The following is a 144,179-nucleotide window of genomic DNA, read 5'->3' as shown; positions in this document are numbered from 1 at the left end:
ATCTAACAAACTGTTAGGTTTTCAAGCTCCAACATACACATGGCACCCACCAGCCCCCCCTTGGTGGCGCCCCTGATAATACTTCTGTGAAATAATGTTGACTTGCAGACCTGAAGAAGGGAAGTTGAGGACCCTGCGTGACCGTGGCAGTGGAGTGGGGAACGTTGCCAAAAGTGTCTCTGCCACAACCGATTAATGAGGCACCACGACACGGCAAACAAGCATCAGTGGACGAAGCAATGAGGATTACAACTTGGAATTTGAGTGACTTAAAAAGAAAAGTTGATGCAAAACGCTGAAATTTACATCAGTATAAAATAATTATTTAGTCAGTGCGCTGCCTTACTACATCTGCTGAGCTTTGTTGCTGCTTTACATTAATGTACTTTTCAGTAGAGCATTAAAATCCTTTAACCGTGAACAGATTTATATGCTGTGACTCAAATTCTGTTTTTGATTCTTTTTTGCGCAAGCGCTCTACTCCCTCGCTCTCCGTTTGATTTCATTTCTTTTCGCCCCTTCCTCCTCTTCTCTTTTCCCTGCACCCCCTCCTCTTTTCTGTTTTTTTTTTTTTTTTTTTTTTTTTGCCTTGCCCGCCTCCCTCCCTTCTCGGCTCGTCTCGTCGCACATTTCAAGTTCCTCCTCTCAGACAACGTGACGTGAAATAACAGAGACCCCGGTTTCTCTCCCAGAGAAGGGGGCACATGGAAGCCGCACTTTTTTACGCATGCACTTTGGAAGAGATGCTTAACCGGTAGAAGGGGGTCAGAACAGAGGGATGCGCCAGAAGTGTGATGACATGATGACTAAAAACTTTATGCATAGTCCTATTTTTATATAATTCCTCGGTATTTTACAGCAGATAAATATGGATTTAGGTCAAGCCGTGTAAGTGTTGCACGTTGTTACACCGAGAGGAGAGCAGACGGTTCATTCCAGAATGAAGAAATACATAAAAGGTTCCTTTTTCAAGATTCTCAATGGATCAGGAAGCATTGTTAGACATAGACAATATCCAACTACAGCAGCTCGAGTAAGCCCTCATTCAGTTGCTTTGGACTGCTTGGCTGCTGTGCGCGGACTGGCAGCGCGCAGTTGTATGTAATCTGTCTCACTCCCTCTCTTCTGTTTGTGGCAGAGACGCTGCAGGGAAGAGGGAGGAGGGAAGGAGGGAGGGAGGACTTTGTGCTCTGCACTGAGAGAAAAAAATAGAACTGAGGTGCACTCCAGCACGCGCCTTCCGCTCAAGTTTAATATGGGATTGATTGGACAGCCCTATCCCTTTACCTTCCCCGTGTCTCCTCAGCCGCAGAGTATTTGCTGGCTAAGCGGGGAGAGCGCGCTCTAAGAGGATAAAGTCACACAAGCAAGTCTCCAACCTTTTGTCACGCAACGGAGGCGGCGATCTTAATAATAAACTTAGCTGATCATTTGTTTGGTGTTGATAAATTACTGATTAGAGGGACGCAATGCATCTTATGCAGACCTCATCTCTGAATCTCCAGGTTCTAAAGTAAGGTAATTTAGTGCATAAAAAACCCAGAGCATCAGATGCAAGTCTGTTTATTTACATCTGAGGTTTTATCCGGCACTTAATGTAGGACTTATGTGCTTTGCAGTGAGTGGGACAGAGTTTGGGTTTGCTTCTAGGCCTTTGATCTGAAGCCGAGACTTTTTTTTCTCCCGTTATTATTTTTGTTTTCTACTGTTTTTTTTGTGTGTGTTTTTCTTTTTTTATTGTTATTTTGTTGCTGGGGACATCGCGTACGTGTCTGAACTTCACCGCACCGCTGTCAAATCCCTGGAAGATGTTCAGGTTACTTTGCATCACTGCGCCAACAACCCTTAACCCATTTAATCCCACTTTTTTTCCCCCCAGACATAAAAGCATTAAAATCAGATGTCATTTATACTCCTTTAAACTAATCAAGGGGAAATAATTTGAAAAAATTGTGGGAAAATATATAAAAAGTGTGTTTTATGATCGGTGACAATTGTGACTGGTGGGATAATATAATGTTCTTACTAAGATGAGCTTAAACTCCCTTTTCCAAGTAGAAAACATATTTTTTAAATATATATTCCCACAGCATTACTTTAGTGCAACATTTGCTCTGAAAAGTACATGTTTGACTCTGTATATTCTAAATCAAGGGACATTTGTGTGCTTGAGTGTTTCTGCATAATTATATTGAACTTCAGTCTGTTGTAGTGTTATGTTATTCCATTAAATAAACAAATGCAGCCATGTGGAGATGTTTAGCGCCTCACAGAGAGGAACTATATGAAACTGTGACTGAATTTATTCCAGCTCATCAGAAACTGCACATTTTGGCTTTAAAGGGGTTAGACAAAATAAATTTGCTACACCACAGTAAGAAAAACTATCTAAAAAAAACAATTTAATTACTCTGGGGTAAACATCGAAGTTTACCCCAGCGTGCAACGGTCGATTGCAGTGTTTTATAATTGGATTTTAATTTTCACTGTATATCATTGGATCTGAAGGTGACTATGGGAGGTGATTGACAGAATATAGACAGAATTTAACCTATACAACTTGCACGTCCGAACTGAACCTGTTTAGCAATTTAGTTCAATGGATAAACTGAATTTGATGTCATTTAATTTAAAAGATTTTGCATGGAAGGTAATGTATTTGTTAATTATGGATGCTTATTTCACCTCCAGCAGGGTGCTGAATATGCATTCAAAAAGTCTCTTAATCCGCCTTTAAATCTTAAGGCGTTGTGATGCACAACACAATTGCTTTGTGTTCGACTTCCATTGTTCTTCGATTGCTTTACATAAGACAGAATTTGAATAACACGCCTAATCACGATCCTGCTGCCGATGCGTAAAATAGGTGAAAGTTGCTAATTGAGTTCAGGTAAAGCGTCTGAACAATGGATAACGAGAACAAGAAAGCAACGCCATTTTTTTCATGAGGCTTCAAATAACTAAAGAGTCCCAGTCAAATGTATATTTAATTGCTTCATTGTTATCCTCCCACAAAACACACCAAGCGTCCTGTTCTCCAATAAAACGCTCTTGAAGGCAATCTATTAGTACGATGTCCGACTAGAGACAGCGGTAATTCCCCTCAACATCTGGCGTGGTGTCAGAAACTTGATGAATTCCTTATCAGAGTGTGCGCACGCAGGAATCAACATTAATAGGTCCCCGGAGTGCGCGCCCTGGCAAACGCTCATTCAGCAAAGCAGATGTTCACCAATTGTGCCTCGCGTTGTGTCTTCTGACAGATATAATCTCAGCGCTTTTTAACGGGTGGCGGAAGCGTAAATGAGCATTTGTGACCCGTTACGACAGAGGCTCTTCCTCCCAGTCCCATGCATGCATTCCCTGCGCTTCGCAGTAAGACAGACTAATGCTGAGGTTTTAAACTGAACTCTTAACTTTCACCACCTGCAATTAAATCGTTAGTCTAATTAAAAGGGCGCTGCAGCCACTTCACTAAGCATTTGGCCATTATATCGTCTGCAAAGTCAACATTTCAAAGCCATATTTTTTTTTTTTAGCCTGTGTGAATAGGGTTGATTCGGCACTTCCAGCAAACTTTTCACCTGCGAGCCCCGGGGCCAGCCTCGCAGGACGGAGGTCTGTCCCTGAGGGGAGAGGGTGGGAGGCGGACCGCGACGCTCACATATTCATTACTCTTTCAAAATAAAAGAGACAATACTCCTTAATGTCTCCTTTTCTAAAGACAATGAATTAGAATTGGAGAGATTTCCCATTATTTAAAGAGAGTTTTTGTCGCTTCCAGTGGCGATGTGTTTGCGCGTGCGCAAGATAGATAGATAGATAGATAGATAGATAGATAGATAGATAGATAGATAGATAGATAGATAGAGATAGATAGATAGATAGATAGATAGATAGATAGATAGATAGATAGATATAGATAGATAGATAGATAGATAGATAGATAGATAGATAGATAGATAGATATAGATAGATAGATAGATAGATAGATAGATAGATAGATAGATAGATAGATAGATAGATAGATATAGATAGATAGTAGATAGATAGATAGATAGATAGATAGATCTAAAGTTGTCCATATTGTTTTCACAGTTCCATCTTGTGTCCCAGAAATGCCAATCAAGACAAAGGAAAAAAGGCCAGCTCTACAGTTGCATAATGTCTCTGCGCTCTTTAATCCGTTATATGCACGAGGCAGGGATAGCATCATCAATAACAATCTGGTTGATCCTGACAAAGATGCTGCACGTGTGTGTCACTCTCCTCGCGACATGTTCATATGGACGGATACAATTAAAGACAGCAACTTCTAGAGTTTTGGTTTTCTGATTTTCCCTAAATAAAAGAGGGATTATATCTGTCTTATTATTATTTTATTTTGTTCATTATTATATTTGGTATGGAGTGATTAGTGAAATGCGCTGTGATATTTTTTGTATTTTTAGTGTTTTTGCGTTTTTTCTGAATCAGGAATTTTAAAAGTTTCACATTTTAATGTTCTTTCTCCAAACAGAAAATCTGCCAGAGCCCTATGGGTAAACAATATGTTATGTATAAGTTACAGATCACCATTGATATTCTCTAAAACTAGTTTCTTTGTAAATTATTGCCCTTTAAAATGCTTTTTTTTATTTATAAAAATGGCACAGCTGAAAACACAACCAGACAAGATATTTGTTGCTTGAAAAAAGTCAAACTGGTAGTCAAAGTAAAATTGATCCTTCAAGCACTCCAGTTAAGTGCACAAAAATGATGTCTTTCTAGAGATATTTCAACATACCTTGATCCATTCTGATGTTCAGCATTAATGAAAAAGTGCATTGCCTACAAAATGTAGCAAGTAAGGCAATTTTAACAGTCCTGAAATTGCCAAACAAATATTCAAACTCCGTTAACAAAAGCGCGGCCGAACGGATGAGCACGAGCAAAGAGATAAAACCTTTAACAAAATGAGAAACAGAAGGAGCAGCGGTACAATCTGGATTTTCATATGCAATGCTGTGGCCCCTGTTGTGCATCCCTGGCCCCCTGATCAGAGGTTACCTTGCTGTAATTGAATGTGTTTGGGTGAGTGGCCCTGACAGGAAGAGACCAGGTGTTTGAGTGGGTGGCAGCAGCTCTTGTGCAAAACACCAGAGTGATATTCAACAGCTGTGCTATGCAGGTTTTCAACAGCCATAATAAAAAGTGTTAGACATAGCACCAGTTATTTTCTTCCCACTTTTCCAGTAATCTAGATTCCACTCTCCCACCATGCCTTTTGGCCAAACAGAACACAACTGGCCTATATTTTCACAGCATTAGCCGCACTGTTATTCAGTGGGTTTTTTGGGGAGTTGAAGGTATTATTATGGTTCTGGGTTCAGCTACACAAACAAAGCTGAGTCAAACGCATATTTTCTACCCTACAGTCGTATCAACTCCACGATCCGTCGTAATGGGGAAGGGTAAAGTGAGGTTTAACAGTTTAAACTTTCTCCGATTTTTTTTTTCCCCCCTCTATCTTATTTAAAAGTGTCCTTCCTGGGACAATAACAGGCGTGGGGTTTAGAGAGGAAGGAGGCGGTGCAGGAGGAGAAAAGGAAACCAGGTAGGAGGGCCCGGTGAAAGAGGGGGATGGGGAAGCCAGGTGCTGGTGGAAATTGGCAGCCGATTGCCAAAGCGACCTCATGCCAGGATAATGCATGGGGCCATAGGTGTCCCCCAAGCCAATCCCAACCCTCATGCTGATAGCTTTTCAATGCCTGTGGGACAATCTCTACAATAATTGCTTTTTCCTGTTTCAATTCTGCTCTGAAGGCAAGTCACAAAGGAGAAGAGACTTTGTTTCACACAAGCATTCCCAAAAGTCTTTCAGCTGGTTCGGAGACCCCTTTTTTAGTCCCCACAAAGTTCTACAGACTGCCGCAATTTTGTCTTAGCCTGTTATGTAAAACACCACAAACAGCAGTGGTTTAAATTTCAACTTTGAATTAAATAACGCCACAAAAAAAAAGTCAAAATGACAGAGTGTAGTTACATGATGGTGTGGCTGACACTGTTTTTCTCCCCCAGCCAGGAGGGCCTTCTGAGGCTACAAATCAACATGTTTGTTCGAAAGCAAGATGGCCGCATGCTTTTCATATATCATCACAGAGACGACAACTCCATCCTCCGCCATGAAGGCCGGTGACATATTTCTGTCCAGGCTGGGGAGGACAGTGACCTCAGTGGTTCAGGGTAAACACAGTTCTTGCAAATTATTCAAATTGAAAGGCATAAAAATAACAAATATTAAAATAGTAACACCCTTTTAAGTGTGTGTTGTTGTTGTTGTTGTTTTACTAAATAAGACACTGAGACTTAGAAGTTGGATGATGCATGTCTGCATAATCATCCATTTAAAATCTGCAGAGCAGATTTAAAATCTACTAACTTCTCTAAACATTATTCTTCTTATTATTATTATTTTTATTATTATTATTACTATTATTATTATTATTGTGTTCTTTTATTTTATATATTGTTAGCTTTATGAAGCTCTATATTAAAATTATGTTTTGTTTACTTTGAAGTTTAAAGTTAAAAATGTCCCATAATTAAACCTCATTTCAATGTATCTTTTTTCTTCTGTTTATAATAAAATTGTAAGTTTTTAATTGTTTTAAAATTTATTTACACACTCAATAATTGCAGACTGTCATGCAAGAGGAGGAGGGGGAAAAAACAACTTAAACGCGGTGAGTTCATAAGTTTCTGCCTTTGAAACTTGGAGGAAAAGCTTCTTTTTAATGAATTAAGTCTTGATTGTTCATAAAACTGAAATGAAAACCATCATCTCGGCAAAGATGAAATAACTTCCTTTCAAAACGTCACCAAATTCATAATTTCCGTTGCCTTTTCGGCGCTTTGCTTTGGTGTAAACGCGACGTTGTCGCACTTTTCTGGAAACATGAAGAAAACGCGACGGAGATTAAATTCCCCTTTGCATAAAACAAAAGGCTGCGCGTTGCGCTCTGCAGATCAGCACACGGGTTCACACTGTGCAGCATTACTACGGAGCCAGTTTGTTTTCACTCCTGATGAACATAAATAATGTATAAACTCTCCTGTCTGCCGGTTGCATTTAATACGCCGACGTGCATGCATTAGAGAGGAAGCCGGCAAAGGCTCCAAAAAGGTGATAATATCAGACGTGACATTGGGAGTTGACCTAAACTCGCACGACCAGACGGAGGCGTGGAGGGCAGATTAAAAACCCGATGTTTAAAGCAAAAGGTTAGATATGAATAACTGTATCAAAGTAGTAAAATTGGTCCAAATCTGCTGGCTGCTTAGAAGTTAAACTCTATAGATTTAATACAGTTAATCTTATCTGCGGAATAAACGCTCATGTTTCCGTATCTCTGTTTTTCTCTTTTTTTTTCTTTTGAAATTGGCAACAGTGTGCCCATCCAGGAGCCAGTTTAATTTGCCCAGTCTTGGGAATGATTTTTTCTGTATTACCTAAACAAGGTGAAATCTGGGGCATGCAGACTCTCTGCTGCTTGTCGGAATCAGTGAAGTGTGAAATTGCAACACCAGACTGCTGGGATAATAGCTCAGAAGGGGGCTAATGTCCCTGCTACATTCACAGAACATTTTTATAATGACTGGATTAAAGAGAAAAAATATAGATTTATGTTATAGTCAGTTTTTCCTGCTTTATTCCCGACTTCATCTGCACTTAGGCTTTTTGTGGGTGCAGTTATTCTGATTGGATATGAAATGTTAAAAAAACAAAAATTTAATTTGAGCAGTACAGTTTAGTCTTTCCTGGCTCTCATTCTGGGCCCTTTTTGACCCCGTTCTCCAAACCTGACTTCCTCCAGGAGGCCCAGTTCCTCTCTCATGTACCCAGTTCTTTCCACTGGGCTGATCATACTGGGGCAACGGCCTGAGGCTTAAGGTTCTGTTAGCCCTAAAATGTTTTATTATTATTATTATTATTATTATTTTGTAACAAATGTTTTACAAATGCTGTATTTTATGTGCTTCTATTTAAATCTGCATAACTGAGAAGTTTTAAGCCCTTTTCACACATTTGGTGAAGCAGACAGTTTGAACCTACTATTCACACACACAGACTTTTTGGTGGAAAAAACCCCAGATTTTTAAAACCAGTTTAGAAAATTAGAGATCATTAGAAATGCTGCAGTGAATTCTACGTGGACTCGTTATCTGGAAATGATACATATATATATATATATATATATAAACCCAACACATAAATTACTTCTCCACATGCCCACTGTGGAGTAAAGACTTTTTTATTTTAAATGAATTATTCTGAATCTTTTTCACTCTGTTCAGTCTGTTTTCATTAAACTTCAAACTCTGCAACAGAATTGATATAATTCTTCAAATAGCAGCACTGCTTAAAGTTACACTTTGTATTTGATCTATAAATGTCCGAAAGTTAAAATAAAACAGATGGATTGACCATCTTTCTGATTAATTTGACTAATAATCATTTGACCACTTTTGCATACACAGAAAACATTGAACAGTCGACTTAGATGCTCAGTGGATTCCTTGAAATTAATATAAATCTTAAATGAGATTTTGACATCTAGCAAAAGAAATGGACTCAGCAGAACATTAGATTTTACATCATATCCCCTTACATATGCAGCAGTCAGAATGGGAGCATATAAAAAGCAACTCAAACATTTTAAGGGTCTAGCGCCCCACAAAAATCTCTTTATTTTAGAGTTATGCTATAAACTGTTACATACACAAGCATAAGTGGAATAACAGAAAACAGTGTGTCCGTAGTGATATCATTTGGAGTTTGGGTATATATCCTACATGCAGCTTTCTGATATGGATGTTACAAACACAAGCTTAACCTTTAACCTCAAGCAAGTCAGACGTAAGGACAGCTGACTTCAGTTGCATCTGCCACACCCCTTTCTTTGTTTTTTGGGGAGGAATTTCAGCCACTGTGTTACATCACCACATTCAGGTAAATTTATAAGGGTTTTTCTAATACACATAATGCGAGATATTTTGAGAAATGATTCTGTTTGCAAAGAGTTTTTTAAATAGTTGTGTAAAAATCAATTTTTCCTAAATCTGATGCATCCATAAATATGAATCTATTATAATAAAAATGTGGGAAGAAAAACGTATACCAGGCATCAAAATTGGCACTAGCACATGCTCTTGCCTACACATAAACATATTTTGTCTCAGTTTGTTCTTGTGAGACAAATCACACTTCTCTATTCTCTTGCACAAACATAATGTGAGGATTATGGAAGACATGGCTCTGTCCAAGGAGACACATCCGTATAGTCCCCTCTGATCTGCCAGGCTCTGCTGTAACCAAATTTGTTCTGTAATATGTTTGCTTTTTCCAAATCCCTGCCAGTGACCCTTCAACTCTCCAATCGATGTAAAACCTGATCTTTACTATGACTGGGGCCGTTTTGGTGGTCAGCTGCTGTCATGCAACATGCAAGAAAAGACACATTTCTCTCATTAGCAGAACTGAACTGTGTTGATAGGTGCTGAGAATTAAGTGGTTGATTGCTTACCACTTATTTATAGAAAAAAAGTTGGAATAAAGTTGAGAAAAAGCTCTTACAAGATATGAATATCTGCAATAAAAAAAATCTAACATGGCATCTAGTTTTAACTACATGTTAAGACAAAGTAATGCCTTTTTAAGGCTGTTTTTCTGCAGAGGCCAGATAGTTCAGGATAATCCAGGCTTGTTCTTAGACTCAGATCCTCCTGAAATCGATAGAAAGAGGCATGTTTTCATGTTATCCAAAGCACATAAACTGCACCCATCCCTCTTCATTCGAAGGATATAGTGTTTTAGATTGTTTTGATGTGTCCGGAGAGCAGACGGACTATTGGCTAAGCATTGCAAAAGCAGACAGACAGACAGTCCAAGCGGTTTAGCCTTGTTTAAAATTATTAATCCACTTCTAATTCCAGCTGGCCTCCTGACAGCATAGAACTCTATCAAAAACAAAAAAAAATCTGCGCCTCCATTGTGAGACCTCGCAGTAGAGAGAAGGGGGGCTGGGCGTATTTTTTTCTGCTCCAATCAGTTTTTAGAGGTTGGGCGATTAAAAAAAGAATCCCATCCCCTCACCTCGCCCCCTTCCACACACAGCAGGGGGCATAACAGAATCATTAATTCCCCATTAATTTCAGAAAAAAAAGAAATGTCGACTCAATGTAGTTCCTTAGACAAAATGAAAGGAACAGGAGTGACAGAAGCGACAAGTGATGAAAGAGTGATGAAAGATGACATTCCATAACTCCAGTTTTGTTTCATAGAAAAAAAAAGTTTTGTGATGTGACTGCTGAGTATATTTTTGTTCAGGAACTTAGCAAAGTGTCTGGATTTTGTGGTTTGAACTTTTTTACAACAATTTTCTGCATATTTTGACACCTGAGAAATATAGTTATTTGGCACATATTTTAGTTTTAAGACATAATTGTAATTGTGTGGCTAGTTTAACAGCTGGAACCAATCATTTATAATCATTGTACAAAAAGACTTTTTACTTTTTTAGCACAGTCTGACTTTTACTCTGACTAAATGTTTCCTATCACCTTCCTTTCACTTCTTGAGATGTTGCTTCAATATTTTCCACATCATTTTTGTTTCCTCATGATGCCAGCTTTTTGCACTCACAGATCATAATGCTGCCACCTCCTTGCCTTGCTAATAGAGGACAGACGATTCATTGTTTTCTCCCCAAATGGTCATCATGACCAAACACTTCCTTTAGAGCTTCATCAGACCGCAGAGCATTTCTCCAAAATATCAAGTGTTTCTCTGATTTGCATTTGTAATCAGGCTTTTTATATTGGCTTTGGAGTAAAGACTTCTCCCATCTTAACAATCAGTACATGTTTCATTAAGTACTGGAAAATCATTCTCCTACCAACTTTAGCTAGAATTTGCACAAGTCTTTTGCTGTTGTTCTGGGGTGATACATACAGTTAACACCAAAACTCATCCATCTCTGGGACACAGAAAACTCTCCACCACCTGGACATTTCCATGCTTTTTATGCTCGCTTATAATTATTTGAAGATATGGTTGTGGCATCTTTCAGCTTTGGGAAATTTAAGGATGAATCACATTTGTGGAGGTCCAAGATTCTCATCCTGACATCTTAGGTGATTTATTTAGATTTTTTTTAAAAGTCACATAAGGAAGTATCAGGTAATACACGTAAGCCTCAATTTAACTAAAATATAAATACAGATAACCAATCAAAAAGTGCATAAATACATTATATTATTTTCTGGACTTTTTCCAAATTGTGTAAAACAGACAGACAGACAGAACTGGTGTAACTGGGTCAGGTTTTAAGCTGCATTGTTTGAACATGTCTTTCTTTCTGTCCAAAATGTTTCTTTAGGATTGAGATCAGGGTTTTTTCCAAGGTTTTATTGGCTCTAGTGGCCTTTATTTGAAACTGAATTGACAGGAATGAAAGAAGGGAGAAGACATCCTGAATCGGTCACCAGGTAGGGAATCGAACCTGCGACAGCCGTGTCGAGGACCAAGTCCTCCATGTGTGGGTTGTGCTTAACCCCTGCACCACCGCAGCACCATGAGATCAGAGTTTTGTATAATGGCCGCACCAAAACATTGACTTTGTTGTCCTTAAGACACTTTGTAGCCACTTTGGTTGCCAGCATCTGGTTATTTTCACTGTGGGAACCTATTTGTGGCTGATGTCTATGGATGTTGCTTCAATATTTCCACATAATGTTATTTCTTCATGATGCGATCTATGGTGACTTCATGCTGATAAGAATCCCTCTTTTTTCTCCAAATGTGACAATGCTCTTTATAGCTGAACAGTCCCACTTTACTTTCATCAGAAAGAAGTTGAATGCAGGCTAGAAACCCAACCAGACGGTCCAAAGAATCAGCTAAAACCAGTTTCTTATGGGATATAAACTCCCAGTGCTCCTCTTTAAAAATAATACTCTATATGGCAGGTCTTTGTTCCATATTTTTGCTCGGGTCGATGTATAAAATAAACAATGACTGTGTATTACAGACAGCATTACTATACCGATTAATATTTTATATTATTTTTCCAACAGTAGCAAAATGTTTTGCTTTTCTGTTTTAAAGGGGTGGTATAATGTATTTTTCAGGCACATAGTAACAATTTAGAGCAAAATCAAATAACTATGATGCCTTCATTTGCTATAAAAAGGCAGCACATATTAACCATGATTTAAAAGAAATCCAATGTAATAATTCAATGCCTTTGAACGCTGTCTGGTTAAGAAGCACCTTAAGAAAAAGAACGCTTCTCATCATGCCATTTACAACTGTTCTTGGGAGTGTTGCACTGAGAAGTAGACTGTATAACGAGCTCAGCACTCACAGCTCCAGCATGTGTTTTCTAACTGCTGCTGCCGCTAGTCTGGAGGAGCTGGGTAGGATGCTCTGTGAGGCGGACGCTTTGCTGGAGTCTGTACCTCCGAGGAGGAGCTATGTGGAAAATAGGCAGCAATTTGTGACAGTAAAAGTTTTGCTGTCACAAATTTCCTCATTTTACTAGACAGAGAATGTCAGAGCAGACTACAGACTTTTTAAAAATTTTGTTCAAGGCTACTAATTGGCAAGTACAGTGGGCAGAGGGGTGTGTCAGGGAGAATGTCAGACAGGGATGTCTCGCCCTGCCACACCAAGATCAGGACTAATGGCCACCGCCCCACCCAGAAACCTGAGCATGGGTCCTCTTTCATCACCTCTTTTATGTTCACACACACACACATATACGCATATATATATATATATAAGGATATATATATGTATATATATATATATATATATATATATATATATATATATATATATATATATATATATATATATATATATATATATATATATATATATATATATATATATAAATATTGACTAATACAGTCTTTCACACATGCAGACATTCACAAGGCCATTACAGCTGCCTCAGCTCAGAGTGACAACCTTTCATATCTGTCTGTCTTCAAGCCAAGTGGTTATCATCTATGCACCCAGCCATTAGCAAATGTCACAAACACACGCGTTGACACGCATAAACGCACGATTACACAAACACATATCCATGTAATACACAAGCGTTTTTCAGGAAATGAGGTCCAATTAGATGTAATAAGTGGCAGATAAGTAAAAAGCATTTCAAAAAATTCAATGCTTTAATTTTTTTTTTTTCCAGATTGATTTTTTTTTCTACTAATTTCTCCCCACCTCCGCCCCCTACCTCTCTTTCTTTCTCCATCTCTCAGGGTGACTTGTGAGCGCTTCTGAGATTGACAGAACAAAAGAGATTGTTGTGGAGATACTAATTATTTAATGAATTCTTTATTTATTTTAAAAGTTCCCTGGGTGGCAATGTGCCCAGACGGTTACAGTAGATGGAAAATTACAGACTGGAAGACAGTGACTGACACATGAACAGAGGCAGAGGGGCAGGGGGTGGACTGTGCCATCCAAACATGCCCATGCCCTTAAAGCCATGGCAACACCCCCCTGCCCCCCCAGCCCCCCCATCCTGCCAGAAACCCCTCGCTTCACCAACCCGCCCCGCCACCATTCAGCCTTCTCCACCATCGCTGCACTTCTCTCTATACGACTGTGCGCTGCTTCCATTTTTCTGAAACTGCTTTATGTCATTCCAGTTGCAATGGGTGTTCAGGTTATGCTTCAAGTTTTTCCTAAATAATCCCTAAAGATGGTTATAAAAGAAAAGAGATTTCCCTCACCCTTACTATTCTCATTGCAGACTTCTGAAATATTTTCTTTTCCACTTAACAACCGTTTGTCAAATGATGTGTCCTCTCCCCCCAAAACCAATAAGTAGGGCATGGGCAGAGTAGACAACTAAAGACCCGGTCATTATTGATTTGACAAGGGAATAAATAATTCATCTGTAATGGCAGGCATCAGCTAGGACAGCCATTTATGACTATCACAGACGTTTCCAAAATCTGACCTTTCCTCCTGTTCCTATTTAGTTTAGTATATGTACAGAAGAAGTTCAGTACCTAGCAAATCTGTTTATCACATCCTGTCAAAAGATTTCATAGAATTTTATGTTATAGTCCAAAACAATGTAGCACATGATTGTGAAGGGAAATGGTTTTCAAATATTTTTACAAATACCAGTCGAAATAATATGATGTGTTATATCCACTAATAGCCCAAATGAAATCCTGTCCAGCTCAAAGAGTAAAATAGTCCACATGTTCACTTCTCTACATCACATTTTAAATACAGTAGTTCTGTGAAGGTTTGAGGTGTTGATTAAAGGAGATTAATTAACAGTTCATGAAGACCAAGGAACACAAAACACAGGTTAGGAATAAAGTTTTATTGACATCTGCTTAACCCATCAAAACCACCAAAAGATAACCACTCACCTAAACTAACAGATCAGGAAAGGAGAGGATGAATGAATGAAGCTGCCAAGTGGCCAAAGGAAACTCTAGAGGAGCTGCAGACAATCTGTTGAGAGGTATTACTCATGTGCTGCACAAATTTGATCAGAATAGAACAGGGTAAAGAAGAAAGCTAAGGTTAAAAAGGTTATAGTTCCACAGCAGTGACATGGAAGCTAGTCAGATTTGAAGAAGAGAGGATTATAGCAAAATAAAGGACAATTCTGTAAGAAAACCTGTTAAAAATAATATTGTTATGGAGGGACACTTGCCAACAGGAAAAACACTCTAAACACCCTAAACATATTAACAACACATTATTTTTTTTGGAAATGTTTAGTTAAACGCCAATCCTAATTACATTAGGAGAAAACTCATCTGGTCTAACTTGAGCTATTTTATAAAGTGAATTGCATTAAAATATCAGTCTTTATATGTGCAAAGCTGAAAAAACAAAAAAACTTATAAAAGTAAAGATGCTTCTTGACTAAGAAAGATTAAATACTACTGCACAGCCATTTTTTCAAAAAAATCCAAATGTAAAAACATCAAAAATCTTGTTTCTTTCTTTTGTCCATTACTTTTTCCCATCATAAATCGATCCCAATTAAACAGACTAAAGTTTGTCGGTGTAATTTGTGTGGTTTGTCAGTGGCAAATTGTGGAAATGTCCCAGTCGTTCGTGTAATATCGCCCGGCACTGTAGACGCTACACACCACCTTTGTCGACCTTTCTCACAGCAAGAGCAGCCCTTTTATTGGCCTTATTAATAATTCCAAATGTTCTTTTTAATTTCAGTTTCTGCACATTCGCTTCAGCCAAGTTCTGCTTAATTTACGGTCATTTCCAGTTTCCCTGCAGCTCTTGGCAGCAGCGCACAAGGACAGCTTTATGCATGTGTGTAATTCACACACTCGTTGGCACCATCCCCATGCAGCAACTGCCTTCTATGCAGAAAAACTCATTTATGCACTACCTCCGCAATAGAAGATATTAGGAAAAAAGACAGATTTGATTGGCTGAGTCACCTTCAAAGCTGTTGCCTGATAAACACAGATGTGACTCCGGAGCTGCTAATATAAATCAGACGTCCACGTTTGTGCCAGTAGCACTATTCTGCTGGGCACATGAATAAGTGCTAGTTAGTCAGAGGTTGAAAAATGCACAGTTGTGCAAATCTGCTATAAGTCAATCTTGTTAGCGCTAACAAAAAACAACAGGGAGATGAAAAACAGGCCTTGTGGTGGTAACCTTCCACAAAGGTCGCAGGCTGATTCCAGGATTTAACTCACTAACCATGAGCAAGCGTCTGAAACTAACAAATCACAGCCTGGGCTCTGACTTCATTTCTCCTGCTTGACTAAACAAGTGTCACTTAAACAGGGGGGATTTTTACTCATAAAGCTGCAGGATCACAAGCTATTCCAGTAAAAATCTGAAATCTCTGTGAGAAAAATGACGGGGAGTAGCGCAAGACCTGAACCTTTCCCATCTGTGTACAATAAAAAAAAGAACTCCCGCAATTTATTCTGCAATAAAGGAACAGTCGCTGCTCTTGAATAGAGCTCTCGGGGTGTCATGAGTGCAGAAAGGCAGAGTTAGTTTCAATCTGTACTCGGGCTACCTGCTGCGTTACCAGATCCCCAGTGAGCGTGAAGTCAAGCAGACTGCTTCTGTGACTCACGCTGCCTGCCACCACCTCCACCATGCATCATGATTTATGCCGTGACAACAAGATGTTGCTGCGGTGAGATGAAGATGTGTTTTGAGAAAGAGAGGCCTGACAGTGATCACCTGGTAGAAAAAAAAATAAAGGAAAACATGTAAACAAGTGTTAAAGCAAATGAAGCTTCGATGGCGTCTGCGGATAAACATTAGATTTATTTGGCACGTAGAAAGAACATTTATTGAACCCCCTGGTGAAGATGTGTAAAGAGACCGGGAATAAATTGAGCTTTTATTGCCGTCACATATTCTCACACTAAAGAATTATGTAAAATCCACCCTGTAATTTGAGTTTATGGATTCAATGAGAAAAAGGATCAAATTCATCAGTGCCACATTTAATGACTCCCCTAACAATTTCGACAACTTAAATACAAGTGAAGCCGTTTTTAGTTCAGACTTAAGTTGTTTTGAGTGTTGTAAAGGTCTAAACAGTGGAGTAGAATAGGAATAACCTTTACTGTCCCTCAGTGGGGGATTAATTGCAGTAGTTTTATGACTAATTGTCGCTATCGAGTACACCATTGCACCTTGCGTGCTACAGCAAAATGTCCATCCTTAACTGAATGCAGACTCATTCATGCACTGTCTCGGCTCTGGCTGTTTTTAAGCCATAAATCCGTTCTTGAACTTATGCTCACTTCTGTGTAGAAGCCTTAGTCATTAAAGTTTGCATTCTTACAGCACCGTTTTGATGCAGGTCCCAAAAGTCTGAGCTGAATTAAGTAAAAAGCCTTTTTTCCACTGAAGAATATGAAGAAGGATTTCAAATGATAATCTCCTCCTGCTGCAACTGCCCTTACATTTAATGCTATAATCCCTCCAGAATATTTTTTTTATCATAAACTGTTATATATGTATATTAACCATTTTTTACTTATTTTAGCCTCCAGACACAAATTCTAAAAGAAACTTGCTGTATGAACTGAAGTGTAATAACATATTAAGGGTTTGAGTTACACCAGTCATTGGATTTTTCTAAATTATCCCATGTTTAATTTAGGCATATAATAAACGTACTGATTTTAAAGCTTCTTAGCAGGTCAGGACACCATAAATAGTGTCATGCCGGGGTGAAATATGTCGGGTTATGTGTTTGAGCGGGCTGTGACCTTTACTGTTCGGTCCACATGATATCACTCAAAGAGCAGGGAAGCTGCAAAGCTTTAGTCTCAATCCTGCCTCTCTTAACCTGAATACCATTCTCAGGTTATCTTTATTCTTTTCAGCAAGTGACAACCTCAGGAAAAAAAGTTATTTAGTCATCTTTTTCCTTTTACGTCAACGAAGGTGGATTCTATAAAGCAGCTCTGTGAGTTGAAATTTTTTTTTCTTTCTGTGTCTCTTGTTCTTTCTTAGTTCCTCGCTTCCTTTCTTCCTTCCAGCTACATCTCCCCACTCACTTAAACAGGCTCACACAGAGGCCACAGGGAACTCCAAGTTTCCATTCATGCTTCTCATTATCAGGGCATGTCGGTACTTTATGGGGTAGTGTAAACCCCTGAATTACTGCACTTTAAAACGCATCCTGACACTATTATGTGACCGTGCTGATGGAGGGACCTTTCATTGCTGGACCCACAACCTAAAATCGCAGACGACAAAAGAGCATGACTTGTTAATTATTTTTAATGGCCGGATAAAAATGATTACGAAGTAGGGCAGGATGCACAAATGGCAGAGGGCATGTCATAAAGCAACTGGCTGTCTCTGAAGAAAAACTAACTTAAATTTTAGTGAGGAAATGTGAACATGCTCCATAAAAGAGATCAGACAATTGGGTCAATTTATAAAACACTTTTCTGGGTAGAAAAACTAGAAGAACTGGGCTACAGTTTAGTATTTATTAATATGAATATTGTTTCTTCTTTTATGATACAATAAACATCAAAAATCAACTCGGTTATAGCAGAGAATATGACCACAAAGTTTATAAAGTCACTTTAAATTTTAAAAAATGCAAGTTACTATAAATATTAATTTAAAATGCATTGCATCCAATAGTAAAATGATTCCTCCTACTTAATATGAATAACAGAACTGATTAGGTGATGAGAAGATAATATATAGAACTACAAGGGTAATAAATCAACAATTTAAAGCTCGATGTCAAGAAAACTGTTGCTCAATAATTTTCTTGATGGAAAATTGTAGAATTGAATAGAAAGTACTAGAAAACAGACACAAGTCAGAAGAGGAAAACACAATAAATGCAAAAAAAAAACATTTATATGCAATAAAAAAATATAGAAAACAAAATCAACATGCACATCTTCAAAGATCTTTTAAATGTGAGTATTTTATTCAAACATCTAAGTGATATAAATTCATGGATGTTTCAAGTTGATCATTTACAAACTGCTTTTTATTCAATTTACCGAACGATGAACTCGGCATTCGTTTTCACTTCTGATCAACACATATACAGTAAATGTAGGTGCTACTGTAGTAGCACAATAACACAGCAAAGAGTTTAGACAGGTCGACCACTTATGACAAAAATAAAATAACAAAATATTTTTAAATCACCACGGCTACATTTATTGACCCCCCTATCAGTGTAGCAGGAACTTTTCATTAATAATTCATAACTTAATGTTTCCGAGATATAAAAATTCCATGACACAGAAGCACATTTTTCTTATCATCTCTTCAAAATAGGAAAGACAAGAGAGCATGCCATCTAAGCAAGGCAGATGTACATCAACCTTATTCAGTCCAATAAAATAGTTACTATCTCAATTTGTCCTTATCAATAGTGAGAACAATGAAAGGTTGGCATCTCAGGATTTTAAAGACTGAATCTCATTTCTTAGAGTAATTCCCTCCCCAACGTTTAACTCGTCAGTGAACACAGTTTGTGTGAAAGCAGATGACATGTCTTAAAATTCAAAGAACTGGGAGCATATTGGTTGCCAGTCTGATTGTATGGGAGGAAATGTCCCTTTTTTTTTTTTTTTTTTTTACAATGCATTGCTTTCTTTTATTTTATTTTAGTTAGAAACGGGGAAATAAATTTTTTTATTTACAATTTTTAAGGTGCTTAAGTAAATACTCTAGCATTAACTAAATTACACAGCTTATTTGTGACAATTGTAAAATCTGTCCTGTTTTCAATAACGTTTGTTATTTGGTATGCTAAACAACAACTCATAATCATAGCACACATAATACACAAACACCTAACATGAGAGTAGTAACACAGGAAATATTTAGATTTGTTCTGTTCAATAAGTACATCTCCTTCCCCTTCATTTCCAGAGGGAACCTGAAAAATCTCAGTTTTTAAAGGGCCAGGAAAGCTGTTACCCTTTGCCCTCAACCTTTTCTGCAAAGCTGGGTCACCCTATCCGTTAGAAACCTGGAGTTAATAGCTCAGAATGAGGGGCAAGGGTTGAAAAGTGATTCAGTAACACCAATTTGCTTTAAAGCTTTTTGTACATATCTTTAACAGAGGTGCCAATAATTACAGACGGTTTGGGAAAACATAAAGTGATTCTGCAACTCTGCAGAATCACATGAAATATGTGACTTGTGCAACAATCTTTCAGTTTCATCACAATATTCACCTCGATGTGGTTTTACACCTCAGTCTCAGTTTACGCGTGCGATGCAGGCGCATCAGCGGAGGCTGCACCGAGCCGCCGGTCGGCATGAGTAGTGACAATAAAGGGTGGCAGGCCAGTCAAAACACGCCTCGTTCTTCCAGGCTGGGCCAAAGTGTTGCTGAAGAGGCTCTTTTGAGGCACCCTTAATGTGGTAAAGTGATCTCCTCCACAATGGGACACTCCAAGAAGCCATCCCTGACAAACCAGGGGAAAAGCAAACACCCTGCGCACTCGCTCGCTCTCAGCCTCACCTTGATTTTCACATTTACTTAAATCATGGGTTTAATTTCAGTTCAACTCACTTTATTTATATAGCTCCAATTCATGGCGTTTCATGGCACTTTCCAAAAATTAATTTTAATTTAATCGCATTCCAATTAATCCTAGTTATCAAACAGTATATTAAGCTGAATTAATTGTAGAAAGTGGATTAAAATATTTCTGTATGAGCAAACCCAGCAGTTTGAACTGACACATTGACTTGCAGAAGTCACTCCTCCTCGACGAGCGAGTCGTGATAATCGCTTGTTTTGTGATGTTGACTTTACAACAGTCCTTCATACCGAGCATGCATGTAGCGACAGTGGAGAGGAATAGTTGCAGAAATTCATATTCAGCAGGGATTTGGTACTTAATCCTAAAGCTATCTGATATTCTGGATGCAGTTCAGAACATTTTAGGGTATTTTTAACCCTTCAACTTAAATATCTCAATAGATATAACATATAACGAAGTGGTGAATCCAACTAGTTAAACAAGGTGACCCTCTTGTTCTGAACTTGGAAAAAAAAAAGCTTATGACTTTGTGAGGAAGCAGTTTGAATGGAACAGGCCTGGGTTGAGAAAAAGCCACACAGTGCCCAGAACACAACAGCAGAGCCCAGTTGGCCCCCTGACAATCTGGCTGACAATACCAGAAGACTTAGCACTCACTTTTTACAAGGGCTGCCTCAAATTGCTTCTCTCTTCCTCTGTCGGCGGAGCCCACAAAGGAGAGAGTGGCGAACTGAAACAGAACTTTATTTGAGGTTGAAGCCAGACGTAGTCCGTAATAAGTACGGTTTGCCCCGATCCAAATAAATAACTGCCATCAAAAGACAGAGCCTGAAACACCCATCTGACCATTCTGGCTCACTCTTCTTAAAGCTTCCAAAGTGAAATCGAAGTTTGGGCTCAGCTCAGATGAAAAAGGGGATTTCTTTTCTTCTTTCACACTCCATTCTAACTCTTCCTCTTTTCTCTATTTACTTCTTCTTCTTGTCTGTTGAAACATGTGGTCAGCTGTTATGCTTCCATGTGGTCAGATGATCAAAGCCGGGGAGCAGCAGTAATTGTCCCCCGCTGAAGCCCTGCCCTGGCTGGGATCAGGATCCCAGCAGGTGGGGGGGGGGAGTGACAGCCATGAGAACGGAGGGAGAGGGTGGAGGAACGCAAGAGGCCCTGCCTGGCAGAAATAAAGACTTCCTAAGGATTGCTCTCTGACAACAGAGCCCCAAAGGGAGAGTGAAAAATGAAGCCTCCACACATTCGAAGGGGTTTTTCACTAAGGGAAAGGGGCCGCCATTGGGGTGAACATTGGTGAGAGAGGGCAAGATGTAAAGCATAAGAGAATAGGATTATAATATTTGCTCAGAGCAAGGAGGAACAATTGCAAACCCTTTTCACAGTGTCCTTAGATCTGGTCTGTGTCGAATTCTTGTTTTTTTATGCTTCATGAAATATGGATGCTGTTTGATTCACCTGTTGACCCCGGCTTTTCTGCTCAAACACCTTCTTAGCTATCACTAGCAAAATAAACAGATAAAAAAGAAAAAACTACAGAAATAAATTTGGCAAGCTTTCTTGTAAAACACACAAAAACATGAGCCCCTGACATTGGGGTAAACACGAGAAAGCTAGCTCTTTCCTCTCACGAGCGTGCCAACAAACACACTATTACCATACACAAACAAAATCACACACACCGAGGTGGGGAAAGACCACGCATACCTTGGCCCGTCGGTGTTTACCTGGAGACCAGAGGGAGCTGTGAATGCTCACAAGTCTGCCTACTTTGCATGTATGTGAGAGCCCGCAAAACACTTCTCACCGCTGTCCGTCATTTTGATTGCCCAGCATGACTCCTCAGCCCCAAACCTCCAAACGCCCCCCTCCTCGCCACACCTCCCCAGCCAGATGGCTATTTTTTAACTGTCTGTGGGCTACTCCACCTCTGCTCCACCACACTAAATCCCCGAGATGGCTGGGTGGAGAAGAGGGGTTTGGAGCTGTGCATGGACAAATGGTACGGAGGTAGCAGAGCAAATAAAACGGATTAAGAAGAGTCTTTTCACAGATACTTCAAAACTATTTCGGCGCTGAGCCATGAATCCTTCCCCACACACACACACACACACACGCACACACACCACCCCCCCCCCACACACACACACGCACACACAGTGAGACTCCCCACCATCAGAAGGAAAGATCAGAAAGACACTCACAAAGAAATGTCCAAAGCAAAGCGGCCTCGTCTTTGGTCAATACAAAAAGTAAAAATGAGCTTAGAGAGAAATACAGAAATTAGAGATGCACGAAAAAAAAAAAAAAATTAATCAGCGGTTCCTCAAAACATGATGAATTTAACACACGTCTGGTCCTGATGGATAAACAGACACTGAAAAATATATAATTTTTCCCCAGCAGTAAAAGCTCCATGCAGAGACGCTTCCAGGTCACTGTGACTGGACACTCTTCGGAGTGGAAGTTGTTAATGAATGAATCAAGAAAACGTAGCAACAGTTGAAGTCAAAATTAGTCATACCCCTTTAATTCAGATTTTAAATAAATGTATTGGTTTGCTTCTTGCTGGAAATGAAACAGGGGTATTTCAGGAGTTAATTAAAAAATGTCAAAAGAATATTGGTTTTTAAAAAATTATTTAAATGTTAATCATTGCAACATTAAAATGACTTATATACTTGTCAATAATCAACTTTTTGGAATTCCTTTCCTATAATTACTCACAAAGCTCCAAGTCTTAGAAACTATTTTTTCCCATCATCCTAAACTTTACCTTAGACTCTTTTATCAGATTCAACTGAGAACTTTAGCTAGGCCACTACAAAACATCATTACTTCCAGTCAGAAGACATTTTTCTATGAATTTAAAGATTATTATAAAACTAGAGGTTAAAAATGTATTAAAGTTATCACTTTTACATATTCTACAGGTAGATTTTTTATTTAGAAATGTTGGTGAGTCCTGGAAATTTAAGGTACGATTTTACTTCCTCTACAGGGGAAACACACAGACAGCTGTTCATTGTTAGCACTGCTAACAATACTAATCATCATATGTTAATGGGAGAAGCTAAAAGGTCAACTCTGTTACTCTGCCTTTGTTTTGAAATAAAAAATAAGTTTAAAGCAACTTTTCTCATAAAATGTTGCCTTTGCTGCTAATGTGTTCAACTGGAATACTCTAAAATATTAAGATGGACGCGGCTTTTATTTATTTTTGAATGAATCTGAGAGCGAAAAAAATCAGAGTATACCTGAGTTTTTAAAAAAGTGCAGAAAGAAGAAGAGCTGGATACAGTTAGTAAAATCTGTGTTTGGAAATCAACCAAAAAAATTCTGATTGGTGCATCTCAGCAAGCGATCCACTCATTAAAATACATGATGAAGCTAGAAATTCTGGTTTTTAATTTTCGGTGCATATGCTGGTGGGCTAGCGTTTGAAAATAACGGTACGCTCGCGCCATACGGCAACAGCAGACGTCCCTCGGCACATTAGTGCCCTTCAGAGTGGCATCATGAAAATAGCCATGACATCTTTCACACTAACAGCACATGAGACGAGATATGAAGCCGATGCACGTTTCCAAAGTGCAGAATGACTCATTCATCCCCCACACACGTTTGGGAACTGTCATTTTCACAACGGCTCTGTTTAAAGCGGTTGACATTGATTGAGGGCTCCGAACCGTCTTAAAGAAGTTTAAACAGTGTAGTTTTTGTCTTTACAGAACAAATCCAGCTTCTAAAACTGCCCGTTGTAAAAATGTCCAACTGTAAAGGGCAATACAGCCTGAGTGTTAGTACAGAGCTTTAGCAGAGGTGATATGAAGGAAATCCAAATGTCACCTCTTGGCTCCATCCAGCCAAAGGTTAGATTCTTGACTCCCCGCTGTCTCCTGTCATTAGGTTCCTTAGCAACAGACTGCAGGCTATAATTAGCGCAGCAAAATTAAGATTTCCATTTTGTTAACACAAAAAACACTTATCTGAAAAGTGTCACATGTTCGCTGAAAGAAATTCTAATGACATTCACTGAAATATAAGTGATGTTTTTTTTATTATTATTATTATTTTTAAGACTTGGCATGCTACGGCTGTCAGCTCTGAGTGAGAGACACAAGTGCAGCTGTTCTGAAGCCCAGTTAATGAGAAACCAGAAGATCGAGCATGATATCACCCTGTGAGCATCTGTCAAGTGAGATCCTCATATGTTCGCACTGTACTAATTTTCAAAACTGTAAATGTACGCTTTTATCAACGTTTTAAGAAATTGACTTGACTGACTTGCAGTCATATAATTCTCTGTACATTTATCTGATTCGTTTACAAAACTCTTATGAAAAAAAGTCACAAAGCAGTAGTGACTGCCTAACCCTACTCTTTTAAATAATGAACCATTAATATATGCAAGAAAACAAAGCATAAATATATATTTATCTTAATCAGCAAATGCATCCTCCATAAATGCACCTGCCATCATTTTAACCTGTAACCAATGAGCATCTAGTTATGAGTTAAAGTGGAGGTCAGACACACCAGCTACTGCTAACATGTTACCAGGCAGCAACGACAAGGTCAACAGGATCATATAATTAGCAAGGGTGACAAAAGACCCAGCGGGATCCAAACCAGCAGCCCTTTCCTCCCCCAAGCAGAAGAGAACATCAGCCGCACCGTCAGCTGCTGCCAGCCCATTGTAAATGTTCACAGTTTTATTTAGTATGAGCTACAAAATATATATATTTCATATTGAAATTATCAGTCGAAACTGTTCAAGGAGCTGAAATGAAGTACAAAATATTAACAATTTAATGAAGTTTCTATTTATGAACAACTTTTGCCAATCCAGATGAATAAATAGATTCTTTTTTACCTGCTTTGCTATTATTGGGTGAAAATCATCTGTTTTTCAGGTTTGAGCTTTAAATACGACACATTTGGTCCGTTGGAGGAAAGTTAGAAGCTTCTGACCAAAATGCTGGAAATGCCGAGAGTTTGTTATGCAGACTATCACTATGGAAGAGGTCTATACAATGCCCACTGGCCTATTTCAGGACTCATATTTTTCTGTGGAAAGTAAATCTAAATTATTCCAGGAAAATCAGCCTATTTGATTTGTCCATAGGGCACATCTAAAATGTTCTAAAGAAAATACAGCTTGGGAAGCAGAAATACCTGTGTGCAAGGCTACTTGACATGATTTTGGCTGGTGTTTGCAAAGCAGCCAATCCAGGAGCTCCATTTATTTTCCTTGGGACTGACTGGCTGTAATCCCATGAGCAAAGATAGGGGAAACTGCAGATGACAGATTCTGCTGTACTGCTAAGATGGTTTCCTCTGCACCAATTAATGCACATTAAGGTATATTTGTTGTTTCAAACTATTAAAAGAGGGAGTTATAAGTATTTTTAGAGGGATCTCAAGTATTAACTTGTATTAAGTATTAACACATGGGTGTGCAGACCCTGGAAGCTGAAGACACTGTAACAGAGTTAAGTGGCTGGCTGTGTTCCCTGACCCCAAATGACAGAATAATAAGTGAAATAATCTTTTGTGAGAAGAAGAAACTTTACAAAGGCCAGAAGTTTGCATATACCCATTAAGCCCATAGGAGGATGTCATAGGTTGTAATCTTCTTATAGGTCAATTGACAACATTTAATTTAACTAGAGAAATGTATGTGGATGTGTTTTAAGTCAAGAACTACAACGCAAAACTTCCATGTCGTGGAAAAATCAAAGAAAATCAGCCCAGGTTTACATGAAAATGTCAAGACAGAAAAACTCTTGTTTGGTCTCTTGTTTACACAGAAACTGTAAGAATTCAAAGATTTGACAACAGGCTCCAAAGTGAAACTTTTAAGTGTATTGTCAAAGTAAAATCTGTTAATTTTGGGGCATTTATGCCCAAACTCCTCTAGATCAGAAAGTTCACACAGTTTCAAAACCTCCTCACAAACATGGCATGAACACTTAATCGTTTCTGGTGCTTTTTACGATTTCATCTTCCCACGGAGCATTTTCATTCTGTTTCTATGTAAATCAAATGTTTTACGGATACGCAACAGACAAAGGTTTTGAAAATGTGTCATGGAAACAGGACACAAACGAGTCTTCTAAATGGGTAATGATCCAAAGCAAACCACCAAATTAACTAAAAGTTGATTAAGGCAATGTTTTGTAGTTTCCATCACAAAGGTCTGATCTCAGTCCCACAACAAACCTGGTCAGAGCTTAAAAAGTGCGTGTGAGAATACCGAAAATGCTTTACAAAAGCCATGCTGCTTAAGGGCAATGCAAACAGATGTAAACTTCTGACTGATTCATATTTTTTGATGTGCTCAGTGAGACATTTCGTTTTAATTTGAAGGAGTTTTTTGCCTCACAAACACCTCGAAATCCAAAAAAAAGAAAAAACACTCTCAGTTCCTACAAAAGAAAAACACTCCAGCTGCATGCAGTATTTTCCAAACAACAAAGATTACTCATCTCTGTGTTTTATCCATTTGCTGCCGAGTGAAAGACCCTGGAAGCTGAAGACACTGTAACAGAGTTAAGTGTCTGTGAGAATGGCAGCGTTGTTAATTAGACAACTTCCCTTGATGGTTCTCCACCTCAGCTTTGATATGTAGAGGAGTACAGTAGTACTGATTGCAGAGCCATGCAAATGCTCTCATACCCACACAAAACTGTAGCAGCAGCAGGAAAATAAAAAGATTTACAGACCTCAAACAAAAGAAGACAAGTCTCATGAGTCTTTCAAAGGGTTTGTGTGTGAATGCCTGCGTGTCTTAGGAGGAGATTTATTGAAATCACAAGTTGTTATATGGAGTCTCCTATTCCCTTAGCTATCACTGGATCCCCATGTCACTGCCTTCCATCCATCCATTCAGACAGAACAGTTCATTATTTAGAACATTAAAAATGTAATAACAACAACAATCCCAATGACAGCTGTGTCTTACCACGCAGGAGGCCACAGATGAAATGGTAGGACAGACTGGTCATTATTTCACTGCCTTTACAGTCTGTGCTTTCTGTCTTCTTTAGCTCAAGGCATGAGAACAAAAATATGAGCAATGAGCACATGGGTGTGCAGGTTTTGAAGAAGGAAATTCAGCATTTGAAGAACACAATGCGACATAGAATAATAAAAATAAAACTCAGTTGAAAGCGGGAGTTATTTCAGAATAATTTGTGTGTAACAAGTCATGTGAATGCTTGACAGAAACGATAAAAACAGATGGCCGCTCATCCTGAGCTCGCTTCTGCTTTCTGCTCAAACACAGTTGTTTCTTTTCTCTGTTGCTTGAGATGGGAGACGGTTGGAAGCAACTTGATGCATTCAGCTGATTCTTCGAACCAACTGAGTCACAAGTTGGTCCGAAGAACACAGATCATCATGTGTTGTTGTATAATTAGGCTCCCATTGGACCAGGTTAACTTGAATCTGACTGCCGTGTAATTTGATTGGCTTATAGAGAATTGAGTTGATTTTAACCGAAATTTGATCTGTATAATTTGACATGAATTCAACCTGCTTGTGTAGTAAAAAGCTTTGATACGGCATTTATTCTAATTTGGCATTATTGAACTAAACTGAACAGAGCTGAACTGAAAGGTTCAAATTTACAGAGAACTTCAAGAAAAGAGTCGGAAATGACTGTTTAGTCTGAGAAAACTATATAAGTTTTAGATCAATAAGTCATTGATTAACTTAATTTACATATTTTATAATGAATCAGTGCAGACATTTTATCTCCTCTCCGGGTTTGGAAACATTAGCATCAGGTAAAAAACAAAATGTACCATGCAATGTACTGTTTTTTATTTTGTGTGTAATTATTCTTCATGCTTATTTACTATAACATCAATTTCCCCTGAGGACTTAAAAAACAACTGAGCTTAGAGTTGATCTGAATTTAATTTAAAAAAAGCACTGGTTTGAACTGAACTGAATTGAATGTGTTGCAAACTATAGTGGAAGAAAAAATGTATCATTCTTTCATAAAATATTGTTGAGTTCTAAAATCATCATGTCCCAATTGCAGAACAAAAAACTGGTAATTGCTTCACTCATCTAGTTTATTGAAAAGAATCCAGTCACAAACAGACAACTCTGAAAATAATTAACTAAATATTTCAGATTGCTCAAATTTAAATGGTGCCATTTAAATTCCAAATTTGTTTGTCTTTTATGGTTTTTTCCTACCATAAATAAGCAGTGAGTTGCATGTTAGCACTTCACTAATGGTTTCCCTTTTGGTGCCCAATAAAAGTCCAGTGATTAGGTTCACACGGTGCAGTCACACGTCACCTTGTGTCACCACATACTGGTCACACAGAGAAAGACAGAGAGTAACTGAGGAAAACAATACCTGGACACAGCAAGTCAACAAAATAAATCAATCAATGAGAAAGAAATTAAGGAATAAAAAATATTCAGTAAATAATTTTTTTAAGGAGAAGTGATGTGGCCAAAATATTCAGCATGAAAAAGGTTGAAATAAAAACATTTATGCATCTGTAATGAATTTTTTTTTTCCTTTTTATTTGAAGCAATGTACACTTTTGTTTTATATTTTAGCTAATAGGTTAAAACATATTCATATTAATATGCAGGATATTATCGGTCATCAGCTAAATCTGAAGCAAACATTTGAAATTCTGTGAAACATAAAACGCCTATCAGCCATATTTCCATTATGTGGTCTGGACTGAAAAAAAAAACGAAATCCTTTTTCACACCTGGAGACCAGAAAATGTCTGGAGAGTCAGGTCAGGACCTCAGTTAAGCACACAAGAGTCAGGACAGAATCCATGACAGGATTTCCTGTGGAAATCGGAGAGCTTTGTGTGCAGCCCACTGAGGCAGGTGAGTGTGGATGAATACATATCTCTAACCATGACCCTTTTCATGTTTTTATAACAAAACATGTTGGATTAAAAATATGCAACCAGGAAAAAAAAATTGTGCAAATCAGTGTAAAGCAATAAGAAGCAACATTTTATCAGTCAGTGTCTGAATATTACACTTTATTTTAACATTAAAAGAATATCTATTGATAGGTTGGCAAAGTACAAGATAATTAATTACTAAATATCTGTATCTACATGAAGACATTCTCAAATAAAAATATCTTGAAGAGCTCTAATAAGGAGTTATGGTGGACCTGATCCATAAACAAAACAGTCCTACAGAATATTTTTAACTTAAAAATAGTTTATCTCATGTAAATCTGGGCAACTTCAAAAGAAGTAAAAAAAACAACTATATGTTTGTGTAACTGGTGATGAGAAGAATGCTAGTAGAGTTAAAGTGAACAATGCACACAGCATCATGCTTTGGGGATTCTGTTTGTGGAAAGATGTAGGAACTTAAATTAATTATTGCTCTGATTGACGCGTTCAGGCATGTAGCTAAATCATTTCATCAATTTCCTGACAAACAATTGCTTTACGTGAATGTTATGTTCCCTCGTCTTTCCCAATTCAGAGTAGCTAGAAAAACTTGACTCGTCATATTTATTTTGCAACCGGAAGTCATGGATTACTGTTCCTGGATTCTCTTAACTGAAGAAAAAAAATCATTCTAACTTTTAAAAATCCCCTTTTTTAATAAAGGTCTTCAAATTAAAGATTGAACTGTTGATATTTTCAGTGAGATGATATTCCAATGGAGCAAGAGGATCTTGCAAATCACTAAATAAATATTTAGTAAACACTGGTAAACAAGTCAAAGAAGAGTTTAATCACTGAGATAATAAGATGAAGTCTGGCAATGGTGTGATATGATACCTCTTTCCATTAGCATGACATGTGTGCAGTATTTAATTAGCAGTAATCCAATTTAGGGATTCGGCTTCCTGTCATGAAAGGTGCAAGAGGGTAAAACAAACAGCTCACAAGACAGTAAAACACCAAAGAAGAAGACTTTAGCCTACAAGTGGGACAAACTCTGTGACCTTACAGTCAGGGGGAGCTTCAATCCACTCCTCAAGTGTGACTTTACCTCTGGGAGCTGCTTCATGTTTGAGCTGCTTTGGCTTTGTCAGATCTGAGAAAGAGTTTTAGCCTGTTATTAAAGCCGAGAAAAGAAGAAGGGAGAAATACAAAAGGGGGATGGGGTATTGATGGGATGAAAGAACAAAACAGAACAGACATGGAGGATCAGTGAAAAGCCAATTTTAGTCATAAAAAATATCTAATCTTATCTTACTTTTATCGCATCTTGCCTGAAGGTGTCATTTAGGTAAGTTTTTTAAAAAGACAATGTGTTTTCAAGGGAGATCAAAAAAAATATGGCGAGCATGCATTTTCTAGCTGGAGGTTCAAAACACAATGAAGATTGTGCTAGCAGGCTATTATGATGGCAATCTCTATCTCTCATCAAAGCCTCAGTTTCCAAACCACACATGAGCCAAAGGTGTCAGCTTGTAAAGGCTCTTTCTCCAAAGCTCATCCAATCAGGCGCGAGTCATCATCCAAGCTCGCTATCCTGCCGACGAATACAATTCAGTACATACAGGATTTAGAACAATTGGTCTAAGGGGTACAACAGTTGGTTGATGCAGAAGGCATTGGCTTTTTTTTCTATTTTTGAGGAATAAATAAAGCTAAGTGGTCAAAATCGACTGATTGGAGCGCAGCAGAAAACCATGGCAACAGCCTCCTTCTTAAACAGTTTATGGACCCGACGTTTGGGTAAAGACAGCCTTGTTCTAATCAGCGCATACCAACACCTCCACTGCCCAAACCTCCATGAATTTCTCAGGAACAGATGTGTCAGACCTTGTGCTGAGCTGCTGCAGTGTTGGAGCCAACAGGAATCGTGCTCCTCTAACAGAATATCTGCATTAGTTATGTTACAACCGGATGCAAGCGTGGATTAGGTTTTTGATTTGTTTCAAACGGCAGTCAGATCAAAACAATGCGATACTTTAATGATACTCCCAGTCTCCTGGGAATTTCTCTACACTTTTTTGAGCACGGAAATTAAAGTTTCAAAATGTTGTTGTGGCACTTTAATGTTTCAGATCATCAAATTTTAATGTCAAAAACAACCTGAGTAAATACGCAACATAGTTTTCTTACGAGGATTTCCTGTATAAAAGAAAAACTCTACACCAAATTGCTGGTTGGGCCGGTCTTGGCGGTAACAACAACCATCAAACATTTCCTGTAACTGGCATTTAGTTCTTTACATCCATCTGAAGGAATTTTGGTCCACTTTTCTTTCAGTCCTGCCACATTGGAGGGTTTTCAGTTTTGACTGGCCTGTTTAAGGTCATGACACGGCATCTCATTCAGATATTAATTTGAACTTTGACTAAGTCAAAGTAAGGTGATTTGGCAGATAAATTAGGAGTTAGTCTTGTTACTGGTGGTTTGCCAGCTTCATTCACATGGTGCACAATTATATGGCAGCTTCATTTCTGTCAGTCTGTCCCAGGCCTGCTGTGGCTACAACGAAGCTCACCACTGTCAAAAGGTGAGTAACCAAAGTACTTTGGAGTCCTCTGGACTAGATAAAGTACTATACATCCACAGGCTATTAACATTTTGTGAGCTACTCAGATGTGGATTTGTTGGGGAGTTTCAAACTGCTGACCTCCTAAATACCCCAAATGATCCTGAGCTCAAGGTCACAAAGTGATAGCCAGACATAGTCCTTCAAGATTTTCTGGTAGACAGTAGAATTTATTGTTCAAGCAATAGCACAAAGTCTTCAAACATGAATGCTGGCCTTAACTGAGACTATTGAGATTTGCAGTGCTTTAAATGTCTGGAAGCTCAGAGATGAGTCAAAGATGAACTTTAGGTGTTGTTTTGGTCTTTAGAAGTATTTTCCCACAGAATGATGATGTCACAATCATGTTATTGTTTTTTTTTTTTACTTTCCACATAATAATTGTGTATATTTTTGCAACTAGACACATTTGAAAATATTGAAATTTGACTTTCTTGTTAACATATAAGTCTGTCAGCCAACAAAAATCTGGTTATTTTCTGTGACATCTCATAAAAAGGTATTTCACTCTGTACAGTCTTAACCCAAGGAAGTTTACATACTAGAAAATCACATGGAAACCAATTGCTTTACACCCTTCTAGTTTTTCCACAATGATGAAACTAAGCAGGTTTATTTGTGTTAATTTAGAACCTCAGCACAACTGTGTGCTGCAGTTTTTTAAACCATAACTCTCTCAAACGTTCTGATATAACTTTATACCAGCAAATGGCCCATGTCGACTCTGCAGGTATGATGTCGACCCTCATCATTTCTAAAAACATGAGGGCAAAAAGCTTGGTGGTAAAGTCCATCTGAGGTCAAGAGGAGTTATCTTGCAGCAATCAAGCCTCACTGTCGGGCGGCTGCCAAGCTGTGGCGCTGGCTGGAGAGGTAGCGGTGCTGGATGGGTGAAGGGGAGGACTGGAGGGGCTGCCAGTGCAGATGCCCGCAGACAGACCGCCTTGCCTGAGAGCTGCCGGAGCCTCAGACAGCTCTCTCCATCACCCCCTCCAGCCTTCCCTCCCCTCCCATTGCCATCTGTGAAACACACACACACACACAAACACACACTCAGTACCACAGCACCAGCAAAGAGGCAGAGGGACACTTAGCCACGTTAGCAGCCTCACTAAGACCGCTGTGCCGGTTAACTGCTGACATGCTTTAAAAAAGACTAAAGCGAGTGAGAGTTAGGAAAGATTTTGGCAGAGGGGAGATGGGATGGAGGAGGAGGAGGAGGTTGAGCGGAGCTGCTGAGCCAGATGGCTGGTAAAAGCTAAACTAAGAACTGTAGACGATAGAGATACAAGCCAGGTGATTTTTCGCTCTCAGGTTTTTATGACAGGTGGGCAGTGGAGAGCCGTCTGGGGTTGACGGTGCTGCCACGCGTTCAGCGTGCAGTGACTGTGTAGCATGTGCAGCCATGTGGATGGTGCAACTGTTTTTGAGTGTGAATATTTATGTGTGTCTGTTCTTCTGTTTCTGCATCTCCATATGGGCAGCACGTCCAACTATGGCCACATTTTATTTAATCCTTAATGCATGTCTGTCTCCTGTATTGTTAGCTTTGGTGATTGAGCCTGACACTTGCTGCAACTGTAGTGTTGCTGTGACAAGTGTAATAACAGAGTTAGAGCTCTGAAAGGAAAAACTGTCTAAGTGGAGGGCAGTTCCTGTTTATCAGGATTCTTAATGTGTCCTTTCTCCACTTCTCTGAGGCCTACTCTTAAATTTCCTTTGCTGCCTTTCTATTTCACTTTATTTTTAACTCTCTAATGAACACCAGGTTGCAAAGGTCAAGGGAACGAATGATAATCAGCTTCCCAGAGCTTTTGCTGCTTTTTTTGTATCCAACTTTGATGAAATGTAGAACTTCTTTCTGTTTTTTATTGTAATCAGGACTCAACCGTGAATATCGAGGATAAAGACATAATCATTCCCCAATGTTTGTACAGTAGCTACAGATTTTATTTAGCAAACTACACAACTGAGCACTTCAAGATCAACACAACCCTAAAAGGGAATTCTTGTACATCTTTATGCCCACGACTGCTGCTTACTTTACAATTACTAAAGTGGTTTTATACACCACTGAATCCTTTATTGTTGGTATTATGTGAGTTTGGAGGGAAATTAGGCAGAACTCTGCAGCAGTGGTGTGATGGCTTAAGATTCATGTGATAAAAAATTATTTTAAAACAAACACAATAAATGCGCAAGAAAAAACTATGCAAGAGCTATAACAGTAATGATATTATGCAATTAAGCAATAAATAAGACTAGAGCTACAGATTATTACAAAATGCTCAATTTATGCAGTAGAGAGATTGCTTGGGTGTCAGGACACATTACACATGTCAAAGCTTTACAGCTATCCTGTTACTCATTGACATGAGTGTGCCACAATTTTATGGAATAAAAAAACGATACGAACAGTAAAAAAAATAATATTTCCTCTGCAATAATTTTGAAAGTTTGTCTTGTATTTTGTAAAATATTCCAAAATCTATTAAATAAATTGCATCCATTAAGTGTCACGTTTGAGGTAAATCACAGGGCGAAGACTGGCAAGATGCAAATTGAATCAGTTTATGAAGATAAATTTCTGAAACTGGGGAAGAAAAGGTCCAAACAATGAGTGGAGAAACCAGTAAACATGGCAGGATCTGCAGCAAGAGGGTCTGACCAAATAAATATCCAACCAAAGTGACAACCTAAACTTAAGTGAGGAAATATTAAACATAATATGACATTTAGATTGAATTATGTCAAAGGTAAAAGGAGAGCTTCAATGATTTTGTGTTTTCATTGGCTAAGAACAATTTAGTTCATTAACTTCAAAGAAATTTATAATTTTATAGCAGTGGAGGCATAATTTTACATCATCCATTTTTTTACATATTTAAGTTTTCTGATGGAAATCCTTTTAAATTCTGATTGAATAATTAAATTCCATTTGCTTTTCAGTTGAATGTTGTCATTACTTCATTTTCCTCTTACAGTTTTTCTCAGTTGCTTTGCTGCATATCTCGAATCATTCTCAACAAGTTTTATGAAGTAAATTTCTCAAAATAATTAATTCATTTCTCAAAAGTAAATGACAGTAAATGTCAATGAATGTCGGTGCCATCAGATCAGAATGACATGTCCGTGTTTCATTATGTTCAGATAAAACAATTAATTATTTTATCATTTTGTGAGCATAACAGTAACTCTGAAAGATGTTCTCTTGTAAATTATTGCTAACATTTAGATAACAATTATTGTAAGTACCGTACTGTTTTTTGTACTGTAGTTATGTTGTTGCGATTCAGAAAGAAAAAGCAAGGAACGCTTAAAAACAAAAGTAGAAATTGGAACATTGGACAAAATCTTCTTAAGGAAAACAATAATGTTCCTGGCTGTTGGGTCACAAATTTCCATCCACCATCATAAAAAGTATTTTCTCTTGCAACACAGCATAATTGCTGAAATAATTGCTTAGTGTCTTAACCAGCCTCTGCAGACGTGTGCTGTGGATTCGATATAAATAAAGATATGGATCTCAGAGAGGTCAATTTAGGTATCCACCACAGTGGCCTCCTTCTCTAAACACTTTCATCATTCAGCTGAAAAGACAGGGTTTCTTTTTAAGCTGTCTACATATGTGAGAATATATGAACATTCACAAATAAAAAAAGCTCAAATAACCCGCAGGAAAGGAGAAGAAGTATAATAAGCTGTAAAAAGCTACAATTTGATATCTTAAAATGCCAAACCATCCTGGATGTTTTAGACTTGTTGACAAAATTGGAGCACCACCATCAACGCTGAACAGATATCTTAGCTAAGACTAAATAATAATATTACATTGTTTCATGCTATGCTATGTAGGTTGGAGATTATTTACTCGACTCAGCATATCAAATGCCCGAAACTTAAAGTGAAACGGAGTTTTTCTTTTATAGTTAATATTTCTCTGCCTTTTGATGGGCACTCAAAGAGCACTATAGTTTTATTTCCAGAATTGTCAATGGATCCTTCAGTATGAAAACAAGAAATAAAATGATACCCTGTAATGTGCCCAGTCCAACCTCAGCAGAACACTGTGAATCCCACATCCTGGATCCCAATAAGCAGGCACTCTTTAGGATGAGAGAACATCAAATGTCCTTTAATGACATGATAAAACTTGTTCTACAAAATCCGCTTCACTTTATGCAGGACATGTTTTTTTTAATAAGCAGCTATGAATGTCAAGACACAAAATGATACAACATACAAGAGTTTTTGGGGGTTTTGTTTCACATTGAGAAATCTGTAATGGACTGATAATTATCTGAAGGAGTTTGCAATCAACAATCTCTCCCTACTTAGAAAATCTCAGTATTTGGTGGATATTCTTTTAAATACAAAGCCTTATTCAATAAAAACTAAAAAAATAACCACTTTCATGCACAATACATTCCTTTGACTCCATTTGTTACCATTTTTCCTTACAATCAAATTCAGTTTGATGAAAATATGAAATTCTTGAACTCTAATATTTTTATTTTGATACAGCTTCAATCATGATTCACCAAACAAAAATTTGTTTCACACAGATCTCAAAATATCAATGAATGCTTCCATCATTTCTTCTCATTACTGCAGTTGCGATGAAAATTACATATATTTGAGCATGAAGTTGCTATGAATGCTAAGAACAGCACCTTATCATGAGAAATTGGCAATAAGTTACTGCATATTGATCTCTTGAAATCTTTTTTGGAGCAAGTCTTGAGCTTATAAAAGTGTGTAGCTGCTCCATCGATCTGGGACGGCGAATCAAATTTGAGATTAATAATTAATGATTAGTCTAGAAGAGGCAAATGCATTTTGTGATCATGCAGGCAGAGCAGATTTGTCCATTGAGGATAAAAGTGCTCTTGCAGAAATGAGATGTGTAGGCACACAAACTCACACACACACACACGCACACACACCCCCCCACACACATACACACACATTCATGTGGATACAGTTGCACTGGATCTAATCTGTAATGCATCCAATATGTGGAGCTATTGGCCGGCACTCTGGGAGGCAAAGCTTCATGGCACAGAGAAACCTGCACGCTAGTCTACATCCAACTATCCAATCAGCATCTTGTCTGGCTCCAATGCCAGCGGACCAATCAAACGTCCCAGATGCAGCCCACTTCCCATCCCCCAACACACATATTCACTGTAAATACACACCATTCCAGCTGTGATTTTTGGACACAATCCAAGTTGCCCGTCTCCAGAGTGGTGCAAAGTTGCATCAAGGTATGTATTTATTTTTTGTTTGGAAAGGAACATTTCGGATTTCTCTTTTTTCTCACAGAGATAACAGCTGCCTCCACACACAAAACAAAAATGAGGTGAACACTGAAGAAGCGTTGATCAGTGAGCAATGGAGTGACACAACAAAAGACAAACAAGAGAGAATTAGAGAGGAAGAGTGTGAAAGGAAACGTGACTAAGAGCTAGAGACAACCAGAGCAGTCATTCACATACAACCAGATCAGCCTGTATGATAAAGGAAGAGGATTACACTCTGGCTGAAAGACTTAGAAGTATCCTGAGTCCCCCTCTTACTCTCTGCCACTTCAACGAAGTCACCATGGACAATAGATCTGTCTGTTAGCACAAAATCAAAAGGACAAAACTCAAACTAAAGGGCAGCGTAAGTGTTAGTATTGTGAATGGACTTTTTACAACCCAGACCAAATATAAAGGTCAAAGTATGTGGAAAATATCCAGGATTAAGGACATACCAAGCTTGGTAATGTTACAATGTTTAAGTCTTTGTAGTTGTGACTCACCTAAGACATATGACGTGACACACAGGTGCCAGAGAAGTCCAGACTGTATCTGATGGGGTTAAGCACAAAAGAAACCTTGTGTCAGTTTTTAAAAACACAAGAGACTCAAAATAAATACAGGCAGACTTTTTATAACAACCCATTAAATGCAAATTAGAAGCATATTTGAGTTAAAGGAGGAATTTAGCTTCATCTGTGAATGGTTGATTCTTACAAAAAAGATAGTGATTGTAACATCTAAGCAAAACATAAATAAACAACACTGCTTGTAGGTACATAACACATAACAGCAGGGAATGTGGGTTAAACTTTACATACAAAAATGCTGGGTATGAAACAACTGGGAATACACAGGAATAAAATGGCAAAGAGACAAAATCATCAGCATGATTTGAATTTGGCACAAATAATATTGAGGAGCTTTACTGGAAACCAGTCAGAAACTCAGGCAACAGTTGATGCCACAGAGACAGAGCCAGTCGCTAAAGTTGATCTTATAACACATCTGCACCCCAACAGCTTGGCCCTGGTTGTCTTAAGCCTTTGCTGCAATGCAGCATAAGACTTTAAGTTAAGTTTAAGACTGCTGGACCTGTTATTAGTAATCCTGAAGTGTCCCACCAGATAAAATATGTTTGATCTCCTCTCTTTTTCAAGGATTTCTGTCCAGTAATGCATTTTAATCAAAAAGAGTTTTGATTAAAGATTCATAAACTTGTGCATCATTTCTTAGTTTTGACATTTGGTTAATTTTTGATTTTCAACTTTAAATATATTGTGATTCATATGCAGAAACATGTTTACAGAGAAAGAGAATGAAAAGAAAAAAGGTTAGCTCTTATTATGGGCTGAATTTTTTTCCCTGGTAGTTCTACAGGAAATCTTTTTGGATTTGTGCAGCACAAACACTCTGCACATGTATTCCCATCGGCACTCCTGGAAAATCTGCTTAAAAACCTTTACATTTAATTCATTTTTTCATTGCAAGCATAATCTTGAACATTTTAGAGACATCCAGACTTTCACTTGAGTACATTCAGTGAGTGGAGAAAAACTTAAGAAATGGCACATTTTAACTAAATAACAGATATTTTTCTCCAAACCCAACTACAAGAGAACTGCAACAAGGATTAACAACTTGGACACTAAATCTCCCTGATGACCATTTACTTTGATCCCTGTGCCAAATAGCTGCTGGGATTTGATGTCCCCCCAGAAAAGCATCTTCTGCCCAACCATCACAAAGGTAAACATGTGAAGTTTGATCAACTGAGATGGAAATTTAACATATTCTTTGGTCAAATGAGATTAAATAACTTTTCAGCACCAAAAACTCAAGGCAGATCAAGCCTAAAACATTTAATAAATATGTTATGAAACCATGTAATGTCCAGGGTAACGAGGAGAACCGATTGTTTCTTTTTGAGAAATAAGAAGATTTAAAATAAAACCTTGTGTCCCCTGCTAGAAACCCGAATAGCCATAATATATATAGGTATATTATTTCAAAATAAATTTCTAAATCAACACTGTGGTTTGAGAGATACAATGCATCTGCTTCCATCGTCCCCAGTCCTGAATTTAATTGAAACATGTCATCCACTTATAGGTGTAAGATTAAATCTGTCCCTATTAGCAAAGTTCAAAATAGCATAGTGATTTTCCTGTCAGTTTTACTCAATGCAGTTAAACTGAGCCCTCCAAAATCTACTAATTATTTGATCTACCTTCACATTAAAAGTCTAAGCCAGTAATTTACCTGCAACCCCTGCCCTGGTGTTAGACCCAGAAAAATCTGTTTTCCTCCATGTAATTATGTGTGAGAAACATATTTATCACAGGTTGCATGATTTTTTTTTCTGCAGAAACCCCCCAAAATCTCACCGTTTAAAGACCTGTTACAATAATCATAAGGGTAAAAGACATGGATTATTTCCAAGTTCCCCTGCGGAGTGGTGTATTTTCACTTCCTGCAGCAGCACATTGACAGTGATGCTTCTTTCTGATGACCTTAAATAACTTATTGATTTCTGTAGAAGTGGGAATGAGCAGATAACTACCCCCTTCCCCCATCCATTTCTTTTTGGTGTTTTTTTTTCTCCTTTTTCAAGCCATTGGAAGTATTAGGCTTGATATTACAGAGGTAAAAATAATTGTTGTTTACTCCCTCTGGGTTGTGCAGAAAATAATTCACAAATAAAAAAAACCTGTTGCTGGAACATACCTGCTCTGTGTTAGCAGCTAAGTGCTGCAATGGAGAAGGGTCAAAGACATAATGCGTTATAATCTCCACGTGGACAACCTTCCCACTCAGCAGCGCTGCTACCGTTAACAAAGAGCGTGGCCTCATCCCTCAGCTGCCGCTTCCCCTCCCGTGCTTCCACCAGCAGACCTTGGACTTAAACTGCTCCATTGTCGTGGTGCCTATCGACTTGTTAGATGAATTCAGATTTCACATGTCAATTAAATGAGTGTTGCCCTGGTGATTAGAAGATCCCACTAATTGTTGCTCCCTCCTCCTCTTTCCTCTGCTTTTTTTTTCTTTCTCTTCCTTCCCCTCCTCCTCTTGCTCCTGCCATTTTCCACATGGAGGAGCAGGGAATGGGGCTTTGTGCCGTTGGGCCCCTTTATCCCATGTCCAAGATGGCTCCTTGGCCTGTTCCTCAAGCCGGTCTCCTGCTCTGAGAGGCCCACAGCCAGTCTTTGAGCTTTGGAGAACAAATGAAAAATCGTCAGGGTGTATCTGAATTGATGAAGGCCACACTGGAGTGTAGAAAAGTGGATGTACAAAAAAATCAAATGTACAAGCGTGGACCGAAGAAGAGAAGCGAGCGGCACAGATATTTTATCACATTTGCAACACAATTCCATGCTCACCTATAAACATGAGCAGTTCTGACCGATACCCGTTCTGACAAACGCAGTGCAACATGTGCACCGTGGCAGATAATTACCCCAACAGCCTCTGTTGGAGCAGAACGCTCGAATGCGTCCCAAACTGCTTCAGAAAAGGTCAGCCATGCACCCCAGACCCTCCTCCTATTGTCGTTCTCGCAAGCCACATGTTTGTTTCACTTGACTCAATGGACTTGATCTGCGGATCTCAACTGCGTTTCGTTCCATATGCACCCAAGCAGTGTAGGAATCCAGTCTATTAAATCACTTAATCTGCAAGAGGAAAACAGCTTTCTTCTTTGAAATTATGTGGAAATTTAACATACTTTTCTCATTAGACAAGTGAACACCAACAATAAAAGCAGGTGATTTGGGAAGTGTGGATGCTCTCCACTAAACCATCCACAGACACAGCTATTTTTCAGCATTATGTGTGATTTGATGAGTCAAAAATCATCACAAGTGTTAGTAAATAAATATGCAAACACTCAGGGTTGAATACAAAAGAAGCATACCGTTCCACCTGCGGTTTAATGGAAATTCGGGACAAAGAAAGACAAAGCTAGATAAACCTTCAACTGGTTTGCTGTGGTTTCTACCACAGAGAGTCTGAGAAGGCATGTGCAGAGTGGATCTCCATAGCAGTGTTTCCATTACAAATCTGCACAAATTTTTGTCTTTGTTCTATTAATGTTGAAAAAAAACAATTTCATAATTGATGAGTTTCCATTAAATAGGAAATTAAATCAAAAAAAGCTTGTTCACACGATAAGTTGTTAAAAATTATTTCTGCGACGGATGAAAGCAATTCTGAAATATACTGACAATTTAGCCAAGGTGTTAGTTATTATCTAGAGGAAATATCAGTGTCTTATTCAGGCATTGGAGCAATAAACCGATACTCTTGGGAGCGGCTACACATGCTGCATTTTGGAGAAATTTTAGTTGCCGATTTTAAAGAAGAGTTACGGATTCAACACGTACGAATGACCTTTTTATTAAATATGTAACGCTGTGAGAGCTCAGGTGGAGCCAGCATCACTATGTCCAAAAAAACCCCCAAAACAAATCATTTTCCTCATGCTGCTTCCTGTCATCTTCATGGTTTTCACAAGTGTTTCCGTTGCAGTTTTGGAAAATAACACTTCATCCTAGAGCAAACACTGTTCATTGACAAATATGACTTTTTTCAACATTTCTGTTTCCATTAAGCAAATTTATTTCATAATTTCAATTTGTGCAGTTATATGGTTAATGGAAACATGGCTGGGCTACTGCAATCATTTTTAATCACCTCTGTCTGTATGTAAAGCATTTTAAAATCCTCACCAAAAACCCAATTTCTGTACAAATCAGCTTGACATTTTGGTTTTGCTGTGGTCTTTCTAAAAAACTTTCATGGGTTTCATTCGCTGTTCAAATGTTTTTGCTACAGCGATACAGACCACAAGTAAACACTTCTGAAGGGAAAACTTGACTAAAGCCATGCAAGTAAAGAGAAGTACAACAAGAACCTTGACCTTGAACAATAAAAGGCAATAAATAATCAAATAAAAGTAAGGGAAATATGTTTAGATGCATAACTGTGGGTGACCTTGTAATTCCCTCATTTATTGTTACAACCCTAAAGTATCAATTAGTGATCCTGCAGCTAAGTTTGTGTGTGAAAAAACCAAATCTTTAAAAATTAAACCTCAAAGAAAATCAGGCATTGAAATTGGCCAGGAAAAGCCTGATCACGGCATAATCTAGTCAAATCCACGGGTTCATTTAAAATAACTTTTTATCCTTTTGTGCAAGCTCATTTTGAAAGGGGCTAAAAACAATCATTACTGCACATTCTTTCTATCGTTCCTTTCATTTTTCAACCTAAGTAGTTACTGCAGGTGTTGGAAGAACTCATTGAAGTAAAAAACTTGGATATTTCCCACTGGCACATAAATACACCCACACACATATGCCCTGCTCTGATCATTTTGACAAGTGTGTCATGGTGCCTCTACAGAGAACTCCATAATCTTGGGATTTTGAAACCCTCGAAGACACTGAAAACAGAAAACTCTCCAAGAGTCTTAAGCGGGGCTCTAATTACCCCTCATCACAATTAAGCACAGTGGACAGCCGCTCCAAACACTGGGTGACATCTTAAAACTGAGTGAATGGCTCCCTGCACCCCCTGCACCCTGTCCAACCACTACCACAACCACGCTCAATCACCTAATGTTCAACACTAACCAACCATCACACAGACCTACATTCATAGGCCGAGCTACAATGGAAAACACTGCTGCCCAGACGGTTTGGTTTGCACTTTATCAGACTATACAAAACAGCAACGCCTCATTGAGCCACAATTTGCTGCTAGTTTCCTACAAGAAGCAAAACAAAGAACGGGGCGGCCTGGTCTTCCTTTTTTTGTGTCAAAGCAGCGGACCAGACAGCACACACACGCATGCACGCACGCGCGCACACACACACGCACGCACACGCATATAAACGCAGTGAGAGTCAGAGATGTACCAGCAGAAAAAAAGAAAAAAGTGAGAAGAGCAGAACAACACACTCAAGAACAAGTCTGTCACATCCTTCAAAGCACCACATGAGTAAGCTTTGCAACCACTTTAGGGGAATAAAAGAAGATACTGCACACCTGCAATGCAAATCACACTGTTTTAACTCTTCTGTTAGTTAAAATTATGGAGACTGAACATAAAAAGAATTTTTCTTAAAAAGCAACTAATTTAACTTCTGCTTCTCTAAATATGCAAGCTGTAGCTGCTGCAGAACAAAACAATAGCTTGTCTTCATGAATGGGTCACAGACATGGACCACATTAAAAAAACTGCTTGGGGAAAAACTGCTTATGTTAGGGCAGTCACACTCATTTCCCTCCCTCTGTTACCCCCCCTCATCTCTTTCCAACTCTTCCTCTCCAGTTTTACTACCACGATAATTCCTGAGTGAACGTCCTCTGTGTGCGTGAGCCAGTTGGGGTCGAAGTCCTGTTTGTGCATTTGTGTAGTCATGCGAGAGCGCGTGTGAATGAGTGTATTGCTCATGGATGAGTGCCGCGGCAGTGAGTGTGCAGAGGGAAACAGAAGTCTGCAGAGCGAGGGTGAGAGGGGGAGCTCGCTTAAAGTCAGGCTATCAAGCAGACAAAAAGATGCAGAGAGGGAGTTTATGCTGTGCTTTGTGTTGTTGTTTTGCCCTGGTACACAACAATAAGGCAAATTCAGTCATTCTGACATTCAAGCAGTTGAAAGGGAGGAACGCAACACAAAATAAGCATAAAATAAGCACCTCCCCAAAAGAGTAATAGGCACACTTGTCACCAAAAGGACTATTAAACTTAGAACAACATATATCTATGTATAAATGATAAATGTGCAATTACAAATGAATTACAAAGTAATATTAGTTGCCAAATAAAGAAAATTGTAAAAGCTTTTCTAAAAGTGTTAATAGAGTATAGCGTTAATATCTGTTTATGCTCTTGCACACCTTTCTACAATTTAATACAGATTAATAGACATGATTCACATTTAGACATATAGAAATCTTACAACTGATCAGATTCAGGGAAAAACCACATAAAATATGGCGTTGATCATTCATGGCATAACTGTTAATTCTTTGTTTTAAGACAAATTTGTTAGAATTTGTTCTAAGAAACCTAACTAAAAAGATTATTTACCTGGAGTTGTTTATAAGCACAAATGAATGTTCAAATAAACAGTTTCATGTTTTATCATTTTTCAACACTTAGAAAAGTCTAGCATTTTCCACTCTGGGAGTGCAAAGACCTTGTGGCACAAAATCATGTGTCAATGAAATGCTACAAAACTTCTCAATGTGAAATCACTCACAGAAAAGTAAATGAAAGTGATTCAATATGATCCAGATATGATGGAGAATAATTTAAGCATAAAACTTCCCTCCATCCAGAACTTGAAAAGGTCAAAGATCAGGAAGCAGGAAACTGACTTCCCTTGCAGATCTCACACAGCCTGGACACAAACTGTGTAACATTTACCTACAAAGTGCTACTTGCACACAGCTCCTCTAGACTAGTGGCAGCAGTGATAAGCAAACACACTGCTGAGGAACCTCTCATTGCAGACATATTCCTGGTTGTAAATGGCATAATGGAGTAGCATTGTTGTGATGAAGTGCTGAATGTCAGAAAGAGCAGGAGCTTCTTAAAGACACAGACGCCCAATTTCAAGGCATGAAATTGCAAAGTCAAAGTTCTTTTAAGTTATGTTTGATATACACAGCATTTTTATAACTGAAGGTAGCATAGTTACAAGGTTGTGCTTTAAAACGGAACTATGTGCCTGGAAATTTAAAGAGCATAGTGATCTTTTCTACCATAGACATGCAACTGGATCTATTATCATACAAACATTTTAATAATCTTCAAAGATTTTCTTCTCAAAAAACAGCGAAGTTAAACCTCCCACCCCACTTCACTTCAGCCACCTCCAATATAACAGTTTAGTTTGAAACAGAGGAACACTCTTTATAACCTTTAAAAAGATTTAGATGCTGACCAAAGCCGCTGCTGTCCATCAGTTTTGCTGGTTGTGTGAAAAAAAATGGCCTGAATGGATGGTTAATGAGAAGTGACGCTGTGATCTGATGACACTGCGGGGATACTCTAGTTTGTCACAACGTGTAAGGGCCTTCACTTTTCAAGGGTGGCTGCACTTCAGTTAAACAACACACAGCTTAACATGAACCAGTTAGGACAGAAAAAAGTTTCTAATCCTGGAGAAATTGAGGCACAAATCAGCGAGACATCTCAGAAAGACATTTATGTCCCACTGCAGACTTCAAAGCAAATCAAAAGCCAAAAAATTACCTCCAGCAATACATCACCAAAGACAGAAATGATTTATTACATGAATACCGACATCTGAGGCAGACTTTGGTGTGTTACCTCTGAAACACGTTGACACCTCGTACCATTCCTTTCATTAAACAGCAGACGACAGAGAACCTGTAAAAGAAGAGATAAAGTCACATAAACTCCAAGCATTAAACACGGGCACAAAAAATGTGTGATAAATTTAAACGCCATTTATTATACGATACTACTTGCGATGATGATGAAGTTATTTAAAGTCAATAAAAAGCAGTTAGATGGAAAAAGATGCATTGTCCTCTGCTATGTCATATGTTCACATCTTTATTCCTTTATAGAAGAAAAAGCATCAGATGTATCAGACTTCTCATATCTAAACCCACTCTCCTCTCACCTTTTCCTCCATTTGCTTTCATAAGCGTGCACACTAACACCAATTCTTTTCAGTGCCCTACACTTACTTGGAAAGTTGTGATTTACACTTGTGTACTAAAAACAGCTTGAGACAAACACATTAAAATAATGAGGAGAAGAATTGACTTTGTGTTAGTGGTTGGAGTCGTTGGTGAAAGCTTCCTCTGTGTGATACTGATACGAGAAAAGTGTGAAAAGCATCATTTAACACGCTGAACTTCAAGTGCAAGGTGAAGGCAGAGAGCTACCCTCTGATACCACTTTGTCACACCGAAAAATATTGCTGCACGTTTCCTCCAACAAAGCCTTTGGGGTAAATCTAAGTCAAATGAAGATCTTTAGAAACTAATTTCCTTTGCAGAAACCGAATGTAGAATTTGTTTGCTTTGCTGGGGGACTGCAGGTGTAGGGATTGGCTGCTGGATCGAGAGCAGGGAGGGGGTCTTTTAAATCTACATATGCATAAACACACACAGCACTAACCCCCACGCCCACTGACTTTTGTCAACCACACACGCATCCCATTGCTCACCCACCCCTGGAGAGAGCGCCCAACCTCCTGACCTCCTACATCAGGGGGTCAAAGAGAATTTAACACAAGGGTTCCACATTCCTTCAAGGTGATAATTGCTGTAGCTGCTGGTGGGGGGCCATCAGGCACAGGGTAAACAAGCAATGACTCCATGCACCCTCAACTCCCACTCAGTTAAACAGTCTGCGTGACTGTGACCTGCGTAAATCATGCCACCGAGCCCATCCTGACAGCACGTCAGACTGGTGAGTCTGTTTGGTGTCTGAGCGCCCAGGTGTTCTGGATAACTGTAACTGCAACATCAGCAAGACAAGCCAATTCACACATGCTGTCAGCTTCGGTCTGGAGGCTGGCTGCATAAAACGGATTGTTAGCACAGAGCTGAGCTAAAGCAAAAGGAAGCACTCAGAACAATAGGTCAGGGACAGCAAATTTGTTTGTCACACCTCCCGATCTCTTCTACTGTCCTACAGACCTGAGTACAGCTAATGAGAGGAGATGAATGAAGTAAGAGAAGTGGCGAGATAGATTGTGGTCCGTAGAGTCAACTTAACTGCAGATACACCACCAATACAGAAATTGTATTCCTAGTCCTGCACTGTGCATCCCCACCTTTTTACAGATTGTTTCTCTGGAATGTAACTAAAATATTCAAATCAAAATGCAACTTGGGAACCTAGATGTATCTAGATGCTACTGACTGGCACTTCCAAAGCAGCCAAAGTGCCATTCTTGGCTGCGCCACCAAGTGCAGACATAAGACATAAGACATAAGGTATATTTGGAGTCTGAAATACTAAAATATGCAACTAGAAAATTTTTGAAGGGGGATCTAAACTATTTGCAGACTTTGGTTACTCGCCAAATCCCTGTGAATACTGCAGAATGAACAGAACTGTGAAAATCAGCTACACTCACCTATGTCCCCTCAATGCCTAAAACTAAAGCTGAAAAGTACAGGCACTTCTTGTACATTTTGTCTAATAATTTTCTGACCACTGGAGGCCACCCATAGATCATTTTTAAAATTCCAATATAGTGAGATTAGCATTAAGTTTAAAAAAAATAGCAAAGTAAGATTGTGACATCACAGCAAAGCTAACAAAGATTGTCCTTTTGTGGCAGGACACTGTGAATTTCACACCCTTCATCCCAATACACATGCACTATTCAAAGGGGGAGTACATCAAAAGCAGCACTTCAAATATGTGACCCGAATTAAAGTTCAACCAAAATAATTTCAGGCATGAAATTATTTGCTTCCAGCCACAAAATACATGCAGGAAGGTTACCAACAGCAACATGTGTCCAAAGTACATATCACTACAGAATTTTAATTAACGAAATTAGAAGAGTTTAAAAATGGCTGGACATTTGTTTGTTGCATTTACTACATTTTATAATAAAAGAAAATTAATAATCCTCTCTACCTGTTAAATCTTAGGTAAGTCCTCATAAAATCTAATTTTCTATTAATACGATTTTTGGTAATTAGGCATTTGTAATTAGTAAGTAAACAAACAAACTATTGAAAACAACTTGCAAAAGTATTCTGCTTTTCAGGAAAATAAAAACATCAAGGGTTGTTAAAATAAAGTAAAATAACCACGAGAACGTGCGCGAGTTCTTTGTGACAAGCTGCACATACAAGATGAACATTTAAAACAAAGAAAGCACACTGGGTTTGAATGAACTCTCCAGAAACGAAGGGAAATTGTGATTTTAAAAGAAATTATGAAAAAAATTCATTTGGAAAACACTCTGCTGCTGTTTGACAAGGTGAACTGAAAACAATCTCTTTGTACAAATTATTTATTGTTGTGCTGTCAAGTGCAGACAAAGGGGTGCTTAGTGGATGCTTAGGAAGAAAAGCATCACCAGATTAAATTTTTTTTTTTATTGTCAAGGAAAAAAAACTTAAATAATTAACTTAAAATTAATTATTAAAAATGCAGTAGAACAATACAACAAGTCCTGCATTTTAAACGCTGCAGCATGAACAATTCCTGGAGAATGTTTGAGTCTGTTTTATATTTATGACTCGATAATATGTTGTGGATTTTTGCTTTTATCTTTTACTGTAGTCAACTATCTGACTTTTAGCTGTTTGGTAAATACAGGCCATGCTCTCCGCCTACATGTGGTTTCCCCTTAGCCACACACTGAGGCTTGGGGAGGTTATAAAAGCCAAATGGGTGATTAAAAAGCAGGAATAATGGCCTCCACAAAACTAGGAATGCATTTAACAACTACAGCAGCTCCAGAATTGTTCAAAATCAGGCTGCCGTTAATATCGGGAATCATTCCGCCTTCTCATGACCATGGCCACATTACAAAGGGTTCACAGCTACTTTCAAAGGAACTGACCCTGGGAAACATGAGAAGCACTGGCAGGATAGGCTCTGTGTTTATGATTTATGTTTGAGGACAACCCAGGAGGATTTCGTCTGGGCATATAGAGCAATGCTGACCTGCCCACAACTTTCACAATGTGAGAGTATTGCAGATGCCTCTATAATCCAGGATTAGAAAAGTCAAATATACAAACACCTTAGCCTCTCCTCCCTTTCTCACAAACACCATGAAGGGAGACAGATTGAAAGGGAGGCTATTGGCTGGTGTCTGCCTGCTTAGCACACCCAAAACCCAAACTCCATCACTTTCCTCATTACTAGAGCTTCATGGCTTTTAGGGCTCTGTGCTTTATCTGGGATTTCACATTTCCCCGGCCAACCTCTTGACATGGCTCACCCAGCTGCCAGTAATCAAGCAGCATTGGGCAACAGCAGCAGCAGAGGCTGGCCGAGACTTCAGGCGGCACCTTGATTTGAGAATTTCAGATCACAGCCACTGGGACTGCTAAAGTTTGGTAATTATAGGCTACACATCCTATCAAGCCTGTAACTCTAAAGATCGCATCATAAACTAACCTGGCATAATAGGTGGATGGGAATGGGGAGCAGGGTCAATGGGGGGCCAAAGTCCTCACACCGAGCCAACTTTTTAAAATTATTGCAGGATACAACAAACCTCAATGTATTTATTTGGATTTCGTTTGGCAGACCAACACCCAATGGTGCTAAATTGGAGGATAATAATCTATAACTATTCATTTTCTTTTAAAGAGTGTCATGCATTTGTATTAAGCAGCCTTTAATTTGATAACCCCATCTAAAACCCATTAGAACCGACAGGATTCAGAAATCATCCAATGATTAAACAGTGAGCCTGCTTCAAATATCTTAAAACAGCAGTTCGGTGCTCAGATCAACAAATAACATCATGAAGACCAAAAAACACAGCATAGAGGTCAGGTAGAAGGTTATGTAGAGGATAAGAGCAGGGTTAGATGATTTAGCAATATGCTAAGATTTGGATATCTCACAAAGCACTATTCAGTCCATCATCGGAAAATTAAAGGAGCTTAGCACAACTTCAAACCCCCAAAGACATGATCATCCATCTAAACTGACAAGCTGGGCAAGGAACTTCTGTGGGACAGCAACTAGAGTTACCACTGAACAAAACCATGAACACACCATCCCTGGAGAAACATGGTGGTGGAAGCATCATGCTGTGGAGAATCTGTTCATAGTTGACAGTGAGATGGATGGAAATACCATCCTAAACGAACCCTTGACCATAAACGACACAAATGGCCTGTTTAGATCAGAACGAGCTCCATTCTAGAAATGATCCGGTCAAGGTCCAGACCCAGATTCAACTGAGAATCTGTAGTTTCATCCAGTCTTACTGAGGTGGGAAAATGTTTTAAGCAGGTAGAGGCACAACAAAAGGCATGCAACTGTAACTATGACAAAATGGATTGATTCAGCAGAGATAAACACAAACGTATGCTGCACTTTTCAGATTTTGGTTGTTGAAATTCTGAACACCATTTATCATTTTCCTCCATTCTACGACTGAAACAGTTAATTGAATTAATCAGGTTAATTCGGATTATTGAAATAATCATCAACTAATTTAGTGATCTAACTGTTAACTTGTAAATACAGACACTAAAATTTCATGTTAAATCAAGAATGGCAACTTATTTTTGCACGTTAATGTTAGAAGTATTCACTGAAGCTAAAGTTATTGCATTTTAGGCAATAGTTTTTATTTCATCTAAAAAACAAAGTGAATTTTTTGTTTATTTGCATTTTTGTGTATTTCAAAAGTTGAATAAAATAAACTCAACCGGTTGAGTAAAAAATCAGCACAGGGTACCAATTATTATTATTATTATTAAATTATTAAATAATAATTATTATTTTATTAATTGTCAAAATAATCATCACGTGCATGCACTGCTTTGTGCCGACAGATTGGAGATATCCTGAGGATGTCCTTCAGCACCACAAAATTCTTTCTGAATGCATAAAAGAAGTGATAACTGAAACATCCTGTTTTGTTTTTGTCCACAACCACGTGCTTGTTTGTGTGGCTGCTTCCACCTACAGTGAACGCATTGTACTTGTGTGCACTCTAATTGAGAGGTAAGCAAAAAAGTTGCCTTTAAAGTTGCCAATAAATATCCTGCCAGTAATGTTAAACACCTGCCCGTAAAGCTCAGAGGAATGCTAAATGAAACCAAGTTGCAGAGCCTGTCTCCTGTCTGGGGTCTAAAGTCAAGGCAGCAGGATTTGTAATGGCTGTAACCGGGATTATGGAGTTCAAGCATTACAGGCAGGAAGCGAGAAAAAACATGACATGGTGAGTGCCGCTGCTTTTCCTCCCTCTAACGGCCAGCACAATGAGTTGTGTGTTTCCCTTTTACAGTACAGAAGCATTCCAGATTATTCTAAGACTTTTTTTTTTTTTTTTGCTGCACAGCAGACTCTTGGCATCAAGAACATGTCAAAACACATCATGGCGAGATTTTTTTTGTTGAACTGCCATCACAGCTGAATGATCAAAGCTTCTTCTGAAGTATTGTTTAATACTATCAGACACATGGGTGTTTAACCGAAAAGCGTTCCCAATTTCGTCAAGTGAGAGTCAGATAAAATTGGACAGGGGAAAACCGCAACTCCAAGCACGTCCTTGTGATCGCATCTTAACCCCCTCGCTGACTGGACATAAACGATGATTTATTAACTAAAGCGCGATCACAAGCAGGAAGATGTTTTAAACATCTCACAAACCAACTTTCCCTCATGTACAATCCAATATTAACTACAGACTACATGTTTGATTCTTCAGTATGCACTGAAGTTAATATTTCATATTTGATGAGCTGTCTATGCTGATTATCTATGCGACAAAAGGATGATTTTTGTCTGTGTTTTAGGGCCTCCAGAGGTCAAATAGAACACCTGACCCCACAAGCTAGAGACACCGTCGTTTGGCCTCGGATCTGGTTTCGATTCCCCAAAACTCCTGACGCCGTTCTCACGCTGCACCTGTCAAGCACCAAAAGGCCCCCTGCCACGGCCCTTTCAGCGACAAGAATATACAGCTCTTCCCACAGGTCCAGTGTGGCTAATTACTGCCAGGACCAAATGCCACAATGCTACAGGGTGTTCAACTGATGTCCCCTTTACTCAACAGTTGTCCTCCTCTCTGTTTACTTTCTTTCCCTCTTTCCTTAACTAGAACCAGAACAGGCTGACCATGCACAGGCAGTTAGCTCCAGTCACTGGCTGCCCAGAGATTAAGCTCTCCTGTCTACACGCAACCATGAATAATGAAGCTATCGCTCCAAACAGGCAGCCAACGGCGGCATGAGTTATATACACCAGTAATCCCACAGGCTTCTCCATACACGCGCCAGATGTGGTCGTACAGTAGTAGCTCTACTGTAAAGCTCATGTATCATTTTACAAAGCAGAAGAGTCGACTATCACTGATTGAATACCTTAAATCTTAAAACTTTTCCTTCTTTCTTTGGTCAGATCAGTGAACTTATAGAAGGGTCTGAGATGTAGAGACAACAACACAAGGACTTGTCTTTAAGTGTCTTTAAACGCTGACACATGAGGAACGTTACATTCAATGCGATTTCTTCTTAAATATTAAAGCTGCAGTATGTAACTTTTATAAAAAATATATGTGTTTTTTACAAATGTATTAAAAATGATTATCATATTGTGACAGAGAAGGATAATCTGTGAAAAATCTGGTTCCTCTGCCTTCAGGAATCAGAATCCAAGTCAAGTCTTATCAGATTGAAAAGTCTTTACATTGTTTTAAACAAGGTAGTCCAAAAAGTTTTGTCGTGTTTTCAGTGTTACAGTTCACTCTGTGTTCCAGTTCAAAATAAAATGAGATCTTGGTGACACTGCCTGAAAACTGTTGTTTATCATAGAATTGCGCAAATTGAAATGACAAAAATATATTCCATTAATGGAAACACGGCCATTTCCGAAACAAAACTCACTTTGTTGAGCTGGGATGAAGTGTTTTTACAGCCGTATCGACATAGACATTGCGCAAAACTGCAATGGAAACACTATTTCCGCATCGCGCAAGTCACGTGATCAACAGCTGGACGTTATTAATGGCGACGAGAACCACGACCTTCTTCGTAATTTATAGTTTAATTATCTTTTTTATTATTTTCTGTAGCTCTTCTGTAAGGGGTTTGTCTTTCCAACACCTGAAAAAGACGCCAGAGATGCTGAGCGCCACCGCCATGCTGGAGATATGAATATTTCTTGTCACTGTTTACATCCATGGCTGCCATGATTTTTATTCAATTATCGCCTGAGCAACCTCATTCAAGTGTGATCTACATTTATTTTTAATGGAAACATTGCAATTGCAAAATTATGTTTTTTTGACATTTGTAGAAATATAAATATAGACAAAGATTTGCGCACATTTGTAATGGAAATGCAGCTACTATTTATACAGCCAGTTAAGTTGTGCGGTGAGCTAAACATTACTTAGGGGGGTAAATGAGTACTACTCACTAAATATGTGTGTTTTAAATTTTACTCCATATGCTCTTTGCTCTGGAATGATGATTTTATGATGTGGTCAGTAATATTGACTGTAAGCATGTTTTCCATCATATCTGAAATGTTTTGGATCGCTTTTGTTCATTAATGAATATTTAAGTGAGACAAAAAAAAATCTGTAAAAAAGATCAAAGTACTTCCACTACACTATATGTTTGAGTAAAATTATTGTTGAGATTCACTGGGATGGATTGGCTGTCAGTCATGCACTGATGGAAAAAAAGAATCAGAAAAATGCTCTGTAGTGGTTTCTTATTTCTTGTCCAGAGTTCTATTCGGAGTAGCAGATTTTTTCCTCCCCATTGGAAAACGCTCCATGACACAACGTCCAAACATTGGCTGCACCTGACGTAAGGGCGGATAATAACAGGGACCACGTGACTGCAGCGCTCAGCCTGGACTCAGCAGGGTCTGTCAGAGCCTCCCTGGTGAGGACGAGGCACAAGCACCGGACGGAGATGACAGTTCGACTATTAAAGAGACATTTCCAGAGCTATGTGACGCACGTCGAGATATTTAAACTTTGCATGAGACACTTTTTTTTCAGCTGTTCTATTGTTGGGTTCTAAAGATTGCATCTAAATCCGCGAAATAATTGTGGGGGAATAAATGCGCAAAAGCGCACCGACTGACTTCGAGTCTTATCTTTTCCTCTCCCTGCAGTTGCCATTCAGGACTCTTTCCTGTCTTGTTGTAACTAGACAACACGCCAACAAGCCCCGTTTCTGAAGAGCAACGCGACTAAATTCCTCGGTCCAAGTCTTATCGCGCTGCGTCACCGGCTCAGACGGGGGCAAAGTATGGCACCATATTTGAACTTGCATGAATGAAAGTGACGGCATCAAAGCACACAGCCAGCAGGCGACTCACTCAGCCCCGCTCGTCTGTCTGTCTGTCTGCCTCCCCAGCGTGGCACGCTGCTACATCCTTCAGGGGAGCATCACCTTGTGGGAGGCATCCTCCTTTTTAAACAAACATCGGTCCTGGACATCCAAACCAGCTCGTCCTGCGACATATTTTTAGTTTGGACCCGTTGATGTCACTTCCTGCCTGGGCAGTAGAGCCCAGGGATGAGGAGGGATGTCCGGAGAGACAGGACTGGGGATATTCAGAGCCAAGTTCACAAGGTCACACCTCAGGGCAGAATTCAAGCCCCAGAGGAGACGGGCGATGCTCTTTTAAAACGACAGCCCCTCTCTGTCATTACTCGCTATAAGGACGTTGTTCACTTTTACATGATACACAGTCACATCCACATCCTCCTACACCCCTGTGATGCGCTGGAGACGTTCATTTCCTGCTGCGCTGTACGCATTTACGGCCGGTGTTATGTAATGAGGGTGGAATCATAACACTTTGCGTTTACATCATGCATATTTGATGAAATCTAATGAGAATTAACCAACAATGCATTCAGGACACTGAGAAAATATTTTGTTGAAAATGTCACATATGCTTGATGGAGTCAAATTTAAATAAAACAAAAAATTTCAGCCACCCTGATCATATTTCTAACAGGCCCTTGAAGCAATTTATTCACTACCATTTAGTTCTGTTTTCTGAGATTAATTTCTCAGTGAGAAAATGCATTTTATTCTGGGTTAATTATTTCTGAGAGGTAAAGGCAGGGCGATTTTTTAGCAGTATCTGGATTTGTAAGCATACAATTTTGTTACATCCATGCAATTTTGAAAAGCTTAGTTAGGAGCAGATAAACTTCAATAATTATCGGCCTTTTTCCCACAGCAGTTCTTCTATGCATGGGTCTTCTTCTGTGTCTGGTAGCCTTATTCAAAATAATTGGCTAAATTTAAAGTTTTACGACTCTAATCTGTGTTTAGAAATAACTCGATAATTTCATCCATGTTTCAGGTAATGTTTTATATTTCTCCTAATTTTCTCAACCCATTTTGATCCTAATTATAAAATAATTATTAAACATGTTTTTTTTAGTATTTTTACATGTGAGATGTATATTTTATTCTTTTCTCTTCAATAAGGAATAACCTATCACCCATAGTTTTATGTGAAATGATCAGGAGTTCTCCTGGTTCCCTAAAAAAGTAGGAATAACATCTTTATGTAGTTTCAAAAAGGAATTTATAAAACAGATACAAGCTTCAGTATCATCAGCTAAAAGAGTATTATATATTTTTCCTTTTTATAGTGCCTAAATTGTATCAACATATAGGAATAAAGTCATAGAAAACTTTTTTTTTAGTGGAATGCCATCCCATGGTTGAGCCTTATCACTCACAGTACAAATGTTATCTGTGCTTTTCCTAAGATTCTTCACAAACACAACATTTATCCTACAACAATATGCAATAGACCCAATAAAATAAATAATATTATGCTGACGTAGAAGTGTAATAGTCAGGAACCATAACATATTTTTTATTCCTAAAACGCTCAGGTCCTATTCTAATGTTCAAACCCAGAGTATAGATGCAGTGCAGCAAAGTGATGACTATCTTATTTCCTAGTCCAGGTCTCTCCTCTTCACCTTTGAACTCAGACCCAGCAGCCAATCTCTGATCCACAGAGGGTCTCCTTTCACTTTTACCTCCATCTCATTCCAGGCCCCTGAGATAGATGACCATCAGCATGCCAATACTTCACAATACTTCAATTTCCTGCTCAGGAAGAGGTATTTTAGAGGTTGATCAAAGTTCACAGGAGCAGTGTGGTGCCTACAGAGTTCAACACCAGACACCAGCCTCGTGCCAAGAGCCTGAAATCCAAAAATTAAGCTGTGAACATTCCAGAAACCCCGGTCCTCCATGTGTTAGCAACATAACCCCTGCTGCCTCCGTTCTGACTGAGAGGCAGTATTGTGATGGACTCTGACATCCAGCAGCCTGAGTGTATATAATTTCAAAAATGCTCAAAGTGCATGTGACAGGAGGATTTGGTCGTTAACGGCCACATCTGAGTCACCAAAAGATACGTTTTTCAACCCTCAAAACAGTCTTTTTAAATAAAACACAATATTTTATACATTAGCAGAATCCCATTTTACCATTTACCAATTAACTTGCTTGGAAAACACCCCAGCATAAAGAAGGCTGCTCAGTAATAGAAAAATATATTTTAAAATTGTAATAGTGGTTTCAACTACATTTTCCTTTCTTCCTCTTCCAAGGTCACAATGACTCTTCTTTCCTCTTGAACTTTAACCTCTCAGTCACCAAGAGCAGACAACCCCCTCCAGTGAAAAACAACCCAACAGTCCAAAATATTTCACAATTTAAAACTACGATGGAAATCATGATTTGATTTATGATTACAGTTACCTTCATGACCCATAACATATTTATCCTAAAGATAAATGTTTTATGGGTTAATGTCCTCAGTAACAATAAGCACTTTTAAAAAAATATTCAATTTTATTCAGAATCACAACATCTATTCTTTCCCATCCTTCCCACATTTGCTAATAAATTAAATTAATTGTTTTTAATTATTTTAAACAAGTAAAAACTCAGAAACAAAAAATAAAAGACAAATATAAGCTGGTGTCCAACATGTATAATTTTTTTGTTGGTGTTTTTGTGAAAAGAAAGACTGCAAAAGTAAAGTTGCAAAGAGCTGCAATATTTATTTAGTTAATTATCTGTTTATTTGTTTGTTTGCTCATTTATTTCTGTATCTATCTATCCATTTATTTTTATTTTACTTATTTCGTTATCTATTTTTACATGCTTGTGCCATTCTTTGGTTTTTCATTTTGACACCTTTAAAAATCTGTTAATGAGTCCCAAAACTTTGCAGGTTTGAGCAAAACAAATCTTATAAAATGAATGATGTCTAAGCTCCTGATAAGAGTTTCATTTCTCAAAGAAATATTTTAACTTCTGCTTAAATAAAGTGGCCTGGGATGAGGCTGGGGGAAGGAGAGTGGACAATGCTTAAAATAAAATCTCCCTTTCAAGCCACTTTTTATGCTATCTTGATTTTTGGAAAACTATATTTCATATTGGATTCGTGTACAGAGCGCATGAATCCAGTTTGTGTGGAGTTTTAAGGGTTCGTGGAGCCAATGCACAACATCCCTGTGTATGTTGTAGTAGTTTTTTAATAGGCTGTCGTTCTCATGTGGGTTTGTCATCTGTATGCTATTGGCTGGATCGGCATCAGACAGGAGGGAAGCAGGCAGTGCAACCTAGTGGTGGGAGAGAGGGGTGTGGTGTAAAGGGGTGTTTACCGTGACTCACACTGACACTGAAAATACACATTTTCTGTCTTACTCATAAACACATATGGCTGCAACACTTAAACTCAAGCCCCCGTGTCTGGTTAATACAGTGAAGGGTAACTTATCTCTTTAAAACACATGCTCTCCAACCAGTGAGCTATTATTAGATGAAATAATCTAAATACCAAACAGAGTAAAAATAATATAATTCCCTGCATTCCACCCACATGTGTGGCTTAATGCTCCCTAACCTGTTTTTAAATTTTGGGGTAAGGGATTTTTTTGCACTTTCATTCTTTGAAACTGTTATCTCAAAACTTTGTTCTGTTTAAACTCAAAAGCTGATACTTATACTTTTTCAGATTGTTAGTTAAGATGAAAAAATGTACTCCTAACTTGTAATGGAAAAACGCTTCCTTATCGTCCAGCTGTGAAGTGATAGTGTCGCGCCCAAAGGGCCATGTGGAAGAGATGTGAGAAAAAAAGCTTGGTTTGTGAACTTCGTCATTTTTTTGGGAAGCATCACAGACAAGCTTTCGAAGGACCCCAGCAGCCGTGCTCCACTTTGCCTTGAAGTGGATTAATAATGAATTAAGGCTTTCCCGCCCCCTTTCTAAAACAATATTCATGCGTGCTAATGCATCCATTATTTAAAGTGTGCACGTAGGGCAGCTAGTGGTGGCCACATGCAAGTGGGAGGGATGGGAAGATGAAATAGGAAGGAGGGGGCCTCTTGTCCCCCACCATGTGAAGCTCTGGAAGAAACATCCGCCCATTGTGGCTGGGGCCTGAGCTGGATGGGACGGCTATGGGTGTGGATTTGGAGAAGTAGGGGGAGGTGGAGGATGCCAGACAGGCAGCTCGTGCACAAGCAGAGGGCCGCCAAGTGTTGTGGGGGGAGGGGAGGATTAAACAAATAAATACATGATAAGAAATAATCGTGCCAGTGAGGGTGGGCGCGATGGAGACAAAGAGGGTAAGAGGGAGGAAGGGGGGTGTCAGTTAAGTCAGACAGGATTTACTGTCTGAACTGACCTGTTCTTGACCAAAACCCTTCCACTTGGAAGGAAACTTTGAAGGATGGTTTTTTTGGTTGTTGTTTGTTTGACTGATGCATTCAATGGATCACCGATTACTGCAGCAGGGAGCAAACTAAAGCTTTTTAAATGGAAATATACTTACCTCATCAAAGGTTTAATGCCACAGTGAGTGAAAAATATCGGTTAGCACCAAGTCATAATTTAAGTAGCACAGGAACAGATGCATTTTAAGCAAAGAAACAGAAAGAGAGCTAAAAAAATGAGTAAAGAGGCAGTTTTTCTTTAATGTGCATGGCAGGTATGCGGTGAGGCAGTGCAGAGAGAAGCAGGGTGAGCAGAGTGATAAGATAAACCAAAAAGCACAAGCCAGATGAGCTTTTCACCCCGACTGATCCCTGTATTAGCATAGATACAGAGTCATAATCATGGCAGGAAACTGGCGTTGTGGAGCTGAGATCAAGACTATAAGACTCATCTCCATAGATATCACTGGGGCCATGCAGGTAAATCTTACATCAGACTTATCTAAGCGATGTCTGGAGTGCATTACATTATGCCAACAACCTGTCACCTTAAACTTCAGTAATCCTTGTCAGTGATTAATTCTTAATACTACTTTGCTTGTCTCTAAAATGAAAAAAAAAGCACTGCTTAATTTCTATTTCTGTCGCAATGATTCCTCAGAGTAAAAAGTCTGTTCAGTCTCTCCGTCCAAAAACAAAATTCTACTAATTATACTTAAATATCAGTGTTTATGTGTTGGAAATACTCAGAGAAATATTCTGATGGTGCAGTTGGAGGGATTTTTTGCACTTGACTGACCCTGAATGGTAATTGGATGGTCAGAAACAAAAAATATATATATATATTTAGCTTTTTTTACATGTGCTTCTTGGCTGACACCAACACTCTATGGTGTGGAAGTTGTTACTGATTAGAGAAGAATAAAGTGAGGATTTTTTATAATTACAGTGGCATTTAAAAATAAATACAAAAAAACCCCTAAAACTTCCTCAAAGGCAATATTATACAGACGATTGCTGGAGGATTCTTCAGGGCGTGAGATTTCAAAATGTAAAAGAAAATTGTTGTATTGGTGCAAATTTGTTGCTCTGTTATATTCTTTTTGCTGAACCCAGTGCACACAGATAGTGAAACATGCTGGAGTCTTGTTAGAGATCTTAGAGCTAAAATGAACAGCTTAACAGTCAATACAGAACATATAACATGTAATTCTGTTGTTTGCATAAATATTTAACTTGATGACGGGATTTATTAAAAGTGTTCAATTGATTAGAGTCTATAAATAATTAATTGCAATTGATTACATTTTAATCCAAAACTATTGATAAAATAAGCAACCTTTCCATTTCCAAAACCCTCTTTGCTGCCAGATTATTGAAATTAAACATATAAGCTCAACAACATTGTTTTTTGTTTTTTTTAATATGTTATTTTTTTTATTCAATCATCAGATTGGTGCAAAGGGATATTACATCCTTAAAGCTTTCAAGTGTCAGAAAAAGACCTGAAAAAAAATTTTTTTTCGGAGCTGTGGATTGACATCAACATGCTATTTTAAGTTTGAATAGCTTCGGTTCCTTTTTGCATGACTTGAACACAACAGTCGTGTTTTCCAGCATCCCATCAGATCGTTTTCTGAAACAGAAATGACCCCCCAGTGGGCAAAGAGAAGCAGCTTTGTCATCCATCAATGTTGTTTGTGGATGTCGCTTGTGCACCAGATTTATAGGAGTACCAGAAACGCATGACTATAGAGGTTCGAGTCAGAAACTTCTGAATGTAAAAGAAAAAAGAAATGCAAATTACGCAAAAATTTTGAACACAGTAAAATCTTTGCAACATAATATGTTAGAGTGTATAACTTTATCATTTGGTTTATTTAGTTCATGCCTGAATACATGTTGTTACAATGATGCACCATCTTGTGCAGGGTAAAAATGAATACTTTGGTCCTACATTAACTGAGCTTCTAAAAACAAAACAGGAAGCTAAACACAATCATTAGTGCGAAACATGGTTGCATAGTATGGAACATGGAGAATTAGGATACTTCAGGAGCAATTTGGAAATATCATAGTTAAAGTAAGGGTCTTCTAACTCTACAATTAATACATGTTTCGTAATGCTATCCAGATTAAGTTTGCTAGATCTAGATTAGTGGATGTTAGGAAAAGCTTAAAAACTCTACACTTATAATTTTGTTTTGTTTGGAATTAGTAAAATACTGCAGATTTGTGAAACACTGACTGGCCTCTCAAATAGACACAGCCTTTGAAAACCGTGATCAGAAATCCGCCAGACTCTCTGAGTGACGCTGCTTTACTTCTTTTATTAACATTAAGCTGTTGAGATGTGGCGATTTCAAGGGCCAGTGAATGTTAGTCTGGATTATTAGTCTGGAAGCACCATTTATTCTCAAAACAAGGCCACAACCAGTGCAGCGTATACATGAATGTCTGTGCCATATATTAGCAGCATATTATTAATAGAGCTTTATGTTTTAAAAGCAATTAAGGAAATGGCTAGACATCCATTAATGGAAGACAGGCAACATGTTTCCCAACAAGTAGCACCGGAGGCTAGACCTCCCAGAAGGGACAATCAACATTGTGCAAACATTGCAACCTTTGTTCCCCCAACAAACACAAGGTGAGGCGCTTAACAGCAAAACCTCAACCACACACAGGAAAATCCATAAACATTGGAATGATGTCAAAACAACAGTATGAGGTTTGACGGTTTTAATTTTCCACAGCTCAAAGTAAAATTGGCTCCTGCAACATTTCCTGCACCCCTGGGGATTTTTTATAACAAATACTACAGCAGTTTAATTATACATGCAGCCACCACCATAAAAGCACAACCATTAACTAGCATCTTGTTAAAACAGGACCTGCCTTGAAAGTGCAAGAGTCGCATTTTGAAATCTTTTCACTCAGTGCCTGCCTGTCACAGCAGCTTGTCACCAATTAGTTAAAACATGCAGAAATTAATGTGGCAGCACACACACATGGCTCAAGCGTTGACGCCTGCTTTAAATAAACCAACTAATGACCAATAAAGACTCATTTTTCATGTACAGAATCCTTCTTTAAAACATGTTTGCTATTATCGTTAAGTATTTACATCCTTATGATCACAAATGTGACTATATTTTCACAGAAGTTTCTGTGGTAGATCACACAAAGTACGACACACAGATGAAGTGGGAGGCAAAGAATGAAATGGGTTTAAATTCTTTTTTGCATAAATAAAACCTTTACTGTGTTGACTCAGTACTTTATGGAACCATCTTTCAAAATAGCTCAGACTCAGCCAGAATAGATGGTTTCTGTAAATATATGTTTTTAAGTATTGCTTTTAGTTTATCTAGCAAGGACTGAATGTAAACCACCACCTCTGCCTCATCTCATCACCTTTGTTCACCTTTTTATCATATCTACGGCATTAGTAGCTTCTTGAGTTAGCATTCCCAGTCAATGGGATGAAACCATCTTCAAACTAATGCTGTCAATCAATTAAAAAAATCATTCAGATTAATGTCACTGTAGAACTGTGATTGATCATTATATTTAACTTTGTAAGCTTTAAATGTGAAAATGTTCAGAAAATGTTTTATTGTCTCAAATCAAACGTGTGAAGCTTCTTCAGGTTTCCTTTTTCAGGAAGAATTAAAAGAAGTAATTTCATTTCAAACCTTACAAATAATAACTAAACACTACCTGGGTTTTATCCAGACTTTCATCAAAGTCTTTATTAATTAAACATTTTCCACTGAGCAAACCACTTTGCTCCTTGCTGGATTTTGCGACTCTGCATTGCCGCAGTACAACGCCGCGCAGCGCGCTGCTGCGGATTAGGTGATCCTCCACAACTTTTAGGTCAAAATATATAATGAAATTAATGTAGAATATGTAATATTAACAGTTTAAGCTTTTGAGAAAATCTCAAGCGCTAATGTATTAACGTTGACAGACCTCCTTAAAACTATAAAATTAAATTAAAAACAAAATTGAAAATGGCAAAGGTTACTTATGCTGTTTATGCTAGATAGTATCATTAATACTTTGCCTTGCATATCATTATTTGAGTTGTGATTGCACTAACTTACTAGAAATCCACCAAGGCAACTGCTGTCTTACATTACTTGTGGCAAACATCTCATGGTTTTCAGTAGCAGATGTGGACTGCAGGAGTTGTAGTTGTCCTGTTGACAGACCTAAGCAGTGAGTCTCTGCAGCTCCCTCAGGGTTCACACATAATTCGTCCTCTGCTTATCCTCCCTTACAGTTTACATTGGCAGCCAGGTTTTGTAATAGTGCCAGTTAAGTTTTTATTCTCAAATGGGTTGCTATATGAAATGTTCAAACCTTGGAATAGTGTTTTGGAAGCTAACCCTGCATTGGACTTTGCAGTCTAGTTGGAGTGTCTCTTGAACTTTACAATGGCCACAGTTGTGTGATGTTCTGTCTCTATTTATACTGAGATAAATTTCCTAATTATGTGACTTCCGAAGGTGGAGATTTTATCTAAGAAAATCAGAATAGAGGGGGATAAATATCAGAGGATCATGTTAACTTATACTTCACAGTTGTTTGCTACTCTTGGTTAGTCTCCCATTAAATACATTGACGTGTGTGGTTGCAAATGGATAAGAAGTTCAAAGGGTACGGCTACTTCTGCAAGGCAGAAAATCCTGCACTTCAGACACTTTGACTGACTCTTAGTTCATCTTGCAGCTCCACAGACGCAGGAAGAAACTGCCTTCTGATGTCTCTGACCCAGCTCAGTGTGTCCGAAAAGAAAGCGTCGGAGACTCCCAAATAGGAGTGAACTTCCAACCTTTTGCTTAAAGAGGCTTTGGTTAAATTTCAAAGGCTTCCTGGTTTTACTTTACTGGCCAAACATGCCCCAGCTGTACACAAAGTGGCCACTCTCAGTGTGACCCGATGAAGGTGGAGGGGAGATCAGACACCCCTTGACGTAACCAAACATCCCAGTTAAAAGCAATTTAAACAGACGGGATGCCATCGGTGTTTTTGTTTGCTTAAAGCAGGTCAATCTTCCCTCATGGCACGTGTGATGTTACACAATGTAATTTCAAACCTGAGCGCATGGGTCCAAGCCTACATTCCTGTTTGACATGGTCAAGAAATTAGAAAATGTCCAAACTGAAGCAAACTTTGAATTTGTCTAATTCTTAAAGTTTCAATAAAATCACCACGCACGCCTCCACAGGCTCTTCCATCAATCAGCCAAAATTCATCCCTGTGTTATTCAAATGGGTGGAGAGATGGTGACCCTGCATCTTATATATCGATTGTCTTGAAGCCTTCCTTATGTGCCCAAAATTCCTTTAAAGACATGTTTAAGAGCTCTCTGCCTTGGAATGGACTAACTCAATTATCATAGCAACTGGCTGTGCTCTTTAACATGTCAATAGTGCTTGTCCTGCATGCATAATTTTGCTGTGTTATTGTCGTGGCTCTCCCTGACAAAAAAACCCAAACCTCAGGCACGGGGCCTATTGTCATCAGCGCATCCATCTGGATCAAGGCCATTAAAGGATATTTGCACTTCCTCTGTGGCTCCTGGCTCTCTTTGACATGCAACAGAAGGAGCAGGCATCACCCACCAGCGCAGGGCCAATTGAGGTGCAGATTGGCCAGAGGGACAGTGAAGAAGGGCAGCCAGTGGGGCAGAACTCCTGTCGAAACCAGTGATGGACACCCAAGCAGCAGCTGTTCGTTGGTCTGCAGTTCCTGGGATCCGATGGCGATTGATGGGACATGACGAGCCAGGCGCCCTGGTTTCATTCTTTAGTCCCCAGGGATGTTGCAGGGTGTATCAGAATGTCAGCGACTCTTGACTAGAGCACACTTCTGGTGTCAAATGGCTTCTACCCACAACTGCCCTTTGGTTGTTCTGACATACATCAACAGGAGGAAGCTTTTTAGCCTTTCACATACTTAGATGTGTATGCGCTGGTTTTAAGGGTGAAAAAAATTATAATTTCCTTTTTTTGCATTTTCTGAATGACAATTTCAGTACTGCAATTAAAATGTTGTAGTGAAATAATATAGAAGAGGATTATAGGCACAGAGAAAAGAAAACATTTCTGATTTAAATCTCAAAATTCTGACTTTAATCATCTGAGATCAAGTGTCAAAATTCTGAGGGAAAAAACAGTCAGAAATTGTTTTTTTTCAGAGTCTTTAATCCTCTTTTGAAGTGATGAGTACAGCTGCGGTTTTAAACACACTGTAAAAACAATCCTTATGATTTACAGTAAAATACCAGCAGCTGTGACTGCCAGAATTTCACCATATTTTACCATACTGTAAATTAGAAATGTTTTTTTTTTTATTTTCTAATTGTTCGAAAAAAAAATTTCACAGGGCACCATGTTAATTTGGGGCGTTAAATGATCTGTTTCATTAAACTCTTCAAGCTGTCTTTTTCCAGGGTGGATTAGATGTTTGCATTTGAAAGCCTGATCTTAGTTCAATACTAAATGTGTTGTCAAAGCAAAACCAAAGTTTGTCATGAAGATTTGGTGGTTGGGAGTCAATTTGCTAAGAGCCATGAAATCATATAATTGCATAAATGTGTGTAGATACTTTTTCTAAAGGGTTTTCACCCTTTAGAAATTTGAATCTGTTGGTCATATAAGAAATGCACCCTGGAAACAAACAGCTCAGACATGTTACATTCATGCCCATAATGAGATTCTGCAAACTTTTTACCAACACTGACATGGTTAAGTCATTTTTGGCGGCACAGAATGCTTCTTTATTATTGTGTAAAGTGTGTTCTTGCACAGGTGGGAAGACAATTAATAGTGAAAGCTCAGTTATCCATATTACCTTGAAAAAACAACTCCTATAGATATATGACATAAAACCAATCCCGGTCAAACATATGAACACTTTAGCTGTCAATCTACATCTCCCCACGTGTAACTTATACGGCTGCACTGCATATATTACCTCTCTGAGCTGTGTGTCGGTATGCTGACAGCACACAGATATGAATCTTGATTTGATTAGGAGTCAGAGCTGGGGTCTGAGCGCCACAGTCAATACCGGTTCAGGCGGGTGGGCCAGGCAACTGTTGCAAAGAAGAGAAGGTGTGGAGAAAGGGGCAAAGTGTGATGGGGGTGGGGTGGGGTTACCTGCGGCCCTGTCTCCAACTGGGAGTAATTTGGAACAGACTGCTCCCAATGTGTTCATTAGGTTATGATTGGGCTGAACACAGGTGGGGAGGGCCTGCCCAGCCTGACGCTGAATAGTCCTGATTGTGCCCGGCATAAAACGCCATCTGTTTCGATGTGGCAGCGCAGGGGAGAGAGTGAAGCAGGAGGAAGAAGGAGGGTGCTACTGGTGAAAAGTCGCTTGTTATGATACGTGGACACTTTTTGTTCGCTGACAAGGTAAAATGATGAAGAAAATGTAATTTCTAATTCCATTGTTAAAATTAGCGAGTTTACTTTTTTATTTTGTTGCAAAACTACAATCGTTTCTCACCATGAACTAATCTGAGTGGCATCTTCCAAGCTAAATATCTGACTGCGCTGTTGATGTGAGTATAAGCAGCTGCTAGACTTTATGGGCTGCTTCAAAGCTGAGATGTTTTTTGGTTAATCCTCGGCTCAAACAAGCAGACATACAAAATGTTAATCTAGGTGTTTACAAGCACACTTACTCTGTTCACTCAGCTGTAGACACAACAGTGCTTAAAATATAAAATTACATTCATAGGTCTCCTGTGGGTAAAAGCAGAAAAGACAAAAATATCTTTTTACTGAGTCTGCCTATTTTTTTAAACATATTTTATTCTCTCCTAATGCAAGGTCCTGGGTGAGGGAGGAAAATGGGGAGCGGGGGAAGAAGACCAGTGTTTGCTCGACTTTTGAAGCGTCTTTATCGGGCTTGGCAGCGTGGTCTTGCGTGTCCAAGCCTCGTCGTGCTTTTCATCCTTTGTGCTGTCCAAGGTGTGTCCAATGCAGTGAGGCTTTGTGTGGTGAGGAGAGACAACACATCACATTCTGTCCTCTGTCTCAAACTGGGGGGATGGGGGACACTGAAGGGGGAGAGGCTGTACAACGGAGGGGTGGAGGGGGACAAAACGCAAACTTATAGAAGGCAGCGGCTCTTCAAAGCTGGGATGCACAAAGGCTTATAAAGCGTTACTTCATGCAGAGTTGTGCCAGATGTAATTGTGGGGTTTTCTGGAGATAGAGAATCACACGAAATTCTCTGCCCCACCCCTAAAACGATGAAAGGCCTGCCACAAGGAAGCTGCAACTGCTAAACGGTGAGAACAGAAAGGTTTGCTTCACTTTTATGTGCCATAAATAAGAAAGGACAAATGCCAACCAGGGTTGATGCTGCATGATGAGGCAGGCCTGGCTGCCAACCCCTCTCCATTTTAGGCACAAGGTTAGGCTTCCTATTGAAACTGAGGTACAAGTACCACTATACGGCAGTGGGAATGGATTTTGTGGTATTTTGATGAAACGCCTACTAATATAAATTTGCATATATCCAAATAAAGAGACAAAGGAGCTCATCATTCCAGGAGTTATAAGCTAAAGCAACTTTCTGTAATAAGGGCTGCTTACTGTGAGAGTGCTCCTACCCTGAGTTTATTTAAAACAAAGTTTTTAAAAAAATCATTTTATATTTTTCTGTTGCCGGGTCTTCAAATTTATTTATTTATTTATTTATTTATTTATTTATTTATTTATTTATTTATTATTTTTTTAACACTTTTTAAATTTAACATCTAATTTTAATCGGTTTGATGTGTTTTTTCTTGTTGTTTTTAACTTCTTTGTGTAAGCACTTTGAATTGTCTCTGGCTGAACGGCAGTATATAAATAAAGCTGCCTTGCTTTGCAACTGAAAGTAAAACCAAAGTTTTGGAGTGGCCCAGACAGACTCCAGAACATAAATCAATTCAATTGAAAGCTACTGTAACAATAATGCAGATCTAATATGCCAAAAAGCCCAAAAATGTTGCTAAAGTTCAAACATGACCTTTGATTTACTCAGAAGCTCAAAGTTTAAGTGGAAACTGACAACAAAGAAACAATAACAAAGTTCTTGAACATTTTCACCAGCAGAGGTTGTTCAGCATTGTCCATTAAAGTTATGCGATACAAGCCATCATAAATTGCATAGCAGCCATATTGGATTTTGAGGATGGTGTTGAGAGATGTGATATTATTTAAAAATGGTTGCACTCTGAAACTTTAGGAGTTATTAAGGCAATATTTGTTGTAAAAAGTTTGAGAGACTCTGCTATTGGTTCTTTTAAGTCTGTGTCTCTGCCTTCAACAAAAAAAAAAACAATGTTGATTAACTCTTAATAAGCCCAGAGGTGGGTAGATTCTGCACAGCACATGGTACGTGTTGGCAGGCAGTAGTTTTCCTGATCAACCTGACTAGTTCTCATCTGTTTCCTTTGGTCTCCTGCTGAGACTGGATGGTTGTCGAGTGTGCATTGTTAAGTATCTTCTCAGGCACAAATGCTGCCACTGTCAGGTACATTTGCACAAGGTTTTTTTCCCCTTATTGTGTGTTTACGTGTCTGCGAGCAGGTGAGTATGTGCATGGGTGTGTGCGTGCTGCTGACAGCGAACAGTGAAAGGTAAGGAGGAAAGGGTGGGGCCATCACTTTAAGCCTGTCAATGGGATTCCCTTAGGAGGGGCACGCCCCGGCTTTTTTTTTTTTTTTTTTCTGCAGACAGACGACGAAAGCAAGTGAGGCAACAGATCCATCTTTGCATCTTAGAGGTTCAGCAGAGGCTTCTGTAGCCGTAGAACAGTAACTTCTTGTTCTCTCTTCATGTTTTATGACCAAAGGCCTCCTGCTAAGACTCAAGAAAATGTGGTGTCTGTATTGGCAAGGTCAAGGCTTAGATGTCTTGCAAAAAAGATTTTAGGAGTGACAAAGGAAGTTAAAATCACCGAGAGCCTCATCAAGGTGACATGGTGTGGGGACAACACCAGCATGTAAATGCACCCCACTGGCTCTTATCTTTGCAGGATGGCTATACTTGGGGACCCTTGTTTGTGTAACCTCAGTTTCACTCTATGTAAATATGAACTAAACTTTCTTTATGTGCATAGCAAAAAACTCATGGAATACATTAGCTCTGCTGAAGCACAATTACAATGGCCGATCGCAGCAGACACCAAATAGACTTTGAGGAAGTTCCAATGATTCCAATGTTATTTTATCTCTCAAAGCAATTGGTGCAAACTGCAAAACCTAATTGATAGCCTACAAAAGTGTGTCACTTGCTCATCTGTATTGAAAGTATCAGTGTCATTCAATTGAAAGGTCTTGTCACCATGTTTACGAGTGGGATTGTCAAATGTTCACTCTGGAAGTGTTTTCCGATGCAAAAACGTCCATTTTTGTTGACATTACCAGGGGATACACAAGACAGGCCTATACATTATCTGCTCAGTCACTTGAAATCCACATCCCTGTATCTTTTGAGGTAAATTAGCACAAGACACTGAATACAAATGCTTAACATATTTACTGCATATAGTTTTTGCAACTCTAATTTGTTCACGGCTTTCTGCAAAAGCAAAGTACAAATTTATTTGAAACAAACATAAGAAACACTTTTTGGGCAAAGCTTTGCAAAAACAAAATTCTCATTGAAAGCTAATGTTAACCTAAGAGCAATTATGCTAATTAGAACAAATGATCAAAAAAGAATACCAGATCAATAAATAAAATAGATAAAATCTGACAATTTTTGTTTGTGATGAAACAAAAGCACAATGAGCAATGAAAAAAGAACTACTAGTCTTATAGGGAACACCTATGAAGCATTCATAAGAATCGGTAATGTTGACTGACATGACATAAGCAAGGGGAAATTTGATAAAACAGCAGATAGAAAAATGATAAAACTGTTTTTGGCAAAAATAGAAAGTTGTTTTCTACCAAATGAAGCATGTTCAAAGGAAGGAATGAGAAAGTCTTACTACGATGTGGACAAATGACAAATGAACCTGCAGGAAGGAGAATTTTAATTCTGATCAGGAAAATCCACAAAAGCAACTGGAACCAAAGTACAAGCAACACCATATGAAACCATCAAAATGAAACTCACTAAATATTGCCACCATTGGTTAAGATGTGTACGAACATCTGAAAATTAGTGGTTGCTATTGGGATTTGTTGATCTTTTTCTGCATCTCTCCTACAGCAAAATGTTGAGAAGATTTTTATCAAATGGAACCATTTCATGATAGTTTCATTTATTTTTAATGTCTTAAGTATTGCTCTGATTATATATGAGCAAGTTTTGGAAAGTGACTACCAACACAAATTGGCCTTTTTTTTTAACAACATGTGTGCTTGTTTTTCCCATTTTGAAGATAACCAAAGCCAAATTGCCTCAAATATTTGTTCTTTGAGTAAACAGGAAGTGATGATTACCATTTAAATGTTACTGGATACATTGATAAACTTAAGACAGTAAGACTTGATTCAGCTAAATTTATTCTACAAAAAAGTAAAGGCTTTAAACAATGCTCACATTTTTTATTCTTATTATTATTATTATCATTATTATTAACCTATATTTCCCCAGGAAAATGTCATTTAGATTAGAAATCTCTTTTTTAAGAGACTCCTGGTTAAGACTGGCAGCAGAAGATATTTTGTTAATAGAGAAGTGTTGACCTGCTGCTTAGATTGTAGACATGTTTATTTCTGGGCAAGAAGCTTTTTTGTAGCTATCTTAGGATCTAGGAAGATCAACACACCTTTTAGGAAGCCTTGTTTTCTTTTTTTCCCCTTTTAAAATGTGGCATTATAAACATACCAGGTGAAACAAAATGTCAGTTTACTGAGCAACATTTATTGAGCTCAAGAAGGGCTAGAGTAAATGCTGAATAAAGGTTTTGAGTTCCAGCAATTTTAATACATTTTTATTTATTTATATAAATTGAAACCAGATGTTGCATTCACTTTAAAATTTTGTCAATCAACTTCAGACTTTATATCAGATTTTCACACATCTGTACCAGGAATTTCCACAAAACTGCACAATTTGGTTGATTGTTTAAAAATTAGTTAATTTATAAATTAAAAAAAATGTCAATGTATAAATTATGACTGTTGCCATTAGGAGATGAAAGCAAAGCACAAGTGTAAGAACTAAAGTTTGTGCAAATAGTTCAGCATGTTGGCCCAAGAAAGTGTGAAACTTTTGGATTAGTTCTGACATCCTATCTCTCCACATGTATGCACCGTTCTCAGGTCATACAACAAAGCACAGGGGTCAGTGAGCAGGTGTCAGGGATCATGATATCCCAAGGGTTCTCTGAGTCTCATCCTGAAACCTTTAACATTTTTCAAAGGCCTCCCGTTGTCCAGGCCCTCATCAGCACGTGGCCTCAATGGCCTCATACACATATGCACTCACCCACAGTCCTCTAGTGGGTGAAGGGAACCAGCATGCATCACCTGGAGCTCCCTGCTACTTGCCAAGTAGGCTTGGCGTGTCCAAAATCAGCCTGAAACGCAGCAGGAGGAGCAGTAATGATGGTAAAGGGGCACAAACGTGTACCGAGGGCAGACTTCATTCTTTCCGGAATTTATTAAGGATTTATCACACATTTATGTGGGCACACACATACTCAAATGTTTAATCAACTCAAGTTTAGAAGAACATTATCTCAAAAAAAAACAGATTGTAATACTCTCAAAATGTTTGAACTGTTTAGCAAGCAGAGAGCATAAAGATTGGTGGTTTCAAACAAAAAGAATGCAGCCTTCAGAAATCCAAAGTGTAGCTGATATCTGAAAGTGTCCACTGGGCCTTCACAAAGTGATGCGGTTAGAGCCGCTGATGCAGCAAATCTAAACCCCAATCTTCTTGTCTGTTCAATCAAGCATCAATAAGATCAGCCCTCCTCACTACTTTTGGCACTCACAGCTCAAGTCCCAACTTACAGAGGGGTCCAGCGCGTCATGCAACAGGCTGGGATGAACGCAGGTGAACACACTTCGCACAGGTTTGAGTGGCTGAAAAAGAACGAGTAGCTCAGTCAAACTAGATAAACGGGTGAGAATTAAGATGTTGCAGTGTGGGATGAGGCAGTTATGCATACATAACGTGTTGAGGCTGGGACCCCCTACTGCGGCGAGGCACGACAAAGCCTCTCTAACAGCAATACCTCTGGGACGGCTAATGATTAATTAGCTTGTGTCATTAAGTGAGGCAAATGTCACCCGAGCTTCCTGGGGAAGCTGTCACACCATGTGTAGGCCACTCACAAGTTTACCCCTCAGGTGACAGTGGAGAGGAGGTGGGCGGAGGAGCGCCGTTACTGGTCGAGCCCTGACATCTAGTGGCCAAATATAAAACTGCAGCGCTAAGCAGCCTAAATACTAACTGGTGATATTTAAATATTCCGTCGAGATTGTCCACCTTCTGTCTCCTGCTGATGAAAACCAGTCCCACAGCATTATAAAGCTACCACCATGCTTCACTACAGAGATGTGAGTGTGACATCACAGGGTGATGCACAGCTCATGAAGTCCAAAAAGTTTAATTGACAAGACATTTGACAAGAGCACCTTCTTTTACAGTTTCGGATTGTCTTCTATGCTAAAAAAGAAAATAATAATAATAATAATTACTGACTGGATATATCTATTTTTCTTCTCAACAGGTTCCACAAAATTATATTTTGTCAGTTGAGAGCAAAAAAGATAAAATAATCTAACTCCATGACCTTATGTCTAAGATTAAATAATGAATTAACTTAATCACTTCAGGTTGACAACAGAGAATCAAACTGAATTTGCTATATTTCTTTGTGTTAGTTTGTAGCAGTATGTTTTTTTCACTCAACATATACAAATTATGTTACCTTACCAACAAAAATTTTGTTTTCTAGTTAAGTTTCTAGTTTATCTAGTGAATTAAATTTAAATTTGTCACACAGGTTAGACACAAAATCTCATTATCTTCTTTCACACCCTGGCTTGTGGAAAACAATACAAAAGGCTGCTTTGACTTTCTTTAGTAAGGAAGTCTTCTTGCCATATTTATAAAAAGTCTAAATAAATTTCTTTCAACAAGTAGTTTAATTCAGATTTCTGCTGCTTCTCCAGAGCACATGACCTGCTGATAAGCCAATCACGGAGAACTTTATTCAGAGAAGCTGTCAAGACTCAGTTTGCAGTTGTGTCATTGTTTTTCTGTCTTCAAAAGCTCCTGTCTTTAGTGGTTCTCAGAAGGAACTTGGTGTCAGCCATTCACAAGGCAGAAGCAAAGCTAATTAATGTTGTGGAGATAATAAGCACATATACGAGTAATTCTACCACATCAATCTGTGCTTCAAACAAAAGCTACACCCAACAGGAATGCAAAGGAGAACATTTGCAAGTACCTGGATCTGGAAAAGACATCAAACCCAATTAGTTTGGAAAACTATAGGGATATGCTCACTGATGTGCTCAGCTGTCACCAACAATAAAATCCACAACAGAGTATTTCTCTAAGATCATTATATTTATACACTTACTGGACATTTTCACACACAGAGGCAGTAAAGTACCACGCTAGAGAAAGAGCAAGAGAGCAGTAGAAATGCTTTAAAAGGTATTCCTGAAGGCAGCTATTGCTATAAATGAAATGTGCAGCGGCAGCCATATTGGATTTTGAGGTTGTAGTTGGTGAGAAATCTTTGGCTTTCTCATTATGGATTCCCACATCAGGGGAATTTATTTTTCCACCTTTGAATGATTGTTCTAACTTCTGACTTCCACACAACATGTATTAAAAATAAATGTTTTCATTTAAAGGATTTCTCTTTTTTGTTTTATCTAAAAAAATAAAATAATGGTAAAATAATTTAAATCCTGTCAATACAGCAGTACTTAGATTTATTGGTATTTAATCAGGTGGTCCTCAGTATAAAAAGTTAAAGAATTATATATTTCAGGAAGCAAACGTGTAAATATTACATTTTCCATGCTTTTATCAAAAGAAGTGAAGCTGTTTAAATTTAGCTTTCATTCATTTGTCTTTGATCACTGAAACAGCTGAGATGACCTCTGACCTTTAATGTCACTCAGCTCACTGACCCTGGTGTGCTCTGTAGCAAAGTAAAACATCCACTTTAAAGATTTAAATTAGGAGGATATAAATAGGAGATGATCAAATTGAACTTTCAGACTTATTAGTATTCACTGATTTTAAGAATAAAAGACGTCGATTTAAATATTCTTACCATAAAGCCGAGGGGAAAGCTGGATCCTGCAAGATTTTGAGCGACTCCAAGAACAAATTGCAGTTGAACTCAATTAAGGTTTTCTCCTCTCCATTAGCCAGCAGTGGATTTTTTTCCTCCACACATTCTCTCTCCTGCTTGGTTGCTCTTTTCCTCCATCACATCATTGGCATTAGCTGAGCTTTATGTGCTGGTCAGCTCTGAGTCCGGGCCTTCACTACGACCAGACGAGGACGGAGAGTGAGAAGGCCCCTCTCTGCACCAGGGAGTGGTGGCACAACGTGGAAAACGCCTAACACACCCACACACCCACGCGCACACACGCACCTTGTGTCTGTGTGTGCTCATATCCACATCACACACACTCACACAATCTGCCTCGCCCTTACATAGACATACGCATACAAAAGCACACCTGTCAGGGCCTTTCCACTGTGTGAGCAAAAAGCAAAGAAGTCTGGCCCCCCCTCCGACTCTCTGTATGTGGTATCCCATGTCTGTTATATTAAAGCAAATCCATTCAGTTCCCACTTTCTCATCTGAAATAATGGCATGAGCAATTTTCACATTTAGGCAAGCAAGGACTTATGCAGTCTGCCTCTCTCTCTCTGCTTAATGAATGGAATCAGGACTGGGCCCCTGTGGCTGTGGTCTAATCTGCCTTTGAAGATTTCCACAATTTACAGAGCAAGGAGAGAAAAAAAAATAAACCTCAACCTCTCTTACACAGCCCTCTTCCTCTACAAAAACACACACAGTGAATAAGTCATTTGCTTATATCTATTTCTACATTTACTTATATATTGTCAAGTGTGCCCAATTTATGTGCTGTTGACCGCGGCCAAAAAGGGGGCCCCGGCAGGACTCGCTGGGAGCCTCCTGATTGTGCCAGTCAACTGGTGTGTGACGTCCATTTGAAGGGGAATCTGTCAAATAGAGAGGTTGAATTAAAACGCTCTTTGCTCCGGAGTACTCTCTCATTGCCACTTTGCACCATAACATGTCTTGTCCTAAAATAATTAGATTGAAGCTTTGGGTGATGGAGTGGCCGGATCCTCAATGGTCAAAAGAAGGAATGGTCTGGGCATTGAATGGAAACCTCCGATCTTAAAAAACACTTTATTTCTTTACACTTGAGGTTTGTTGTCTTTTGTGTCTATTATCCCCATTCACCAATTGCTTTCATGCAGCTGTGCCCCTCTTAAAACGTCTTTGTGCCAGCTCTATGAATACAGGGAATGTGTCCGTGGCAGGTAGCCCTTATTGCAAGTTAATCTCCTGAAAGAGCTGCATACAAGTACTTTTAAATTCTCCCCAAAACCACAGAAGGCTCATCATCAATCGAGCACTTCTCCCCCTTTTGTGGGGCTGATGAGTGTGGTGCACAAACGGTGACAATGGCTGCCAAGTGTGGCAAAGTAATCACCTTCTGGGGAAAACACTGGTAATTACTTCTAAACTGTTTGGGCTTCGGAGACAACTGCTATTGTGCAATAAAATGAAAGGCTTTCTTTAGAGAACAGCGCTGTGATGGTTTCTCTCAATCTGTTTGTCATCTGTTTGTTTACAGAGGTTTTCGCCTTGTGCAGCTGACCACCACAACCATGCGTTTCTCATTCATGTGTGTGGATGTGGTTAAGTTTGACGCTGTCCGCTGGGGATGGGAACGTGCCAAATTCCAGAGACAGGAATGGACGCATTCACATACTAAACTTGTTGCACTGCATGAAGAAGGAAAAGAAGTTTTGATGTTACAAAATGCATCAAACATGAGATCAGTTGTCCCTGCTTTTAATTTTTGTGGATGTGAACCATTCTTTTTCCAAACTTTTTTGCAGATTAAAAGTACTCACAGGCCAAAGTCATTTTTAATTTAAAATGCAAAAATAAATTGTTTTTTGTTTATACCTGGTCAATGATAAACTATGTATGATGAAGTAATTTGATTTTATGTAGAAACAGGATCTGTAAATGATGGCAGATAAAAGAATCGAGCAATAGTTGCAAATCTTTCTTGTTATTTTTAAGTTAACCGTTTTCTGGATCTAGAAGAGAAACTTCTTGTATGTTTAAAACTGGCAGGCCACTGGCCCTGGAGAGCAGGACATGAGGACCCCCGGTCTGAACTGGTGCTTTTCTAAGTGGGGGCCACCAGGGGGCGTTAGGGAAGCCTCGGAAAACTGGAAGGGAGATGAGAGGGGGAGAAAATGCAAAAGTAAAATTTGTAAAAATCCACTGAATTTTTTTAGTCACATATTTTAAATTATTAATTTTTTATAAAATCTATTCTGTTTTTCAATAATTACTATAAAAAAGAGAGGATTGTGGTGGACATGTACATCAGGTTGATACAGCCATAATAATTCACTTAATAAACAAATTTCTTCTATAATGGTCAGCTAAACTCAAAAGGTATGAGGCAATGTTTATACTAAAAAAATTGAATAATTAATGAAAAGTGAATAATAGTGAGGAAAAACATTTGAAAATTTGACATTTCTTTGCATATTTTGTATAAAATTTGGGAACTCCTGATCTGAACCATCCTGTTGCCATTCCTGGTGTATATTTAGGTTTATTGTTCAAGATAAAACATCTCCCTAATCTCACAAGTTTTCTTCCCAGATCCGTCTGTATTTAGCTCCGTCCATCTTCCCATCCACTCTGACAATTTTCCCTGTCCATGCATCAAAATGAAAGTATCCAGGTTGCATAATGTGGAGTGAATTTCATGTCTCACATATACTAGATGGTCAAACAGCTTTGATTTGGTCTCATCTGACCAGAGCACCTTCTTTCACATGTTTGCTGGGTCCTGTGGCTTGTGGCAAACTGCAAATATTATGTCTTATTACAAAACTTTAACAATAGCTTTCTTCTTCATATCATTGTACCATAAAGCCCAGATTTGTGAAGCATTGCATTGTTTCAAAACCTAACCGTGTTTCAAACTTCTCCACAACTTTATCTTCAAAGACAAGAAGTATTTGTACTGACTTTGAACACAGGCAGACTCTATTTACCAATTAGATGATATTTTTGAAGAAGAGTCAAAGTTCATGAGCCAAACACAAATCACACTTTTCAGACTATTCTTTGTAGAAACGTTTGGAAACTGAGTACCATATTTCCCCCATTTCACAATTATAAACATTGCTGTGATGTACTGTTACATTCAGTCTCAATAAAACACTTTGAAGCTTGAATAACATGACACAACCACATCTCATACCATCTTTGTTTACCATTAGCCCAAAGTTTAGTCTGCTTTATCCTCATGAGCCCATGCAAACTTTCCCAAATACATACAATAATACTAAATAGACAAAAGTAGGTGTTTTTTTTCCTGCATGTAATTTTTACATTGTAACCATTAATGCATGAAAACAATAGGCGCGTTTAGATAATGGCTGCACTGGCCACAACTTCCTGGTCCTCGATGGTCAGTTCATCATTGTTCTTCATGTCTAGTTCTCTATCTTCTGACCTCTAACTCAGAAGTCAGAGAGTGTAGCTTTTCCCTAATAGCTGTTTTGGAAAATCTATGTTTTCTATTTTCTTTTTAACTGTTTTTTTATTTTTCAAAGAGAGGAAATTTTAAAAAATATCTAAAGTCCTTGAAAAATTTTAAGCAGAGGGAAAAGACGACGTTGCATTCTGTTTTGAACATTAGCAAGATCAGATTAGTACTTTTTGACATGCTTATCTTTAAAATTCCCTAAATGTGTTTCTTCTAAGAACTTGCAGCTAAAAGCTTTATAATAATGACATATTTCATCTCAAGAGTAAAAACTGTAAAATACAACCTTATGTAATTCAATGTAATGTGACCTGAGGACTTTCTGAGCAGTCCAGGTCTGAATGGTGGTGTGTCTACATTTGTGTGTCCATAAGCATGTCCATGGTCAGTTTTAGTGTTTCATCACTAAATCATTCCAAAAATTTCACTTGGATGTTAATGCATGTTTACAGCATGTTTGTAAGCACAGCTGAGGATGGTGTTTACCACTGCATTGCATCACTCTCACTTTCAGCACCAATGTGGAGGAACTGGATGACTGAAAAGTCCTTCGCTTTGCCGCAGTCCATCTTAAATAAGCTTAAAGTTAGATTAGGCAAGGTTTCTGGATTTTGATTATATGTGCTTTGTGCCTGGTGGAGTTTCAACTTGGCTTTATAAAAGCAACAAGAACCTGTTTTACTGACAGAAGAGTTGCTGAGCCCATTTTCTTTACAGACTTGAGCTTGTTTGCATTTCAAAGATGTGAACGTTCTCGGTAATTTTACAGCGGAGAATTATGTCTGTGCTGCTGACCCATATGTGTGTTTTATTCATTACTGAGCTCCTTCCCATTACACCTTAATAAAGAGCTTCTTCACAGAATAAATACATTGTGGTGTTTTCTTTCTAGTGCTGTATTATTTTTTGTTCAAATATGTTTTCTACGTTGTTTTTATTTTCTTTTTTACCATTTTCCTGTACTGCATGTGCTCACACCCTCTAAATCTTCGTGTGCAATGCCAAAGTAGCACAGTATTTATTGTTTGCTTCTCTGTTTCTGCTCTCAAAGGTACCAACTTTCTGATCTATTTCAGGAGTATTTTTACATATATTTACCTCTGCTCTATTTTCAAATCATTCAATTTCTCAAATAAGCTACGCGGGTGCATTGAATTCCGATAAACTTTGAAGTATAACCAAACATGGATCTTCTAAGCCTCTTTTAGTCCAGCATAAATACTAAATATTGGATTTGTATTGATATATGACAATTAAATCCATAGGCTGTTGACTGAAACATTCTGATGGTGCATTATAAAAATATTTAAATATTATTGATATAATGGTCAAAACTGGAATAAGACTTGTTAACAGATTGATTTAATATTGTGGAAATCAGTGTATTGATTATAACTGGACATTATATGTATAAAGATAATCATAGCTTTTACACATGAAGAAGTGAAATGCAGACCTTATTACGAAATCTGATTCCAACTTTTTCACCCTTTGTTGAGTTAAAATCACAATATGTTTCATGGGATTTCATGTGATTAACACAAAGCATTGCATAATTGTGAAGTTGAAATAAAATAACTTTTTTGTTTTTACAAAACAAGTGATGTGCAGATTTGTTCAGTCATATCAATCAATACATTGAAGAACTTCTCATATCAATTAAAGCTGTATGTCTCTGGAGGTTTTTCTTTGCTTTTCTTCTCTGTTCAGGTCAATAAGATGAAGGGAACATTCTGCCACACCACCATGATTTCATCCAAGTATTTCCTCTCCCTGGTCCTCAAGGCACGCTGCGTTTTAGGTCAGAGGTTTGGAACCTCAGCTAAATCAGTTCATGCAGTCAAGTTCGCCAGTATGTTGCCAGCAACCTTATCATTTGACTCAGATGTGCTGAAACGGAGACACATGTAAACATTGCAGGACACCAACCCTTCAGTTGCAGAAGTCAAATTCAACTTTTTAAACGAGACTTGTTTTCTAGCTTTTATTTGGCTTTTTTTTTTTTTTGCCATAAAGGACAGATTAATGAAGGGCAAAAAAATAAAAAATACTTGAACGGTCAAGTCTTGCTAGATTTTTGCAGTTGTAAATTACTTATTTAATTTTCAGATGATGGAACATTGCTCTGGGAGTTGGTCAAAACGTGGGATGTCATTTTATAACCTAACTTTGCTTAATCTTTACAAAAGTTATCTCTGGCCCAACTGTGTTCCTTGGTTTTCATGATCCTGTAAGTTCCTTAATATTCTTCTGAGGTCTTCAGAGAGCAGATTTTTTATGTATTGAGATGAAATCAAGTTCAGTTAGGTTCTATTTACAAGTATGGTGATCTCTGAATGTAGTTGGTTGCAGGGGATTTATTTGAGTTTGAGTTAAAATTTATTTTAATAAGGTTTTAAAATAAAAAACAGTTACTGTATATACAAACAAAATAAATTTAAAACAAAAGCAGACAAAACAAAAAGAATATCAGTGGTAAAGTATATTTACACATTCAAATATGCTATCCTCAAATATGGAGGCTGAACTCAGACCTTTGCCACACTTTTCAGATTTGGAATTTTTCAAAAGGTTGTGGAAAAATTTCTTCCTACAGCAAAGTTTGTGATTGTAATTCAAAAGAATGTCACAAAAAGGAAAACAAGTATTTAATATATCTTTGCATTAATTAAAACATTAATTAAACAGCCCGTGGTAACTTGCAATCTTGTCAGCAGTAGACTCTTTGTGACGTGAACTGAACACTGCATACTAAATGTTTTGTTGCGTTTTCTGCCCCCTGCTGGTCAAAGATTTGTATTTTAGATAATTTAATCGAACGTTAAATTAACATTTCAATAAAAATCACCTTGAATTCATTAATTTTTTTCCAGCAGATGCAAACCACTACATTCCTTGATTTATACTTTTTTTTTTTGTCCTTTCAGAAAAAGACACAAAATAATTGAAGAGTCTCATGTTGTTACATCTGGAAATTCAAAAAAAAAGAGAGAGGGTGATATGTAATGCCCTACCAACTAAGCTGCAGTGCTTAGATGAACCCTCCTTTCAATCGTCTGTTCAACTTCGTTCGCTCATGACTGTTGGTGAAAATGAATGACAGACCTGGAGGCAGTAGCATCAGTTCTTGGGACACTGTGAGCATTCATGGAGGCTAATAATCCCACGAGACAGAAGGCCTCTGGGTCTCCCTTTGAACCACAGGCCATTCAACATGGGGACAGGGAAACATCTCCCCACCGCTTTATGGTCACCAGCATTTCATTTGCAATCTAAATCTACAACACAGAGTGTTCCAGAGTCACATCAAAGGGCTTTTTGATAGCTAGGATAGAGCACAGACTTGAAATAAAATGGCTAATTACTAGTGTTGATTAGTAGGCCATGTAAGCCACAGACTAATTGGATTGCACAATGAGGAACGGCTTTTGTTTTCTGCGCATTTTAATGAAGCCTCTCTTTTTCAACCAACAAAGACTGAAATGTTGAAGCAAATTTTTTTGTTTACCTCAGTAAAAATAGAGACTCACATAAATATGCACCCAGATTCAAACACAAGCTTGAATGTTTTGGTTTTTGGATCTGAACTAAGTTATGTGTAATCCAACACACCACCAGTCACTCCTCAACTTCTCAGAGATTTTATTTTATTTTCAGTCTGTCTATGAGGTTAAAACCTCAATCTTAAGTACGCATCAATCTCAACGAATTAGGCTGCATTTTATTATGATGCCAAGTTAAGGAGAGCAAAGTCAAACAAAGAACTCAAAGGGAACATTTAAGGTTTTTCCATTTCTACTTCAAACACTGGTGTAGCTCAAATAATTAGAACAACAGTTAAATTTGTTTGTTGCAGTAATTTCATTCAAAAATTAAAACTAATTTATGTAATAGCTTCAGTATTCTAATTGTTTAGTTCAGCAAATTTTGATGATTACAGCTAATAAAAATCCAAAACTCTGTTTCTTAGAGAAAAGTTTAAAATTACAGTGTAAAACCAAGTCGGTTTTTACAAATACAAAACTGTTAGCTACTGAAAAATACACATGATGCACAATAAAAGCTCAATGCCTTCTGAATTATGTTTCTTAGTTCCTATGATGGATCATAAGAGCAAAATAAATAAATAAATATTGAAATAGACAAGGGTTTAGATCAGCCCCTGATCAACAGAACAATCGATAATATCTTGATAATTATGAATTCATAGCTGATAAAATTAGAAATTCTTGATTTATAAGTTTAAATCTATCTTCAAGCATTTGTGCATCATAAAAAATTACAATATTGTTAAAAATGATAGAAGGTTTTAATGTGCAAATTGTCAACCTACTGAAAAGTTGGCCATGTTCTGCACCACAGCTCTTGGCATAAATTTCTGCATCAGTGCAACAAGCTTGGTGGTTCAGAAAGCATATGCAGCCATTTTGTTGACCAACAAAATGGAGTTGACTACAAGTGCATGCCACACTTTTCAGATTTGTAACTTCATTGTACACATTAAAAAAACGTGTGTATGTTTTATTCCTTGTGCGCTTCAGTTAGGCATCTCAGTAAAACAATTGTTTTCGTGACGTGAAAATTTAAGTCCTGTTTTTGTTGTTGTTTTTATTTATTTATTTATTTATTTATTTATTTTTTGCCATAACAGGTACCATATTTTATTTCATAAAATTTTCCTTTTTATTACAAAAATGTACATAAATTCTTCAGGATAACACAATTAACTCTTGTTCTTCCATGATGGATAAAATATGTCTTGCAGATGCTGAAACGCGCTCACATTCATGACAACAGTGGGGGAGAAGAGGAGGACGGGGGGTTGCTGTCGAGCTCCAGCAGCGGCGGCGGGGGAGAGATTTCTGTACAGGTGTCCTATTTTTTTTTTTCTTCTTCTTCTTCTTCATTCTGACACCTCGGAGACAAGATCCGACTATAAGCAGCCTAACACTGCTAAGGAGGAATCGAAGCAGATAAAAATAATAAACGATCCGCCTTGAAAAGAGCCGCGGCGGAGAAGATCTGCCCGTCTGGATGAGAGAACCCCGCTGGGTGAAGACACGCCGCCGACGACAGGAGCCGAGGCACGGATGGAAACCGAGCGCAGCGCAGAGGAGGCGGCATCATCAGGCAAATTATCGCCTCGCTGATCATCTCAAAGCGTTTCATGCATCAGTAACAGATTAGCGGCTGGTGATATTTTCTGTCCGCCGGAGGCTGGGACGGCGGCATCTGCAGTCGCCAAATTCCATTTTTCATTCTGCAGATGTCGGCTGCAGGAAGGAGAAGAAGAAGAAGAAAATGAAGAAGAAGCGGCCTGTTTTTGTCGGGTGAAGCCTTCGGGGATTAATCACTGATCGCCATGAACGGCGAATCAGTGTGGGTTATCTTCATCTGCTCGTGGATAACTCGCGTGGGCAGCTTTCACGCCTTGCGGGTGATGTTGTCACTTTGGATGAAATACGTTTAAAAACAATAATGTGAGATGTGTATTGAAACTCATTGAGGAAGGAATACCACAGCAGCAGATGGGCTGGTGTTAGATGATGATCAGTATGGGACTGACCTGACTTTGTGTCAACACTCTGCTGGGTGCCAGCCGGAAGATGTCATCCTCCCAGGCACCTGGTTTGGGCTCCAATTTCACTGATGATCCCCTGGAGTATGGCTTCACACTGTCCAGTCGGGACCCCGTCTGGTCCTCCTTGGCTGACAGCGTGGTGAGGGTGGTGCTCATATCTGTGATTGTGTGCCTCTCTTTGTTTGGGAATGTGGTCGTTCTCCTGGTTTTCCAAAGGAAGCCTCAGCTCCTTCACGTCGCCAACCGCTTTGTCCTCAACCTCCTCCTGGCGGATCTCCTCCAGACCGTCTTAGTCATGCCGTTTGCCATTGCGGCTGCCTTGCCAGGTGTGTGGCCGCTGGATGCTCGGCTGTGCCAGGCTCTGGTGGTTCTCATGCACCTTTTTGCATTCACCGGAGTCAACACCATCATTGTTGTCTCAGTGGATCGCTACCTGGCCATCATCCACCCTCTATCTTATCCGACCCGCATGACCCCACACTTAGGCACCAATCTGATAATTGCCACCTGGGTGCTGAGCGTCTTGCAGAGTACACCCCCTCTCTACGGCTGGGGCTCCATAGATTTTGACAGTCATTACAAGGTCTGCACAGTGGTGTGGTCCTCCAGCTGGTCCTATTCTGCTCTGGTGTTCACCTTCTCCTTTTGGCTTCCAGTGCTAATCATGCTCGGATGCTACTGGATGGTGTTTAGAGCTGCTAGGAGACAGAATGCATTAGTGCATCCCATTCAGACGCAATCATACTCCCAGCCTTGCCAGCAGGAATTTCAGGGCCCCACCAGTCCGCAGCAGCTTTCTTTACCCCAGCAGGCAAGTTCACCTGAGGGCCCCTATACAGCCCGAAAACACCCTGTTCGAGTTAAACACAGACGGTTCCACTACCACTGCAAGGCAGCTCGTGTAGTATTTGTCATCATGGCTTCATATATCTTCAGTATGGGTCCCTACATCATTCTGAATACCATTTCGATGAGCACCAGAGCCAATGTGTCCCCATGGTTGTCCTCCACTGCCCTTGTGCTATTCTTCTTGCAGTGCTGCCTTCATCCGTACATTTATGGCTACATGCATCGCAGCGTGAGAAAAGAGTTCCTGGCTTTGCTTTATGGGATGCTCTGCAAGCAGGGCCGTCCACGACACAGCTCCACGGTGGAGGGTTGCTTCACCGCGACGGAGGGACACCCCAATGCTCACCCTCACCTCCCCAGTCTGGCTGCTCGAGTTTTCCCCATGCAGACTTGGGAAGAGTGCACAACGTCCTCCTCTCCTACTTGTGAGAGGAAGTCAAGAGACAGCCGCAGAGAGACCACCTCTACCAGTTTCAGCTCAGAGAGAGAGCTTCCTGTTCACGGCCAGAAAAGCTCATGATCTGCACTGCAATCATCAGAAAGTAAATCTTTATTCCTATGTGAGAAGTTCCTGTGGATGGGAGGCGATAAATGTGGATCTCGCCTACTGAGCTTATAATCAGTGGTACTGAACACATTCTCATTCACTTATCAATCGTTTGATGGTTTGTCTTAAACGGAAAAGTGTGGGCTTTTTGAAATTAGGTTTCCTTAAATAAGAAGATAATATTTTAACAGCAGTAGGTAACTCTCTAGATTGCAGCAGACTCCTACTGTCTTTAAACAGCAAAACACATTTATGTAAACACAGTTTCATGAACCTTTAAATTGCTCTAGTGTTGGCATTGGGTGGTTATTTTCACAGAACTTGGTGCTTACAGTCTGTTTGATTTGTATAGGAAGCTCAGATCTGGGTGAAGGCGTCACATCCAAGAGTTTTCTTGTTGTGATTCGGAAAACTCAACTGGATTTGCTGTTTGTTGTTGTGGTAACCAACTAAATACTGTATTTTCTTCTATTTTATGTGTACAAATTCTAAAGAAACATTGTAACCATTAAATGATATGAAATGTATAGGAGACCTTATACATTTTATGTTATCGGTACAAGGACATAACTGATGGTGCACTCCTTCCTTCCTTCTTTCCTTTTTTCTTTCCTTCTTTCCTTCCTTCCTTCTTTCCTTTTTCCTTCCTTCCTTCCTTTCTTTCTTTCTTTCTTTCTTTCTTTCTTTCTTTCTTTCTTCCTTCCTTCCTACCTTCCTTCCTTCCTTCCTTCCTTCATTTTCTCTGTTTCTTGTGTAACTAATCAACAGCTCATGTGTTAATAGCGTAGACAACAATGGGTTAAAGGTTTATAAAATGGTGCTCCAAAAAACCTTCTTTCAGATTTTGAGCCTGGAGTTTTTTTAAGATGGTAGAAGACCATATCAGTGTCCCTCTTGGGGCAGCCATTATTTTTAAGCCAATCTGGATTTATATTAAATAAAGTGAGTTATCTACTGCAGTTAAGATATTATCAGAACCTAACCTCAGAAATCCCAAACTATCCCTTTATGCTTCTCCAATGGAGTTTGTCATACAAGGGGGAAAGTTTTGTCCAGTCAAGAGTATCAAAACTGGCTGAGGGTTTTTTAATATGTAAATGCAGTTATAAAAGTTACAACATAGATTGTATGTACAAGACTTGCTGTTGTCATCATGTTCTGTCTGTAAAACCATCATCAGAAGTATCCAATATTGTAATTACTGATGTTTGAGTTTCAAAATGGACCTTTAAAACATTTTTTTAATTTTAACTAATCAATCTAGACCTTTCCCTAAAATGAAATATCATCTTTTTTCTGACACAAACCATTGATATCTTGAATTAATTGTTAGTTTAGCAAGACCTCTCCTCTAGTGTGTTTAATGGGAAGCATGCTGGAGGGCACAGCTTTATTTCCATCATATCAACTCAGGGTGCTGCTCGCAGACTAAGAAAAATGATGTGCCCATATCAATTCAATTTTTAGCTTGTAAATATTAATTTTCTGCAACTCCTCTTAGTCTTGAAGCGCCTTTTTGGAGAATAGAAAGAATGATTCACTGTGCCTGTAAGCGAAAGGACGTAGAAGGGTTATAATTCCCTTTAGTTAATAATATGGACAAACAAACACACGCATCAGTTTCTAGTTTGTTCTGGCAAAACCTGAAGCTTTTTACTTCTCGAGTGTGTCAGATTTGGACTCAGTATTTACTGCCTTTTTAACGATCGCCTTTCTTTAGAGAGTCAGAGTATTTTCTTCAACACCACACAACATGGAGAGCAACGTGTGATAAAAATATAACAGTGTACCAGTTTTTTTAAACAAGCAGCATGCCAGGAGAGCTTATGTAACAGATTTCTTACATTCCATTAAACACATGTAAAGGTGTAAGATACCTCTTTGAGAAAAATTAGAAAGAATTTTGACTCTTCAAAACATCTTTGTTTCATTTAAACATAAATTAAATTCCAGAAGACGACTGGCTTGAATCTGCAAATTTCAGTCAATCTTGAAGGTGTCCATTTTGGCGAACGTCCTTCTTTCTCCTCTCTCAGTATATGCAGATGTGATCAGATGTGCCAGAGTTCCAGCAATTTCCATTTCATGGCAGACTTTCCTTAAAATCTTAACCAATTTCTTTTCACATAAAAGTGAATGTTTGGTTCCAAGAGGTGGCATATCTTAACAAATTGCACTTAGGTACAGTTATTTGAATCAATAATCTTAAAATCTTTGGTTGTTTAGAGGATCAATCTTTCCTTTGGACTTTCCCATTGATCTGAGTATTGATCTGTTTGATGAAGTTATACAATCATTCCATGGTGGACAGATACTAAAGCATATTATTTAAAACCTCTGAATGTGTTCCTGGCCCTGCTGAGTGTATGTAAATGTCTGACTGCACCAACAGTGTTACAGAGAAAAGTATATTTAGGAAGCCGTAAGCTTGACTAGGGCTCATTTTAACAGCAGGTTTTCCCTTTGTTTTGGTATTTCTATAACTATTTGTTAAAGGAAAAATTGTTTTTCCCCTAGTGTGTTATTTTTCATACTATATTGTAATAGATTTGTATGTTTTTTTTTCTTTCTGTTACCTGCCTTTGTTATAAACCTGTATTTATCCAGAAGGTCAGTAGAGAAAACATATTTGACAATCAAACTTGTCAGAATCTTTCAATAGAAGTTTGCATTGCAGCAAATAAGAGAAAATGTTTAGACTTTGAAAACTACATATTTTGTGCATTTGTATTAATTTGGTTGGAATAATAAATGCTGTTTGTTGTTTAATAATAAACTGTATGTAATGTATAAGAAAAATAATGTCATGTTACATTGAGGTTTGTCCAAGAAATATTTAAAATCAGGATTTCTTTCTGTCTTCAGTTAGTCACACTTAGTTTTAATTAAATGGATAAATTATACAAATTAATTTATCACCAGTATATTACGATATACTCATTTGAATTACTGCATCAACAGTTTGAAATACAACATCTTAATCTGCTTTCCATGTAGTTTTATAATAGAAAACGTTGCATGAGATCATTACTGAATGGGAGCTGCTAGTCTAAAGTCCAGAGATAAGTAGAAAGAAGTGACATTTTATAGTAACTCAAAAACAATACCACCATTTTCCCTTTAAATTAATTACATTTATTTGTAAAGTTTCCACCTCTGATGAAGACTCCCCAATGCTAGAAGCACACAGCAGTGGTGCTTATGCAATTAACAGCTTAACTTTAGAGATCATTAAGGGATGCATCTCAATGGAGTACATAGTAAGTAACTTCATGGTCTGCATTGCAATTAAAGTTGGAATTTTTTTTTCTGTGAGCAAACACATTGAAATATTCTTAATATGTAACACACTGCAGTCACTCTAACACAGGCGTGCCTTCAGAACCTGCATCATCCTTCTACTCTACAGAATCTTAATTTGAAGAAAATGGAAATCATCATACCGGTGTCAGTGTTTTATATGTTTAAACTACATATTTAAAGGATATTTAAAGGATTTAAGCCCAATTCACACCTACAAATCAAAATATGCAGAAAATGAAAAAACCCCACAAGAGGCTCTCATAATGGTGACAGTCTTTAAGAAGCATTCTCACTCTCCCTCTTTATACAACATATGTACACATTTTGTTTTCCAAATCATTACAGAACAGAAAAAAGGAGGATTTAGCCATGAAAGAATAGAAAAACCAAAACACTAGATATTTCACTTCCTTTAGAAAATTAAAGTAAAACAAATGATTCATGGTGCCAACTTAATCACTGGAACCCTCACTGATTTTCAAGGCGCCATTCAGAAGATAACGGATCAACAGTGAAACAATATGATATACATATATATTTATATTTAAAATGAAAAAACAAAAGCAACAGAGGTTTAAAGCACAAAAAAGGACGGGCTCTGCTCTGTGAGTTTTTCTATCACGTGATGGTTTCAGTTCCAGTCCATTTAGACCACTTCATGACAAAGGCAGCACTGAGGAGCCCAGCGCTGTGGCAGCAAGATGTTAGTCCATGCTTCTGTCCTCTAGTCCACCTTCACCACACTGTAGATCTTATTGACAAACCAGAAGCAAGCAAAGAAGCCAATTGTACCTAAAGGTGGGAGACAGAAAAAATACATGTTAAAAAAATTAATTAACTATGATTTTAACAAGGCAAGATTGGCATAAACTTGAATCCCTGACACAATGAGTTAAAACCCTCAATTATATTATTTCAGCTGTATGAAGGACACAAATTTAATTTTAAAAAAATTTAACAATCAAGAATTATTTTTAACAAAATACTTACTGGTATCTTATAACTCCAAAAGAGAAATATATATTATCATATGAACTGATCTGTTTTTAGAGACTTTGCAAAGGGCACACAAAGTACACTAAAATAGTTTGTAAAATAGTTTCTTCCTTTTATTTGTGGGAAAAATATTCTATATAACTAGAGATAATTTCCCCCAAATTGTAAGTTATTATCTCGACCAAAGACCTGCAATCATTACAACCGTCAGTCCAGCTAAATAAAACTCCTTTAGAGCCAGTAATGCTACAGGAGAATATATAGATATATAAATATCACTGATACTGGTCCTTTTGTTATGTAAAAAAAGAAAAGGAAAAAAAGAGCCTGAATTTATTATTATTATTAGATTGTTGTTCAAAAATAGTTGTATTTTTATTGTAGAAGGTCCAAAAGCAACTTTTCTGGAGTAAAAGTTTGCAAAAGACATAAATGTATTGCCAAAGCCAAATCTTATTAGTCATTATCAATGCCAATATGGGAAAAAGTCTAATTGGGTTTGGGTTGCAAATTTTCTCAGTAAAGAATCTGAATCATTTCATCTGGGTGTAAAACCCTGTCTGACTGCTGAACCACACATAAAGCCCCCAGCAGAAAAAAAGTTGTGATCAAAGTTGGGATGAGATGGCAAAGAGACAACAAAATAAAAAGTGAAAAGAGGATTAGGAGTATTTAAATCAAAACTAGCAGAAAGGAGGGAAACTAATCATCTTTTTCCTGAACTGCAGAACGACTTTGCAGAGATAATCTTTTGACATCTTGTCCGCTTGCTACTTATAGCTCTGACCCAAGACAGTGTCAACCAAAACAGCCGTGACGAGCGTTGCCACGGACTAAATTTTTATCTTGTCTAATGACAGAATAATACCAGGACATATGTCACCATCAACAGCTTGGTGAGCCAAATGATCTTGTGCAACACACAGACTAGGCGGATATGTGCTCATTATTCCCTACTTTATATTATCCTCTTTCTGCTGACAACCTGAATCTCATTTGAGTGGGCAAGAAAGCTCAACAGCGCCACATATATCCGCAACTGGAAAAATCTAGACTATTAATGTGGCTTGTAAGAAACAGCCCTACAGGAAAATGAAATCTAAATTTCAAAGTTTTTCAGCAAAAGGAAGCAGGAAGTGCTCTAAAACTTCCTGGTAGATTGCTTTGTGAACTATGGACTTGATAAAGACTGGACAGAGATCTGGGTGTGATGATGGACTCTGACCTGAATATTAAGAGCCACATAAAGGTACTTACAAAGTCAGCCTTCTATCACCTGAAGAACATTTCCAGGATTAAATGACTAATGTCCCAGAAAGATCTAGAAAAACTCATTCATGTGCTTATCATTAGTTGCATTGATTACTGCAATAGTGTCTTCACAGATTTAATTTAATTTTTTTTAAAAGAGAGCGAGAGAAACAAAGAAAGAGAGAGAGCTGCAGCTGACCCAGAACGCTGCTGCTTGCATTCTCGCTAAAACCAGGAAAATAATCATCAACCCAGTTGGAAAAATCCTTATTTTGGCTGCCCGTAGCTCAGAGAATAGACTTTACAATATTTCTATTAGTTTATAAATCACATAATTACAAACTTCCAAATCTCTCAGTTTTTCTGTTTCTGGTCTGATCTGCATCCTCAGAACCAGAACCAAACATGGAGAAGCTGCATTTTGCTTCTAAGACCCACAAATCTATAACAAGCTTCCAGAAATCTGCAAAACATCTGAAACACCAAGTTCCTTTTAATCAAGACTGAAAACCCACCTACTTAGAGCTGCTTTTGATTAATAATACATACAAATAAACTTGATTGATTGAATCATTTCAGGCCTGCCATCATACCAATTGTGTGTGATTTTTTACTACATTATTCTTTCCACTCAGCTTTACATTAAGCCAGCTTCTTTATCAACAGTTTTTAAGTGACATACCAGATGAAAAAGTCATCAGTGACAACTGACTGTCAGCAGTCTTCCCCAATTCACAGAATAACATTAAACCTGATTTTCAATTGGTCTTAAATTATACTTTCATTTTCTGAGAACTCAATTCTGGATGTTCATTGTAAGCCATTGTCATCTGAATGAACAGAGTCAAACACTTTTGAGTGCAACAATTATTAGTTTTATTGTGGAAATTTAAGTATTGAAATTCATTCCTTTTTCATTGTACCACTTTGTAGATACTTTTTCTTATGTGTGCGAGTACAAAGGGTCACTGAAATGAGAGCAAACAAATGTTGAGTAATTTCCTTATGTCAATTCGTAGAACAGGATTTTGAATGCTGGCAATCTGACTATCCACTGGTATCAGATTACCTTTGAATAGATGGCATAACCCATACTCTTGACTGATTTTAAACTTTCACTGAATGTAATGAGACATAGAACAAACTCATGTCTGCAATACACACCAACAAGGATGAAACAAAACAATTTTCATTAAAAAGTAAAATTCTTACCTGTAAAGAGGAAGAAGATGAGAACCATAATCATAGTGTATCCAAAGTACAGTATAGTGCTTGCCGCGCCAATTATTTGCAGCTTCGAGAAGAAGTAGTGCACAGCATAGATGAAGAGATAGACTGCCGTGAAGCCGCTGGTCAGGAATGAACGCCACCACCAATGGTAGTCCTGGATAAATCAGACAAAAAATGATGAGTTAGGGTCTGCAAAAACAATTAAAAAATAAAAAAATCTAGTCAAAACATTCAGGTACCTCAGCACACAGGTGGAAGTAGCACAGCAGAATTGTGGCCTCAGAGCAGGTGATCAGGAGAATAATGAAAACCAGGAACAGGAACCCAAACATGTAGTACATCTGATGAGACCTAAATCAAAAGTCTTAATTCATTCACCTTGTAAACATGTTTAAGTATATAATATTGGAGTTGGCAATTTTTCAGAAATGGCGGTTATTTGACATTTGTACCAAATGCTGTTGAGGATGAAGAACAGCTGGATGAAGATGCAACCAAAGGGAAGGATGCCACCCATCACGATACCAGGGATGGGCTTAGTGAAGAAGGACTGCTCAGGAATTTGACGAGGGATTTGATTTGTCCGCACCGGTTGCTCAATTGCCTGCGCCAAAAAATAAAAACGTAAAAAAATGAAGGCTTGCAAGAATCCAAAAATAAAAAGGCATTTCTCTATGTTTTGTGAAGATGTAACTCACAGGTTTCTTGAATCCAAAGTAGGCACCAATGAAGGTGAGAGGAACAGAGATTCCAAACCACATGGCCAGAATGGCCACCAAAGTACCGAAGGGGATTGCAGCAGAGGAACCCTCCACCCAAAGGATCAGGTTCATCAGAAAGAAGTCCGCAAATACAATCCTAAAGAAAAAAATAGAAAACTCAATATAAGGGAAAATCATACGCTGGACAAAATCAGTATGCAAGCCTCCAGACCTGCTAAAACAGAAGCGCATAAAATGTGAGCATTTGCTAAGCTAAATAACAAACCCTGGGCACAGGAGAGCTGTCAGCAACACGTTGGTCTTCCATTTTTCACCTCCAAAAGCTGTTAAGAAGGAGAGGAAAGAAGTAATTATTGTGACAGGAACAATGGCAACAAAGTTTGCATGAAAGGTTATACAAAGCTGATTTATCTCTGAGACATCCTACTACATTATCTAAACTGAGAGGGTGACAAATCACAAAACAACTTTTATTTTTTTTATTTTTAAAAAGCTACTTTGTACAACTGTAATTTTCATACAAAGTGGATAATTACTTTTGTAAAGACGTGCAGACACGTAGCCAGCAGGTGTTCCCAGCAGGACCCAGAGAACCACAGCACAAGTCATCAGAGCCCCTCTGTTGGCAGGAGACAGGAATCCAAGACAGGCCAGGACTAAAGTGGGCAGAAAGTCATGAATTCATCATTTCAAACATAATGTATGTAGAATGTAAAAGACAAAGCACTTTAATAGAAAGCCTGGCCAACTTAAGAATGTAAAATGTGTATATTGTATCATAAACTGCATTACATGTACTGTAATTTAAGTTGAAAGCTCTATGCTTAGTACAGATTCAGAACATCTGTTTTCATTTAACTCCCAAAACAATATTCATGATAAAAGTTGGAGTGTTTTGTTGCCGAGTGTGAAGCAGCCGGGATGAGGATCAGTGCTTCCAAATCCGAGACCATGGTCTTCAATTGGAAAAGGGTAGAATGCCTTATTTGGGTCAGGGGGAGTGTCCTGCCCCAAGTGGAAGAGTTCAAGTATCTCGGGGTCTTGTTCACGAATGAGGGAAGAAGGGAGCGGGAGACTGACAGGCGGATTGGCGCGGCGTCTGCTGTACCGGTCCGTCATGGTGAAGAAAGAGTCTGGGCTGCCCTTCTTAAGTTGCTACCCCCATAACCCGACCCCAGATAAAGCAGAAGAAAATGGATGGATGGGTGGGTCATCTGATCAGAATTAGATGACAATTTAAAGAAGCTTTCTCATTTTATTTTGACCATGAGGAAACAGAGAATCATGCTCCAATGCCACATGTTCCTTGAAACCTTGAACACCCTTTATGGGTTGAATTTATTCACAACCATACAAAATTATTTGTTTTCATGCTGTCAAGATAGGGCAGGACGATCTGGTTGACAAACGTATGATACAAGTATTTCACATCAGTCGGTAGATAATTATTGATTTTTTTTTTTGTTTGTTTTAAATATCTGAAATACTACCAAGCTGATTGCAAGACATTAGTTGATGCCACATATCTTGGTCAGCTAGCTATGAAGGGTTTGGATCAGCGTTCAATGAATATTCTATGTACTGAATAGTCTATCAGATGTATTATCTACTGACATTGACCACATGTCAATCACGACATATACTTTTATTGATTTATTGTCCAGCCCTATGCAGCAAAGTTATTTTTAAGCTAACCTTTACATGTTAGCTTAAAAACATCTAGTCTTCAGATAGACATCAACCTAGCTGAAGGTACGTTTGTGTAAACAACTTGCAGGACATTAACAGCAAAACATCTGGACAAACGTGAGAAGAGAGAAATCCTTACAGAGTGTGATGAAGGTCATGATGAAGATCTGGGTGCCCTGTCCAATGAACACAGACAGCAGCATCCCCTTCCTGGGAGGACGGAAAACATCTCCATGCACTTGCTTCCATCCTGACTCCTCCTGTGCGTCTTCCTGGGGGGCAAATGTCAACAGAAGGGTCAAGGGAGAGACTCAAATTTCTACAAGTTCAAAGTCAAAAAGGCTGCCAACCACCAGATACTCATTCCTGCTAGACAAACACATATATGTGAAGACAGGTTTTAAAAAGGTGTAAAATTTGGTGTGAACAAACTAATTTCAAGGAAAAATTATTTTTTTCCCTTTTTCTGACAGATTTAACTCATAGTTTAAAGGTCCACACCACATTTTACATTCCATGTGTTCCGTTTGCCAGAATCATACCCAAGCACCTGATTTGGTTCAATCTTTAAAATGGATTTCATTAAGCTTACATAGGGTAGAGAAGATTTTTCCGTGGCCGGTGTAAGCTTTATCAAGTCTCCCTGTGAAATGTAACAGAATATTTGTAATTTTGGATGCAATGCACTCGTGCTGGGTGGCATTTTACACTGCAGATTTAAAGCATAAGCCACACAAATAAGCACAAGCAGACCAGTGAATGGTGTTACTAAGAAAATAAACTCCAGTCTCCAATGTGTTAGGATTATTTCTTCAGTTAAACCTCTAAATTCCTCATGAAAATCCTTATCTAGAGTGATATGGATCTTCCCCCCTGCTCTGCCTTATTTCACACATGTTTCTATCTGATTAGTCTCAGCAATAAAAGCATTCAATAATAGACACACATTCAATAAATGAAAATACCATTCAAAACTTAATTTCATTCATTCAAAAAGTGACACTCATTCCAATATTTTCTAACTGGTCTGTATTGAAATCTGCACTGGAAAAATACAATATCTGCTGGTGCCTCTGGAACCTCAAGGTGGAGGATCCTCCAGAGGCTTGCAGTGCATGAACCTACTATGGAGCCCCCCTAGCCAGAGCTCACAAGCAGAAACAGTCGCAGTGGGCCCAGCCACACATGAAGATTAATTTTCAAACAGACTTGTTCACTAATGACTGCTGTACAACCCTGGATGGTCCAGATGGATGCAGTAGTGGATTTATGGTGGATGGCCACCACATCCCAACACGGCTGTGACGTTAGCAAGGAGGTAGTGGAGTCATGCTTTGGGCCGAAATCATGAGAAGCATTGGTCGGTTCCTTCAGAGTCCCCGAAGGTGTGAAAATGACCTCAGCAAAATATATGGACTTTCTGACTGATCACTTTCTTTCGTAATTCAAAAAGAAGAGCTTGCATGACAATGCACCATCTCATGCTGCAAGGAATATCACTGTGTCATTGGCTGCTATGGGCATAAAAGGGGAGAAACTCATGGTTGGTCACCATCCTCTTCTGACCTCAACCCTATTGATAACCTTTGGAGTTTCCTGAAGCAGAAGATCTGAGGGTGGGATGCAGTTCATATCAAAACAGCAGCTCTGGGAAGGTATTCTGACATCCTGCAAAGAAATTCAAGTAGAAACTATCCACAAACTCACAAGTTCAGTGGATGCAAGAATTGTGCAGGTGATCTCAAAGAAGGGCTCCTATGTTAACATGTAACTCGTCTGTTAAGATGTTTTTGATTGAAATAGCTTTGATTTTAGTACATGTGACCACTTAATGCTGCACATTCAGAGGATGACTGTTTGCAACTCTTTATAATCCATAAAATGTTTAGAAAATCTGCTGTGCATAATAATTTGAAACAGTGCATTTTGAGTTTTTTATTTTAAAAAAAAAATAAAACTGTTCTCATGGGGAGCTTTGTTCAGTAAAATTTTATTTATGCTATAATAGTTCATAACGTAAAATTATACTCACCATCATTTGCATTGACCATCTAAGAAAATCTGAGAAAATATCACTTGCATAACAATTTGGAGCACAGTCAGGTGTAGTAAGAAAACCACCCTTGTTTAATTAATTGTTAATTTTTATCAGACAGTAATAATAGTCTGTTTGTAATAATTTCCAAAAAGGAAAATGCTGAAGCATTTTTGGTACAAATGGCAATTGAAAATATTCTGGTTTCATAACACCAACAGGGCTCATCTTGTGTGAGTGATAGCAAAAATGATTACGCAAACCTGCACTCAAGAACTTATCATCATAAGAAAGCTAGCTGGACAGCAAAGACAAGCCAGTAACTAACACATACAGACATGTTCTATTGAATAAACACTTTAACGAGAATTACTAGGAAGATATATAGCTTAAGCAAGTTGACCATGTAACACTCTCACTGTGGCTAAAGATTTGCTTAAAAAGTTCTTCCTTGTTGTGACGCAGCTTTTAGTGGGAGTTCCTTGTTAAAACATTCATGTCATCAACAGTCAAACAGAATTTTATTCAAAAAACAACAGCATTTACATATGATGACTGAAAAGGGTCTCATGAACCACCTTATTTGTTTATTCGCATCTATACTGGTTGTGGTTATTAGGGCAAAGTCCTAATGCTGCAATGTAAGTGTAAACCCAATGTACTCCATTGTCTTGTTTCATACAACGCTGATGGCCTGAAAGTTGTGCTTATGCCTTAAGGAAAATACATTTTTTGCAATTTTTGTGAATGCTTTACTCAAACTATAATATTTACTGTTCATGGAAGAAATAATTTGAAAAATTAGAATCTCAAGATCAATTTAAGCTCTTGTAATATCGCATGCAGGATTCTAAAAAAATTTTAAATGTGGCTAAAAAAATATGATAAATGTAAAAGTGTGTTTCTTCTTAGAAGTAACTCTCAAAAGAGCTTGCTTAATAGGAGATTTTCCATCAGAAATGCAGCTGCTTTCATTCACAACATACAAATACAATACCCCGCAATGTATTTTTAGTAGGAATTTTTAGTGCATATCAGAACAGGAAAGTCAAACAGCGCCTTTACCTGATCCACCTGGTTGTATCTGGCAATGTCCTTATGAAGGGTTCTCAGCATGATCATGGCAACCATGCCAGACAGGAAAAGCACAATGACCAAGGAGTTCATGATGCTGTTGAACAAACAAGACACGTCTTAATCCAAATACAGAGAATAATGAGCTCGTCAATAGTAATGGCAGTTTTTTTAAGCAAAAAAGCATTAAAATGTATTCAGACCTAAACCACTGGATGTTGGTATGTGGCATGGAGACCAGGATGTAGTCCCACCGAGAGGCCCATTTGATGGTATTATTTTCCTGTAAAATAAATTTTAGAAAAAGCAATAATCAGGTAACAGTTTTCTCCTTACAGACCATGAACCGGGAGCACATTACTAAAAAGTATAGTCACATATAAAAGGCTTACCTCAAATGTTACAGAATAGGTGTAAACGATTGTTACATCCTCTTTAAAATCCCCTGGCACTTCCATTGGATTTCCTGATTCACAGTTTGGTTTGTTTTCATCTGCTTGTTTGATGCTGTTTGCAAAAAAAAAAAAGTTAACTTATGTTAAAATGTAATTGTTAAGAACAAAAGCCAACTGTCATTTAGACCATAACCTTAACTATTTGCTGTAAGAGCATCTCAGTGCATAATAACCACTTTATGTTTAAACATGTTTTTGTGTCCTTTAGGACAAAAACAGAAAAACAAGTCTGCAAAAATGGTAGAACACATAAATATTGAGAGTTAATGTCAACTACATCCATTTATTATTAATTTCAGTTTGATATACTAACAATTTCCAAATTGTTATTCCTCACTCGAAATACTTCCGGTCAAATATGTCTATTTTATAAGCAAAGTAAAACCATAGTAGCCTTTCAACCAGCTGCCTGGCAGTGAGCAGCAACAGGGAGAGACAGTGGAGCACTTTGTTGCTCTCTGGTAACTCCTCAGTCAGTAATGAGTATGAATAAAACTTTTTGTGGTTTTTAAATGTGAAACTATTGAAAACCTCTGTGTACAGCCATGTTGAAAGGTGACGTATGCCTGAGTGAGATGCATTGAAAATGTTTTTAATACATAAATAGTAGCTGTTTGTCCATCCACGTCCACTTGGCACTCACCTCTTTGGTTCAAGAGTTGCAGCAACCAGGCGAGCGCCTCGCCAACCTTCAGTTTGTCCGCTGTGGTAAGTGATCTTTATGTCCACATGGTTGAAGACATAAAATGTGTTTTTCTTGTTGAACTCAGACTGAAAAAAGACCAAATTTGTCTCATTAGTCAATATCCATTCCAGCTTTAACTTCACTTGAACATATTGAACTTGTGCTACTGTGTGACAGGTGAAAGTCATAAAATTCATTCAGTTCTTCCATCATATTAATATCTTTCCTTGGTCTCCCAAAATAAGATAAAAAAACATGAAAGCACAAGCAAACTTATAAGTACAATCACCAAAAAAATATTTTTTGGTAAATTAATCTGATCTGAAGGTTCATTCCTTTATTTTAAAAAAAATCTTTGTCTATAACAGTTACCAACTAAAACCTAAACTAAATGAGAGTGCATTTAAAGACAATAAAAACTGTAAGATAAAAATGCATTCTTTTTGCTGCTGCTGTACCCAGTCAAACTGGTATCACTGGTTGGTAAATCCAACTGGTTACATTGACTGCTAGCGTAGCTTTTTTGCTATCAGTTTTACAGTCACTCAGGCTGTTTCTACCAATTTACTTTAAATACACAATGTCATCTCTGTCCTTCTTAAGAGAAAAATACTTTAAAGAAAATAGCTACTAGCTGCTGTTAATTTAATTTCACACATTCCTATAATAAAATCACAATGCAGAAATTAAAAAAAGCAAGAAACCAAAACTCACATTAATTACACAGGCATCTTTTGCTCGACCATCTGTTGTGACAAGACAGCCAATGGGGAAGCCAGGGTTGCAATACTTTTGACCGTCTTCAACGTCATAGCACCATGTCACTGGCATGTTGTCGATAATCCTTGAAAAATACATTTACAATTATAAAGGTTTGCTTAAACACTTTGCTTTGTTCATTTTCTATAAATTAGCACTAATTCTTAAGCAGAACTTAAATCAGCAAGCATCTTCTAATGGCCTGTATCGGCCACTAACCAGTGATGCTGGTAATTCAGCTGCATTCCCATCTTGAGAAAATCCAGTTTTGGTGGATCATCTTTGTTTGCTGTCTTGTAAGTCTTGGTGCAAACTTTCTGGCATTTTACATCTTCTTTAAACTTGAACTGCAAAGACAGACCAACAAAATATTTTTTTTTTTTTTTTGCTGCAATATGGATAAAGATTTTGTAGAATGAATGGTGCATCTCTGAAAACATAGAATGAATGAAACAACAAATATTTGCCATCATTCAGGCTCTCACCTTGTAAGGGGAAGACTCAATTCGCTCACCAAATAGCACCTGTCCCAGGTTCTCCGATGGCCTCTTCTCATGGTCATCTTTGCAGAAGTCAAACCTTTAGCAAATATTTAAATGATCACCCACAGAAAAATGATAATACTGATCAAACCTTTTTATTTTTTTTATCTAAAATATCAAATGACTTACATATCATATTCGTAAGGCAGAACAGACTCCACTGAGTCCAAACGATTAACAAACAGCTCAATCTGCGTCTGCAAAGAAGATACTTTATAATTTAACTTTTACTGAATATTTAAAAAAAAGAAACTAATGAGCCTGAAATGATCCCAAATAGAAAAATAATTATCACACATAGAAACTTTTTTATGACATTAGAGGCAAAACCACAAGACAATGGCTTTTAAGCAATTACTAGAGAGACGAAACAATACAAAGTGCCTAAACATCATCACGATGTGCCAGTATCCTGTTCCAGACATTAGCCGGGGCCTAGAGGACAAGTGGCTAGCTACTGCTATTGCTGCCAGTTGGAAAAAAGACGTTAAAAACACACGGAAAAATTTAGAAACTTCTACTGATGAACACTGACAGAACTTATTAACAATTGCTGCTCCACCGAAAAAAATCATACCTGGCATTCTTCGGTCTCTTTATCACAAAAACTCACGGGAGCTAAACCCGGAAGATAAAACGCCGAGCATGAACTGAAATATACGACTAGAAAATAGACCAATCCAACTGCCAGTCGCGTCTTCATTTTAACGCGGGCGAAGCTCTCCAACGATGCGATATCTTGACGTTAAAGGCGGCGTATCCCCTAGTTTATAAGGGCCTACTGTTCACCGGGTATCTACAGCTGACTAAAAGCCGTCTTGCTAACTCGGGATACGGACACCGATCCAGACTGACAACGTCCCACCTCTGTCAAGCTATGCGGATGTCACGGGGTCTTCCTTTCAAAGTAAAGGTACGAAGGATTCGGTCTGCTCCAAATGTTGGATTTCTGTGTTTTAAGATGATGCAAAACTGCCTATAATACAATTTGTATTAAAATATTTTAAAATATGTTTTACTTATATTATAACGAAATGATCTGGACGCTTAAAGTGAACAGGTATATTTACTATTTGAATTATTTTGACAGGCCTCATATTTTGACACCGTGGAACTTCACGTTGCTTGTCAGCCACCATCAACACCCTTGTTTTCCTCGTTTTTATATCTGAATTAACTGAAAGGAAAAAGATAAAGTATAATTGTAAAAATGTGTTAGAGAAATCCGAATTTTTGTAGAAGAGAGCAGACGGCGTTTAAAATAAATGAAGAGGGGAAATCATTCGTAAATTTAGGAAATAATGTAAATGAAGGATGCCTAGAAAAACCGGAATGATACGTAGCACATATAGAAAAGGAAACGGAAGTTGACAACTTTGCATGGTGAAGGTCTTTTCCAAAATAACTAATTTATGTGCTGGTATTATAGTGCTATTCTGTGTCTAAATAATCAGCCTATCACTTCAAATGATATGCATTTTTTTTCACATGTTTTATTTGAGCTTTAGTTCTGTACCATCAACTGTAACTCAGAATTTAAGTGAACAAGATGTACTCACAATCTGATCCTGGGATATTGCAAATATTGATATTGAGAACTTTGTAATTTAGCCTAATTTCTAAGACAGATAGAAAAGTGCTTTTGGAAATGTCCAGCAGGAGACAGTTTTCCATTCTCCACTTACTGAAGGCCCTTGTACTCCATTTCTTTCCTGATATACGCTGAAACATAAGTACTAGCAGAGTACTTCTGAATGTGGCAGATCTCAGAACTGTCTATGGTGTCCAGCATAAACAGGAACGAAACCAGAACTTTTCCGTGAAACCCCAATGTTGCTCTCCACTCTCACAGAAACACAGTTCCAACTGGAGATACTATGAATTCACAGCAACATTTCAAAAACTGGACATATAATTCAGTCTTTCATATTTACTTAAAACAAATAATGAAAGTGGGCAAAATGTAGAAAGTTCCTAATTTAGAAATACCTAATTTTATCCCCAAGCCTTCAGGTTTTTGCTCAAAAAGCAGATTATGAAGACACATCCCAACTATAGAAACAATTTCAGTGTAACAGTACATTTAAATCAATAACAGAAAGGCTTTATCTGAAATTAAATTAAGTGTTGGGTTTCCCAGCCAGAGTTCAACTAAATTTGTAGCACCTATTTTCAATGCAATGTTTAGTCCCATTCAGTGAAAAGTTGTATTTATAACTTTTAACACTGATTTGTGAATCCTTGAGGTTCATAAATTGCACAGATGTCACAAAGTGCTTCACAAAAAGGTAACCCACAAAATGCACAGAAAGTTACAGTGGAGAACACAGAACACAATGTAATCATCCATCCATCCATCCATCCATTATTTTTCTTATTTATTCTTTTTAAGTCAGACAGGAAGTAATGTGGGTCAGTCCACTTTCTATAAATATAGGGGCCTGGTAAAGGACCAGCAGGCATTTGGGTTTGGGGTCTATGGTTTTTACCAGTGCGAGAGAGGTAATCAGGAGAACAAAGGAAAGTTTGAATGCTGTAATTGCTTGCTGAAAAGGAAAATAAAAGCAACCAAAACAGTCAACAAGTTTGGACATAAAACTTTTTTTTGCCTGCGTGAAGAATCTTGACCCCAGTACCTTGTTAGTGCCAACTAACAAGATTCAAATGAATTAAGAAATAAATAATAAATAGCTCCAACACTTATAGACAGCATTCTTGAATTAAAGCGTTTTTATTTATCTGTAGCAGTGCAGAATGACCCTGTCAAAGTCCAGATCCGGATTCGAGAGCGGTTTCAGATGTGCAGCGCCTTGGAGTGCCACTAGGTGGCAGGAGTACGTATTTCAGCTGGAGGAAGGTAAATAGAGGAAGAAGAGCAACCGTTGTTCACCATCATTGTATCCTCCTGAAAGCCTGATAAATTTCGTAGTTCCTCGTTATAGCACGTTGTTAGCCTGCATGCTTTGAGCAGACTAAGTCGGTGTTGTTTTAAGTATTTCCCACGTGGCGCCTTTGTGCTTGTAAACCGCATCGTTTAAGTGTTTTTTTTTTTTGTAGCTCGTGGGGAAAGTTCTCCAACGTGAATAACTGTTTCGCTGATATTGGTGGCGCGTTTATCGCCATTTTGCGCGTTTAGCGACTCGAAGCCAGCGAAAAGGTATTTATCTAGCAAATGATCCGTTTTTAAGAGAAGTTGTATCGTTCCCGTGCAATATTTTTCCGTGTGATAGTTGACCCGAATGGCATTTTCTTTGTTTTTCAGAATGGCCGAAGCAGACCGACCGGGTAAGCTCTTCATCGGTGGACTCAACACGGAGACCACCGACAAGGCCCTGGAGCAGTACTTCAGCAAATATGGCAGGATCGTCGAAGGTGGGAATGACCCCTCCACAAGTAGAACTCGATTAATTTCCTACTGATTTAACACCGCGTAGAAAGCGCATGTGTTGCTGTATTTAATACACACTTGAAGTTTTATATTTTTAGTTGTGATATTACAGTTTAAATTGCATTATGTCCTTTTGTTTAGCAGTTTTACCAATATCTAAAATGAATACTGAAGACTATGTTTGCGCTCTGATTGATTCATTTTCACTTTCGATAGATATGAGTATTTTTTGTTTGTTTTCAAAAATACTTTGAAAACACACAACGTATTTTGTTTGTTTTCTAAATAGTTTAGCTTCTGAATAAACTATTCAGCTTTTGAAAAGCTAAATAGTTTATGAATGTATAATTAAATGCTGAAATATTAAGCTATTTTATTTTCTTTGCCCAATTACATTGAGGGTTAGGGCTAGCTCTGAATGCCCTAAGCCCCAAAAGTTGCTTAAAATTAGGAACACAGCATCTTGTTATCTCAGTGAATTGTTCAAATAAATGACTTGTACCATTATCCAGGCAAAGGGTACAATTTGCTACTACATAATATTTTCAGAATTAGTCATGGGTTAATTGTCTTGGTATAATAGATGTAGGATGTTTTTATTTTAATGAGAGTTTAATCTTAAGATTAAGTCACAATTTGTCAGTTTTGCTCCCCAAGACTTTGGACTCTGGACATTGGGCATGCTAAATAGAGGTTCAGTGATCAAATATTTTATTTTTTTATTTGAGTACAAATACTAAAAAATGACTGACTTTAAAAGAAAAAGATCCCAATTCGGCCAAACAAATCAAGGTTTTTTTCAGACCTAAACATTGTCCTGACTATGTGAACAGAATACTTGACATTTGACAGCATAGAGATTTGGAATGTTATGTTATCAGTGGGAATCGCAGTTTTAGTAAGTCATTTCAGCACAAACTACATCTTCAGATGGTGACGCATCAACTTTCAAATCAGTAGTTCATACTAAACTTTCAATCAGTGTTTTTTTTTTTGTTGTTGTTTTTTTTAAGTCATTAGGGGGACGCAATAAAATATGAAGTAAAGACAAACTGTTTTGTCTGAAATCTGAAAATGTATTGAAAATTTTGTTTTAAAAAAAAATTTGCTCTCACGTTTTTGTTCTTATGTTTTAGTACTTCTAATGAAGGACCGTGAAACAAACAAATCAAGGGGCTTTGCTTTTGTAACCTTTGAAAGTCCGGCTGATGCAAAAGATGCCGCCCGGGAAATGAATGGAAAGGTGGGTCTTTGTTTTTCTTCTAGATATTATGTTTTGTTAAATTTTGAAGTTCTGATTGTAATTGTGACTTTTTTCCTAACCAGTCTTTGGATGGGAAGCCTATTAAAGTGGAGCAAGCTACTAAGCCTCAGTTTGAGAGTTCTGGCAGACGAGGGCCGCCTATGCATTCTCGAAGCCGGGGTCCTCCCAGAGGGCCCCGTGGGTCAAGGGGAGGAATGAGGGGGCCCCCATCCAGAGGTAAGAAATGAATCAATCAAGTTTTTTTATTTTTTATTTTTGCAAAGTTTGCACACAAACTAGGAATTGGACTTTGGTTTCCTTTTGGTAACAGGCATTTTTAAATATGGACATCTATTGGGAAATTTAAAAAGGTGGATGTTTAATAAGCTTGGATGAATGCTGATATTATGTCCATCTTTTAAGACTACTATGATTCAGAAGATGGAGATGGCTACTATAGTCGGATGTCATCCAGAGGTCCGCCAATGAAACGAGGTCCACCAGTTCGCAATGGGGGTCCTCCACCCAAGAGGTCGGCCCTATCTGGTCCCATGAGTAGGCGTGAGTATTTGAAACGGTCTCAGAATATTCATTTCTTTTTTCCTTGTTTCTCAACGGTTGGGGGATATAACCGTTAACTTGTTGTCATTTCAGCTCCCATGTCCAGAGACAGGGATCCCTATGGCCCTCCACCCCGCAGAGACTCCATGTCCCGTAGAGATGACTATCCATCCCCAAGAGATGACCATTACAACCCTAAGGACGGGTAAGAAATATCAGAACCAGGGTCTATTGTGAATTATTTCTGAGCATAAACAGGAAAATTTACACATGAGATTAAAAAAAAAAAAATACTAAAGGATAATATGGTAAAGTTGTAGAATAAACGCTCCATAAACACTTTTATTGTACCTTGTTGTTGTGATGAACCTAAATAGATTGGTTCTGTTAAATTATTTTTAGATACTCCAGCCGGGATTACAGCTCAAGAGACCGGGACTATGGACCCCCTCCCAGAGATTACTCCTACAGAGAATATTCTAGTTCCGGCTCCAGAGATGACTATGGGTCGATGTCAAGAGGATACAGGTATGCCTGTCACTGTAGTATATTTTGCTTGATGATAAATTACCCAGAAATGATTGTGATGAATAGTATTGATACAATTTGAAAGTAATGTAATGATAAAGAAGTACATTAAAGCTCAATACTTTGAGCTCAATCCAGTTAACACTGAAACTGAAAGAGATTTTAAACATCTAAAAGAACTAAACAAAGCAACCAAAAACACTAAATGAAATTAAAATAAAAACATAAACACATCTAAAACCATAAATAAAATAGATTATGAAGTCTGTGTATGTAAAATTGCCCTTCAAAGATGTTAATCTTTGGTCTCATACCAGGAAAACTGTCAGGTGTGACTTTTATAAACAAAAGTGCTAACTAACAACAAAAACACTCCATTTGAATAACTACCTGCATTTTCTGGCTTGTGCACAGGGCAAGTAACTGACCCCAGAGTTCACTCCTCCTTCAGCTAAGGCAACAAAAAGGGAGGGGTCAGTCAGGTCAACGCACTGGAGTGAAGCCTTTTGTTATCCAGTCTAGTAGAAAGAGAAAAAGAAAGAAAACAAACAAATGCATATTATTGAGTTTATTTTAATAATTGATGTGCTTACTATGACAGACTAAAATACAGGTTTTCTTTAGTTCTTAAGGTTTTAAGAGATTCTTAAAATCACACCTGATCATCTAATTGTAACGGAGTTGTTATGTTTTTTACTAAGCGACCGTGATGGTTATGGAGGTGGCAGAGAGCCGAGAGGCTACATGGATCGTCCCAGTGGTGGCTCCTACCGAGATTCCTATGATGGTTACGGTAAGATGCAGCTCCATGAGCTCAACAAATAATTACTGTCACACAGGGAAAAGCTGCAAAAATAAGTCATGGCACAGGCTGCAACAGAAAGCTCAAGTTCACTACCTCCCAAGAGAAGAACTGTCACCTTGAACAAACCTCCAACTTGCACATTTATATTTAATTCAAATATTGGCTTCTAGGCTGAAAGCAGATATTTGACTAAAAGCTCAGTCCACTCAATGCAATTCCTGTATTTATCAAAAGTGTGACAATTTCAGACAAAGACACAATTTGATTTGACTTGACGCAGAGTATGCAACTGTAAGGATCCCTCAAAAACCTTGGAAATGTCCATTAAGTGTTGCTTAGCAAAGCACTCCCTCAAGGAGTAAACCTCACAAACCTTCAAGACAGAAAACCTCGTCTCTGTTCTTCACCTGGAAAAGGAAAAATGGCTTCCTGAGTAAATGGCATGCAGGAATGGAGTAACACTACCCACTTATTCAATGTAGAAGACATAAATTTTATATCAACTGCAACTGCTCATCAACTAAAACATCCACATTAAATGTCCATTCAAACAAATGGAAGATAAAAAAAAAAACACAAGCCATGAAATTTGTCACAGGATGAATTCTATTGGCAGAAAGTGCGCACTTAATGGTGCAAGTAATTTATTGAAGTTGAACCTTACCTGAACCATTACCTGAACCATTGACCCTGCAGGTAACTCTCGCAGCGCCCCACCCTCACGGGGCCCCCCACCATCCTATGGTGGAAGCGGTGGAAGCAGTCGTTACGATGACTATGGCAGCAGCTCCAGGGATGGCTATGGCAGTCGTGACAGTTACCCCAGCAGCCGGAGTGACCCGTACCCTCCGAGCCGTGGAGAGAGAATGGGTAGGCAGGAAAGGGGCCCGGCCCCCCCTGGCGAGAGAGGCTACCCTCCTCGTGACTCGTATGGCTCAAGTCGTGGAGGGCCTCGCGGTGGCCGTGGTGGCGGTCGGCCTGATAGAGGAATGGTTCGCAGCAGATACTAAAATGGACTTGGAAGTCTCATTAATGCAAACTTTGATCTTCATACACTTGACACATGTTTTGGAAGAAATCTGATGAATACAAACAGACAAAATGTGTCTTAACTCTGTGACTTAGGAAGCTTAGCTTTGTATCTTTTACTTTCCCCGTTTTATGTGTATTTTTTTTTCCATTTTTTATATATAGTATTTCTTTACCTATGTCACAGTGTAGTTATTAAGTGTTTTTGTCAGTTCAGTGTGAATTGAATCTGCAATGCCCTAAATATGGCTTTCATACGCTAATAAAACTTTTAGTTGAAACTCTACATCTGCTCATCGATTTTTCACCTCAACATTTCTGACAAATGTGGGGAAAAGTGTCGACACGTCTCCTTTGCAAAGTTCTGTAATCATAGGTGAGTCTGTTCGCACATATGATGGAGTGGAATGAAATATTAAAGAAATGTGCTTCCAACTGGACACTACTGTTTGCCAGATGAGGAAATGTTACTGTCAAAATGTTCCAATGTAGTTCCCCTTGGAAATGGATCCTTCACCCTAGAGCAATTTGATGACATGCAACGACAAAACCAAAGGCAACAAGCAAACACAACTCGACCGATAGTCATCAGCTGGTAAGCAAAGCAAACCTTTGTTTCTCACCTGTAAATGAGTTTCTCATTGTCCTGTATTACAATCTTCACTCCAGACAACTTTTGCCTCAGGAGACACTGCAAGAAGGAGGTCAACTGCAATAAGCGCTTTTAATTGTTTTATATGGTAATTTTTTAAAAAGCAACAAACCATGAGGATTCCGTCCTTTTGATCAACAAGATTGACAATCTGAGCCCTCGAAACAACATTTTGCTCAACGAGTTGTGCAGTTTCAAAGAATTGGCATCAGTATTCTTTTTTGACATTAAGCGACATCTAGTAAAAAAAACTTTGTCCTACTAAAAACCAAGCAGGCATAAATTCTGTTCAGTAACCAAACCTCTTCTACAAGCATGCCCAAAAAAAACTGGAGACCTGTGGAGAAACGCCATCAACCCAGCAGCCAAACTGGAGGAAAAAAAAAAAAAACATACGGAGAAACTTGAAGTTGGATTGAGAACTACAATATCTTTATATTTTGTTTTTCAATACACACTTAAGACAAGAGCAATGTTAATTGTTTTTCTCTGTTGCAGGATGAACATCAAAGCAATGGCTGCTGAAATATACCAGAGTTCTGTCCTCCAGTTGTTGGGCTGATTTAACCAGATCGTCTTTAATCGACCTTGGTATGTCCAGCACATGACAACAGCTGCTTGATCAAATGTTACATTAGCATGTAAAATTGTAGCTTGTGGAATACATAGGCCAACATTTTTTTGCACCCCAGTCATATACAATATCAATGTTGCACACTAATATTATAACAATATGTCGTGCTGCCTTACTCTCTCTGGAGCCCAGACAGTATAAACTCATTTATCCATTTTAAATTGTTCCTGATTTGTAAGATCAGCTGAAACTTGCTGTCGTTCTATAGATCTAACTTTTAGCTTGACTTAATCTTTTATTCATTGCTTTTCAGGTGCTGTTGCAGGGGTTTGGCTGAAACTGTTCGACTGGAAAAACCTGTTGGAAGTGGGAAGAGTCCAGACTGAGGACTTGGTTAAATTTGATATTTGTTGTGTTTTAAATAAAGTCTTTAAAATCAGTTTGTCCTTTTTGTCTCGGTACAACAACTGGGAAAGATATTCAGTAAAGCAGTTGATGTGTAATATTTCTGAAAGTAGCAAATCAGAATTTTTTTTTTTCCAGCCTTTTTGAAGTGATGCTAATCTTTGATCAAGAAATAATTGATAAGATTAACTTAAAAATTATTGTGTGCTCTAAAAGTTTAACACCTTGAAAATGTATTCATACTCAAACTTTTTCCTTTTCTGTCGCAAACGATTTTGTCCGTTAGACCAGCACAAAGTAGCACATAATTGTGAAGTTGAAGGAAGCGTAACCACAACCATGGCCTGCATTTTTGTTCGACCTCAATGGTCATTTGGAAAATTATCTTTCTTTGCACTTACTGCTGCAGGTTTTTTGGGCCTGGTCTATAACAGATTGGCATAATGAGACTGAATTTTTTTGCCCATCCCTGAATTCCAGTCTTAACACAAATTCTAAATAAGTTCAGGTCCGGGCTTTGACTGGACCATTTTAATTTTGCTAAATTACTTTCTCAGTCTGCTGTGTTCTGCAGGAGGCTGTTAATAAATATTTTATATAGTTTTTCTTTTCTTCCAGCTGTTTTGTTTTGCTCTATTGCTCTATTCTGCACTTTGGCTGAGCAGAGTCTTAAATGTGTTTTTCAGATAAATTGCATTAGGGAGTAAACATTGAAAACATAACTTGAGAAATTACATGCAGGTGAGATAAATATACAAGTCAGCTGATTTCTGAAAGCAGTTGGGCTTTGTTTAGGCCTATTAATGTAAAAATAAATCTTCCAATCCAAACTCAAATAATTAAACTTTGAAGGACAGTGAAAAAATGTGAATTTCACATTTGAAAGTTTCCTATATCAGTTGCAAAACACCCCGTCAGTCTTGTTGCAGATCTGCTTCTCTTTTTTTTCCCCTCATGCAAAAATATGCTGATGCATCTGCGATATCAGTTACTTTCCTTATTTTCTGAGCCTCGCTTCATTTGCACTTGATACCATCTGCTCTCTCACAACATGTGCTGCTTTGCAGGGGGAAATCCAGCACCCTGTGTATTGTTGAGGTGCCTGTTTGCCAGTAGGGGTGATCATCAGTTTTGCGTGTAGTAACTGCGTCGACCGACCAACCTCCCCCTCACCCCTCCTCTCTTTCTCGAGCAGAAGTGCGGATGTGAGTTGCATATTGATACGGAACAGGCCGCCACTTTTCTGTTTTAGCAATGCGGGCTTAGGCGATGATCATTTTGTGGAAGCATGAATCCCGAGGAGCAGACGGTAACGTGGTTGATATCGTTAGGAGTGCTCAGCTCGCCCAAAAAGAACATAGCGGACCCGGAGGAGTTTCTGAAAACATCACTCAAGGATGGGGTCGTCCTGTGCAAGCTCACGGAGAGACTCATACCTGGCTTCACACCCAAGGTGAGCCGCTGATTTATTAAGTAAACAAACGTCAAACGATCGACTGATCTCGGTGGAAAGAAGGGAGGGGTTTGATGAAAGTGATACCGACAGGAACTTGTGTCTGCAGCCCTGGCCTTGCATTCTCTACCCGAGCTGTAAGTTTTGACAGCTGAACGCTTTTCTATTACTTCTACAGGGAGTGCTGCGTTGGATTAAAGTCGGTTTTCTGTGAGTTTACAGTCTAGAGATTCCAATAAGTGATTTCCTGTGGGGGGGAAAAATGTTCCGCATTCTTGATATGACTGAGTAGGTCAGTGTGAACACCTACTAAAACAAGACTAATCTTGCCTAGGAGTGCCCCAAATAGTTCACACTTTCAAGAGTTATACCTGGAGAATTCATCAGAGCAATAACAGCTTGACTTTTTAATGCGATTAAAGTGATTTTGTATGTTAAATGTGGAGGTAACAAAGTTGATCATGATAACAGTTGCAAATTCAGGTCGTCACTTCCTCTTGAGCGGCTGCTCTTCCCGGTGTTGCGTCTCGATGCGTTTCCCCACCACTTCTGCCCTGCTGTCAAGCTGTTGCGCGTCTATACTGGGTTTTACGGTGGAGAATATGGCGCGTTCAAGTACACACTGTACACGAGGTCATCTATGTTGAAGAAGCTGTGAAATCTTCAAATCATATTTAAATGTTTATTAACGCCTTCCCTCTCAACACTTCGCATTTTAAAGATGTTGTACCTTTAAACACTGGTTTCATTAAATTATCTCGGTAAAGCTGGTTTCCTTTGATCAATTAAATGCAATAGAAACTAAAATTATAAAATTTTAACACGATCTTGATTAAAAGCAAGTAAGTCATTTGTTTAAATTGTTAGGATATTTAATACAGAATACTTAATGAATCTGTAGGTGAATTTCAGAGTAGATTGGAAAATTGCTTTTGCTCATTTTGTGCATTAAGGCACTGATTGCCTCACTGTATTTAAATATAAGACGTTTTTTTAGACCCATGCACAATGCTGTACAAGCCAGTTGTAGCCCATAGTTTGTTTTTATACCATAATAAAGCATAAAAAGCACACCTATTAAATATAAAATTCACAATTAAAGACTGCAAATAATTATTCGAAGAGTAGCTTCTTTTTTATAAAGTTCATTTATTAGAATATCTGGCTTCAACTGCATTCCTCAGTTGCGTCAAAAGACATTAATGTTACGAGTAAATCAAAGTGAATTAGGCTTAGTGTTTAATTACTGTTTAATAAGACCATTGTGATATTTGAGCTTTAAATAGTCATTATCAATACCCACACTGTTTTTTTATTTCGGTGTTAATACTGTAGCGTACCACGACACCTGAATGCACCACGTCGGCCGTAAAACGCTATTTAAAGGCGGGCAGCGCAACTCGACGGCTTGATGAGACGCTGCTGCGACCTCCTCTTTGAAAAGTACGAAACAGAATGCAACCGGAAGTGGCAGCTTCTCTTTTCTTACGATCTATTTTGGTTTATCTTCATGTTACTCCTAGAGCCACCGCGTTTGCGTTGTAGGTACGTTGTTGTTAAGAGAGGCCTTTATTTTGAAAGTCCTCAAAGTGAGCGGATGTTTTGCCTGAATGTGGCTTCTGTCGCGTTTCAGCGGCTTATGACGGCACGGCGGAGATTCATCAGCCATTCAGTAATGTTTGAAAGGCGCAACATTTGGATTGGGTCTACAGTTTTGCGTTGTTTTGTTTCTTCAAAGTGACACTAAATCTGAAGCTCTGACTGGCTTCAGGAGCCAATGTGTGTCATATCCCCGCTGGGATCACTAAGCCGAGGTGTGGGTTTATAAATTTATTTTCTTTGCTCAGTATTCCCAGGATCCAAGAACTGAAGCTGACTGCATCACCAACATCAAGGAGTTTTTAAGAGGATGCTCGTCGCTGAAAGTGGAGGTAAGTTGCCTCTTTTCATGATCATTTTCTGTCGGCAGAGTTTTATTCCGTCCCCACAGTCTGCAGCAGGTCAAAGGGAAAATCTTTGATCACAATCTTTCTTGTGTTGTGATCTGCTTATTAGGTTAGACCTCATGTTTACTGTGGATTAGGGGAAATGGAAATTTACTTCAAATTAATTTACTTCAAATAGCAATAATTCACTTCCTTGTAAACTTACCTTCTCTTTTACATTCTTATGTAAATTAACAAATATAAAAATAAATGTTTAATGTCACATGTTAGAAAGAGGGAAGTGACCTTGACATTACTATATGCACAAACGTATGACGTGATCTAAATGTCTTTATTATGCAGAAAAAAGTTATTCTTGCTGCCAGCAAAATATTTATTGCTATTGATTCCTGCAGTCATAACAATATTGTTCTATATCTAAAATTATTTTGGTTGAAATAATAAGTTCAGTGGTATTTTTCAAATACTTTTTAGAATTATAGAAAGAATAACTCAAATAGCATTGGATTGATAAAAGATATGTTAACCTATGATTACAATCTAACAGTCATATCTTCTCTGCTGAAATTGTGTCACTGATTTATAATGATTAAAATATGGATTATGGATAATATCTACTATTTTTTCTCATTATTTTTATTTATTGACTTCAGCAAATCCCTTCTCAATTTAATAGTAATTTAAAATAAACATTCTTGTTACAAAGTTGGTATATATAGTAAACTGATAGGTCATTATGTAAGCATGCTATCTGTTCTGTGGGACATTTTAATGTACAACTGTAGACCTTTACAGTGTTAAGTAAATAGGTTGATTAGTGGCGCTCCTCCAATCTCCACAAAATTACCTTGTTTTTCACAATCAGAAGTATTTCAAAACAAACTGATTTTATTTTTTGTAAGCAAATAAAAGCACGTAGTTGTAGTCTTGCATTCATGTTGAGCAGAAGTGCTCAGCAACGGGTGGGGGAGGGGAGTGACGCGCTACTCTATGCTCCATACAGTGGGGAGAAAAGGTCTCTGAGCCTTTTTCTTGTGGGATTTAAATCATAGGAATGGTATTAAGTACTTTCTTTTTAATTTTGGAAAGTAACATTTTTTAAAAATATGTAATTTAACGTTAAATTTTAAGGTTAAAATTGAATTAACCTTGATAACAGTAAGGTTATCAAGATGTCAATATTGTGTCGATATTTTCTTATTTATTTTTTGGTTTGTATGTTCAGTTGTAATATAAACCGTATCATCTTCATAAGAGTGATTCATGTTCCTACTTTAGTTTCTGTGATCATGACCCTACCATGCGTTATTACAGCTTGTAATGTTTTTTAGCAACAACAACAAAAAAAAACTATATCAACAAGTGACGTAGCATTAAACACTAACGTTTATTAGACAACTAATCACAAACCAACTGGGAGTTTTTCCTTCATGCAAGAGCGTCTTTCTCAATTCCAGCCAGTTCTACACCGTTCCAGAACAGCGGACATTAATGTCTCTCCCAGTCTGTTATAAATAATCTGTTGTGGTTGTGAAACACATCACTCGCTCTGTTTAAGCAGCGATTTGAGTCAGCAAGCTTGGCTCCCTTTAGTGGTTCAGTAGTCCTGCCCAGCTGGCTTGTTATGTCTGGGAGGTCCTCTTTGCTTTTTATCCACCAGCTCTGGTTTAGCCCATAATTAGACGTTCTGCGAGCAGCCACTAGGTCACTGGCAGAAGGTTTCTGAGAGGCTCTGTCAAACCTATCAGCCTGTTGATGTCTTAAGTGGCTACTACAAACCTGGCCCTTCCCTCAGCGATTATGGCATTTTCTTTTTGCCTTTTGCTCTGATACATAAATAATGCCTGGCTGTCCAGTGCCTAGATGAAGAAAGCTGGGTTACTGCTTTCACTTCTGCTTGCAGATGACAAGGAGGAAGAACCAATTACCGTTCATGGCCTGTGATTTTTTTTTTACATTTTTTATCACTGTTGTGAAATGTAGAAGATGTGTTTGCCCTTTGTTCATACATTGCAACTGCCATTTAGTGCAACAACTATTACAACTCAGGTCAAAATCTTACAACTAGCACACTTAAATTCATGCTGAAAACCTACATGACTGACTCATGTACTGCAATAACTCCATCATTACCAGAAACCAGTGACCAGAAACAAAGAACACAGTCCATATTGTTGCTTATTTTCATTTTATTCAAAACAATCATACAGAAGTTTTTCTCTCTGTGGATATCATACCTGAACACAAAAAAACGCAACTAAATACAACTCCTGAATCTGCTGTTACAGTGCCCAGCCTCTATATTTAAGATGTTTTATTTAAAATGTGAAACTTTATCCACTGGAGGAAAGACGATAGCTGTCTGAGTTGGACTAACCTGGCACTGTGAGTGCAGGGAAGTGGAAAGAGAATTGCAAATGAGTGTTTCTCTGTTTGTTTTATTGCAAAAAGGGGTCAGGTTCAAAATATCTGTGGTCATCTTTGCCTTATAATCACTTTATGCATGCTGCTTTAGTGTAGGTCTCCTTCTTTTGCTTGTGTTGCATGGAAGAATAAGAGTCTTGTTAGTGTGAATCACAAAAGCAACAAAAATCACTTTTCTCTGTAAAGGAGCTAATTTTGACCTACTCTTTAGCTATGTTTCTGCCACAGGACCTTTTCCAGGAACCTAGGGTAGGCTTTCAGGGCCATAATTACCCACCCTCGGTTTCCACCAGATCTACCATGATAAAAATACGTTTTTAATATGAAAATGTTCTCTGAAAACCCGGGAGGGGTGTTACGCGAAACACGCAACACTGACTTTTTAGCACTTTATACCACAATGTATGTGATTCCTTCACCAAACACATCTCCGGAGTGTTAGTGGATTGCATGAAACATTCACGCTTGTTTGACAATTCTTGAATCTCCCATGGGAACCATCAGGTGTTGCTTTAACGCCTGCTCATACAATGCACCATCTTTTGTTTCCAGTTCTAGTTAGCGTTCCAATAATTGGGTTGTTGCTCCTAATTTTCCTTCTTCCATCTAGAAGTCGTGAGACAGAGATGTGACGCAATATCCAGATCTAAACTCAGATTACATAAATCTTAATGCAATATTTTAAGACTTTAAATTTGAATTAGGCCACACAGTTTTAAGGAAATATAAACTGGGAGATAATTGAAACAAAATGATGGTATTATTCAGCCAGTAGATGATGCTTAGCTATTATGGTTGTTTTCTGGGCTAGAGCTATATTATCGTAATCTTACAAATTAAAATTCAACCCTTTGGAGTTGAATTTTAACTTGTTGGAACACCGTGCTGTGGTCCCAGTCGGTAGAATTCTGGAAGCTATGCGCTCAGTGTGAACTGACTGAAACATGCTTTATGCTTAGGTTTATATGATCCCAGTTTATTTTTTGTCTGACTGTATTTTCTCTGTTTCTTTTCCGTCCAGGGGTTTGAACCAGAGTGGTTATACACTGGAGAGAATTTTGGCAAGGTCCTGAATACGCTGCTGGCATTCAACTTTGCCACGCAAGGTAACAGTTCTCATCTTTTTCTTTGCTGCGGCTCAGTGTGCTTGTCCAAGCAAAAGTTCAACACTCTTAGATTTTTGTCTCTAATGGCAGCAAAAAGAGAAACAAAACATTAGGCATTGCGACATTTATTTAGTTTTTATCTAATAGCAAATGATTTATTAGAACTTTTATTGCACCCAATTGTTTTAAGGAATGAGAAGCTGTTCACTCTATTGTATAACTCCATGTCAGCAGTTTGAATGGGATTCTTCTGCCTGTAATAAATAATAAAGAACCTATGATATTTTTAGATTTATGATAAGAAGTCTCCATTTCTGTCTTAGGCTTCCTAAATTTGTCTGTTTTGCCATTGGAGGTCTAGATCACTTTTATTTAATGCTCAAAAACAAGACTTATTTATACTAATTCTTTACCATCAATAAAGGATTATAGATACTAAACTGTCATTGTGATTATGACAGTTATGATAATGTTTAGTCAGCATATTCATTGTGTTTTTGTTTGAGTCGATGTATGAAAGTCAAAACGTAAACTTTGCCTATATTTAATTGTTTTAAAGCACTTCTGCCACGAAGTATTATTATCTAGGTTAACATTGTCAGTATACCAAGCTCATGTTTTTGGTTAATTAGGTGAGCTGTCAGCTAATTTAGGTAGTCAGTCTGTATTTTTGGGTTTCTCTTATGAGAGTGATGGATTGTCCAGTATTTTCCACTCAGTTCATCTCTACATTTACAAAACCTGAACTTTTATTTATGGTAAAACAATAAATAAACGCCCCCCCCCAAAAAAATCTATGGAATCCTTCTTCCAGTAAGATGACTGAGAGTATGCAGCAACAGGTTTGGGAGGGGCAGCAGTGTTTGACTCTGTTCTCTATGCAGTCAGAGAAAACGGGTGATTTGAAACCGTAAATTTCACATACTTCAGCATAACTTTATGCATTAATTAGCCCATGCTAGACATAAGTATAACAAATTAAGGAATTGTAAATTATTATTATAATCTGGGAATCGCAGAATAAGTTTATTTTTTGGTCAATGAGCAAAAAAACAACATTAGTAAAAGAGTTGACACAACACTGAGGGTTTTGGCTACATGTCTCTCTGGGTTACAGATGGGCAGCTTGCATGGCAGTGTGTGCTTGTGTCATGCTGTGTGCCATTTTTATTTGTGCTTTAATACACCTCAGACAGTATCCTGTGACCTCATGTGTGTAATATTGTAATAAATGTGGTACGAAGATGAAAATACTGTTGGAATTTGAAACGCTAGACAAATCCTGGACTAACTGCTTCATTGAGGAGTCTTTGTTTGGAGTCTGTCAGATGAAAGTAATACATTAAACCATCTTTTTTTTTCTTTTGTACAATTCATTGCTTAAAAAACTGCAATCATTTTCATTAAATAAATGCATCAATGATCCATACAGCATTTAGATTTTTGTAAAAGGTAAATAAAGATCAATAACATATGTGTGCAGTATTTTTTAAAGTTGATTCAAATGTTCGCCCTTGATGAATTGAATGAAAAAATGACTGTGCTACAATGTGAGGAGTTGAAACTTCATTTTACTCTGGTTCTCTAGGGAATAAAAAGGTTTGACTTTCTTTGGTCGGGAAGTTCACCAATCGCACTTTTGTATGTGATATCAATTTTTCTTTTTCTTTGAAGTCTGACCAGTTCTGACCAATTCTGGTCATTGTCTCTTCTAAAAGTGAAAAGAAGAGTCTATCCCTTAAGCTTTTATGTGAATTTTATTGAACTGAAACAAGTGCATTTGTAGACCAAAAATGTTGGGAGCTCTAAATTTTGATTTGGGGAAAAGAATCAAATATTAAGTGTTTGTGCTGCAGATTAATTCTGAATCACATCTATGGCTGACTGATTAGTGCATCTTGTGATTGATTAAATATTAATTATTGCAATTTAACGTGAGATCATTGGTATTTAGCATCCTTACGTGTTTCTTGTTTTGTTTCTTGAGTCCTCTGTATGTAAAAAAGTGGCGACCACTGAACAGACGGGGTTGTTCGGCTTCGCTGTGCAGACGGGTTCACATATGGGATTTATGAGTCCCACCTGTCACTGCCTTCAGCGTCTGTTTTTAATGATAACAATCATTTTTAAGTATAATGTATGCCACCATATGGGAAGCAGAGCCTCTCTTGCTTTTTCCCAAATCATATCAGAGTGGCATGAATTCAAAATGATATGCTGATGAAACAGGATTACACAAAATATTGCTGTTTTACTGCCAGTAAAAGAGAAAGTTCCCCTAATGTTTATGTCCTTGCACCTTTAATGTTTATTTGATCCGATTTTAGGTTTGAAAGGTTAATTGTGCGTCATATTCCTTTCTCATCCTTTGTAATTTGAAAAAGCAAGAAACTTGGCTAGCTTTCAGTTGGCATAGAATGAGTTCCCTTCTGTGAGTTCTTCTGCTTGCGAGCCTGTGTCTGTTTTATTCCAAATAAAGCCGGTAGAAAGGTTACTGCTCCTGGCAGAACTGCTCTCATGCTGCAGGGCAGCTGATATCTACCGACTTTAAATCAAAGTTCCTCTGCAGCAGTGGCTGACTTATGACACAGTGCTAGAGCTGACATAAATCTGATTTAGATTTGTTTTTCTCCATGGCTCTGCCTGTGCAATAAAATTGCTATCAGACATGCACAGCTTTGGAGAAAATATGATCAGAGAGCAACATGCATCCTGCACAAGCGATCTCTGATGTTGTTTATTTGAAGGCTGCTCTTTGTTTAGCTGCTTGTTTATTCCAGGCTTGTAATGTCAGTTTTGGTTAAATCCGATTATCCTGTGAGTAATCATAAATTTGTAGGCTTTGTTTGTTCGCTGCCTTGGAGCGGTGCAGAGCAGCAGAGCGTTATTAATATGAATCATCTTCAGGTTGTCATCCTCCACAGTGGTAGTGTACCTGCATGACGTGTTTGTGTACCTTTTCCAGGTGAGAGCACTGAAATGTAACCTTAATTTGAGGCTTCCTGTTTTGTCCGTGTTTGTGCGTAGATTGTGCTGCGGAGCGATGTCCTCAGTCCGGTTCGTCCTCTCCTAATCAGACGACGTCTTCACACGCGCTGTCTTCCACCAGATCCAAAGGGTCTCTGCGCAGACAATCTAAATCAGTGGTACGATTTCTCTTTATGTTCAGCTGTATTTTATATTTTGAATGCTGAAACACATGCTGTACTGTGACACTGCTGCTAACACTGTTGCCTTGCAACAAGATGAAAGTCTTTCAGCAAGGAGTTTGCATGTTCTCCCTGTACATATATGGGTTTTCTCCAGGTCCTCCTCGCTCCTCTCAAAGTCCAAAAACATGACTGCTGGGTCAATTAGTTTCTCTAAATCGTCCATGTGAATGAGTGTGGGAATAAATGATGGATAGGTGAAATGCTTAAATATGTTTTAGAAGTTTTTTTAAGCCAATTCGTTGAAAATGCTAAAATATATTCTGAGATGGCTTTGCAATTCCTTTGTATGAAGAAATAATCTCCTAAATAAAGTTCAGGGGAAAGGCAGTCATAAATAGACAATCTAGATAAAATCTATATTTTATGTATCAACCAGTATCTGCTTTTTCAGGATGGTAAGAGACTAAATAAATGTGACCTACTTACCTTGATGAGAATAACTCATTTTATTTTGACAAATTTTAATAATAAATTGAGCTGCCACAATATCACTTAAATTAATGAAAAGAGTTTTAGCGTTGCATTCAAGACAACTTAGCCTGCTTAATGTTCAATAAACATACTAACTTTTTCATGTTTCTATTCCAGTCTGATTCATATTCTTTGTTGGAAGCTTTTAAGATGGTGTAGTTGTTCTACTGGACATCTTTTTATTTCAGATGTCATAGGGAAATAAAGACATTGTTTGTTGACTGATTTTAACTTGTCACTAATGAGCGGATTGGTCTCAACTTGCTTTGATAAACTTTTTAAGCACAACATCCCCTAACACCTTTGCACTTGTGATTAACTGCATTGAGACAGACTATACTTAGGTTTGTTCTGCGTTTACTAAATCAAATGTGATCTTTGGATTTAGTTTATTGCAAGCCCAACTCAGACTTGGCGCAACCATTATTTATCCTGGCTGTCTGTGCAAAGTAAACAGCTTTAAATATGACCAGCATTAAAATTTATGACTGTTTGAAATCTTTAATCCACTCTTCATGCAAAGCATGTGACAGGGAGATGTTAACAAGAAGCAGACTGCCACCTAACAGTGTTTCAGGAAAATCACTAACAAATTCAGAATATTATCACCGTTGATAAGACATCAGTGAAGAAAAGAGATTAAAATCAAAGGGAGCTCAGTATGGATGTGAAGACACAGAGGAAAACATAAGAGGTTGTTTAATTTGGGAAGCACACACCTTTATCTGTATACTGCATGTTATGATAGAGTAATCAAAAGGTAATTAAAAAAATAAACTACAGAGAAAGCGCATCAGGAATGAAGTTTATTTACCAATTTAATTGCACTTAGTTTTTAAACTTTTATTAAGAAAATATGATTGTTTTTTTTTTTTTTTTTTTTTCATTTTTGGACAATGTGGAATTTGTTGTCACGTAATTTATGTTTACTGAGTGTTACTAGCCCATCACTTTTGGGGTTCAGATTAGAACGTAACCAATCAGTCCATAAGAGGTCAGAATCTGCAAAGTTCACTTTGGTTAGTGAAAGCTCTACATAACTTTTTTTAATCTAGTAAACGTCTACTTGTGAAAATATAAGCGTTATTACCGTTGATATCTCACCAGTGTGTTACTGTGTGCAGATATAAATCTCTACTGAAGTTGTGGAAACACTGGTTTTGGAATTGACCCAGCTGTTCAAACAGGAAATGTCTGAAAACGGCGGCGGCGGCGGGCAGGTGATGGTGAAGGCCCGCTTCAACTTCAAGCAGAACAACGAGGACGAGCTGTCCTTCAGCAAAGGTGAAATGATCATCGTCACGCGGCAGGAGGACGGTGGATGGTGGGAGGGGACGCTCAATGGCAAGACGGGCTGGTTCCCGAGCAACTACGTTCGAGAGATCAAACCATGCGGTGAGTCTGGTTTCCTTTTTCTGATAATAATCCCGCCTTTCAACTTTGATCATATTTGTCTGAAAATGTTGAATTTTATGTATTTGATGGACTCTTTTAATCCAAAAAAGTAACTTTAGTAGAATTGGATAGTTTTCACTTTTGTTTATATGACTTGACTGAGAATAATTTAATGGCATAATTGAAGTTAGAAATGATAGTGTTGTAGTGTTTTTTTGGTAAATAACACCTTCTAGAGAACTTATTGTCTCTGAATCCCTCCTCAGAAAAACCATTATCTCCTAAAGGAACTCCTCTGACCAAGAACTACTTCAGTGTGGTGAGTTTCTATCAAATGTTATTTAAAAAATGGATATTATGGTGTAAAATAGATTATCTGTTCCTACTTATATTGGCTAAAATCACACGTGGTGTATCAGCATTTTGAAGGACGTTTGTTTAAATTTCAGACATTTAATTTTGTGTCCTGCTTACTGTTGAAAGAAGAATAAACATCATGGTGAAATCAAAACCTACAAATAGCAGCTTATCTCACTGTTAAAGAACTTAAAGAGGTCTCAGAAGAATTTTAAATCAGTTGTTATGCTGTACAAAAACTAATCTATGAGTGAAAAACAATTAAAATAACTGTAAACTTGCCCAAATTGGGTCATCCAAGCAAGTTTACCTTGACAGCAGATAGCAAGTCGCTAAAAGAAACATCTGGAAATCCTAAAATTTCATTATGGGACCGACAGCAAACTGTACAGATTAAAGTTCAATGAGAGCTGTGCAAGGAGGAAACATTTGCTATTTGATCAAAACATAATGGCCTGACTCAAGTTTGCCCAAGCAAGTGTAGACAAAGAATTGGGATTCTGGAAAATATGTTTTTGGACATATGAGGCTGTAATTCAATTATTAGGACTCGTGAACAAAGGAAATGCAACCTTTTAGAAAAAGACCATTGTGATAAAAGTGTCATGGTTTGGGCCTGGACCTACTGCAGGTGCTACCAACACGTTTCCTAAATTTAGTTTTTGTTTAATGAGTAAAAAAGGATTAACCTTTGATTTTTAGTTGGGGGTTTTTTCAGAAAAAAATAATTAAATAAATTAACATTCTAACAAAATAAGTTGCACATAAATGGATAAAGAATTCATAGTTGCCACAAGTTGGCCATTATTTTAAGTTATTTTGAGAACATGGAAGGTTTTTATAAGATCAGATTATTTGAAATATTCTCTCTTGTTTTGTTTTTCACAGGTGGTTCAGGACATCTTGGAGCATGAGCGGGAGTTTGTTAAAGAGTTGCAAACTGTGCTCACTTGTTACCTCCGACCCCTGCAAGCTAGCGACAAGTAAGAACAAAACAATGATCCGGGTCATACTGGCTCGTAGACTAGAAGTCTGAATTTTGACCTATCCTTTTGGGTAATTGAAAAAAAAACAACTTATATTGGTATTTCTCACAAATAAAGTCATGGTCAAGGTTTGTACACTGTCTTTCACTTTCAGTTTTTAAGTATAAAAATGAGTGAAGTCCTACTTTAGATAAATAGCAGGTCATGCCATTTCTGTTTCTTTCTGTTATTTAACTAAGATGTTGGTTTTGAGGAAATTTAGAGTATAAATTTATTTAGCATGAGTTGGCTCCTCTGTGAAAGCAGAAGTTGTGCCAGTTTTTGGTCTGAGTTTTGAGGTGTGTTTTAATATATTGCCATGAAACAAAGACCTCAGCTATGACTTTGGAGGAGCAATAAAATAATTTGTTGCCCATCAATCTAAGGGGTATAAAGCAATCTTTGTCAACTAAAATTCATCATCCCTTAGTGAGAAAATTATTTACAAATGGAAACATTCTCCGTTGGCTCTCAATCTTGCAAAGCTAAGAGGGGCTGGAACAAACCCAAAGACCCCAGTTTGTGACTAGACCATTAAAGACAAAAGCAAGAGTTGGTAAACAGCCTCTTTTCTTTAAAATAATAATAGCAACAATGCTCCATTCTGGTAATTTAGCAAACCAGCAGTTTAGCAAAAAAAGTTACATTTGATATCAGTGAAGACTTTGTCATAAACAAAAAAACATTTCAGTGAGGAATACTTTATTTCTTTGCAACTGATTTCATTGGTTCAGTATTCACCAAAAATATTGTATGGTACTGCTTTCCTAATATCTTGCAGCAACAAACTAGATGTATCCAAATTAAGCATATTTTACTATCTGTCAGGCACAAAGGTGAAAGGCCGTGGAGAAACTGGGCCTTGGACCAGGACAATAACCTGAAGCACAAGACAATCTCATGTCAGGAAAAAAAACAAGACTCTAAAAAGAACTTCAATATCAATCTGGTTAAAATACTACGGTGTGACCTAAATATATTTGTGTAAAAAATAATCTACTGCTCACAAATATGTAAAAAAGTGAGCAAAGCTTGTCCATAAAAATGTGAGAGATTACAGAAAAACTGAAGTTGTTGCTCTTAAAGGTGATGTGATAAGCTGAATCATTGCATGCCATTTTTTCACACACCACTTCTCCATTTTAGTTCAGTAAAAAACAAAAAAACATGGTATGATATGTCACACGTTGTTATTCCTCTGAGGTTGAATCAATCTAATATTCCCAGAGAGAAACAAGTCATTTTTTTTCAGCATGTTCTAAAATATAAAACTTTAGAAGTGATTTAAACGTTACTACAATGATGGCGTTTGATGCAAAAGTTACCATAGTTTAGAACAGTCTGGATTAGTTTTCATTTTGTTTTCTAATATTTAACTTTCTTTAATAAGTCATATTTTAGAAAAGGCTGACTGTTCCTGTTTATTCTCACGCCTGCATGTTCAGGTTAAGTAGTGGAGACAGCGCCACCTTGTGTGGGAACCTGGAGGAGATCCTGTCCTTCCAACAGGGACTGTGTTTAGCTTTGGAGGACTGCACCAAGTAAGTCTTATCACTGATTTATCTCTTCAAACTGTGTTTGTGGAGTTTAGTAGACCAGAAGACTACAAATGCATGTGATCATTTCTTTTTATGTACATTTAGCACTGCAAAGTTCTGCAAAGCTTCCCACATGTACATTTTTGCAATCACTTCCTTTCCTCTAGACGCCTCTGGTTGTGCGTCTTTGTACAAGTGCCACCTTGCAAAGTGTATGAATGTGTCATATCACAGTTACTGTAATGTTAAACTTGTTTACATGAACATCTAAGTTTATATGAAATGCTCTTGGAGCATTTATTCACAGCTGAAATAACTGGTGCCAAAATAAGCTCTTAAAGTTGTTTTATTCCATGATAAATGTGTATTTTTAACACAGAATATTTCATTTTTATTTTTGTGTTAAATGTTAGTATTTAAATATGAAATTAACATTTAAAAAAACAGTTTAATGTTAAACTTTGAAACGGACGTCATAAATAATGACAAGAGGAAAGTTATTTTAAATGTTTTATGGCTTTCCACATTTACTAATTCAACCGGTCCTGTGTTTCTTCCTCTTTATATTTTAAACTCTTTCTCTGATTTTCCAGAGTTGCAGAGGGGCAACAGAGAGTGGCAGGATGCTATTTAAATCTCATGAGTCAGATCAAGAGTCTGTACCTGAATTACTGTTCGAGTCATCCATCAGCCGTCTGCATCCTTACTGATCACAGGTCAGTCCCTGCACACAAAAATAGCACAGTTAGTACTGTTAAAAAAGGATTGGTATTTAACTAGGTGTCTCTGGTTTTCATTTGTTCTTTCAATTTCATAAGTTGTCTAAGGAAAGAAGTAAGTCATGTTAGTCCTTTATCATTTCATAATAAAATTTACAATTAAAGCAGAACTTCTGTATCGAGGTCACTGTCGTATCATATGAAAGGTTAAATATTTCCAGATTTTCAATATCATGCTGTAAGTTAAGTCAGATATTTTTTTTGTATTTAAATTATTCATGCATACTGCTTTTTTAAGAATGTGAAATGTGTTTGTAACAATTATTTCTTCCACAAGTTTTAGCTCTGCCTGAGGAGAGGGAGTTTTGTTTTGATCTACTTAGAAAATATACGCGCAATAAACCTAATTTTATCCAATACATTCTGCCATCCCCACAAAACTGCAATAAAATTCTGCTCCAGTAAATGACTTGCTGTATATTTCAGCAATAATAATAAACACCTTGTTACATTATTTCTTACCAGCTCATTAGCTTTTGGAAATTAAAGCTTTGTTTACAAACCTACAAGTTTTTAAACCAGTTATAAGTCAAAACCGTATTTATTTCAGTTCATCTTCATAAGTATTTTGTAGCAGCAATCTCTGACCCATATTTTCCCAATCAAAATATCGGTGTCTGCTCAGCTACCCGCTGAACTCCTTACAGAAGCAGAGGTATTACTGACCAATATTTGGTTTCAAAAGAGACGATCAACAAAGTTTTCTATCTACTAGCTTAGCATACCACTGGCAGCGTCAGTCTGCAGTCAAGTGCGCTTCTTTTAAAGATAGCTTCACGGATACCTGGTGCATTACGGTAATAGAGTAGTGGGCGACCTTGCAGGTGAAAATTTTAAAAAACTAATGCAGGAAAAATGAGGAGCATAACTGCCAGGAGTGTGAACTTATTACAGACCTATTACTTCCACCTCCATATACTATATCCATATTGAATCTGTAGACGTTCCCTACAAAAGTAAATCAAAAACTTATATATTATTGCTTTTTATTAAGTGTTTTTTTTGTTTGTTTGATTTTGTATGAGTGAAATGAGAATTTTAGATACATAACGAGACACCTTCACATTTTTTTTCATATTGTCAGAACAATTTGACCAGCACTCACTGAGTGTCTGTAATCAGAACTGTGACAATAATAATAATAATAATAATAATAATAATGAAGGAACTGGGTTCTGGTCTAAGAAAGGAATTCAAATAATTGATTTTTTTTTCTTTTTTATTACATTGCAATCAGCATTATTTTGGAATAGGCCATCTATCAAAATAATCGAAAAAGAGTTTCTCGTCATCTCTTCAAAAAATATGAGAAACACATTCCTGGAAATGAGACTGTATGATTCATCTGTATTATGAGGTACATTGTATTTCTCCAAAACCGTACAGTAAAATTATTAAACATTTTTTCTGATCATAGTCCAGGTGACTCTTCTAGCATAATCTAAAGGTTTGTTGTTACCTCTGAGGATTTTGGAGAATTTGTCCCTCCCCATCTTCAAGTGCGACTACTTCTCTTAATTCACCATGTACACATGGGATACTACATTGCCTCTGATTTTCTCTAACTTTAATATTAGAGACTTTAGCATTATATTCAAAAAAGGTACAATTGCATAAATATAAAATGTTTCCATTATAAAAATTGATAAAGTAAGTTGCATCGAGGAACGTGATATGTCCAGTAAAACAGATTTTCAGTCTTCTTAGCCTGATCTTAAGCTTTACAATGTGAATTAAGAATAAGTAGATGTTAATAGTATCAACAATAATCTTTATTTGTAATGCACTTTACAATGATAAAAATCTAAGTGCTACAATCAATAAGACAAGTAAACATTGTACTGAACAGAAATGTCCTCCAAAACCTATTTAATTATGGAGATGAACAAAATATTCTTCTGCAGCGAACTTGAATAAGAAGATGCATAAAAACAACATATAGCTCAGTCAACTTAACACCTTAGAGTACCAAGATAGTATTTCAATTTAGTCTGAACACAAAGACAAACACTATCAACTCATAAACACCTGCAGGGACACCTTGGACTCTGAAAGCAGATATGAAACAGAATATTATAACATGGCTGGCCTACAAACTGGATCTTTGAAAATATATAGAAACCAGTAAGGATGAAACAAAGACAACTCGCTATACATCAGTAGCAAAACTGCAGTTTTAAAATAATCAATAAACATCCCATTTGTCCCCCTAATCCGCCTCCCCGATACAATCGCCCATTGACAGAAGAAAGAATATTTGCTATTGAGTATTTTACATTCTATTTCAACTCTGGACAGAAAAGAGAGATCAACTCAAAGACGGCATCTGAACTCTTGAATATCTTTCTACGTTATTTTTTTTTATTTTTTATTTTGCCATCGTCGTTTCTGGGGTCAGTCGTTCACAGTGATGTGAACGTAAAATAATCCATCACGGGTGTCCATATTGTAGCCGCTCCCGTACATTCTGCACTGCAAGCGAATCTCCTTGTTCCTGGTGAGGTTGGCGAACTTGACGCCCACCAGAGGCTGCAAGTAATTGGACTGCAGCCTTTTACCGTAGTAGGGGTAGTACTGCATAGGAAAACCGCCGATGCCCCCAAAGCCAAAGTACTTGACCTCTCCGACCAAGCCGTCATCTCGCTTCCACCTGTTCGTGCAGTGAACGGGGACGACGTTGTCCAAGGGTTTGCCTGACAGCTCATCTGGAAGCTTAACGCTCGAGGTAGGAGGTTTTGGTCTGTAATCGATGACTCTGTTGATCTTGAGTAGGAGGCACGGCTTTCCCTCCTTAAAGCCAAAGGTGTCGTCGGTTTCCCCGGAACATTCTTGAAGCACCTTTCTGCTGAAGCGGCAACTTTTTTTCTGTTTTGTTGTACCTTCGACTTCGCCGCGTTCGGTGTATGTCGTCGGGGTGGATCCACAATCCTCATATTTCAAGTCGTCAGTCTGTTTGTCATCCTGATATCGCTCAATAAACGCCTTCAAGCTCTTGACGTACTTCTCATATGAAATCGGGTTTTTCTGGCTGAAAACGATGTCAAAGTTGTGGGCATAGGGTTCGAATGACAGACCTGCGGGAAGAATTCGGTCCTGGTGTTTGGGTCTGTTGATTGGTAAAGTCTTCAGCAAGACGATAATGGTGCAGCTGAAAACCCCGATCAGGAACGCGTAGAAAAACACGTAGAACATGGATATTTTAAGCCAACTGTTCCCTGTTCGCCCACAAAACTCTCCCGTCTCTGAATTCCATATCTTTTCCATCCATTTGCCAGCCATGTTAGCTTCACAGAAATGTCCTCCCCGGTTTACGTTCTCTAAAGGCTTGACGGTTGGACAACGGTTCGACCGTTGACAGGCTGTTGCTGTTGTTTTATCTGTCTTTCACCAACAGTTTTAGGAGCTGAGGCTTCTTTTTTTCTTTTCTTTTTTTTCCCCAAGTGTCCTTCACCGGAAACACAAGCGGCCAGTTTATATCCGACTCCTCTGCGTACGCGTGAAGCTAACCGGAACTAGCTCCGTTCAAAAAGTACCACTTCCGGTCTAAAGAAACGTTTGTTTTTTTTTTTTTTTTCCAGTTTGACGAAAATTCCTTCCCGGTGAAATGAAACGCCATAATTTTCAGTTGAAACAATCAGAACATATTTGACTGTTTTATATCAAAGCTTTTCAATAGTTTATCTGAAACTTAATCATTAAGTGTTTCAATTTTTTTTTACATATCTTACTATGAGAAGCACACAATTACAAAGTTATTAAAAAAAGCCATACAATAATTGAACAATCATTTGATGAGTGCCATAGCCAAAATCAAGTAGGTTGGTCAATATTTAATTTGTTATGGTTCAGAAACAATTCTCAGCCGGTGGGTTTTTAGTCTTGAGTTATTAGTTAGGATGAGAACTTTTAACTGATCTTTGTGTGTCTTATATGTGTATCAATCAAGTTTATTTGTGTGCCACAAGTTCAAAGTGCTTTATGTCATAAAAACACAAAAATAAAGTCATTAAAAGTCACCATACTGTCAATAGTTGAGAAACCAATAAGAGACATTAAATTTTGATGAGTGCCCTTATCAAAAATCATTAATATACATCAAATATGTTGGTCAATATTCCATTTATTGTGGCTCAAAAGAAACAGGTGGATTTACAGTCTTGATTTAAAGCAGTTTTCTGGAAGTTTGTTCCAGAAGTTTGAAGTTTGGTTCTGGGGATGTAAAGCAGGCAAGAACCAGAAGACTTCACTGGTCTGTAAGGTTGATACAATAACTACATATCTTTATATATATTCATTTAAATTTCATGTATGTTTAAAAAAATATTTTGATTAGGTTTTTCAAATTTTGGGAATTTCACTTTCTTTTGTTTTGCAGTAGTCCTGCTTCTATCCAGAAGGTGTCAGTCTTTACATCTTTACATTCAAATGTCTCTTAACTTCCTCTGAGACATTACAGAACAGCTTTCTGTATAAACGTCTCTTTCTTGTCCCCTCATGGTAAAATGTTGTTTTTAGATTTAGTGTGTGTGTGTGTGTGTCAGTAAACGCTTCATAAAGGCAACATGATAAAAGAAATATGCTATGGTCCAGCCTTGATGAAATATTTAACATGGATGTGTCATATGAAGTTCTGCTTTGTGCTCACACACACAAACACTTGCTTACAAATGTTGAGTTACACAGGAAGTTGACTGTTGACAGGATATATAGAGTTGTGGTTATATTGAAAACCAGGTAGACCGGTTTTTTCACAGTAAGCACATTTGCTTTTCCTCTGCAAATGCCTTCATGTTCTGTTTTACTCATTGATTCAAATTGTTGAACCAATGAGTAACCAACTGAACACAGGATTATGTGTGACTCTCTTCTTTGGATCATGGAAACTCATTGATGTTGTTCCACTTGAAACACATAGGGAAGGTTGCAGGGAATTACACATAAGCCCCATGAAACAAATCCATGTCCTAATTTGCATCATGATTGTTCGTTGTGAGATTCTATTTTTTTCACTTGTATAATGTCATAACAATGAAGTATAGGTATTATTTGGAAGTCTCATTTACAGGGGGAGCTCATTTTAATTTGAGAGGGAAAGAATGTTGCAACATTTTGCTGAACTGTTTCATCATTTCAACAGTTTGGATTGTATTTCTTGTTGAATGCAGTATTTTAGTGAGACAAATGTTGTTATGATCAAATATTCAAACTGTTGCTGGGTATTGTTTTTCTGGATTAAGTAGGGTGTTTTCTGCAAAAATACTCATCAATATATATCTAATACTGACTAATAAGTAATAATTGTCTATACTTAGAAATTAGGTGTAATGCAAAAGAACAATTTATGTATGCATTTTCTATTAAAATTACTTTACCAGTGTAAAAATAAATACAATCTGTGATTTCTAAAGGATTCATCAATTAAATGTAAACCAAACAGTTCATTTGAATTTATTTGTTATTTATCTCTACTTTGTAGTTGTACATAAACAATAAAATGGTGTTCTTGTGTGTTCAATAGTGATGAACTGGGTAAGTTCATTGAGAGCCAGGGAGCAAGCACCTCAGGCATCCTGACCCTGACCACCAGCCTCAGTAAGCCCTTCATAAGGCTCGACAAATACCCAACACTGCTGCAGGAGCTGGAGAGACATGTGGAGGTACAGAAGAATGTATATCCAAATTATATGTCCAGTGTATTTGTGACTGAAAAAAAACCAAAAATATAACTCAAATCTTGAGTCACGCTATGCATTGGTTAGATGTTCTTTTAAAAGCTGCCAGGATTGACCTGATTTCTAACTCCTATCATTATTTGAAGTAAAACCATTTTCATTAGGGCTAAACATGGAAACATAGAAGAGAAATAGGCCTTTGTCACAGATCCTCCATTGTGCTACACAACAGTGAGTTTAGACTTTTCCACATTAAGTTTTATTTGTAAGTTGTTAAAATCTCAATTTAATTCTCATAAGGCCAAAGTAAATAGTTCCAGTTTATAGGTTGGACTTTTCCTGGATTTCCTTTCAAAGAAATGCTTGCTGGATGATGCCTTATGTTTATACAGATGTTTGTTTATTTACATCCTAGGAAGCTCATCCAGACTATGCGGACATCATAAAGGCAACAGCTGCTTTTAAGAGTCTTGTGGTAAGTCATTACTTAACCTTTCATTTATTGGCAGATCTCACTTTCATATATCCACCTCAAACCTCAGGCAGTATCTCATTCTGTCATGGTGGGTTTCATTAATCACAATATTTATCCTCTTTCGATGTTATGCTCTTAGTTCATTTCATTGATATTTAGGAAGAGTTTTGTTCCTAAATATGTCACGACGTGAAATGTTTGAATAAATTCTGGTCCAGACATCAATGTGTTTTGTATAATCTCAATAATAATAATCGTATAAAACGCATAACTTCCTCTCATCCTCCTCCTTCTTTTTTGTCACATTGTGAGACAAGTGACAGCAACGCATTGCAATGTAGTCCAGAGGGCAAGATTTTAATGAAAGTATCTGTTCCCTCTCTTTTCTACCTTGTGTTGAGTGATTACGTTGTTCCTACTGTAGGTGTGAAATGAAACGCCTTCATGAAAGAGCTGGATTAGAAACGAACGACCACATTGAACCTCAGTTAACAACAGTTTGAGGCACCATTTCCCCGGTGTGGCTCTGAGTTCCTTGTAAGAACCGAAGTGACTCACTCGTCTTTTCAACAGAGCTTCACAGGAAACTGGACCCAAAACAGAAAAAAAAACAGCATCAGACAACTCTAGCTTGTTTCATTTGCAAGTTAGATTTTTCTTTTGTGTCTTGAATGTGCGGTTGGGTGGGCAGGCGCTCAAGAAGATCTATGTAGAGCAGCGTTCACAGAATTGATGGAAAGTCAAAGATGTTGCATTGTCATTTTTTCTGTCTGATGAGGGAGAGTCCCTGTGTAGTACCTGAAAAAGTGAGCTTCTTCATACAGCGTACACATTTTAGCAAATTAATAAAAAGAAAAAAAACATCCCAGTTTTATTGTTCGAAGTAAAATTCAAGGTCAAATCATTGCTGCTAATTTCTCAAGAAACCTTTAGTGACTCAATAGAAAATTCTTAGAAAATACGTATCCTTTTAAGAATACCATCACTTTTTTAATGCAGTTGTTTGTGTGTTTAGTCCCAGTGTCAAGACCTGAGGAAGCGCAAGAACCTGGAGCTGCAGATCCTGTCAGAACCAGTGCGGGGCTGGGAGGGAGACAGCATGAAGAGCCTGGGACAAGTGGCCTATACGTCTCAGGTCCATGTGAGAAATGGGGTCAGTGAGGTAAGAGCAGAGTTTGGACTGGTGCAGTACGGAATGGTTACTTTGATATTTTTGCAAGAACTTTGTAATTTCTTTCATGCTGTTCGACTGTTCATATAAAATTTCTGTTCTATATTAAAAGATGAAACTTCAAAAATGTATAACATGCATCCTGTAAAAGGAACCTGGAAAAACAGACTAAGCAGATCTGTTCAGTTAAAATTTTTTTATAAAAATTAAAACGGTTCCTTGCTGCTGAAGTGTACACACCAACTCTTCGTTAGCAAACCGTAAAATCCTATTCTATGTTCCTTTCTTTGGTAGTACTCTATCAGCTATCTGTCACCTAACATTTGTGTACCCTAAAGTTAAGTCTCAAGAGGTATTAGAGTGTGAGGACAAGCATTTTTAAACCACTTAAAAATGTATATTTTCCTCTCATTAAGTCAATTTTTATTGACTTTAGTAAAAAAAAAAAAAAAAAAAAATTATGCCCACACCGGAAATTGTGGTCACCAGATCTTGTGTGCAGCAGATAGTATATGGTCTGTTAGGGATAAGAACAATGTTTAGGTGGCATTGTTTTGTTTAGGTCCACTTTATATTATATCCCTATTCAGATCCAGGAGATATTGACCAAAGTGAATATTGCTCAGTAGGTTTTTCCAGTGTCTGTGGATGCAATGCACAAAATTCTGTCCCACTTTGCTGCAACAGTAATTTATCCCACAAGTATCGCATAGAAACCTAAACAGGCCACACGCAGAGGGTAAGGCAAGCGCTGCTTTCTTGTGGGGTTTCTGTGTAGGGGGTCGACAGCCAGGCCGTGGTTGGAAGACAGCCCAATGCAGATATTTAGTTTCAGTCTCTTTTAGTCATGCCCAACCACTTTCCAACCACATTTGCTGGAATTAATTGTTTTGTTTTTTTGTGGTTTTCTCAACATGGTTGATTTCCCAAACGTGCAACACTTAACCATTCTGCCAATCGTGTACAAGCTAACAGAGAATAAGGTTTGCTAATTTGAGCAGAAGTTGTGGTTTTGCTTTGGCAGGTGAAGCCCTCATGTGCACAGTTCTGCCAAGCACCACACTAAGCTAGTCAGACGTTTCCTTCATAGTTCTGGGAAAGTCTGGAATTGTATTTGACCAATTTCCTGGCCAAATTATGAATAAACAAAAATTTTATTGAATTGTTTCTTGTCTTTGTTTATAATGAAATTACATTCTTATTCTTGGATTTAACCTTGATTCTGACATTTTGGTTTTTGACTTGCTGGTTGAATGCATCAGACTCATCCAAGATTTAAAAAAAATTATTTTGCTGCTTTTTGGACTTTGGACAACTTCAAATTCAGATTGCATTGGCTCTGTGGCCAATATACTGGGTCTGGTTATAATACTGAACAATGCAGATAAAGGTTCAATAAAAAAAATAAATAAAAAAAACACTTTTAAAGTATTGTCTTCTTTTAGAAATGTTTACAGATTAAATAAACATACAATAAAGCACATGCAAAAACATCTGCAAAATGATGTCAATCACCTTCTGAAAATTCGAAGCCAGTTTCTTACTGTGTTGTCTGGTGTTTTCTGGAACATACAAATAAAACTACTCATAAAGCAGTTAAATAAAATTAGATTTTCCTATATTTTAATGTCCAAAATCCTAGAATTGGAGTAATACAGAAGCTTCGAGTTAAAAAAAGACATGTAGAAATCCTTTACTTACCTTTCAGACACTCTTGTCTGAGCAACAAGAAGAAGAAAAAAAGTTTTTTGTCCTACGTGATGTCAATACGTCCAGCATGATGTCTTATTTGTCTTCCTTTCAGGAAAAAGAGGAGCGCTATCTTATGCTTTTCCCAAATGTCCTAGTTATGCTGTCTGCTAGTCCCCGGATGAGTGGCTTTATTTATCAGGTGAGACACAATGTACTTTGTATGTACTTTTATAAGAGTATACTGAGAAAATTCTATATTATTTTTAATGGAAATCAGAAAGCATTTTTTACGTGTAACTAAATCTGGATTTAGTTACACCGCCCATTGCTCTCAAAAGGGATCTCTTTAGGCAAACATATTTATGCATGTAGGTGCATTTTAATGCCATATGTTAAAATAATATGAGGTTTGATGGGAAATTTATTCAAAGTGTACATGTATTTTTTTCTCTGAGCTCGAAAACCTGCTAATCTCCCGTTAAATGATGCCATATTTGTATGAAAATGCACTTGCAGGCTGAACAGCAGAGTTAAGTAAGTGTATGTATGTGCATGTGTTACAAGTTTGACCTTGTCTGCAAATGCCTAGAGGCTTTCATTGGAGGCAGTGTGATGGTGTGGGGGCACGTCTTCCCCACTGACAAAAAACATTGTACCGATCACAATTTTTCTCACTTTTGATGCAACGTTCATATTTGTTTCCTTTTTCTCTGTGGCTTTTGTCCAATTCAGGGAAAGCTCTCGCTGACAGGCACCACAGTAACAAGACAAGTAGAAGATGGAGAAAGTTCTCCTCATGCATTTGACATCACAGGTTTGCATCTGACATACTGGGGAAAAATGTCTTCCTGACTTTGGGCTTCCAGCAACTATTTGGATAAATATGGAGTTGTTCTTATGACCAGATTTAAGTCCTACTCTAACTCTAAGCTAAATGGTGTCTGTGCTATAGCAGGAGCACAAAACAAAGCCTGCAACTCATCTTAAATTTGCTTATTTTATCTGTAACCTTGCAGCGATAATGGACTCGTCAACAGTTTGCAGCACTTTTTTGCAAGATTTGACTTTAATGTAATTTTGATTTAGTTTTCTACAACTTCTTTCCTGAAACACTGATAGTTTAATTAGTGAGGAGGAGAAAATCCAAGCGAAAGCAATCTACATTGTTGATTCACTCCTACACTTCCTAAATCCTCTATTTCTTTTTTCGATTGTGGTTGATTTTATCTGTCGGTCTAATTAGTTGTTTATGTCACGTCACACTTTCTCTGAAGGAACTCTGTTTTCCTAGTTTCTTTTGTTCTTTTTTTTTTTTTTGTAGGAGGCATGATCGATTGCTTTTCAGTGTACTGCAGCAGCGCTCAAGACTTGCAAGAGTGGCTGGAGCACCTGCAGCCTTACACCAAATCAGGAAGTCCTCCAAGCACCATTTCAAAGGTCAGGACTCCCACTCACACCGGCAGACACATTCACTATATTAAGTCAAAACAACACTCAGAGTGAACCTCACACCTTATTTAAAGTGTGAAACACCCTGCGTTAGTCCAAAGATGACGAGCACCAAACCACTTTGATAAATCTCATACGTCTGCTTTGACATTCGTCTGCAGACTGTAGATGGGAAGCCGCTGAGCACAGTCGGCACTCCCACACATCTTCCCCACCTGAGTGGCCCGAGCGCCGTCAGCCGGGGTCCCCTGGAGCCGCCAAAAACCAGCAAGCCGTGGACCCTCAGCTGCCTGCGTCCCGCTCCGCCTCTTAAGCCCTCTGCTGCGCTGGGCTACAAAGAGGTAGGAACCTGCAGAACTGCACAAACAAACCCACACCAGTTTCTCATAATCAGTCATGCAATACTGTGGTAGTCAGAACCTGCAAGAAGTCCCCCTCCTCTACACGTCCACCTTTCCAGCTCTTAAATTGTCTCAGATTAATTCATACTGTGGGGGTCCTGGGCTTTTTTCATGCTTACATTTCCAGCAAATGCACAATTATTCCCCACCTTCAGTGACTGGTATCCAGATGATTTCAGTCAAGAAAAGGGTTGAACTTTTGAGATAGTCCGTTATCCAAACCTATGTTTCAATCTGTTTGTCATTGCGTAAATGGAAAAGCTTCGAAGCAAACATAGGTGTCACCGAAATGTGGTAGAAGGTGATGTTTATTCCAGTAACGTCTGCCTGGTCATCAAAAGTGTGACTGGCATTCGAGAGCATTGAGTTCACTGGTAGTTATGAATTACTTGGTTTTTGATGTGAGATGATGCTTGATTTGTGGTCCACGTGGGCGGTGGAAGCTTTCATAAGTCAGCACTTTCTGCTAAAACTTTCAGTTGTTGCACATTCCTACCACAGAATCTGACACTGAGCAGAAAACCTTCTGTTCCCTTATGTGTCTTTTTTCCCAAGAGTCTCCCCAACTTTTAAAATGCAAATCATTTATACTTCTGCACCTCCTCAACTTTTTTTTTATTTTGGAGTCAAAGCAAGCAGAAGCCTCAGTGTTTTTTTTTTCCTCTCCCACAAAGATTGTATCTGTCGTCTTCTGAATTCATATGACTTTTTCCTTACCATTTATATTCTCTGAATGCATCACCACAACAAGTTGGCACGTTGCATAGCATATCTAAAAGAAAAAGGCAAGCATTTGCAAATTGTCCAAACTGGCGTGTTTATAAACTAATGCCTGTTAATTAGTCAAATTTACTCCTGATGTTCTAATTGAAACATCTGGATAAGAGCAACTAATGACCTGGAACACTGACCTTTTAATTATACTGATAGAAAGAAAATGGGGAAAATAAGAGAAGTTTGGTTTGTTTTAATTTCTTACTTACCCATGTAAATATACGGCAACATTTCTGCAATGTAAGTTTTTTTTTTTTTCTTTTTCTGGTTTTTAAATTTTCTAAGAATCAGAATTTTGGGTTGTCTTAGCTGTAAGCAGCAATCATCAAAATCAGCAGACATAAACAGCTGATATATATCACTCCATGCATATTGATTCTATGTGACTTAAGTTTTGTATGAACTCCTGACTTACTGAAATACGTGGAAAATATGCCAAATAGCTGGCTTCAGGTATAAATGTATTACTCTTATTTTTGTGAAACTAGGGTACTGTGTCTTTTGTGTGTCCAGATGAATAACAGCACAATAATTTCTAGGGCACTTTGTGGTTCAGCCATCGTTTGAGCTCACCTAGAGCTAAATAGCAAATGCACAGAAGACTTTAAGAGGATTGTTTCTGCACAGTCGTCACTTTGTTGCTGGTGGTGTTTTTTGACACAACCATCGACTGTGGAGGTCTTGTCTGTGCAGTCGTAGCTCTTTTAAACCAAGAAGCCGCAGCAATTTGGACAGCAAACGCTCATCTGACAGCAAACACATCGAGTGTAGGAAGCGTGGGACTCACAGATGTGCTTGCACCAATTATGAAGCATAAGAGGGGGGTTGCAAGTGTACTGATCAAAAAACAAAAGCTTAATCTTAGCTTTGCTCATCGAAGATTCTCGTCCTGGCTGTAATTGGTTGTTTTTGGCCAGGAGCGGTGCATTTCCTCAGCTCAGGAAGGAGATGGAGGAGATCGATCTTTGCACATGACAAACTGTCATGACATGCTCACAGTTTTAGCAAATATTTAAAGAACATACTCTTTATAAAAGTTACATACTGTGACTTTAAACAACATTTTTATTCCTTTTCACTCGCTAACAAATCAAATCGTGTAAACCTACTTATGCTCTTGACAAGTATTGGCACTTTTACTGAGGATGAGTGCGAAAACCTTTAAATAAATGGTTGCTCTGGATTGTTAGTGACCCTAACATGCCACCCTGTATGGTGCTAAAGTGGCATTAAACTTTTTTTTTTCTATGGATGGTGGCAAGATAAACTTGGGTTCCCGTTCAACGTCTTTTATCACAGTTTCAGTTATTTTAAACGTTTTAAATATCATCTACAGTCACTCAACTGTGACTGTAGATGAGTCTGAGTTTGGGTAAAGAGTAACATTTCCTGTCGCTGTTTATTTATCTACTGGAAAATATGCCTTGATTGTCATATTCATTATAATGGAAAATGACCTCATGTCATTTCAACATGAAAGTATTGATCTGTCATCAATAGTTCCTGAAGAAATGAGAACTCTTAAAAAGAAATGCTTTTTCATCATTTTAGTTGGTTATTACTTTTGTTGCAGCTACGACTGGTTTTATAAATAACTTATAACTTTATAAATAAAGATCCACCCATGTCTGCTTTACTTTTACTCATTTTGATTAGTTGTGAATCAGACACAGAAAAACTGAAAGTCATCGATAAAGTTAATCACATCATATTAACTACTAACAATAAAAAAAATGTGAATATTTTATTTTACAGGAACTGTTCGGGAGTGTGACCTATCTGTGACCTCAGTACATTTTTTACATAAAATTTTCCTAATGTTCTTTTTTCAGGATTAAAGCACATTTTACATTTGAGTACATTAATTCACTGAATGAATGTGATTAAAGGTTAGATATGTCAGATTTGTTTATGGTGAGATTATGTTGCTGTGTTTGGCCTCAGTATTACTGTTAACTTATGTTGCTTTTTTCAGCCTCTTCTGTTTTTATCCCATATATTTGAATTGTTTCCCTTGTTGTGTATGCTTCATAAATAAAAATTGACTAATTTGACAGTCAACTCGACGCAGGTAAACATGAAAACGTCTCAACGTTTAAAATCAGTCGTCAAATTCAAAACAACTTCAAAATACCTTGTTTTTTTTAGTAATATTCAGGTAAAAATAGATGAAAATTGCATTTTTTCTTTACTCAAATGTTAAGTTTTTCACCCTGTTCTGCAAAAACAGTAGGTTTGATCCATTAAGGGTGTTTTGAAATGTTCTCTCTCATCGCACCCTTCACTCATTGTAATGTTTCATGCACATTTTTTCCCCTTTTTTCTCTTTTTTCCGCTCTGCCTTCTTTAGAGGATGTCTTATATCATGAAGGTAAGGTTAGACGTGTCTCTGTTTCTGTGTGTGTGCTTGTGGGTAAAAATGTGGGCAGGGGGAGGTGGGATGGGAGTTGCCTGTATGCGAGTGTGTTGAGCTGACATGCCATTGCTCTGTTTTGCTTCACTTCTTCTCTTTTATTGTCTCATCATGTTGGTTTCCTGTTTTCTGTGGCCCCTGCGAGTTTTCTCTTCCCTCCATTCCCTGCAAGAAGTCAGCCAAACACTAAGATACTTTTTTTTTTTTTTTGCCCTTCATCTTTTGAAATCAATTTCTGACGCACCGGAGCAATAAAGTTCCACCTGAGAAGCTTCTTTTCTGGAAAGCTCAGTCGGGTCTGTCCCTCAGCAATGAATTTTTTTTGACACAGGCAAATAAGTGCAATACCTATTTTGACATCATAGAATAAAGGATGAGTTTTTAGGTGGCTTTTGAAAGAAAGGAAAGAAAAAGCGGGAGCTGAGTTTTCCGTGTGTCGTCTATACGCCATAATCTTTCAAATCATTTACCAAGCAGCCTAAGGCATAATTTGTCAAACATATTAGTCATATCTTCTGCTTAAAGGTGACACATAGTCATTTTTGCCCATTTTGGCATCTTTAAGCTGCTTTTTACAAGAACAGGAGTTGGGAAAGCACAAGAATACTGCAGTTTTAACTATAGGTAGCTAAACCACATTATTCATCTTAAATAGTTTTGACCCTCTAACTTTAAAAACAATGAGCCTTCATGGCAAGACTGAAATCTCTATGCATCTCAATATATTAAATGCCCTTAAATATGTTAACTTTTTCAGTAATTTGATTCAAAATTCACATAATATAGATTCAGTAGAAGCAAGTGATATGTTCCAGTTATTTTCTGTTTATTTTGATGATTATTCCTCTCAGCAAATCGAAACCCAAGATTCAGTATCTTAGAAAATTTTAATATTACAGAAAACCTACAAAACAAAAGTATTTTTCAGGAAAAGTCATCCTACAATTTAAATGAATGACATTCTTCACACAGAAGATAACCCAAAACATAAGTGCTGCACTCAAACATTGTTAAGTGTAAGGAAAAAATGCAGAAGAATTGGAGATCAATGCAGCTTTTAGTCGGTATGAATCAAGCTCATTTGAAAGTCTGAGGGTCATTGAGGTGAGTTATTAAAGAGATATTCCTCACTGATGTACTCAGGAAGTTTTACTTGTTGGATTGGATTGTTGGAGCTTAAGAAGCTCCTGAACTCGAAAAAACATCAGAAGTAAAATCCACACGATTAAAATCCTTTCTTTTATTGGTTAAAGCTCTTTTCATCACCTTACTCTATTGAGTTATTGTTTTTTTCAGCACTTTGGTTTTAAACAACCCCACTGTTTTTAAAAGTGCTTTATAAATAAATTTGACATTGACAAAGCCGTAAGCCAAAAGCCATTCAGTGAAAATAAAAGCTTGTTGCAGATCAATCTTCGCTCAATGAATGCAAAAGAGTTTCATGATTTGAATTGAATTACTGAAATCACATTCTGAAAATTGCTGTCCAGTTTGAAGTGTTTCTAAATAATGGGGCATGGAGCAAATTGCTAAATGTAAAGAACTAAGACAGAAGGATCTCCATGAGTTCAAGGTCTGCTCTACTCAGGACAGGAATAACACGTCACACAATGACTAAACAGGTTTTTTGGTTAATTACGTCACACCTCTGGTTTTTATATGTTTCGCAGAGAAACTATTTTTATGAATGATTTCAAATTAAATGAAAACTAAGTAGTAAAGCAAAACCCTCATTCATGAAACTAGTTAGATTTTTAAAAAAATAACACTGAATCTTAAGTTTTTACTTCAAATGCTTGGCTGAGACTGTAGAGATACAGCTTTGGTAGTTCAGTTACTTTTATTTTCCTGCACTTATATTTTTGAACGCACATGATATAACCTATAGAAATTATTAGATCTTATTTGAAACCCTTCCAAGCAGGTTGCATTTTACCTCAGAGACGTTTTCCTGCCAGTTTGGTCTCGGTTAACTCATGCTTGCTGCCTTGTTTGTTGATGGTTCTCTTGTTTCTTCACTGTGTGTACATTCGGGATGCAAATCCCCAAAAAGCTTGCATTGCGTTTTGAACTGACGCCTCATGTTTCAGCCGTGTGTAGAGCTGAGACGTTTGTGTTCACAAAGATTCATTGAGTTTGTTTTTTGTGCTCCTGCAGGACTCCAGTAAGAGCCCAAGGCCGATAAAAAAGTTCCTGCCAGGCAACAGGAAGAAAGACCGCAAGCCCTCTGATGACGAGTTTCAGATAAGAAAAAGTAAGTTTCACCCTGAACAAGAACTGCTTCTAAATTTCAAATAATTCATGTTTATATTTCACTGCCTAAACTTTCTTGCTTGCACTGAATTTATCATGAACAAGTTATTTAAAAAAAAAACAATCTTAAAAATCATAATGCATTTTCAATCTTGACTTTGCTCAGATTTTCTTGTTTTAATTGTAGAAAAAGTAAAATTTGTCTTTTTATTTTATAAAATTTTCACTCCCGTTTAATTCCAAAATTTTCCTTGCAAAATAATTGCATGCATTTCAAACCATAGACCTCCCCAGCATGTGACATTAGACATCCATATGTGATGTACCAACTAACTTACTCACTTTTTAGTGACCTGGCAACACCCAGTTGAGTAACTCCCGCGATAACTGCTTAAAAATAAAAAACGTCAGGAAAACGGTGTAGAAAGCAGAAAAAGGTCACACCACCAGTTTGACAGAATTTCAGATATTTAAAACCATTAAAAAAAAAAGACGGATCAATAATTATTGATATGGACTCATAAAAAGCTGATATCGTTTTTCAGCCATATCATCCAGCCCTGCCCCACCTGCTGGATTCACAATATTTTTGATTAATAATACAGTGAAACCTTTCCTGACACAGTAAACTCATGTCATGCACCCTGCTGAGCAGCATTCTCTCTCTTGTTTTGCATTTTCTAAAAGGTATGAAGTGTTTCTCCGATTGCTAAATAACGGTCATATCTCAACAGGCACAGCTGCTCTGGAGGAAGACGCTCAGATACTTCGGGTGATTGAGGCTTATTGCACAGGAGCCAGCCTGCACCAAACCACCACAGGTGTGTGTTGCCGGTTCACACACTGATACATCAAAAATGATTTTGGGGGTCTTAAAGGCATCAACGTAGCTCATGTGTTCATTTGTGTGTGCATGCACAGCGGTACGGAAAGAGTGTGTCCCTCAGGTTCTCCTGCCTGAAGAAGAGAAAATAATCGTGGAGGAAATTAAGAGCAACGGACAGACAGTTACTGAGGAAAAGTAAGCTTGTTGTTGCATCTGAAGAATAAGCTTTGAGAATATTTCGGCATAAATATTTACTTGCAGTTGGATTCACCAATCAAATATGTATCCATTAAAGACAAAATCAGCTTCATGTATAAAATAAATAGAATGAAATGTTTAGCTGGCTAAAACAAGCTCAACATTTTACTTCTTCTGGCATGAAATAAATGCTTTTATATTTTAACTTGTAGGAGCCTGGTTGACGCAGTTTATGCTTTAAAGGACGAGGTTCATGAGTTAAAAAAGGTAAGTTGGAACACTTGTAATAAATGCTAAATTATTTATTACAGGAACATGCTGAGTCGTATTAACTACCTGAAAGTTAGTTAATACGACTAAATGTACAAACTGCTAATAGAAATTATCATTTTAAGCACTTCCTCGGTTTGATTTAATTGATGTTTTGTTTGGTTTTTTGTGTGTTTTTAGATCTGTACATTAACCAGATTATCAAAAATTGAGTTAATGAAAGTTGGAAAATGTTAGCCAAGAAAGTAGAACGGTTAGTTTTGATCCCTCTGCTTGGTGGGAGGGGGTTTAATGCAAACACCTGTCAATTATAGAACGTTTTTGAATTTTCAGAACAAGTAACTTATTACCAGATTAGAAAAACATTTATGCAAACTTTCTACATAATGCAGAAATACAAAAATAGCCTTGCTATTTCTGCAATACATAAATAGAAATGTATTGGAGGACAGTACATTGGTTTCCTCTCATCATCTATTTTACTACATTGTGTCATAAAGTTATTTTAAATCTGTCACATAAAGAATATTATGTTATCAAATTGTGTGTGTGTTTTGTTTATTTATTAGTTTTTTTTTCTTTACTTATGATAATCATTTTTGGAATCTCATCCCAATCCATGCCGAGTTTGACTATGAAATGTCCTTTTGTGTTGCATTCACTAAAGACAATTATTTGGTTCAGGTAAGATTCGTAGATTCTCACCAGAACTCAAATGAAAACATCTGAACTGTGGAGCTCAATAAAAACTGAAGAGTAAATGAAAACGAGGCCTCTTGGTTTTAATCCGTCACATTGTTATTTTTCTTTTTTCAAACACACAATAATTCGCTTGAGCTGAACTATTTCATCAATATAAATGCCTCCACTGTTACTACGAAATTGAATCTCCCCTCATTTCTATTTGTTGATGCTTAACCAGAAGGAAGGAGACAGACAGTGAACTAATCTCTCACTGTTTTGACTTTATACAAGTTTCTACCACCAGCTTCTCGGTACTGTAACCAACATGTTGGCAGTCGAAACAGCTGGTGGTAAAATGAGTTCTGACTCCAAACCAGCAATGAACCCACTTTTGTGGAAACCCCCCTGTGTGAAGACAACAGGATGCTGGTCGATCTCACATGGGTTTGGTCTTCCCTGTCTAGAAAACGCTTCAGAGATTTAAATGTAAATCGGACCTCTCAGGCACTGCGATCTGATTTAGGGAAGCCTGGCTTCCCACAATGCAACACGGCAGCAGTAGGGAATTCAGATCTCCACAACCAATAAGTAAAATTTGTGAATCCAATAATTATGTTCTCATTTGTTCTCATTTTGTTAGTCAAATCATTTCAAGAGATCCAACTTTTAAAGTGCATTTTCTGTTTTTTGGTAACATTTTATGTCCAGGAATGTGCATAAGAGTGACCCTTTTAATGCAGCTTTCAGTACAACCTGGCATCGAGAAAAGCTTTCCTGCAACTTCTGGGTGCAACTCTTTTCCAACACAGAAATAAGGAGCCATGTTGTAATGACACAAAGGCTGAGCTTTAAGGCGTTAAATCACAAATTCAGTTTCTTTTAAGTCATATTGCATATATATATATGATTTTTAGAATAGTTGAAGGTAACAGTTACTTGATTGTGCTGTAAAATGACATTTGTGTCTGTAAAATGCACCTGTAAAGGGCTGTGAATGCCTTTGCCAGAGCATTAGAAATTATGGAAATCTGAGACAAACCAGTTACTGACAAACATTACCATCTGAGCCTTCACTCTGTTATTATTCCCCCCTGTGTTTCACAGGAGAATAAGTGGATGAAGCAGTTTCTGGAGGAGGAGCAGAAGTCTCGCAAAGAGCTGGAAAGATTGGTGAGAAAGCTGAGCAAGCAAAAGAACGACTGCGGCTGGGAGGACAGCAGCCATTAGGACAGTGACCATCCTCACAGCACACCTCTTCAGCCTGTCAGCTCCCGTTTACAGGCGCGGATTCGCACTGGGGCAGGTTTCTGTGTGTTTATGCGTTTATTTTTCTATGCGTGTCTTCCGTCTTCACATTTCAGTCGCACATAAACGTGGAGCTTCGTCGCCTCCGAACCTGGAGCTTGATTTGACAGCTCGACGGAATCGGATCCGTCTCATCGGAAGATCCAGACGAGCATGCTTACTGCCGAACAGCTCGGCTAATCCTCTGTGTTTCAAGCAATCTCCCCCATTTGGACTGTCAGATCCGCCTTGCTAATGGAAGAATTTTGGAAAGAAACAAACTCTCCGTAGCTTCTCCTGCTGTTGTTGGAATAGAAAAGAAGCAAAAAGCCATTGAGTCTTCTGCTTCTCTTGTCTGAACTTTTAAAACCGGACTGACAATGATCTCTTCCAATCATGACTTTGTCACTGTTCTATTTTATAACTATACGGCTCCTTGTTGGAAAAGATAAATCTTCCTGTTGTGCTTTCATGATACACAGCATTTTTCAACATGACAAAGATTCGTCTAATTTATGTTCAGGGGATTTTATAGGCATTTTAACAAGTCACACAGGTGACTATAACAAGCTCAATCTCCAAATGCAGCTGTATACTGTATTTAAAAACTGCATGGATGTACAGTGTTTCTACATTATAAATTCTGCATCAGAAATGCGATAATCAATATATATCCAGACATATATACTCCAAAGCAATGCATCTGCATAATGAAATAGGAAAGACTTAACTCTGTACTATTTGCTCTTATAAAAGTAGACAAAGAAGTAACCCTTACTCAAATATATATGGGAATCATTTTAACATGTTGAGTAGATAACCTTTATTTCTTTTGAGTTTATAAGGATAGTC

The 144,179-nt window shown here is 38.0% G+C and overlaps 5 protein-coding genes and 1 long non-coding RNA gene across 10 annotated transcripts in view; 3 read left to right on the top strand and 3 right to left on the bottom strand.

Annotated features, from left to right (window-relative positions):
* The window catches only part of LOC129360410 (uncharacterized), a 110,026-nt gene extending 55,914 nt beyond the window's left edge, over positions 1-54,112 (bottom strand). Inside the window, exons 1-3 of the long non-coding RNA XR_008606044.1 lie at positions 53,967-54,112; positions 45,261-45,320; positions 37,424-37,472 (exon numbers count right to left, since the gene is read on the bottom strand). This is a non-coding gene — a long non-coding RNA (uncharacterized LOC129360410). The remainder of the gene's footprint in view (positions 1-37,423; positions 37,473-45,260; positions 45,321-53,966) is intronic.
* A 27,917-nt stretch (positions 54,113-82,029) lies between these two features.
* Positions 82,030-87,119, top strand: LOC129360442 (probable G-protein coupled receptor 101). The gene has a single exon (XM_055030672.1). It carries the CDS (start codon positions 82,763-82,765, stop codon positions 84,104-84,106), a length of 1,344 nt encoding a protein of 447 aa, XP_054886647.1. The 5' UTR covers positions 82,030-82,762; the 3' UTR covers positions 84,107-87,119.
* Positions 87,120-87,697: 578 nt separating this feature from the next.
* On the bottom strand, positions 87,698-99,765 carry LOC129360441 (transmembrane 9 superfamily member 2-like). Of its 2 annotated transcripts, XM_055030670.1 has the most exons (18): positions 99,452-99,765; positions 99,004-99,071; positions 98,818-98,911; positions 98,552-98,679; positions 98,288-98,417; positions 97,532-97,659; positions 96,826-96,940; positions 96,637-96,716; positions 96,425-96,530; positions 93,917-93,967; positions 93,464-93,596; positions 92,172-92,291; positions 91,901-91,958; positions 91,612-91,771; positions 91,366-91,517; positions 91,153-91,264; positions 90,896-91,067; positions 87,698-88,228 (listed from the first exon to the last, which is right to left on the bottom strand). In XM_055030670.1, the coding sequence occupies exons 1-18, from the start codon at positions 99,575-99,577 to the stop codon at positions 88,161-88,163; spliced, it is 2,001 nt and encodes a 666-aa protein (XP_054886645.1). In that variant the 5' UTR covers positions 99,578-99,765; the 3' UTR covers positions 87,698-88,160. The 2 variants fall into 2 exon arrangements, with proteins under 2 accessions (XP_054886645.1, XP_054886646.1); XM_055030671.1 differs by lacking the exon at positions 93,917-93,967 and having other exon boundaries at positions 99,452-99,764.
* A 1,967-nt stretch (positions 99,766-101,732) lies between these two features.
* On the top strand, positions 101,733-108,093 carry LOC129360716 (RNA-binding motif protein, X chromosome-like). 2 transcript variants are annotated; one of them, XM_055031095.1, is made up of 10 exons: positions 101,733-102,031; positions 102,137-102,246; positions 103,399-103,505; positions 103,589-103,742; positions 103,929-104,066; positions 104,160-104,271; positions 104,469-104,594; positions 105,296-105,387; positions 107,579-107,671; positions 107,968-108,093. In XM_055031095.1, the coding sequence occupies exons 2-9, from the start codon at positions 102,138-102,140 to the stop codon at positions 107,581-107,583; spliced, it is 843 nt and encodes a 280-aa protein (XP_054887070.1). In that variant the 5' UTR covers positions 101,733-102,031; position 102,137; the 3' UTR covers positions 107,584-107,671; positions 107,968-108,093. The 2 variants fall into 2 exon arrangements, with proteins under 2 accessions (XP_054887070.1, XP_054887067.1); XM_055031092.1 differs by having other exon boundaries at positions 106,096-107,671.
* Positions 108,094-109,190: 1,097 nt separating this feature from the next.
* LOC129360354 (rho guanine nucleotide exchange factor 6-like) lies at positions 109,191-143,272 on the top strand. 3 transcript variants are annotated; one of them, XM_055030525.1, is made up of 22 exons: positions 109,191-109,512; positions 111,360-111,443; positions 114,904-114,988; positions 118,016-118,134; positions 119,859-120,066; positions 120,333-120,385; positions 121,312-121,406; positions 122,894-122,989; positions 123,580-123,702; positions 129,284-129,422; positions 129,853-129,912; positions 130,928-131,074; positions 132,888-132,974; positions 133,508-133,589; positions 134,097-134,212; positions 134,386-134,565; positions 137,750-137,770; positions 139,970-140,066; positions 140,800-140,886; positions 140,987-141,086; positions 141,302-141,356; positions 143,148-143,272. In XM_055030525.1, the coding sequence occupies exons 1-22, from the start codon at positions 109,348-109,350 to the stop codon at positions 143,268-143,270; spliced, it is 2,322 nt and encodes a 773-aa protein (XP_054886500.1). In that variant the 5' UTR covers positions 109,191-109,347; the 3' UTR covers positions 143,271-143,272. The 3 variants fall into 3 exon arrangements, with proteins under 3 accessions (XP_054886500.1, XP_054886501.1, XP_054886502.1); XM_055030527.1 differs by lacking the exon at positions 109,191-109,512 and adding an exon at positions 109,562-109,649; XM_055030526.1 differs by lacking the exon at positions 137,750-137,770.
* Positions 125,520-127,321, bottom strand: LOC129360355 (sodium/potassium-transporting ATPase subunit beta-233-like). The gene has a single exon (XM_055030528.1). It carries the CDS (start codon positions 127,042-127,044, stop codon positions 126,160-126,162), a length of 885 nt encoding a protein of 294 aa, XP_054886503.1. The 5' UTR covers positions 127,045-127,321; the 3' UTR covers positions 125,520-126,159.
* Positions 143,273-144,179: the final 907 nt, after the last annotated feature.

This window comes from Poeciliopsis prolifica, unplaced genomic scaffold (assembly GCF_027474105.1).
Source record: "Poeciliopsis prolifica strain line A6 unplaced genomic scaffold, Auburn_PproV2 SCAFFOLD006, whole genome shotgun sequence".
In the NCBI taxonomy this organism is placed as follows: domain Eukaryota; kingdom Metazoa; phylum Chordata; class Actinopteri; order Cyprinodontiformes; family Poeciliidae; genus Poeciliopsis; species Poeciliopsis prolifica.
Note: the sequence above shows the minus strand (reverse complement) of the source record. Positions and strands in the feature narration are given on the sequence as shown.

Coding starts and splice junctions, on each gene's coding strand:
- LOC129360442 (XM_055030672.1), top strand. CDS start 82,763: ATGTCATCCTCCCAGGCACCTGGTTTGGGCTCCAATTTCACTGATGAT.
- LOC129360441 (XM_055030670.1), bottom strand. CDS start 99,577: ATGAAGACGCGACTGGCAGTTGGATTGGTCTATTTTCTAGTCGTATAT. Junction 97,660..98,287: donor AAGATGCCTGTGTAATTAAT/GTGAGTTTTGGT, acceptor GTCTTTTTTCAG/TCTGAGTTCAACAAGAAAAA. Junction 91,518..91,611: donor ACTTTGGATTCAAGAAACCT/GTGAGTTACATC, acceptor TTTTTGGCGCAG/GCAATTGAGCAACCGGTGCG.
- LOC129360716 (XM_055031092.1), top strand. CDS start 102,138: ATGGCCGAAGCAGACCGACCGGGTAAGCTCTTCATCGGTGGACTCAAC. Junction 102,247..103,398: donor ATATGGCAGGATCGTCGAAG/GTGGGAATGACC, acceptor CTTATGTTTTAG/TACTTCTAATGAAGGACCGT. Junction 104,595..105,295: donor TCGATGTCAAGAGGATACAG/GTATGCCTGTCA, acceptor TTTTTTACTAAG/CGACCGTGATGGTTATGGAG.
- LOC129360354 (XM_055030525.1), top strand. CDS start 109,348: ATGAATCCCGAGGAGCAGACGGTAACGTGGTTGATATCGTTAGGAGTG. Junction 120,067..120,332: donor TCGAGAGATCAAACCATGCG/GTGAGTCTGGTT, acceptor ATCCCTCCTCAG/AAAAACCATTATCTCCTAAA. Junction 134,566..137,749: donor CTGCGCTGGGCTACAAAGAG/GTAGGAACCTGC, acceptor TGCCTTCTTTAG/AGGATGTCTTATATCATGAA.
- LOC129360355 (XM_055030528.1), bottom strand. CDS start 127,044: ATGGCTGGCAAATGGATGGAAAAGATATGGAATTCAGAGACGGGAGAG.